We start from the raw sequence: 132,436 nt of genomic DNA, 5'->3' as shown, positions 1-132,436 counted from the left end.
AGTTTTTCCAGAAATCTGTTTATGAAGACTATATATGCAACACATGAAACAATAAAAGATTCCTGACCTCTAAAACTCTACTTCATAATGCAGTTTTAAAAGACCTTTTATAGAGGAGCAAAACTCCCCCTCAATCAAATCTTTTCTTGTCAACAAAAACAAGATAAACATGGAAAGGTTTTAAAACTGATTTCGATAAACATTCAATACATTCTAACTTTTTGAAAATCCAACCAATAATTGATATGCATATCAAAAACTTTTAACGCAGATGAGTATATTCAATTAATCTATTCGATATGCATATCAATTTGAATTGTGCAGAATGATATGAATGAATATCACCTTTTAACTCAAGATCGGTGAGCATAATTCGCTTGATTCTTTCTTCGTGATCTGATTCTGTTGTCTTGTCCTATTACTTTGAACCTCCGGACAAGTAGGAGAAATACTCTCCTAGTGCTTTGCAACTTCTGATTTCCTAGTAGCTTTGGGAAAGTCTTGTGTTGAATGGTGATAGTCCAACATACTTACAAAATATATTTGATCCAATTGAAGGCGTGCACTTTCAAGTGTTGTTGTATGGTATTTGACTATACATATGAGCAGAAAGAGCTCAAATTGTCAACTCCAAGTCACCCTAGAGACGTACTTCATTGCCTTTACTATGGTCTATATAGTAAGTATATGCTTATTTGATTTATGGCTAGTATCCATTATTAGCGTCTAGGAGCCTCGGACTATTGGGGCATCTAATCCCATTTGCTCGCTTCACCTTATATCGCTTCTCAGTGTCAGTGTCGGCCCAGCAGAGTGCTTTTGCCAGCCAGTGCAATTCAATAGGGTTTCATTGTCATATTATGCTGGAAAATTAATGTCGTTTTAGCTCAAGTGTCAGTAATACGCAAATTAGCGGAATATATATGAGTATATGACCGTTGCTGCTAGCCAACTAACCAAACCTTCCCAACGGTTGTGCAGTTTGGCAAGGGGCAACTTTTGACTAATGATTAAGCCATTAAAGATATTGATCCAATACATCTTATTACTCTTTTATGCAGTTATGGAAAACACATTTTCCTGAACCCCGTAATAGATCTGATCAGGTGCACAGGCTTCCAACAAAATTGGAATAAAATACACCAAATCACCTATAGCAATTAAGCTTTAATGTCAAATGGAATGACTTGTGTCATATGCTACTGAAAGTTTAAAGTACGATACATGTAATACAGTCCAGAGCAACAAGCATGATTTTAGTCAAACTCAACACGTACAAGTGTACAACACATAAGCTGGTTTTATACCAATCGTCTTATAATAATGCAGAGCTATAATATAATCTTGCAACATTACTGAAGGGGTTGTCTAGGATACCTTGATTTATGCCATTTTTTTTTAATAAATTAATGTAGTGAAAACCTATTAAACTGGTTAACATGTTATCCACTTAAATGTTAACATGTGTCATTTTTAAAAAAAAATTTACTATATTAACAATACATTCTTTCTTGATATGTAATATGGGTCAGGATCAATGGACACATTATTTGACACAATCTTTTACACTTCTTTAGAGCCCTTATATATTAAAGCGTTTAATGGTCCTGATTAATTCTCGTAGATAACATGGCATTTGAGTTTTTCCCTACAAAAAAATAAAATAAAGTAAAATTAGATTAAATTTTCTTTAAAAAAATAAATAAAAACTAAGATGAGAAATGAACAAGATCAAAATCTAAACAAGAACTCCACATTCTAAACAAGAGCTCTTTCATTCATTTATAAAAGAGAATCACAATTTCATTTACCTGGACCTCAAGTTCTTCTGCCTACTACAATCAAGAATTGGATGCCATATTTGATCAAAGTAATTATTATGGTGAAATACATCATACCTGCAAATTGATTTTTTGATCCGTCATATGCTTTTGTGATCAACGTTATTTCAAGGTTATTAGAAGAAAGTAGTGTTGATCGATTAAGGTAGATCAATTATTCTCATAAATGTAATTGCATTACTATAATGTCAATCCTTATATCAGAACAAAATTTGCATCAATTTTCTTCTATCTAATTACAAGCCCTGATCGATAAGTTTGATTCCTGTTCAGCCCAAGCCAAAGGAATATATCTGGCACTTGATTTTGTGTTCTTGCTCCAATAATAGTATTAGTTGGGACCCCATGCTCAAGTACATGACTGTACTCAAAGACTTCTCTGACTTTTGTAGTTTTGTAGCTTCTCGTCTTTAACTCTGCCCAAAGCATAGGTTGAAGAAGAAGAGAGCCTGTTCTCATTGGCATGAGAGAATGACCTAAAATGGTTTTTGGCTTGCAGGATCATGCACCTTTATGCCCTATTCCACACAAAGTGAATGAAAGAGTTCTTGTTTAGAATATGGAGTTCTCATTTAGATTTTAATCGTGTTCTTCTTTCATCTTAGTTTTTATTTTTTATTTTTTTTATTTATTAAAAGATTTTATTATTATTATTATTATTATTATTATAAAAAGAAAGTTTAATCTAATTTTATTTTATCTTTTTGTGGGGAAAAACTCAAATGCCATGTCATCTACGAGAATGAATTAGGAGCATTAAATGATTTTATATCTAAGGGCTCTAAAGAAGTGTAAAAAATTGTGTCAAATAATGTGTCCATTGAACACCCTACTACAAGTAGAACAAAAATGACCCAATTGCCGTGGATTGTGATAAAATGCATACTCATTGAAGTAATCATTTCATTAATATAAAAACATAAAGATTTACCACTCTGACAACAAATTTGTTATTGTCACACTTGTTAAATTGTCCATAAACTAGTAAATAGGTTGTAGGTGGAGTAGTTACTACAATTAGAACAAAAATTATCGTTTTTACATCAATTGCTGTAGTTTGTGGTAAATTGCGTCGACTGAAAGTAATTACAACTTCGACGATGGAAATTACACAATATATTACTTAAATTACACAAGGGAGAACTTCATTACACCAATGAGAACATACGTGCTTTTAGTCAAAATATAATGGTTTACCTATATGATAACACATGATGGTAACATTTGTAAATTAGTTCCAAAAACAGTAATAACAAGTTGTACGTGAAGCATTAATTGTTGTGGTTGTTGTAAAATGCTTGTAAAAAGAGTTATATTTAGTTAAGAAAGCTATTAATGCTATAATTAATTAGTAATAAAGACGATTTAATTAATACTAATTCCTTGAGCCTAGATTAGAAGTATTTTGTTTTAATAAGGAAAAAAACGTAATTGTCAATATTGTAATTGTTAATTGATAATCAAACATTAATTGACTAATGATAAAATTAATTAGTAATAAATACTATTTAACTAATAGTAATTGACTAAGGACTAAATAGGTTACCAAATTTTTCCTTGTTCATGTAGATAATCTCTTCATTTAAAGGAAGAAAAAGGGAGAGAGTCGAGAGGGAGAATGAGTTCACTCGGAACCCTAGTGTCGCCGCCTTCAATGGGCTCCTTCTATGGAGATCTTCGTCATCTCTGCATCTATGTTCGCCTCGGCGTACGTGTTTCACCACTGACCGCCTTCATCCTTGATGTGAGGGATGGCGAGGTAGCCTTTGGAGGACAGTGTTGATGTGGCTGCTTTGGCGTCTGACCGGGCGGTGTAATTGGGTATTCGATGGTGGAACTAGCCTATTGGTTGCTCTCTTGCAGAGCAGTTATTGGTGTTTGCACTGGTGGATGTCATTGATGCAGGCAACGCTAGAGTCGGGGTTGGGTTCGATATGGTGGATTTGTATCATTGGGGTTGGGTTTGCTCTGGTGATGTACGGCGGCGGATGGCTGCTAGTCTTGTGGTGGCCCGGAACGATACCGGAGATGCTGCGATGCGAACGACGCTTGGCGTGATACGTCGTGGCTGGGTGTATGACAGCTTGATCTGTGTGATATTCAACGCACGGATCAATCGCAGATTGGTTGAAATTGAGGGCAAATCGAGGATAAATCGTGGGTCTTCTGCCGGACGACTTGGCCAAGGTGTTCAGCGCTTGATGAATAGGTGGAACAGCCGGCCGCCGGATGGCCTGGCAGTGACAAAGGCTGGCTGGAGGCTGAGGTTCAGGTTCTCTTTCCCTCTGGATCGGGTTTGGGCTTGGGTTGGTGGGTCTGGGCTCAAACTTGGTCTGAGGGATGCTTGGGCCTTTAGGCCTAGTCTTGAGCTCAAGTTTGGGCTGGTTGAGTTTGCTACAATGGTGTTGGACAAGAAGAGCAAGACCAACCTGTTGCCGAGGTTGTTGGCTCTTGATGAGACTAAGAAGGGTGCTAGCTCCAACCCTAAGGGGGCGGAGCCAGTATTTTCTTAAGTCTCTACTATTAGACATTCGGTTTACAAGCCTTCTAGAGTTGGAGTAATCCCTATGAGTTGTTCTAAGATGTTTCTAGTTGTTATTTGTGCCACAATGATGTGTTGGCAAATTAGACTAGATGAATGATGTTTCCTTAGAATAGCGAGTTTGTTCTTGCTCGTCTTAGGCTTCCTTTCCAGCGAGGGTCCCTTAGACTTTAATGAGTTTAGTATTGGTTTAGATAGGTTTTATCTGATTTACAGGATTCTTATGTAAGTACATGTTAGACTCTGACCTACTTTCATGACTTTGATATCTAATGACATCAAGGGAAAAAATTTCAAACAGTACCCGAACTTAAGCCGACTCCTAACTTCAGTACCCGACTATGCAAAACTATCACTTTGGTACCCCAAGTTTGAAACCCGACCCAACATTTATACACGCCGTCAATAACGGCGTTATGTCTCAAGCCAAGTGGCAAACCATGAGGGGTATTTTGGTCACTCAATGTGTTAACCCAGATTTTTTTTGTTTCTTTCTCCCTTGTATTCTTCTCTCTATCCCCTTCCCCTCTGTTCTTCTTTATTCTTTACTTCACTCTCCCTCTCTCTCTCCCCCCCCCCTCTGTTCTTCTCTCTCCCCTCTCCCTCCCCCTCCCCTTTGTTCTTCTCTCTCTCTCTCCCCCCCCCTCTGTTCTTCTCTCTCCCTTCTCCCTCCCCCTCCCCTTTGTTCTTCTTTGTTCTTCTCTCTCTCCCCCCCCTGTTCTTCTCTCTCCCCTCTCCCTCCCCCTCCCCTTTGTTCTTCTTTGTTCTTCACTCTCTCTCTCTCTCTCTCTGCAAAAGATAAAGAAATAAGAAGAAGGATCTGCAAAATAAGGTTTGGGTAACGAAATGACCTAAATACCCATCCAAATTTAGTATGTGGATTGTTAGTTAACACCGTCATAGACGACATGTATGAATGTTGGGTCGGGCTTCAAACTTGGGGTACCAAAGTGATAGTTTTGCATAGTCGGGTACTGAAGTTAGGAGTCGGCCTAAGTTCGGGTACTGTTTGAAATATTTTCTCTAACATCAAATCCTATTCAAAAAAAAGGTTACCAAATTTTAAATATTTTAGACCATTAGATATATTACTAATCCAATGGTCCAAAATATTTAATAAAATGGATGTTTGGCAAACACCAGGGTACCTAAGAAAATTCCCGTTACTGACTAAAACTAGATCTTTTGTAAAGTGCCTTTATTCGATCTTCATGCATTGTGGACACTGCAACTGTACATGTTTCTTGAACCTTCATTCTGGCTTCATTAGCTTCAAAGTAACTGTAGAGTATTACGATCTGACCAGCTGAAACTTGTAGACATCCGTCCCACCAGGCCCCTCTTCCTCCCAACAAATCACCACCCTAAGTAATCAATCGTAAATGAGAATCCTTTTGTTGTTTGGTTATAGCATTCCCTTCTGGGACACTATTAGCAAAAGCTAAGTTTCCTGCCTCGATATACTTTCCCTACACCTCTCAATCTAATAATTTTCTTTAAGGCTCCTGATTTGCCCTTTGGGTCAGTCTTTGCCTGAAGTTACATCCAGACAAAAAAGAGAGAGAAAGAAGAACGCTCTCTGGGACTTATACAACCTAATATATGAAATATTGACATTAATACTTGCGAAAGCACGAAAAAGACTGCACTATCTTTTTCAGGGCTAAAAAACACAAAATAAAGACTTTTGACACCGAATTTGCTTGCAGGGAACTCTTCCACTTTGCAACGAGCAGAAATGTCATGAAAGCGAGTATCCTCTTTTCTCAAGAAAGTTCGCCTTATTGGAGAAAAGGTGTAAGATCCATTCAATATATGACTTTTTATCTCGCTCATCTCAGAATCAGATAAACGGAATCCCCTTCTGCACAAAATAATCGGGATTCAAAAGCATATGGCTTACTTGTACTCGAACCATGGTCTCTATGAAGAGATTCTTCTCTCGAAGATTGGACATGAAGATAGTTTTCGAAAAAACATTCCGCTGGCTAGCGGGCATACCGGGAAGAGGTGGGACCGAGGAGTCGAACCCGGCTAAGATAGCCCCTCTAATCCCATATCAGCTTATCCTTATAAAAAAAAGGTGCGCGGTACTGATGTAGAAGACTAGGATGTGGCAAGAGTGGTCCCCCTTTTTTCAATTGGAAAGTAAGAATTACTATGCTATCGCGGGAGGGGCCTTCAACTCAGCAGATAAGATATAGTATTATCGATGTTGTCGGTCTAATTCTCGAACGGTTAGAAATGACTATCTGCTTCTGTTACAACTAAGTCAAATCCTCTCTGATTGAAAGACGAAAAGAATTCAAAGAACTACGGGGTGCAACTCGTAGCGGGCTTTTATCTCATTTGAGAGTGTTGAAGTGGATTCTGCCGTTCGGACAACTATTACATGCCAATCACCCTTTGTAGCTCCTAATCAACTACACAAGTTCGCCATTGAGAAAGTGGTCCGCGATTGGAGTCCCCCTTTAATCATATCATTCTTCTAGAAGTACACTCTCAAATCAAGGCATTGTGTGTGCTTGTTACAGTCTTATTGAATATTAATTATCTGTATACACACTTATGCAGTACGAAATGAAGATACAGAGAAAAGTTCAAACTTTAATAATGGATGTTGTACGTAAAGAAAATGCGCCCTGCAAATTTATGAAAATTCCATTTATTCGCTTTCTTAATCTATATTTACAATGGGGTGAATCGAAAGCACTGTAGCGTTCAAGGTTCTGGGCCTTAAATATTTGGCCTGGTACAAGAGGTAGAGAAGTCCTCAATCAACTAGCTTGCTTGGTTTAGCCACAGGCCTTTGCTTTTATCAATTAGTACTCGTTGATCTCTAGTTTGGAGACAAAGGAAGATTAATGGATCAGTCCGTTCTTCAAATTTAAAAAAAAAAAAAAAAATGTGGAATTACTAGTTTAAATGTATAACATGCCTGAAAACTGATAAAGTAATTTGGGGTTCACATCTAAAACCAATTGGCAATGGATGGAGTGGCCCAAACCTTTATAAACTCATAGGCAATGTCCCATTTTTCGCATGTGGGATGTATATATTCTCAACACGCTCCCGCACGTGTGGCGAATTTTCAAGCCATACACGTGGACAACTTGGGTGACGTGGAGCTCGTGTGGCCGTTAGACATGCACACGTGGGTAACCCGCTCTGATACCATGATAACATGGCAGCCATACCTAACCTTGAATAGCTTAAGCAAGAAGTAATAGAGGAGAAGAAAGAGAGATGAGAGGAGAGCTGAAGCAAATTTTCTGAGTTTCTTCAATTAATGCAACACACAAAAACTCACATTACAACAGCTATATATAGTTAGAGAAAATCCCTAACTGTTATTACAAACCGAGATATGAGTAATTATAGCTAGGTAAAACGACACCAGCTAAAAGGCCAGTGCCCACTTCATGGATGACAGCTGTACTCCACACACTGGTCAAGACTGAGACCAGCACATATTTCGTTGACTTGAGTATGGGTTAACAAAAACAATACATTGAGCTACTGATCGAAAATCTCTAACAACACCACAAATCGAAGTGTCCGTCTGTTAGTAGTCTCTGCAGCTAGCTAACTAATTCTTGAAAAAGAACAATTATTTGGCGCATACAGTAGAAAACTAGAAATGACAAAGAAGAAGAATAGTACTTACTGTTTAGTTAATGATTTGGCAGCAGAAGAGAAAATGTAGCAACCTGCAGGCTTCACCAAAGTTCATCTCATTCCATCTTAGCAAAATCAAATGCCACCAGGAGTTCCCCCAAACACTTCAGTAGGAGAAGATCGAGTTATCTTCCAGTGAAGTGGTCAAGGGAACTCTAGGGGACATCTGACATTAATTCCTCCTCATTTCATTCTTTCTTATTCTCTCTCAGAACTTGTTTGGTTTGATGTTTCGGATTTGTTACCAACTCAATCTACTATATATAGCATCGGTGTGTGACTAGCTAGCTAGTACTCGTTGCATTTAGTTGTATACATCTTGCATGGTCCTGAATATATTCTTTGTCCTTCTTCAATAGGAGATAAATCCGAGGGGGAAAATATGTTAAAGAGTTGTTGAACATAGACAACATAAGAGGCCAGGTGCAGGGTAGCTTTATAGATATCGAATCATACTGAGGATGAGATGAGGTGATTATATATTGTCATGTGCTTTTCTATCTTCAATTCTGTTGTTCACAACTTCACATGCATTTTGCTCCAGGAATATGAAGCTGGCATTTCCTTTTCATCCTTCTTATTAATCCATACAAACTTCTGGTATATACACTCAAATCTATTCAATCACGGCCAGGCACATTTTCTTGTAGTGCAGTTGGTTAACTAGCTAGAATTTAAGTACATGGGTTGTGTTGTGGTCATGGTGTTTACCTGTCCCACGATTTATTCTCATATGTGCTGCCGACTATAATGCTATGTGCACTTTCTGGAAATTGTCGAAAGGAACAGACCGGTTTAGAACTTTAGATATGATGAAAGTCCCGAAACAAAACAAAAGGGTTTGGTATTTTGGGGAACTTATGGCCCCTCACTTTAGTTTTGTTCTATCTACTTCATCTGACTGCAATTCTGACCAGGTTCAATCTTCAATAACTTTTATTTCTAACCCCTTCGATCAATTCAAAAAAGGTCACAGCATTTCACGTCTGAATTTGCTTAGAAACCATATAGGTATAAGATCGACTTTGAAGAGTTAGCTAGGCGCGCTTAATGAGTTAATTCGACTTCCTTGATTATCTTAGGACGTGCATGCGTCCAAAATCGTACTGAACAAATAAGTTTGTTAGGCAGAGCAAGAAGAGCAGATATGAGTTCACTTTTCCAGAAACGAATTAATTATTAATTACTAGCTGAACATGCCTTTTAGTCGTAGCTTCTTAGTCACCAAGAATCTATCACTAATGTTGTAGTATTGAATCAATCACAATTAATTAGTTACTAAACCTCTGTTTACCAACAAGCCTGTTAGTCACAAATAGTATATAATTTCCACGAGAGTTTAAGAAAAGTTCATTACTGATCTGGCTGGTCACGAAATTTAATTCTAGAGACCAACTTTGTTATGACTAAAACCTGAATTTTGTACTGACATATATAGTGTGTTAGGTTTCAAGAATCAATAGCTGTCTATCTGATGAGGTTGATTTATTAGTTATACATGTACCCAGCAATTTGTTTTCTCAATTACTTCTTAGGATCCATGTGGTGTGTGTTTACCCTCCTCTAGCTTCACTGAGTGTTAAATTGACGAAGTTATGAACATATGAATCTGGACACAAATATTGGTAAGATGAATAGTAGAGAATATATACCAGCTAGAGCTAGCTAGTATTTCTTTTTCTATCTATACACGTGACAACTACACGCTGGATATGGAGGGAATAAGAATGCATAATATGTGGCTACTCGAAATCTTTTCCTTAGTAGTTCCAACTTTCCCAATCTAACCCAGAGTCACGTCTATGGAAAATATTCACTGCCAACACTTGTGGGTCGATCAGGAAAGCTAGCTATGATCTTGAATGAATAGAAACAACATTTTCAGCTCAATGCAAACACAGGAAATCCCTATAAATAGTGTGCCGGGTTGGCAACCATGCATTCCATATGCTAAGCAAACCACAGCTAGCTAAGTACATCATGCATCCCAAACCAGATGTCCCCTAGAGTTCCCTCCGACACTTCACTGGGGAGTAATATATAGTACTCGATAATCCTCTGATCTTTCCCTACTGAAGTGTTTGGGGGAACCCCTGGAATCATTTGATATATACCAGGATAGAGATTGATGCAAGCATGAAGAAGCTAATTAATGTAGTCATGAAGCTACGTCGACTAACGTCCCCTAGATACATATATAGCAATGTTAGCTCCTTGGAATACTAAAATTTTAGATGCTTGATACAGTATAGAGATGCAAGCATTATGAAATGATGTAGTAATTGAAGCTCTCTTTTTTCAAACACTAATAACGTGGGCTACTCTTTTCTTTTGCATTTGATGGCAGATTGAATGAAACACCTTCGGAAAGAGCAAGCGCCACATTCTAAACCGGCCACTAAATGAGCTGCATGGAAATTAAAGCATTGCAAAATCAGCTATATCATCACCTACAGATTATTCTCTCATCACAAGAAATGTAAAGGAAGAAGAATGTGTACAAAAAAGTTTCTAGGGTTTAATTATATATATGTTCACATCTATCTAGACTCTTTTTGAACCGACTTGTGCATATATCCTCGCTTTCTGAAACTGCAATACAAGCAATGAGAATTCAAGCATTAATTCATTTTTCAATCAACAGTAAGCATTCATCTTGTCATTTCATTCTCTTTTTCGAGTTGTGCTTTCAAATTCGAACTTTAAGATCAGCAGTAAAACTCATGTGGACAGAACCAGGCCACCACTATCACTATGTAAATCAACAATTGCGAACTTATACAATTATTGGAAAGAAGATATATAATAAGTTTGGAGGGCCTCCAAACTGGTCTCCTCAAATTTGTTGTGCTCAGGTCAGGCCTGTCTGATTGCATACTTACAAGTACTAATGAGTAATGACAATCAGGAACACCATTTTTTTTTTTTTCAGATCATACTCAGGAATACCATCTTATGTCTTTACTCTGTACTATACACTTTGAGCCTCCTCTTGATTCATTCATCAATTTTGGGTATGCTAGTTCATGAGCTAGGAACAGTGTAAGATTCTTAACGCAAGAATAGTTAATTAATGAATCATATTAAACGTGCTAATGGATTGCAACATGATTACATTAAAAACCATAAATTTTCATATTCATGTAATCCAATTACACATTACACTATAACTTTATATATAGGAGATATAGTTTCCATTGATTCAATTAGTTGGCACCTCGGATCTGCAGAGTGGACAATAGTGACTAAGTCTCAGCCATCCCACTATGCAATCTTCATGAAACGCATGTTTGCAAGGCATCTCAGTCGCATATGATCCCAGAGGCTCCAAACAAACAGTACAACACCCACCACCACCCACCTCACTACTACTACTACTACTACTACTAGATTTTCTTCTTTTTCTTGTACTTTCCTTTTCCTCCTCCTCGACCATTACCCTCTTCAAAAGGTTCTTGATCGCGGACTCACTCGCTGGTACCATCATTTTCTTCATTCTCTCGGCTTCCGATTCCCTCAGAGCTCTCTCCATTAAAGCCATCTCCCTCAATTCCACCTCCAATATCAAATCCCTCCGAAAGCACCGATTGCAGTGAATCTTGGTATGTTGCCTAATAATATGTACCGATAAGGCCAATGACTCTTGAGAACTGCCCCTGTTTGAAACCCAAATGACTATCGCATCCACTATTTTATTGTACAAAGTACCTTTTGTGATTCCAAAGATGGGCAGCACGCCGGACATAATCCCGGACGTTTGGCTGTGGCTCTTTAGCATGCTCATCTCATATCGGTGCAGTTCTTTCTTCGACTCCCCAGGATCTTGGTATTGCCTGATACGAGTTCTTTGATTGTCTAGTGAATTATTCTCATAGCCGTGGAAGACTTTGTAGACAAACTCTATCCAAAGTTCCCCTTGACGATGAAGCTGGTCTAGTACTGGTATTCTAGTGGGATTGATGTGACAATCGAAGTGATTTTCCTCGTGATTCACTATCTCCATGGCAAGTCAAAATGAGACAATCAAAGAGAGACTACTGCAGATAGGTATGGAAGAAATAAGTAAGCTGGCCGCTAACATATATATATTAAGGGCCTATATTAATTGTCCTATAAGAAACTGGACTCCTTGTCTATATATATATATATATATATATATATATATATATATATATATATATATATATATATATATAGGTTTCCTATTCCACCACTCTATAAGTTTCCTAAATGATGACACACTTTCTTGATTGTGAAGTATTCCTTTTGTTTATAGGATACCAACTTCTGTTCGGAATACAAATTTAATTAGCTTAGGAAAAGATTTTATTTATTAAGATCAACACATCTCAAAAAAAGAAAACGAAAATCACAACACTAAATAATATTGCAAAATAATTTGCAGAAACTCTAACTTCAAACCTCTCCTCCAAGTTACATCAAACTTGGCTTCGCATGCTTGGATAAGCGCAGAGCTCGCATTCTCCTTTCACTGAAAAAAGATAGTAAAAGTAAGTAAATAAATAATACTGTAAGTCCATTTTTCAAATTAAGAGATGGTAAAGAACAAATCAAAGAACTGATGAGCTTCTTTCAATTTTAACTTTTATATTGTCATTGTCTACTGTTCAAATCAAGACTGTGTGATGAGTGACCCGTCAAGAAAACTCTAATTGTACTTTAATTATTATCACTAATTGGTTTAACGACCAGCAAGGGTTTTCTAGTTAGGATATCATGAAGTTGAGATTTTTTTTTTACTAAGCGTCGTAAAAATGGGAGAATTTTTGGGTACCTTGGTGTTTGTTATACCCTCATTTTGTTAAATATTTTGGACCATCAGATTAGTAATATATCCAATGGTTCAAAATATTTAACAAATTGGTAACTTGTTTAGCCCTTAGCCCTTCCAATTTTTTTTTTTCCTTTAGTCTTTATTACTAATTAATTTTATCATTAGCGAATTAATGTTTGATTAATGCTTGTTATCAATGGACAATTACACAATTGAAAATTACGTTTTCTCCTTATTAAAAACAAAAACATTCTGACCTAAGCTCGCAAAATTAGTATTAGTTAAGTAGTCTTTATTACCAATTAATTATATCATTAGTAGTTTCCTTAACCAAATATAATTCTTTTTACATGTATTTTACGACAACCACAACAATTAGTGTAAAAATAGATTTATATGTAGTCAAATGAGAATCTCCTTTAGCACTTATTTACTCAAATGAGAATCTACTTTACTATAATGAGAACCTACTTTAGTCTAACGAATACCTTATTTACTTTAATGAGGATTTTTTTTTCTAATTACCACACGTGTCCTCAAAGTGGTTACAAGAGTCCTTAGAGTGGTAAATATTATATAAAACAGAACATGTATGAGAAATGTTAATGCCCATAGCTTTACCCATCCTCATTTTTGTAATAAAGTTCTCCCTTGCGTAATTAAAGTAGTATATTGTATAATGTCCATCGTCGAATTAGTAATTACGTTTAATCGACGTAATTTACCACAAACTTCAACAATTGATGAAAAAACGATAAGCTTTGTTCTAATTATAGTAATTACTCCACCTACAACCTATGTACTAGTTTATGGATAAGAGCATCTTTAGCAGACTCTCTATTTTAGCTCCTTAGCTATTTTGGAGAGCATGTTTAACTTTTTATCTATTTTAGCAGCTGCACCAGACTCCTAAGTGGCTCTCTATTATAACTGTTAGTTATCTCTCTCCTAAATATAGAGAGCGAGATGAGACTCTCTATAATTTAAAACATTCATTTTAAGTTATTTTATGTAATTTATAAATATATTTAAACTCTTTAATCATCATTTTAAAAATAATATAAATTCAAAATTAGCTAAAATAGAGAGCATTGATACAGACGTATTTCTAAAGAGGCTAACCAAAATGACCTTTCTAGCTATTTTAGCTAAAATTTAACCAAAAAATGGCCAGCATTGCTAAAGATGCTCTCATTTCACAAGTGTGACAATAAATTTGTTGTTAGAGTAGTAAATCTTTATGTTTTTATCAGTAATGAAATGATTACTACAATGACTACACATTTTACCACAACCACAACAATTGATGTAAAAGCGGTAACTTTTGTCCTATTTATAGTAATTACTCAACCTAAACTAATGTACTAATTTATGGACAATTTAACAAATGCAACAACAAATTTGTTGTCAAAGTGGTAAATCTTATTTTACTGTGAAAAAAACTCTCTGCTAGGGTTTTCAAAAAAACTCTCTTACCTCCGTCCGGCGGCGCGTCAACGGACGTTGTCGTCGGACGGGCCTTGTTGCTGGGTAATCGCGCGTGGTCCCTTCTATCGGGGTGGCTTAGTTCTTGATCGTTGGGTTTGATGGCTGGTGGTAGGGGAGATCAGAGTTGCTGGGGGGTGGTGGTTCAGTACTTACAGGTGGAAGTTGTGGGTTGGTTGGGCGACACGTCTGGGGATGAAGAGGGCGAAGGAGATGGGATTTGTGGCGGGTCGAGTCCTGGATGGTCAGAGATGGTGGTGGATTGTCGATCAATTCTGGGTTGGCGCTACGAGTCCTCGCCTCGATCTGGGTTGGGTGGACTCCTGGATTGGGGTGTGGGCTGTGGATTTCTGGCGGTGGCGCGACCGGGTTGGTGGATGGTCGGCGATGGTGCGAGACAATTGGTTTCGGGGCGCGCTGACGGTGGATGTCCGTCGCAGGTGGTGGCACGTCAGGAATGGGGGGACGAAGGTGGGGGCTGTGCAGGAACTGGGCTGGGCCCTCTACTACTTGGGCTGGATGTGGGGTTTGGGCTCAATTTTGGGCCCTACCCTGGTTATCTTTTAATTTAATGTTGTTTTTTAAGTTGTTTTGTTGGTAATATGATCGGGTTTGCCATGGTGGCGGGATTGGCTGTCACTAGTGTTTTAGGGTTTGGTTTTTTTGGTAATATGACACTACTAAAGGTGTGGTAGAGACAATCTTCTCTTTCGCAGTCTTGGGGGTCGTTCCTGTTCTGGAATTGGGTCAGCAGCGGTGGCGAAAAAGTCTGGCATAGACAATCATCCTTGGCCTTCTAGTGGGTCCTTCCTGTCTGGGATCGGGTCGGAGGCGATGGCGTTTTGGAGCAGTGGTGGATGGATGGTGTTGACAATAGGGAGGTGATGGTGTTGGCTTTTTTAGTCCCAGGTCTGAATGTCCGGTAATCCATTTGTTTGAGTTTACGTCACAACGAGTGTTGGCTTGGTCAATCAAATGCTGGTCAGGAGGACTCTGGTTGGTGAGTTTAATGTCGACACAAGTGAGTTGTCTAGTCTTAGAGTTATTACTGGCTGGACAAGATGTGAGATATTAAGGGGTCACTGCTCCTGCGCGTTTGTCTTTGTCATACAGTTGTAGTGCAAGTTTAGAGTCAGTCATTATAGAGTTCCAGTGTGAAGTCTAGAGGCCATTTCTGGGTTAGAGATGTCGCCTATAACTCGTTGTAAGCAGTTCATTATTAATGAAGTTCTTATTTGATCAACAAAAAAAAGTGGTAAATCTTTATATTTTTATCATTAATGGAATAATTACTCAATGACTACATATTTTACCATAACTCACAACTAATGGTGTAAAAGCGGTAACTTTTATTCTGATTGTAGTAATTACTTGAAAAACTATACAATTTACAAGATTACCAACCATTTTACAATTTTGACAATATTTGTGTTGTGAACATGGTAAAATTAAAATTAGACCAAAAGATATGTAACAACTCAGTATTATAAAGAGCTTCTCCACTTGATAATTAATGTTCTCCATTTGATAAAAGTTGTCCAAATATGATATTTACATCTTTGACCACTCAATAACAATAACCACAACAACTGTTGTCATAAGTCTTAATTGTAGTTCAACTATGTAATTTATTATTTTGACAATATTTGTTACATGATTTTTAACAATGTTACATATCAAGAAAGAGTGTGTTGTTAATATGGTAAATTTTATTTTTAAAAATAACACATGTCGATATTTAATTGGATAACCTGTTGACCAGTTCACTATATTAATTTACTAAAAGTAAAAAAATATTTAAAAAAAAGGTATGACATACATCAAGGTACTCTAGACGACCCCGTAAAAATGAGGGAGTTTAACTAAACACGAGATAACATGAAGTCAAGATGGCATGAGGATGACCATTTGTTGATTGGGAGAGGATCCTCTCCTGAGCAAGTTAATCACCTGACCTACCTGAGCTTTCAACCACGTAATGACACGTGTAAAAACAACATCTAACGGTTTACATAATGCCACGTACTGATTGACTCTCCCAACTCTTATCTCTCTCTAACCCATAAAACCACCGCCAACAGAACCCATGGAATCGTCGCCCTCGCTCTCAAAATCGAGTGATCCGTGAGGGTCGAGTTGGGAGACCCGTACTTGAGGAACCTCAGGTCGTGGTTTTTGAGCCTCTGGAGCTTAGATTTGACGTCCTCGGTGAGGCTATCGTAAACCATGGCGGTCGGCAGAGGAGACCTCGGCAGTGGGGTTGAGAGAGAAGGTGTGACGGCGGGTGAGGTGGAGCTGGATCAGACGGGCTTGGTTCAGCGCCTACGAGGCCTTGACCGACCAATAGCGGGCCAGCACTGTGAGAAGGTGCTTCATCACCATTGCTGCAGCTCAGAGAAGAGCCTTGGGGTTTGGTGATACAACCCAGTTTCACAGAGAACACTCTCTCTCTGTTAAGTTTTTTGACTCGTCCTTTTGAGTTTTGGTGGTTGCTAAATTTCCTTCTGGGATTGGTTGCGATTGAATTGGTGGGACAGCTTGGGATTCAATTTCTGGGGCTGGGTGTTCAAATGATGGGTTTCATTTATAATCAATGTTTTCTCATCAGATTAATTTTGCTCTCTCACTCTCTCTTTTATTTTCAGAAATTCAGATTAGTTCCATATCAAATTTCATTGAAACCCAACAATTTGTTTGTGAAGCAATTTTCAATTAATACTGAAGTCTTCCCAATTTGATATTAAAAGACCCATGAGATAAGTCGGTTGGTGGTGAAGAATTGGAAGTGTGTGTTGTGGTGGTCTTCATCAATTATATAGGCTTCAGTTGCTTTGAAGACACGACCGATTTCAGAGAGAGAGAGAGAGAGAGGTTGGGGAATTGGAGATGATGATGTGATGAAATTAAACTAGTCATTTGTTTGAAGAGAAGAACAGAGAGAGAGAGAGAGAGAGAGTCCTAGAAGAAAAGGACAGAACTGAGAAAGAAAGAAAATTGAAAAAGACAAATCAAGTTTTGTGTAAACCATTGGATTTCAATATTGCCACGTGTTGAAATATAGTGAAAAGCTCAGGTAGGTCAGGTGATTAACTTGCTCAGGAGAGGATCCTCTCCCTTGTTGATTTCATACCTCTAAAAGGGAAAAAAAAAACTTTTTTTAATTATTTTTTTATTTCTCTTTTGTGTCTTTATTAGTAATTTGACATGAGTTGACAAAATCAACTATCACTTGAAAAAAAAAAGAGGTCCAAATGCCAATTTTAGAGGTATGAATAGAAGCTTTCATTATTACATCCTCAACAAACAAACAAAAAAACATCAAATTAAAAAGACAAACATGAAATTATACATATTAATTGTTCTCAATATATAGTAGGCATCTCAAAGCGGCAAACTGGGCAATAATGACTCTCCTTGAGCCATCTCACAACACACTCGTCGTGAAACACATGTTTGGAAGGCATCTGCATAGCATAGGATATTCCTGCAGTACTCAATTCTTCGAGACAAACAGTGCACACATCTTTTTTGTTATTCCCAACCCTTACCCTCGTCAATAACTCCTTTATCGACGACTCACTCGCAGGTTTTATACCAATTACATCTTCATAATCACTTGCTAGGTTTTCTTCTTCTTCTTCCAGTTCCATTAAATCGCCCATAACTTCACTGGGCCAATAAAAAGTCTCGCAGTGAAGCATGTAGCAGTGCACTTCTTCGATGGTAACTCTCAAGGGCAGAACCGTCCAACCACCACCCATGTTACAATATTGCCAGTAGCCGGACGTTTTGCAGTTCAAGGTGATCAGATCCACGGCGGACGAGTGCAGCGAGGGGTCAACTCCAAGCGACGACAGTGTCCGGGAAAGAAGAGGGTAGGAGAGGTTGGAGTGATCTACCATCCACAGATCAAGTTGTGTGTTCACTTCCTGCTTTATCTCTTGCTGATCATAATCAATTAAGTCACTTAATACACTTACTTTAAGTGTATATATGTATATGAATTTTTGGGATATAAGAAGAGGTGCTGTTTCACTTTGTAAACGAATTGGATGAAAATTTGAGGTGGCAGTTCTGGCACTGAAGGTGAATTAGGTTTCTGATCGTGTAGTAGAAGTTGCGTGTCGATTAGAGGCTCGACGCGAAAACTGAGCTGCCCCATGACCCAAGAGTACTCAAAGATCTAACTTATTGATTTCTCATTCACTAGTGATCAATAAGCGTAGCGTATATATATTTCACAATTATTCATGAATAATCATAGATTTATATAGGCATGATGGTCTTTATTTCCAAACTGGAAGAGGAAAACTGAGTTTCTCACTTTCTCTTGCCTAGTATGATAAGGAACAGAAGTCTTATTTCAGCCAATTAAGTTGCAGTCACAAGTGATAATTAATGCTCTGAAATATATACAAAAATATTTCATTGTTTTTTTTTTTTTTTTTTAAGAATAAATACTTCATTGTTCATGGTCGTTATAATAGAAAAATAAAATAAAAATTGGTATTAATCATAAGTTCATAACTCAATAAGAGGATCGAATCAACTCAACCCTAATTGGATTTTAGGTTTATTCTACAATTACTCATATGCATATTGAAGGAACTACGTGGTTCAGTCCCATATTCATATATACAAATGAATTTTAGCTAGCTACCTCAAACTACACACTTTCACTTCCCATGCCTACTCCTGGCTATGGTGCTTGCTCAAATTAATCGATGCACTCGCCAGTTCAAGAAGTTTTGACTACTCAGCTCTGCGCTTTTCACGCTTGAAGAGACCACTAGAGAAATGAGAACAGCCACTGCCAAATGATGACCAACCAATTAGTTGGCTCGTCATGTTCAGTTTGGCTCCCCTCATTCTGCTCTAAATCGCCCATAATTGCTGAAGTATAGCCCAGCAGCATGATGTAATTCTTCGATCTGCATTATGTAATTTACCAAGAATCATCAAGAAGCAATTAAAGAATGAATTATATATAATAACTAAAATTGTCTTGGACCGTACAATTTCAGAAGTAAAGGAGTTAGAATTCAGAAAGTAAAGATTGAAATAATGCTCGCAAATATGAAGCCAGCATTCATGTAGCGTATAAATCTGAGAAGAATTTACTGGCCGGGACTAACTCTTGTTGACGATGAATAATATATAAGTAGTACTACTGCAACCAGATGGCACCCAGAGTTCCCCCAAACACTTCAGTGGGATAAAACCAAAGTACTTGAGCTACTCACCCTTAATTAATTTTTAATTAAAAGGGGTCTCGACTCTTGATACTAACTACCCCAATGAAGTATTCAGGGGAACTCCAGGTAACAACTGACATGATCTCTTAATGATTTACCTTTGCTATGTTTTGGTTTCTTGGCGATGCAATAGAGGCCTACTATTTATAGCTAGCTAGCTGCATATATAATACGTATATATGTATAAGCTAAAGAAAATTAACAAAGCCTAACTTGTGGTACCAATGTATGTATGTACGAGAATATGATTAAACACATATATCCTCTTACATACATGGGATTGATCGATGAACCTGGTCTGAGTTTTGGGGAAAATGGTGGTGAGAGGAATGTTGTGGAAACGAGTGGTCACATGCAGGCTAGCCTTCCCCAACCTTTAGTTTCCATATATTGTTCAGTATTGCACGCATATCCTCTCTCCAATCCTTTTCGTATATGGCTAGGTTTATTGATCAAATTAAGGTCATACTTTTAAGATCAAATCTTCAACTTTAAGCTAAGTCCCACTATACTCGGCTAATTAACTAGCTATCCGGCCAGGTTAATTAGATCGGGACGATCCTTTCAAACAACGTCGTACTTATAAGCTTGTTTATGTGCTTAACTAAGCCAGTTAAGATTTAATATTTCGTCGTCGATCACGGAAACGGTGAGTAATCTTGTTGATGCTCAACTTGGAGAAACTTTTTAATTAGTTCGATTTAGCTAGCTCAACCAGTTGCACTCTACAGATTTCTAAATTAAGAAGCCCTTTTCGTATAATCAATACGCTAGAATTTGGTAAAGATTTCTGAAAACGAAAGGCTGGGCAATTGGATAGCTACGTAGCAAAATAGAAGATCTAACGGGATCTGTGTCATGACCTCTCACCTCAAGATTCTTATCCTCATAGTCTCATACTCTTCAATCTAACCCATATGGTTGTCTAGGTTCACTGCCTGTATTCTTGTACCGCACCATCATCCTCCACCTGGCTCTCTGCTTAAACATAACCAAAGGCAACACTCTAATTCTGAGGAGGGTATGTAAGGCTTTGAGTTTATTATACATATATACATAGCTTTTTCTTACTTGAAATGGAGTTCAATTTTCTTATATATTCACAGTACGTAGCATCCATACTGCATACATATTTATATATTTACACTTTGCATTCTGTTCTTATATATAGTAACCAAATGAAATAGATACTTCGGTATTGTTCTCATTTTTAGTGTTCAAATTAAAATCAGAGACTTGAGGAAGGAGGACGAAAGTCATGTTTGAGAATGCGCATCGAGCGCATGGAGAGTCAGCCAAGGATCCAAAGAACAAAGTTGGACATGTATCTAGCTCGTTAATAAAATACTTCTGGAGGTCCATTGTACCACTTGAAGATTATGTTGGTCACTGTTGATCCAAATGGAGATCCTTCTTCTCTTTGTTTATATTCCAGATATAATTAGCTAAGTAAGCTACGCCTGTAAATTTGAAATTTCAGTTCTGTAAGATACAAAAAACCTAGACAGATGTAAAATAAGCTAATCGTTATTTTAATTATATAAAAATATCTAGAGTTAATGACCACTAGCTACAAATTCTTTCATTTCTTTCCCATGCGCAAGGGCCACAAACACGGTTCCCGTGCGGTCAAATTAAACCTAGCTACAGTAACAATTCAATATATTAAGGACAAAAAGGACAGTTAATCGTTTATGAAATTACAAAAATTGCCACTCGTTCTATATCTATCACGATACAACTCTCGCTCTCTCTCATATCTCTTTCAGATCCATTTCTCCCAAAAATCAAAACCTCTCTTTCCATATCTGCAGCTAAGCAACAAATCAGAGTAGCAAATCGAGGCTCCGATGGCGAAGTAGTCGATGAGGCGACGCGGCGAAGCAAGGAGTCGAAGCAAGTGGGTCTGTGAGCTTTTTCAATTTTGACCATCTGGGTCTGATTCAGTTTGAGTTGCAACACACATATCTGTGAGCTTTCAGAGTTTGTGTGAAGGTTTTGGGTTTGCATATTGGTCTGTTTGAAAGGGGTTCTCTGTGGTATGTGAAATTTCTGGGTCTGTGAGCTATGGGAGTCTGAATCTGGAAGAGTTTGTGAAAATGGGTTTGTTAAAGGTGGAGACTTGGGATGGGAGCAAATCAAAGGGAAGGAAGAAGAAGAAGAAGAAGAAGAAGAAGGATGAGGTTGTGGAGGAAACTGGGTGTTGGATTAAGTTCTCTTTTGGGATTTGCATGCCTTCTTCAAGATCCAAAGTTAATAGCAGCATGACTGGGACTACTATATCTTTTGATAATTTGCTACTGTCCTTGTTTTTCTTTTTTGGCAAATTCTTGTCAAGCTGCATTAATTTCAAGGATGGGGTTGTTCTGTTTTTGGGCAATAAATGTTAACATCAAGGTCCATGGAAATGGTTTTAACTCAAAGCATGTTTGGTGGTCTTAAATTTCATTAAGCAAAGTATAATACTCCATCAAAATCAAATCTTTTCACTCTAAATCTGATTTTTGAAGAGAAAGGATTAGAGTTGTAATTATTAAAACAGTTTTGGGCACACTTTGTTATCCCTTATGCTCTGTGTTGTCGGTTGACTTACAGGATGGAGCTAATGAAAGCAATGCTGAAGTGAGCAAATGCAAGAAGGCCAGGCTAGTATACTACTGGGGGTCAGTATACTACTGGGGATCAGTACACTACTGAGGGTCAGTATACTACTGGGGCTAGTATACTACTGGAGGTCAATATACTATTGAGGGTCAATACTCCAAGAAATCCTGCTGGAGAAACTTCTTCACCATGAGAAGAGGTGAAATTCAAAGCAACTTGTATATAAAGGCAGCAATGCCAGAGATAAATGATATAGTGTTCAAGTTTCATATTGTAATATGTATAAATAGTTTTTGGAATTATTAAATAAATGTGTTGTTTCTAAGAAAAACAAAGAGGAATATAGAAATATTATTTTTTTCATAATACTACTGACATTCAGCAGTGTTAATTCACATTATCAAACCCACAAGAGCATATTTGTAATTTACTTGTCAATATAAATAATTTAAAAAGGAAAGGAATCTGACAGCAAGGTATAATTCCTTGCGCATGGGCCCTACACACTAGCTCATGAGAATTTTAAAAAGCAGGCCTGCTGATGGTAATTTATAATAAAAAAAGTGTAGGTAGTGGTAATTTGCTAAAATATCTAATAATCAAGGAGAATGAAATCAACACTCCTCATTTTATAATTCACACTCCACGAGGCCTAAGATTTATGACTTCAAATCCTAGGTGTCATGCTACAAATTTTATTTTCAATTCCACATAATATATCTTGTCACATCATACTATTGCAACACCAACTTTACCCTTTTATATTTTCTTTTAGATGTTAGGGGGTGAATAAATTACATTAATTAATTTAATTAGGTGACAAAAAAAATCAGCTATTAAATATGTATAATTTAAGAGATATGTCTACAAATTCTTTGACCAATATTTTTCTTCATTTAATTAAATTCTTTCCTATTATTTTTCTTTCTAAATAGTATTAATATATTGAATTAGGTGTCAAGAAATAGCCATTAACTTTTCTTTTCAAATATTGATTAATTTCATCCCAAAAAAATGCATTAATAAATTGAATTTGGAAAATACATATGTATGTCTAAATTAAGAGGTAAGAAAAAATTTCATGTTAATAGCAACAATAATTTATTATATTATCTACAATCTAAATATAAGGAAAAAAATAAATAAAAAATAATAAACTCAAATATAACGTTTAAACCCTAGCTACATAGAGAGAAAAATGAATAAAAGAATATATATAATCATATGAATATGTATTTTTCACATTATATTTTCAAAATTTACAGGAACACAACAAGGGTTGAATTCATATACATGTGTTATGCAAATCTACTGATTGAATGTATGTGCAAATCTATTGACTGAATTATATGAAATTTTTTCTATTCTTGATTGAAGAAAAAAAATTGTTGTTTAAATCTAAACATGAGCGTAATGAAAAGAAAAAATGAAAAATAATAATAATAATAAAGTTTTGAGTCATTAGATTTTGGAATGATAAGATGATCTTTTTCTCAAGGAAATTACATGACATGATTTGACAAATAAGTGATGTGTGTAGGTGACATAGCATGACACCTAAAATTAAGGCCACAAATCTTAAATTTTGTCTTTACTAAAATAAATTTTATCTTTTTCTGAGAATTTAACCAAAAAATGAAAGAATAAGTGTGTAGATTACAAATTAACCGGTATAGATTTCACTTTTCATAATTAAATATATAAAAAATGGGTGATTGCATTCTCAATCCCTCCGGCGATAGTCACTTTTCAACCTTATTAGAATAAGGGGAACTATTCAAAAAAAAAGGAAGCACCTCCCCTTCCCAAAAGAAGCCCATAGATTCCCAAATTATTTACGTATTTGGCCATAATAGGATGGCAATATTGTAATAGTGTCAAACTATCTAGGGCATTTATTGAAACAAAGTATTCCTTGGGCACGTGTCAGAAGGTTCAAATTGCAGCCATATGAGCTGACGTAAATGATGGCCAGCATCCAAAAAGGATGAGAAATTTTTCTGTGCTACCGTCAAACCAAGTGGCATGCTGAAGTGGTTTGACGCACACATATATTAATGACATGTGGACCTGTTTAATGCAATACAAAATTGATTTGATCGAAATACCCACTCTCCTCCCTCTCTCCTCTATAGAAACTGCCATGGTTGGGTAATCTAGATCTCGATCAGAAGATATGCGTGCGTGTTCTAAGCTATGAAGAATTTGAACGACCTGAACTCCTGTAGAATTCTGTCCTTTTGCTATTTCTCCTTGAAATCCCCACAAATTTATCGACAAAAGCTTCCATGAAAACTCTAAGAAAAAAAAATCTAAATCTGAAACACAACACACTTCAGATCTGAATCTCTTTGAAACAAAATCCTGCAATCTGGGCTATCATTGTAAGATCTGCCAACCTCATGATTGCGTAAGGGAATGGATATGATACAATGTAATTATTGTTAGCCAAATAGCCACCCTCAAGTATAAGGGGTACAAGTAATAGTATAGGGATTTAAGAAAGGTTGTCGAACCCACGAGGATTTGATTCATTTCACTAGCTAGGGTGTGAACCTAAGGAGAGCTAGAATATGCAAATGTACAATCACAAATCTAAATTCACAAGGAAATCTAGGCTCATGGTGAGTATGTGCAAGATGGAGTAGTGATTTGATTTTGGTTTTTGAAGATAGTTTTGAATTGAAAACAACTAGATGCTCAAATGTAAACTAAATTACTCTAAACTAAATTAGTGATCAAATGGATGAAAGTTATGATTTAGATTGTCTACCACTAACCTCCCTTGCAAGTATTGATGCATTTCAATATGAATGATGCTAAATTAATTAACCAATTTCTCTCCTTGCATCCCTCTCGGGTATGACAAGGGACATGCTCCTTTTGTGATATCAAGCAACCCCTCTCGGGTGTAGTACTTAACTACTTAAGTCAAGCATTTCAATCAGGTTAGGTATCTAGTGCATTACCCTAAGTGCATAAAGTTTGGAGATGAAGAAATCATGCAAACCAACCAAGCTTATCTTTAAGTGATTGTAATTCACAACCCCTACATGTACACCTAGTGTGCTTTAATTCATGCTTTAACATTCAAAGGTTACCAATCTCTAAACATTATATCATGACATAGCAAACATACATACATACTCAAAGTGGTAAAGTTTAAGCATATGCATTCAACTCTTGAACTAGCATGTAGGCATGTTAAAGAAAATTACATAACATCATATTATAGCATCAATCCATACAAGATTGGCTGAGCTTTCAACCCTAGCCCCAACAAAGTAACTACACACTCATATTCATACAAATTAACACCAAATCTAAAATACATCAAGGAAAATTATGGAGTTTAAGGAAAGAGTGAACTAGTTGAAGCTTGACAAATTGATGACTAGCTCCTCCATGGTTTTCCCCTTAGATCCACCTTGATGGTGGAATGAATGGATTATTATGAACTTGTTGATGTTGATGATGAATGGAATGGTGATGAAGATATGATGCTTCTTTGGCTAATTTTGAGTGGTAGTGATAGAGTTTATGGTGGTGGAAGATGGTAGTTATGGTGGTGGTGATGGAGGAGATGGAGTAGTAAAGGGAGTATGTATATTATGGGTTTAGATTTTGGGAGGTGGATATGGAGATTTTATGAATGAGATGAAGAGAGAAAAAGTTGTGATGAGGTGGAATGGGTGATGGTTTATATAGAGAAGAAAAATAGGGAAGTAATGATGAATAAAAACAAAGCATGAAGGTGGAGTATGGAAGTAATGATGATATATTAAAGAAATTAGAGTAGAAAAATATATCCAAGGAAAAAGAGAAAAGCATCTAGCTTTCTTTATGTGGGTGGGAAACATGAATATGATGAATGTTGAGCTGGTTTTAGGTCACTTTCTTCCCCTTAATTCCTTCAATTAATTATCCACTAAGACTTCAGAAAGGGCCTCTGACTTCTTCATATCAAATGTTTCTCCATGAGTGTAGATCATCCTGGTAAAATTTTAGAGTTAAATTCAATGTGGTTTGGCCGTAAATGCTTCTGAAATACGTACAGGTCAGGTTTTCCAGTTTTCGTCTTTCTGAAAATTAGACTGACTGTTTGAAGGCTTTCCACTAAAAACTAGCTCTGGAACTCTTCATAACAAATGATCTTTGGGATGTCTAGGATGAAACTGGAAAGTTTCAACTCATTCGGAGTTCGTTTAGTCAGGCGGCTACCCCTCCTTTCTTGTCTAGCTCACTTTCTCTTTTCCGGAGTAAGAAAATGTCTAGCTCACTTTCTCTTCTCCATTATTTCCTAACATGATAAGGAAAATAAATAAATATAAAAAACACAAAGATTAAGTAAAGTACAAGATTAGGAAAATAATGAAATTGGATTAGTCAACATCAAATTGGACTTTAGAACAAGTAATTTTCATGTTTTATGGCACAAATATGTATATGAATTATGATCCAACAATTATGAAGCAACTTGTTATAAAGAAGTATTCGTTGTGAACTTCAGAGGATCATCTATGATTTACACCAAGACTCTCTCCCTTGTTATCAAGATAGACCTCTCTGGAAACAAATTAAGTGGAGATCTTGGTTAGGAACTAAATAGCTGTTTGGTTTGGTTACCATGAATTATCCAGAAATCATATAAGTGTGCTATCATTTTTTTTCTTCTGGAAAGCAAAATGTCAATTAACCAATATTCAATGACGAAGATATTTGAAATTTGATCTCACTTGATCTGAAATTGGCTTCTCCATGAGTTTATTTTCTCTGGATTGAATTATTCGCTAGTTGTTAATTATAAGTTCTTGATTAATCAGGTTTAATAGCTAAAGATTTGCAGGAAAGCTGCAAAACAACAAAAGTGTTCGTATGAGAGAGATGGGAAGAGAGGAAAGGCTAGGGTACTTTGGAACGATCAAATTATACTTCGCATTATCAAAACCACGTGTCAGTATTTTAGTAGTACGTCAAACCACGTGGCATGATGACATGGTTTGACTGTAGCATAGAAATATTTCTCCAAAAGGACCCTCAGAATAACTACTAATTTACGGATTTGCCATAAGCAAAGTGCCAACACCTAGTCTTGTAATTGAGGTCGAACTACCTAGGGCATTAATGAGACCAAAACATTTCGCAGACCCCGCGTTTAATTCGTCGCCAGTGAAGAGTTGAAGACCATATCTATGTTTTTCCTCTTTTTCTTTGGGTCTAAAATGAGGTCCTAAAATGAAACCAAACAAGCCCAGCGATACTTCCATTGAGGCATGAACAAGAAGATGTTGAGCCCAAAACCAGAAAAATGCACAGTGCAACAAAAACAAGAGCACTAAGACAAAAACTTGGAAGATCGAAAAACCAAAATGGAGGGAGAATCAAGATCATGTTTTAGGGAATCAGAAGTTGAGAGATAATCGTTGTGTATTCTCATTGATAATAGGGGCCTCTTTATATAGAGGATTACAATGCATAGAATCTCAATCATACAAGGAAAGTAGTTCCTTCTAATTAAATCCTATTACCACTAGGTCAAGTAACCTAGAGTTTGGGCTAAACACAAATTAGGTTTTCCTTGAACACTCCCCCTTGTGTTGCCCAAACGCGGTGCTTCTCTCGTTGCCTCGTTAAAAACCTTGCCGAGTAACAAAAACCCAGTGGGACAAAAATAACCTCGGTCGAAGGGGAAAAAGAGCACAACACACCCTTCACGATTCGAGACGAACATGTAGACATCTCCCCCTGATGTCTGCACCTCCCCCTGATGTCTGCACCTCCCCCTGATGACTACGATCATGGGAGTTCAGATAATTTCCGCAAGCCAATTCTTGCCACTGATAGGAGCATTTTAATGCGACGTTTTAACTGCATTTCCCTACATTTCTTGCGCCATTTCCTTGAAAAATCCTTGTTTTGGAAAGTTTCCATTCTTTGATTGGGAAAGTTCCTTATTGTAGAAAGTTTCCATTTTTGTAGTTTTCATTTCTCATTTCTGGCAAGTTTCCATTTCTCATTTCTGGCAAGTTTCCATTTTCAGATTAGGAAAGTTTCTATTTCTCACTTTTAGTAAGTTTCCATTTTTCATTTTTCAAAAGTTTCTATTTTTCATACTAGTTTCTATTTTCAGGACCTCCGAGCTAAAAAGTGGAAATGAACGCACGAATGGAAAGAGGAGCTTGCGAACATCAAGACGAACGAATATGAGAGAAATCGGGCCACAGAAATGAGCAGAAATGAAGAAATAAGCTTTCCTAGTCCAACCAGGAAATCCTGCAAAATGGAGGAAGGCTTCCCTAGCAAGTTTCCAACGCAACCATGAAAAAGAAATGGAAAAATAATGTGCTTTGCGTTGGAAAATGAGAAGGCTTGAAGATGAAGCAACAAAGCCCAAGAACTCTATGGATTTTCGGCAAATGGATCAAAGGCCCACAAAAACCCATACAATTAGGGTTTGTGACGCAAACCCTAGCCCTAAAGATGTTTTGCCGTGAAATCCTAAAGATAAACAAGAAGGTGGCGTCAAAAATCAGAATTATATGTGGAGATTTTCTAGGGAGATTTTCTAGGGCTATTTTTATGGAAAGAAAATACTTGGAAATAAACCCTAGAAGGATTGCCGTGAAGAATGAAGAGGAAAACAAGGGAGGCAACGTGAAACCCTAGCAAGATGACGCCAAAAGATATTCCCTAGAGATTTTTAAGGAAAGAGAAAAAGGTGGAGACCAAGAAAAGCTCAAAAGAAGTCTAGATACATTCCTACATTCCCTAAAGAGTTTTGGCCGAATTTGGAAGCATAAAATCAGAAATTATCTCTTTATTTCGGCAAGAATTATTTAGGGAATTAATATTGGAATTTTGTGATTGGTTGAACCACCTCATAGGGCTTATGTGGCAAGAAATCATTGGAGGAAATTATGTGGAGGAAGCAAGCTATTGCCGTGAGTTTCTCTAGGGTTTTCCACGGCTTGGAGACCTAGGGGCCGTCCCCTATATATTCTCACACATTCTCAACGTCAAGGGCCCCCACTTTACGTTTTACACTTTGAAGAAAAAAAATCAGAAACTCTCTCTAGCCTAGCCGTGTTCATCTCCATCCTCTAGGGCAACCACGAAGTTCAAGCAAGGCCAAGGAAGAAGAAGACAAGCCGTGCACATCATCCATCACCATCCTTGAAGATTGCTTTCGAAATTCAAGAGACCATTCATCACTTCATTCATCTCATCTTCATCACGGTGTAATCCGATTCTCCTTGTAACCTTTGCTTTGTAATTTTCGTTGGTTATGCCTTAGTTGACAAAATTGTTTGAACAAATATTGATTTCTGAAATTTTATGATTAATTGTTAATTTTCAGATTCATATATTGTGATTTATGGTTGCTTTTGTGTGAGTGTTTGATTAAATTTGCATGATAGAAATCTTTTGTATGATAATCTTGAATGGTTCGAAACATTTAGGGTTTTTATGTGAATGTTGCTATGAATTTGAGAACATGGATCAACTTTTTGGTTTTGTGTTCTTGAATCAATAAGTAGTAAAGGTTTTGTACAAAAACCGAATTTAATCAGAGAAGATTGCAATTAGGTGGACTTTTCCATACTAAGTTGCACATTTGAGTTGATAGCCTTTCTAGGTGCTTAATGCATTAAACATGACATGATTGACTAGCTTTCTAGGGTTTGATTGCATGTTTGATAGGAGTAATCTAGGTGCTTTCACTTAGGTTAATTAGCATTGAAAGTAAAATATGGGAAATTGTTTGCTTTTGAACGTTTCACATGATCAACTCCTCTTGCATGACTATGATGAACAACGATGAACTTGAATTAATTTTAATTATATATTTCGGTTTGATCTTTGTTCTTGCATTTCATTTGTATTTTTATGTTTTTGCATTTTAATTGTTTTCTTAGCTTAATTTAATTTTACGAAAACCAAAATCAAAAATACTCCCCCTTTTTCGTAAATAGTGTATATGTGTGTGAATATTACTTTGTTTTAATTTTAATTGTTTGTTTGTCCTACATTGACAGGTGTACCCTCAATCCCCGGAATAGAACGATCCCTATTTATTACGTACTACTAATGACATTTCAGGGTTAAATTATGCGCTTGCTTTCGAGCGCATCAGCCACATGTTTCTCGAACGTGGAATTGGGCAATGACTTAGTAAACAAGTCTGCCTCACTATCCTCAGATCGAACCTAGTTCACTTTGATCTCGAGGAGTGTCTGTTGTTGCTGATTATGCTTGGTGTTGTCGCTTTTGATGTAGCCTTGCCTCATTTGTTCAAAACAAGTAGCAGTATCCTAAATGCTCGTAGGCTCATCTGTGGTAGACTTCAAACCACAATTGTTCGAACATGCGTAATTATGGATCCAATCCATATACATTCACGAACCACTTCGTGAAGAGCAATGATTTCTGCATTGTTCGAAGATATAGCGACTAGGGTCTATTATGTAGACCTCCAAGGTGTCACGGTCTTTTCCCATGGTGAACACTTAACCGGATTGGGAATGACCATTGTGTGGGTCAGAGAGATACCCAACATCAGCAAAACCTTCCAAAACACATGTCGTTTTGGGATGGGGATAGAGAACGCAGGCCAGCGTTGGCGGCGTTTCTGGTGTGTGATGGGTCCGAATCCATCATCTCTCTATAGGGATAGAACAAGCCCATATCATACATACATCTCAAGTATCGAAAGATATCTTTTACACCAATCCAATGGCGTCGCGTTGGCGCAGAGCTATATCTAGCTAACAAGTTCACAACATATGAGATGTCCGGTCTTGTGCATTGAGATAAGTACAATAATGCGCCTATTGTACTAAGTAAGGCATTTCTGCCTCTAGCACATCTTCGTCATCATCCTTTTGACGAAGAGGATCCTTTTCAGGATCAAGACTACGGACGATCATGGGGGTGCTTGAAGGCTTGACCTTGTCAAAAATGCCTAAGCATCTATCGACACGATGCTCAAGTTCCAAACAGAGACATAATCGTGTTCTCCCAAAATCCTTCATCTCAAACTCGGATTTCAAGTGTTCAGCGGTTTCCCTTAACTCTTTAAGGGCTTCTAATGAAGATCATGTTCAACATGAACCGCGATAGAATCTGAACCTTGTCATAGAAACATGTGGGCATATCCCTTCCCAATCAAGTAGTCACTTTAGTGAGCGTTTCAACCTCTTTGTAAACGCGCTCCATGGTCTAGAGCCACTTGACTTGGATAAATGAAGTTCGCCATGAACCTTCATGTATATTCCGTATCTAGATCCCTATAGAGATACGTAGTGACCATATTTGTAAGCTGCATGTTCAGTTATTCGGAAACTACCAAACTGACAGGGTAGTGGAGTGCAATGACATCCATTACGAGAGAGTATGTCTCATCGTAGTCGATTCCAAGGCGTTTTGTGAGAAACCTTGCGACATAAGGCGAGATTACCATCTCTTTTTCTCACTACTCTTTCTAACGAAGACCCATTAGTCAACAGGTTCTATGTTAGGAGGTGTTGGCATCTCTAGCTCGAAAACCTTCCTCTTCGTTAGAGAATCCATCTTAACCTGGATCGCATCTTTCCATTTAGGCCAAAAACTCTCTACGTTGGTATTCATTCATCAACGGAGCGTGGTTCGATATCATCTAACTCAAAAACTCATGCGCAACAAAATACGCAACTACATCATCAATTCTGATGGAGTTTCTATCCCACGTCTCATGTACACTAGTGTAAGTTTCATAGAGCTCTATATTCTCAGGAATAGGTTTTGACGTTGAGGCGTCCCCCAACGATAACCATAACCCGGAAGATTCTCATGAGACGGATTTTGAGTCTTGATGATCAAAGGATTGGAATGTGCCAAAGTATCCTTCGAACCCACAGGCCTCTCCACGCATCCTAGCTGGGGCCATGGCCTGTAACGCCAGAGTGCCACTCTCTTTGGCATTGGCGCCATGCCTACCTTCGTGTAGGGTGGCGCTACGTCCTCTCGTAGGGACGTCCTTCCTTGCAGGCATGTTTGCAACATATTTGTGTGATCTCGTCACTTTAATAGGGATCAAGATGAGACATAGTGGGGACAGACTACGACAATTCCTGTCGTTCCTGTTGAACATACGTGTTCTTATCTCCCCCTAACGACGGGAAGACTATCTCATCAAAGTGACAACCCGCAAATCTAGCAGTAAAGAGATCGCCTTGCAAAGGCATTAAGTGGCGGACGATTGTTGGAGTCCCAAATCCAACGTAGTTGCCCATTCGTCTGTAAGGACCCATCATAGAGCTCTGTGGCGGCGCGATTGACACATAAATGGCTCACTCAAATGTGCGTAAGTACAAAATACGTGTACCCAGTCACTAGCTGTAACGCAGAAGTACATTGAGTGGCGGTAGGTCGTAGACGAATTAGCATAGCTGCATGTGATATTGCATCACCCCAAGCGGATATAAGGAGGTTGGTGCTCATTACCAATGTCTGGACTACCATCGTAGTCGTTTCCGCGAGACCATTTGGGTGTGCTCGTGGGAATATGATGTACAACATCAGTCCCAAATGCAATAACCATCGAAAGTCTTCGATGTAAACTCACTAGCATAGTCAAATCCAATTGACTGAATAGGATGATTTGGGGAGTGAGCCCATTGTCATATGATATGTGCTAGGAGTGTAGCACTGTAGCGTAAGCAGCATTTATAGGTAGACAATGGCACAACACGTGACCAGCGTGTTTGCGTGTCAACCAATATTATGAAATATTTAAGCATCCGCAAGTTGGTTGAATCAATCCACAAAATCCCTACGGATTCTTTGTAAGAACAGAATGAGTATTGTCATATCCTTTGCATAGGACGGTCTCAGTCCTAATTTCCCTAAGGAACGGGCTTTGTAAAGATGTCCGTGTGTAGTCTTTGTAGACGGATCATCATATCATGACTAGGATGATCTATCCTGTCGTGACAAAGCCAATATGTGTCTAAATCCAAGAGATCTTCTCTCATAACTTTATTGGATTTAATAGCTCGAATAGTGACATAAAGTCCACTAGAGAGACACATAAACTTCTTTAAGATGCGTCTTTGTTCGCAATCATTAGAGGTAATGCAAAGGAACTCATTTCTGTTCTCTACATGCATTTTCGCATGGAATTCGTTGGCTATTCATAGGGCACTATGTGCCCTAAGAGCGTAGAGAGTTTCTGTGACAACTGTAATCAAGGTGCCATTTGGCAAGTGGAACTTGGGCTATTCCATGTCCTTGAATTAATATTGATGGTCTAGCCATCGTAGTCACAAAGTCATATGCTCAGAATCAAAATGGAGTCATAATGAAAAGAACTCGAAATTTTATTCATAAGCCAACGGAGTACATCATTGTTTCTATGATCAAAGAAAATCTAATCCAATAAAAAGTAATATAGCAATCGCCTACATCTCTTGGAAAATAAAAAGACTTAATCAAAATCGCCAGTTTCTGGGTCTTGATCCTTGTAGTCTTCCACCCTTAGATCTAGATCACCATCTTGATCTTCTTGTGCCATGTAATTTGCTTCCCTTGCTTCACGATACGTCTTGTATGCGTTTGCAACATTCTGGGGTGCGGTACATGTTTTGGCCCAATGTTCAGTTGATCCACATCGAAAACAAACATCATTATGGTCAGGCTCCCTTGATCGAAGTGCCATTGGGGCGCGATTTGGACGACCTATCCTTTTGGTGGCGTTACCACTATGGTCGGAGGCTCCGCCTCTCTCTCTCTTCACACGTTGACCTCCACGGTTCCGTGCACGCCTCTCTTGGCGATTTCCTTCCTCTTTAGGGCGAATATATGGACCAGAATGTCCAGAATTGTCCCTATCCTTAGGGTTTCGCTCCTTGCATCCTCCATTGGGGGCGCGACTATAGTTAGACTCCGGAATAGGCTTAGTTCCCACGGGTTTAGCATTATAGTTCTTCACAAGGATATTATCGTGCTTTTCAGCTACGTTCATGGCGCCAATGAGCTCATGAAACCTTGTGATACGTCCTGCATTTACATCAATCCGATAATTCTTTGAAATCATCAGTGCAGAGACGGGGAAGGTAGAGAGAGTCTTCTCGATCAACATCGTATCAGTTATGGCTTGGCCACAAAACTCCATCAGAGACTTGATACGAAGAGCTTCCGAGTTATAATCAAGCACAGACTTGAAATCACAAAAGCGGAGGCTATGCCATCGCACTTCTAAATCAGGAAGCAGGGAGTCACGAACGTTGCCAAATCGCTGCTCAAGTTCTACCCATAGCTTTCTTGGGTCTTCCTCATTGAGGTATTCATTTTGGAGCGCGTCATTCATGTGCCTTGTCATGAGAATTATGGCTTTAGCTTATTTTGCTTCAAAAGCAGTAGCTTGCTCAATGGAGAGCACGTTCTGACTAGGCTCTTGGATGGCTTCCAGAAGTCCATCAGCCTTAAGATGTTGGCGCACATCTCGGACCCACCTATGGTATCCTGCGCCAGTTGTCTCGAGTGGAACAAAGTTCAACTTGTTCAGGTAACTCATCCTGAAAAACAACACAAGATTAGGGTTAATTTCGGAGCAAAAAGGCTACCACGAAAAACTATTAAATTTATGAGCGTAGTCGCTTCCAAGAAATTAGGAATTTTCTGAGCGTAGTCGCTTCTAAGAAAATCCGATTCCAAGAGGGATTTTGGATTAGATCGAAACAACGATGTATGTGGTCGATCGTTTTCTTCTCAACAAACTCTAAGTTTGGAGAACTCTACAAGCTCCAAGCTTGGAGTGAGTACGAACCCCCACAGTTCGGTTTTTGGTCTCCCCTACGTAGAGAAAGGGGGGTAGGAGAAGGGATTTTGGAAGTCCCCGAAAAAGAAGAAGAAATTGAAAAACTTCACAAAAAACGGGAACTTTTAGAAAAGTTTACCTTAAAAAGATGGCCGGAAAAATGTCCCCGGAAAAGTACTGTAGCTGACCGGAAAAGTCGCAGGAAAGTGTTCGGAAAAGTTGCCGAAAAGTGGCTGGAAAGCTGCCGGAAAAATGTTGACTGGTGGGTTGACGACCGTTGACCGGAGGTGCTGACGTGGCAGGTCGGAGCTGACGTGGCAGATTGGAGCTGACTGGGCGCTGACGCAATCGCTGATGTGGCAGTGCTGACGTGGCGCCTGAGATGGGTGACGTCAGTGTGCCAAGCTTCTGGGCTGGGCTGCTTCTGGGCCTGCGCTGTGTGGTTTTGGGCCAGACGCAGGGCTGGGCTGATCTGCTGCCTTCCTTTTTTTTCTTCTCTTTCTGCCGGTTCGGTTGCAGTTTTTTCTGGTGGCCGGTTAGGATAGTTTTAGGCCGGTTCCGGTGGAGAAATTTCCGGTTCCGGGTTTCTGGGGTGGAGATGCTGCAGGGGGGTCGAGTATGGTTGCAGGAGGTGGTGAGGAAGGCTTTGAACCGGGCAGGAGAACTTTTGCTACTTCCAATGGCCGGTCCGGTGGTTTGCCTGCCGGTTCTGGGGGTGGGGCCGCCGGTTCTGGATTCCTGGAGTTGAGATCTTCAAGGTGGGCGGCGGTGGTTTCTGGGATTTGAAGGCTACGAATTTAGGATTTCAGGGTTAGGGCTTCGTGCTGATAACGTGTTTTAGGGAATCAGAAGTTGAGAGATAATCCCTGTGTATTCTCATTGATAATAGGGGCCTCTTTATATAGAGGATTACAATGCATAGAATCTCAATCATACAAGGAAAGTAATTCTATATTGATTAGGATTCTAGATCCTTCTAATTAAATCCTATTACCACTAGGTCGAGTAACCTCGAGTTTGGGCTAAACACAAATTAGGTTTTCCTTGAACAGATCAATAATTGTAGTCAACTCGGTCAACCTTACTATAATTAGCCTCTTGCTACTTACAAGATAACAAGGGCCTGGCTTTTGTTTCTTCTCCGATCTCCAGCTAGATTGCCCCCTGAGAAGTTGCGGCCCGACTACCTCTCCCAGCTGTGAAAAAGCATTATAAAATAGGAAGGATGAGGAATTGGATAAGATTAATGTAACCAAAGAGAGCATAAACTAATATTATGGTAGCGCAAGCGGTTCCAAATCAACCAATATGCTTGGAACACATAATGAGATTCATCCCCGTCAATCTAAGCTATTGTTATACAGAGCTATCATAAGAGAATTGTGAATTAATATATTTCATAGATTCTAACTGAAGCTACAAAATAATCATCGAAATACTGTTGCATTGTCCTTATTGAACATTCAAAAACCCTCGTAGAGTTTTATACCTAGAAGAAAACACCAAATCGGATATTTCAAGGTTTTACGCCTTTGGTTGCTCCTGCTTATAATTCCCACTAACTTAACTAATACTGTCCTGCTCAGTACTATATATGCATGTTCATTGTGATCACAATCTCTCTCTGTTTCCTCTATCACCTTAATCTTAGTATAAGTCTCTTGGTTAATTCTGGGTTCTTCTTCTGTTCATAAATATCAATACATATCATCAACATGGGAAATTGTTGCAGAAAACATCTTCAAGAGCCAAACTCACCGGTTCACGTTATTTCTCAAACTCCTACTGGTTTGCATTTTTCGAAATTCTTATACGGGGTCTTTGATTCAGAAATTTTGAATACCTGGTAATAAGCTGAAATACTCTTACTCTTTTAATTGGTAAAGGCGGTTCTCATCGATCCAAGAAAGTTAATAGAACAACAGTTGGAGACAGAACTACTTCAACTGTTTCCTCAACTTCTGTGGGAGGTAATATGTGTTTCTTGTGTGTATCGATTTCCTCAGTTTCTTGTCCTTGAGAACATAAACCTCTGTATGCTAATAGAAATTCTTATTTATATGCATTCGGTTAATACAGAAACGAAGCGTGAAAAACAGAGATCCCCACTTCAAGAGATCACACATGTTGCTTCAAACACAGATATAGGTGTGTGTGTGTGTCTTATTAACAATATTACATGTATATATATGTAGAGTTTGTTTTCCTAGCTTGATTAACATGGTTGTATTCGGTGGGTGCAGAAAAGCCTAGCAGAGAGAAAAGGCGTGGTTACCAAATTGCTCGAAAAGCTGGGAGTTCTAATATTGAGGGAGTGAACAAGAATGATGGAGTGTTTCATGCTTACTACAACTGCAAGCTACGCTGCTTTTGTTACAGTGACTTGAAAGTGGCCACGCGCAAATTTAGCAGCAGAAATTTAATCGGGCAAGGCGGATTTGGTGATGTATATAAAGGGTATGTGAGTTACTGCACTATGGACTCTGCTGCAAAACCAAATAAGGGACTCGCAATAGCCATCAAAAGGCTCAGAAAGACCGGGACACAAGGCCATGAACAATGGGAGGTAAGGCTTTTCAGACATCTCTCTCTTAATCTGTAAAATGAGATTTACGTTACCTAATTGTATGCTTGCTGCAGAATGAAATCAAATTCATGTGCAAACTAAACCATCCCAACATAGTGAAGCTACTAGGCTACTGCCATGACGGTGGGCACAGGATGTTGGTTTATGAGTACATGAGCAAAGGAAGCTTGGAGACTCAACTACTGGCAGGTGAGAGTTTAGATCAGTAAGACTCGTCTTAGAAATAAGCATAAGAAGACAGGGATTAGGTATGTGAGTTGATTTGGCTTAAACTGCAGAGAATGCGCCGCAGTTAGATTGGAGCAGAAGAATCAATGTAGCAATTGGGTTAGCTAAGGCCCTAGATTCTCTTCACAATCATGGCACGCCGGTCATTCATAGAGATCTGAAAGCTTCCAATGTCCTGTTGGATGATGTGAGGCCGGCTTTCTGTCACTTTTAAATTAAGCTCTTCATGATTGTAACTAGAACCTCACGACTAATATTGCAGGACTTCAATGCAAAGCTATCAGATTTTGGCCTGGCTAGATATGGACCTCTCTCTGACCAGGACCGCATAATGACAAGGATTCTTGGCACCAAAGGCTATATTGCACCGGAATACATAGGAACTGGTATTCAGCCACTCCCCAACTCATAGCAAAAGTTCTTGCGTGCAACTGATGTGTACAAGCAGCTGGTTGATGTGTTCTTCATTTTACAGGACAGGTAACGCTGAAAACCGATGTGTACAGCTTTGGAGTGGTGCTGTTGGAGATTTTATCAGGCTGCTGTGCTGTGAAGAAATATTCAGATGGGATGGCCGGAGATCTTATACAGTGGGCTGGACCATATCTTTGCAACAAGCAACAACTGCATCAAGTGATTGACCAGAGACTGGGAAGGAACTTCCCAAAGAAAGAGGCTCAAAAGTTTGCGGAACTCATCCTCCACTGCCTTGCTTCAAACCCCAAGAGCAGACCAATAATGACTGAAGTTGTAGCTGAGTTGAAGGACTTACAAGAAAATACAAGCAGCAGCAGTAACAGCAGTACTCCGAACTCGTACCATACTCCTACATTTACCCCGTGCCCTCCTCCATACAAAATACTTTTACCTAGACGAAATGGATGTCAGACAAAGTAAGCTCATAATGTCTTTGATAATGCTGTCTGTCTTCCCATAATGCATGAAGGCAACTGAAACAGTTCCTATCTGAATCAATGTACAAGCAGAAAGGTTGTACACGAGTAAAGGAATCATTATATGCAAGTAGAAAAAGTGTCTTATACTTTCAAGTACAGCATTGCACAAAAACACGATGAAATAGATATGATCTCTTATATTGCTATCCACTAGGAATCGATAAACTGATTGGCAGGGATAGTACAGAGTGCAAACTTAAAACTGATAGCTAACTTTTTACACAACTATAATAAAGACAGAGATTACCACCACAAAAAGGCTGTGCATATCTTCAGAAATTAGGGGCAACAATATACATCCTCAGACTAACTGAAAAGTGTGATAAATACAGACCCAAACTTGATTCTATGTAAACAAAATATGGAATCAAATGAGTAATTTCCAGAAAGAAAACTGTGTTCAATGAACACATGCAGACGACCGGTGCGATGGCAATGGAGATGCACTGGGTGTTAAATTTAAAGGAGAACGGTGATGTCGCATTGGGGACCTGTGGTGATGAAGAGGAACTCCCTGCTGCTCTGATTGAGAGATTCTGGCAGCAGTTTTGGGGGCATCAAGTTGTTCCAGCGTTGCTAAAACTGTTGACATTGTAGGCCTTTGTTTAGATTCTGGGCTTAGGCACTGTAAAGCCAGAGTAGCAGCTGTATAGGCTGATTTCTGAGGATATTGACCCTCCAACTTGGTGTCCATAATCCGAAATAGTTTTCTTTTGTCACCCAAATATGGTTTTGTCCAGTCTACAAGATTCTGCTCCACGCCAACTTTTGTTTTATCAACAGCTCGCCGTCCAGACAATAGTTCCAACAATACAACCCCAAAACTATAAACGTCACTTTTAGCAGTCAATCGACCTGTTAAACAAAGCACAAGTCAGAAATCAACCTACGGAAGCATTACGTGTTTCGAACATAATGAATCGAAATACTCAAGATTCCATGCATCATATCCTCTACAACAATCGTTTGCATATAAAATACAAGGCCTGTCTTAACAGAATTCCCACCAAAAATTTTAATGGCAATTATTGGAACGAACAAAAAGTTGTACCATCCAATTCTCATATGCAATTCAAAAGGATTTAACTTTTTCTTTTTTAACATTTGGAGTAGATGGATGAGGATATTCCAAATATTCAGATTTAGTCATTTAGGTCCAAAGAATCATCATTCTCTTATTGCCTCGGCGAAAAAAGTGACACCTCAATGCAAACTTCTCTCATTTATTAAAATGCAAAACTAATACTTAGCATTCGTAAAAGCATTTTTCCTTGGGAAGGCATAGAGTGACTCAAAAGATGTTTAAGATATGGCAATATAACAGAAACAAACACCAAATGATACTTAATATTAGACACAAACTGACCTGTAGCAACATATTCAGGTGCTGCATAGCCTTGAGTACCCATGACTTGAGTAGAAACATGGGTCCTGTCACCCGTGGGACCCGCCTTGGCCAGGCCAAAATCAGAAAGTTTCGCATTGAATTCCTGAAGAACGGCCATGCACCAATAAGGTTAATAATTTATACTATTTATTCATAAGATTTTTATACATAAGACACCTGCCAAAGATATGAAATCTTGAGCTTTCTATTCTACATACCGCATCAAGTAAAATATTGGAAGCCTTAAAATCACGATAAATAACTTGTGATTCGGCTTCATGAAGAAATTTTAGCCCCCTGGCAGCACCTATGGCGACTTTCATTCTTATTCCCCATGAAAGTGGTTGTGGCCCTCCTGAGAAACAAAGATAAAAGTTCAATGTTACAAACCGTTCTCAAAGCCAAAAGTAGTTTCTAGGCATTGAAAATGCAACCTTACTCTTTTTTTTTTTTTTTTCCTTCTTGTTATTGGCAACTAAAAGAGCAATGAGAAGCTGAACAAAAAAAAAAATGCCCCATAAACATAACTTACTTCTGAATAGATGATTCTCTAAGCTTCCTTTTGGCATGAACTCATACACCAATAGTCGGTTTTCACCTTCCAAGCAGTACCCAATAAGCTTAACAAGATTTGGATGATAGAGTTGGCCAAGATAATTAACTTCTGTCTGAAATTGGGTGGCTATCAGTAAATAAGCAAAGCAAAAGTTGCACAGGAAAAAAAAATTGTTGTAAGTGATACGTACCAACCACTCCTTGTGACCTTGGAAACCTTCAGGTTTGAGCTTCTTGACAGCTACAACCATTCCTGACCCTGGCTTTGCAGCTGTAAACGTGGTTTCATTAATCCATCCTTTGAAGACATAACCAAATCCTCCCTCGCCGAGAAGACTGTCAGGGCGAAAGTTCCTGGTGGCATTCCTTAGCTCAATGAATGAGAACGGGTTTAGATTTGGAGAAGACAATATTTCACCTTCAGTCCTTGGGGTAGGAAGACTTGAACCATTGCTCTTTTCACTATATGATGAAATGGTCAAGGTGGAGGGAGCAGCTGATGAGGAACTGGTTTTGCTGGAATTTTTGGAAGTCCCCGATGCTGACAGGAGAAAAAAGTAGTGGGTAATTAAGGGCATAAGCAGTGACGATACCAATCTGAAAAGAAGAAATTAAGCTCAACCAATCTCTAAGCTAAAACCACTTAGAGCATTCCTGAAGAATCGTCATACATAGTAGCAGTCTTCTAGAAGATGATGACACTTTTGCAAACTAATGGAATCCCAACTAATTCATAATCAACAAACCGAACAAACTCAATGATTAAGTTTACATGTAAACTTGCAAATCAAGGTACGTAGTTTTGAGTTATCGGTTAACCTAAAACCGAGGTACAACCTAGCCTGGCTTACAAAACACTTTAAATCAAGCATATTTGATCCGTGATCACTACTAAGGACCACCATACCTTTTCCCTTAGAACCACAATTATTACTCAAGTCTTTGCTTCTGGAGAGCATAGCGTGTCATCTTAACACAGCCATCACATGATCATTGAAAATATCAAAACCCTTTTCACAAATTGACCCGTCTCAGCAAAAAAAAAAAAAAAAAAAAAAAAAAAAAGGCAAACCGAGAACTTATTATTAGCTAAATTAAACTTACCTTAAAAGTGTAAAGCTCATCTTGCTAAAACGGGAAGAATAGAAACACAAATTCTTAGCCAAAAAAGGGAACCTCATTAATTTGAATCTTCCCAATTCACTTCAAAAGGAAAAAAGGTTCTTCCATCTTGCACAGAATTGATGCAAGAAGCTAATGAATTTAAAATCTGAAACTACCTGAGCAAACCCAGGACCCAAAAAGGTATAACACTACTAAAAATCGATCCGAACCCACTAAAGTCCACAACTTTAAACCAAACCAAACGGCAGAACAAGCCGTACGTAGTAAAGAAACGATTTAGCTTTACCTGAAGTACCAAGACAGCTCTGAGCTGTGTCAACTTTAGCAGAAGAATCTAAACAGTTGCCCATTTGCTGCTGCTGCTCCCAAAAACAAGAAGCTCTCTTCTTACTCTGCTGCCCTCAACTTTGATGCAAAACAATCCAACAGTGGTAACCAAAATCTGAATCCTACTACTGTAGCTGAGTGTTGCTTATGGATTTCTGAGATAGAATTGCTTGGTTTCTCAGAGAACCCAAGATGGAAAAAAAAAAAGAGGAGGAAGAAACAGCGGTGAAGGTGGGAATGGAAATGGGAATGGGAATGTGGGAAACAGAGAAGAAATGCGGAGCGCAGAATTGGTGGGAGTCACGACAAAAGCGTGGCTACGCGCTCACCAGTGACGTCAGCGGGGCTGAATTCTCTTTTATATCCTTCCGGGGACTTGTAGTTTGGTTTGATGGCTCAATATTGGTTACTCGCAATTACCGAGATGCCCTTCTTTCCCGTAGAAACTATGTGATGTTAATATTTTTTTTTATTCCAAAAAATAAATTTTTTTATAAAGATTTTTAAATATGAATGAATTGTTATTTTTTTTCCCGAGATGCCTTGTTGCAACTTGTCTTATTAATTTGAATAATTGCCGAAATAGTAATAGATTACAAAAAGAATATCAAGTAAATTAAGTAAATTTAACTAAGTTATAAACAATGATATTTTATGTTGATAGACATGATAAGAAATAATGAGTGAGATATACGATGACCTATGAGGTGTCATCTAGCATAATTTTATTCTCTTATGAACAAAATAGTTGTCAAATAAAATGATTAATAACTCGTGCATAGAAGGAAATAAGATATTGGAAAGACAAAGTCAATAATTCTGATTAATTGAACCTAAAATTCCTTGCAGGGGTATAACGAAGGAAATACGTCATTTTTGGCTTATCGGGTAAGGGGGAACAAAAAGAGAGATAGAGAGTTGATGAGGCATGTGGTCAAATTGAAATAAAATATCACTAGCGTAGAACTTTTTGATGCCTTGACTAAAATTCTTTGCCTAGGCCATGCCTGAGCCCTTTTCACACATGAAACTTGGATTACGAAATTAATCAAGTCAAAAGGTTATAGGGCAAAGGTTCCATAACATTTTTCTATTATTATGAGTGGAGATTTTTATTAGAAAACTAACTAAAATATTCTATCTTTTGCTTGCGAACAAATTCTGTTTAAGAAATTCTTCTTCTTCTTCAAGATGATATTGACTTGGCTCTTCACGATCAAAAGGGAGACTACTTTGGTGGAGCAAATGGTGTTTAAAAATTAAATCCGCCACCCTTAGACCTGAATTTGCCGAGTTTGTAAGCATTCTAGTCAAATTCAATGATATGATCGAAGTGGGTGTTCCTCTAGCAAAGTGGGGATTAACCAAGTGCCAATCTTTGTTGGCACTAAGTTATGTGGATGTTCTAGATCTAGAAGATGATTTTTTTGGGGTTAATTAGTTAATAAGTCACAACTCACTCACAAATTTTCGTGTACGGAACTAGCTAGAAAAGAAAAAAAAATTAATTCATGATTAGGATATTTCTAAATGTACTCAGCAAATATCTAAATAGACCCAGCAAATTTTTTACACCTAGAAAATGTTTAAAATCTCTAACTACATCCAGCAAGTTTTCCTATAATACCATTTTCTTTAATTAAATCCAGCAAAACTCATCAACACTAACAAAGAATATCAAACACCCATCAAAACACATACACATTGACGAATAATACCAAACACCCAACAAACCCTTGTTCTCCAACATAATGTGAAGTTTATCGCAAATTTAAGCATGTTTTCAAAAATGTTTCTCATGTTGAATAACAAGAACATATATATACAGGCTTTCTCAGGTAAGGATATCCTTACCTAAGCTTATGGAACTGATTTTCAGTTTTTGACCAATTTTCGATCACATCTTAACTATTCAGTTTTTAGGTCCTAATGTATAGATCATTTCAGCAAAATTGATGATTGTTAAGGCATCCAAAACTGCAATTTACACGAACGAACCGAATCTGTCGAACCGGAACCGTTCGTGTACATTGTTGTAAATTGCACTTTTGAATGCCTTAACGATCATCAATTTGGCTGAAATTTTGCAGAGATGATCTATACAATAGGACCTAAAGACTGAACGGTTAAGATGTGAATATGTGATCGAAAAGTGGCCAAAAACTGAAAATCCTTACCTAAGCTTAGGTAAGGATGTCCTTAGCCAAGAAGGACTGTATATATATATATACACACCCACACGAATGAAAATTCTAGTTATATTCGTGAAATTGGATATGGGGTTGGAACACCTCATGTTATACACTGTTTTTGGGTCTCATGTTCAACGTTATATTCAACATATATAATAGAATTAGAACTCAATAACACGAATGAAAATTCTACCATATACTGATGTTATAATCGTGATCCTTTACTCTGTTAGATCACTAAAAAACGAAACCAGAATAAAAAAACAAATCTAAAGGAAAAAGCCGTGTACCTAATCTAAAGCATTTCTGTCAATTATATTAAGAGAGAATTGGGGTAGGGAATTGTGAAGGCCTACGAAGAGACTTGCAGTTTAAGCGTCCCTTTCTTCAATTCATTAATTGACTAATTGACAGCATCCGGGAGCATGGGTGTTTAATATTCTTCATCAGGATGTATGCGTTTTGGTGGGTGTATGAGTTTTGTTGGGTTTAATTAAAAAAGAAAGGTATTATAGGAAAATTTGATGGGTGTAGTTATATATAGATTTTATATATTTTCTAGGTGTAAAAAATGTGATGGGTCTACTTAGATATTTATTTGGTACATTTAGAAAGACTCTTTTGTTTTTATCACATCGTCAATTAAACACATTATACACTGGATTAATTCGCGTCCGTCATGTATTATGTACGTGTGTATTTTAGTTTTCAAGTTGATACGTAAAAGCAAAAGATACACTAACAACGAAATAAAATACATGTCCAAGAGAATATGAGACGGCTTAACGAATCGGTCAAGATGCCATATGTTTATACACATCCCACATTCCTATATAAGCTGTCAACACGTACTGGTGTGATTAACGCTGGAGTAGTGGTGGATTTGAATGAGAGGTTGATCAAAATTGTTGTCAAGTTTATTTAATTAGTGATTTAAGAAAGGATTACGTACAGGCATATATCATGCTTTTTGCTTGCGTTGACGGCAGTGAGCTTCCATGGACCAATAATCCCTAATCTCTACGCAACCTTAATTAATTATTGTAAATTAATCAACTGCGTTTAATCGCTAATTAATTAACAAAGATTCTTTTTAGTTTAGACCCGGCCCTATACGTAGAGAGTCTGGCTTTCTATGATGGCTCTGCGAGGCTACTCCTTTATCTAAAACGACGACGCTGATCTTCGTCGTAGAAGAGTAAAGAGATCGAGAATGAGTGGCAGACGATGGGAGCGAGTACTAAAGATTAACAACCTTCACCTGAAGCCAATGCTACTGGGCCGCCAATCAGTCTGCAGCGTTGATTCCACGTACGACATGAATATGAATGAACATTATAATGTGATGATGGTAAGAAACTAAGAATTGGTGTCAATTCATGGGGTCTCCTCTCTTGCATCCCTCTCCGGGCAGCAAGTAACAACGACATGCAGTTGTGGTCCTTGCGTATTCGACAAGTCTAGTTGATCGATCGTCAACCACTCAATGTCGACGTCGTTTTGCCCAAGTGTCGCTACTTCCGAGTCAAGTTGACCACCTCGATAAATGTAGCATCTAGGCTCTCCCCACGTACCACGACCTTAGGTCCCGTTTGTCTCGTCAATAAGCAAGACTTTCGAGCACATCTTTGTTAATTTTGCAACTAATTTTTTAGCAAAATATCGATTAAAAAAAAAAACTAATTTTTTAGCAATGTTTGGGACATTTCGTCAATCCTAATCGATGATGTTCCGCTAGTTGCCTACATTAGTGTCTCTAGCTAATAATTTTGATTTACTTAACTCTTGTAGTCCTCAGGGCCTTTTTATTTAGTTTTGTGTTGTAACACTTTCTCTTATAAAAATAAAAAATAAAAATAAAAATTTTCTTAGGTCACGTTTGTTTCGACAATAAGCAACTAGCGAGAGATTTGAGGATGTTCGAAGACCCTTGTTCCATAAGATGATAAGGTAGAGTTGTACTAGCTAGCTTCAATCGATTTGGCAGCATAGTCATATAGTCATGTACATCATCAATAGATTGGAAGTTGGGTTGGCTACATGACCCCCAGGCAGGGCTGGTCCTAAATTTTAAGAGTCTTTGTGCAAAAATTTAAATTTATAATTATTGCCTTAATGTAGTTAGAAAAAAACAAAAATAAAAACTTATTAAGATAAAATGACATATATAACATAATTCATAAAGTTTATTTTTTCTCAAAATAGTAAATTTCAGAACTAACTAATTTGAAGGGGTTGGATGTATTATATAAAAGAGAGAAAAAATATATTCACTAGTGAAAACAAAATAAAAGACAAGAAAATTCAGAAAATGAGAAGAACAACAACAAAAACTTATAAAAAAAAACAAAAACAAATTAAGACTGAAAATCGTAGGAAAATATTTATAAAAAAAAAGAAAGGAAGTCCCCAAGGGTCGAACCATGAACCCAAATTGTAGAAATTCGGCTCCTTACCAGGTAAGCTAACATGTTTTGATAATTTAAGTGTTTTCTGTCTTATATAAGGTAGTACATATTATACTTTACTTGATCGGAGGCCTCCCAGAGTATCAGCGCTGCACCAGGCCCCAAGTATAAGTTGAACTTATTATTCTTAGTTTATTTTTGGGCAGAATTTCACAAATGATCACTTAATTATGACTTATTCAACACGGTGGTCACTCAATTTTCAAATATATCACTTTGGTCACATTATCTCACTTAAATCACTTATTCCAATCGTTGTAATACAGATTTCTCAATTTTTCACAATTGGTTGGACGGAAATATAATTAATATTGTGGCAAATAATTTTTTTTAATGAAGTGACTAAAGTGAACCAAATAATTAAAGTTGGGTGACCAAAGTGATATATTTAAAAAGTGAGTGACCAAAGTGTTGAATATATAAAAGTTGAATGACCATTTGTGATATTCTCCCTTATTTTTATTTGAGTCTTGGGAAGTATTTATTTCTTTTTTTTGTTAGAACACCAAATCTTTATTGCACCGAGGTTAAACCTCAATATTAATAGTACATTACATAGTGCACAAGACACTCGCTCATGAAAATCGGGAATCATAAGCATCAATTTAGAAACTACGAAGTTGAGCTGCCAATTTCAATCATGAGGACCAAATAGTACAACGACAAATAAAACATGAGTCCTTTATTCTTAAGCTAAGACCTCCCTTATTTTTATTTGAGTCTTGGGAAGTATCTATTTATTTTTTTTGTTAGAACACCAAATCTTTATTGCACCGAGGTTAAACCTCAATATTAATAGTACATTACATAGTGCACAAGACACTCGCTCATGAAAATCAGGAATCATAAGCATCAATTTAAAAACTACGAAGTTGAGCTGCCGATTTCAATCATGAGGACCAAATAGTACAACGATAAATAAAACATGAGTCCTTTATTCTTAAGCTAAGAAATTAGAAAACAATTAAAACTGATAAGTTAACTACAGTTCATGTGCCAACTTCATAGAAGTTGGATCAAATAAAATTTAAAAATAAAGAAAAAATTTAAAACTTTTTCAAGATCATGATTTCTATCTATAGCACACGAATTTTGACTAAAATCGTATATTCTTATTTTCTCAAAAAATTATTTTTCATCCTCAAATAATGATTTTTAAACGCTTCTCGAACTAACAAGACTCAAAATTCATGAGGTAATTTTTAAAAAAGATTTTTTCAAAGTCATAAAACAATAAAATTCATTTAGAAAAGTTTATCCTAGGTTCAAGTAGTCCATTAATTGAAAAATGTTATAAAAATCATGCTCTACGAATAATGAGTTTATGATATAGAAGATTAAAAAATAAAAATAAAAATAGTTTTAACAAGGTTAGCATGTTTCCTAATGATCCATATGTGTTCCCATGGCACATTCCAATTCGTCAAACCATGCACAATTTCTATTCTATTTCTTAATTTAACTATTGGTAAATCATGATTTTTAGAATATATTCATTTTTTTTTTTAATAGGGTTGATTTTATTAATAATCAAGCCATGAAAACATGTTAGAGTCTAACATAACTTACATAAGGTTTCGAGACAAACTGGATAACCCATCTAAGCCACGACTAAACCCATTAAGATCTAAATGGACGCTCGCTGAACAACAAGCCTAAAACTACTCAAGAATAATCTCATAAGGAAAAAATATTCATTTAGTCTAATTTGCCAAGCACGCAATTGTGATATAAATATCAACTAGAAACGTCTTATAAAAGCATATACAAATTATCCCTAATGCAAAGACTTGAGTCCAGAATGTCTTGTTTTGTTGAACCCTAAACAAGTACTTTCTCCTTCCTCTTAGGGACGGAGCTAGTACCTACCTTAGAGTTTTCAGCATCCAACAACCTCGGCCTCAGGTTGGTCCTCCTGCTTTCCAATTCTCCATCATGAATCTTGGGCTTATTCCTGCGACCCCTAGGGCTATCCTTCTTCTTCGGAATCTTTCCAACAGTGACCGGGACTTCCACAAGTTCACCAAGATGATATCATGAGGTGTCATCGCCAAACTAGGCTTTAAACGCTTCTCTAAGCTCTATTCACCTTGGCACCATTTGCGCACCCCCAAAACTCTGCTTATTGTAGCATCAAGCCCATATGCAATAGGAGATGTAGGCCCATCAGTCACTAACCCATCAGGCCCCACCAATCCATCACCTGCCACCTCAGATCTAAGAAGCCTAAGCTCCAGGCCCAAAAACATTTCCATCCCAGAGCCAGGCTCACTGCCACCCGGCCTGACAGAAAACCCTAATTTCAAATTAGGGTTTTCCAAGAAGCCCGGAGCAGCCGCATTTCCAAACCCGATATCGACCCGCTCACAGGCGGTGACCTGACCACCACAGCCCCTTCCGTCCGAGGCTCCGGACCCCGACCGATCATCGGTAACACCTCAGATTGAACGGGCGACCCGTCTTCAACCGCTTCAGCAACCACCAGCCCAACATCCAACACCGAAATAGTTTCCCCCTGATGCCATCACCGCCGTCAACGCTCCATCATAGCTACCCAGCACATGGTCGAATAAACCATAGCCTCGGCAAATACCATGACACTTCTCGTACCTTAGCTCCAGTTCCACCGCCACCTCTACCGAGAATGAAAACGTAAAGTAAGCCCATATACAACGATGTACGTCGTGCACAACAAAGATTCTTTGCACAAGATCCTTCCTCTGCAATGCAGCCTGATCATACTGCACAAAGCTCCCCAAAGCGTTCCCAAGTAGCGTTAGGGAGTGATCATCATGCGCAACCGCCTCCCAAAACTCCATGAAGTCAGCGATACCTCTGCCAGATCATGGATTTCGTCATAATTCGCCAAGAGAAGCATGAAATTGTTAAGGAACCAAGACCCGCCATTTAGAATGTGATCCTTCGTCTCCTGTTCCTTGAACTGGAAAACAAAAATCTGCCCTTCCTCCTCACAGATCAAAACCCGTTCTTTCAAACCCCATATGCCAGAAATCGCCGCCGAAAACAACGGAAGCAGCACGCGTTTCTGAGACATCAACCAGCCACATACATAGAAAAAAGGATCTTGGATTGCATCCTCGCCCCCAGCTAGGTGGACGATGGCATCCTCCACCACCATCACAAATCAGAACTCGATTAGTTTCCCCGCTAGAGAGAAAAGTCAAATTTTTTTATTTTGCAAAAGCAATTTGTATTGAACTATATACTCAAATTGACAGAATAACAAAAATTTTGAGGGGAGGTAAATTTTCAATATGTATTTATAGTTTCACCAATCAATCAAAATAGTAACTAAAAACTTTTTTCTTTTTTCCCATCCCTAAAATGATGCATTAAAATATTGATATTAAAAAAAATATATACATTAAAATGAGCTAAATGGCCGTTACATGTGCACCTTTTATGAAAATATAGATGGAAATACCACTTTGGCAACAAAGTCTTACGATTACTAAATTATCGATAAATTTTATTTCAATATCAATTTGTCCGATTGATATTAATACATATACTATTAGGGATAGTTACCTACGATGCATCTCCATTGTTGGAGGTCACTACTGCACCAGTGAGCTAAATCGCTAATAGAATAGAGGCCTCGCAAAGAAATCTCTGGACGCACTTTCAACGAACTCTTTTTTTTTTTTCTTTTTTCTTTTTTCTTCTCTCTTTTTTCAGAAAGGTCCGCGTTTGTGCAGCCAATGAGAAACGCGACTCAGAGTCACACTCCCAATAAGAAACCTCCACGTAGAACAACCCACGTAGCTTTGGCGCTCTTCTTATACCAACGACTCTTCCGGGGAATTGTGGCAGTCAGGCACAAACAAAATATTCATTTCGGTAATTTCCTCCTAGCTTCCATCTCCCGCTGCCTCTCTTTCTCTCAAATCTGCCCCAATTCTCTTAGTAAACTCGGCCGGATCCCGACGGATATTTCCGGCCACATTCACAATGGAGGCTCACGGGTCCGGGCTCCGGCGTGTCATCATCTTGGCCTTCTGCGTCGCCGGTATCTGGGCCGCTTATATCTACCAAGGTGTTCTTCAAGAAACTCTGTAAGTTCCTTCTCTTGGATTTTGATTTCGCAGATCACGCACCGATTTTCGGAATTTCAAGCTCGTAATCGTTCCAATTGGTCATAAAATTTGTACTGTTTGTAATATTTGCTTAGGTCCACCAAGCGGTTTGGTCCAGATGGGATTAGGTTCGAGCATCTTTCGTTCCTGAACTTGGCCCAAAATGTGGTCTGTTTAATCTGGTCATATATAAGTGAGTTTCTATATACCTAATTCAATCCTCTTTTTTGTGATTTGGAGGATTTGAGCTAAGAATGGTATCTACTGTGGGGTTTGTGTAAACAGTGTTGAAGATTTGGTCCAGCAGTAATGCTGGCGGTGCGCCTTTGTGGACATACTGGAGTGCAGGGATTACTAATACGATTGGACCGGCTATGGGAATCGAAGCTTTGAAGTATATCAGCTACCCGGCCCAGGTGTGTTTTTGAGTAATGTAGCCGCTACACGTTGAATATGGCTATAGATAGAGTTTAGGTTGTTTGCAATGCCAATCTGCTGAATGCCTAGCTTTGTTAGCTCTAGTATGCTTAGTTTGAATTTCTTTAGGGTATAATGAGTATGGCCTTGTGGGAAAAGCAGATGATCGTCATGTGTGCACATTTTGTTTATTGTGTATGAAATCCGGGGGTAGGAAATGAAATAGAACAAACAAAATTAGGTTGAGGATTCGCGATTAGATTGGAACAAAAGGTTCATGTAGCCAACCTCGTTATCATTTTCACATTTTAGATAATGTTAGCTGAGTTAATCTTTGTTTGAATTGGTTGTTATAGTGAGGACAGGGGTAGATTTGTAGACACCTTTGTTTTAGTGATTAGTTCTTATGATTTGGGACTAATGTCAGTCAAATGGATTGGTTGATTTTGCATATAATGTTATTCTTGTTACTTGCAGGTCCTGGCCAAATCCTCAAAAATGATTCCAGGTCAGATACTTAAGAGTTTTTGATTTTTGCATGCCGCAACAAACATGCTACAAAATACGTTTCAGAGTATGAGATTTTGGCATTAAAAATGAAGGAGATATAGTTGTACAGAGGACTTAATAAATGGATATTACTTGAATGCAGTGATGCTGATGGGTACTCTAGTCTATGGCATAAGATACACCTTGCCTGAGTATGTTTGTACTCTCCTTGTTGCTGGAGGGGTATCCATGTTTGCACTCTTGAAGGTGAGAGATGTTTTTTCTTTTTTCAGAAGAATATTTCTCAACAAACTTCGATATACTTGGTGAAAACTTCTAGCAATTTCTGTTTCTATTCTTATACTCTTTTCATGCATGTCCGGGTCGATTTCAGACTAGCTCAAAGACCATTAGCAAGTTGGCACACCCAAATGCACCTCTTGGATATGGACTATGCTTCCTCAACCTTGCTTTTGATGGATTCACAAATGCTACTCAGGATTCAATAACAGCAAGGTATGCCTTAGAGAAAAACTTTATCTATTCCTACTTGTTGACATTCTGTTAAGAATGCTTGAGGGAATCTAGGTGCCAATCCATCTATTATATTCTTTTTATAGGCACAAATTTTTGGACTTTTATGTTAAGAATGCTTTAGGGAATCTAGGTGCCAATCCATCTATTATATTATTTTTATAGGCACAAATTTTTGGACTGTTATGTCGATGTGTAACCATATAGAATTCATGCCTTGTTAATTTTTCATTACTTGTCTTGGATTGTTCAGGTACCCAAAAACAAGTGCCTGGGAGATAATGTTAGGCATGAACCTATGGGGTACCATATACAACATGATCTACATGTTTGGCTGGCCGCGAGGTAGCGGATTTGAGGCAGTTCAATTCTGCAAGATGCATCCTGAAGCAGCATGGGACATTTTTCTCTATTGTCTCTGTGGCGCAGTTGGCCAGAATTTCATCTTCCTAACCATAAGCAGATTTGGTTCCCTGGCTAATACCACCATTACCACCACCCGCAAGTTTGTGAGCATTGTGGTGTCGTCATTGCTCAGTGGCAATCCCCTGTCATCAAAGCAATGGGGTTGTGTTGTCATGGTCTTCTCTGGGTTGTCGTATCAGATCTACCTCAAATGGAAGAAGTTGCAGAGACTGCAGAAGAAGAGAAAGCCAAATTAACAACAATTTTGAAGTTGAGTTATTTTTCTTTTTCTTTTTCAAATTTTTTTTTTTGTCTTGCCTTTAACTCTTTGGGCATATATCATTGTAAACATTGAACCTCATAGTTCAATATAGAATACATGTAATGTAATTGATAGACCCTTTATGAGAAGTGTTTAGTTGAACTCAAAATATTTTGTAACAAAATCCATCAAATTATCGAGTGTTAGTTTACATGTCATTACTCATAAGTGATAGCATTGCAAGATTCTAGAGGTGTGGTGAATGTAAGATTCACTATGAGAGTAGAGCTAATGACATTTCAATACATTTCATGAGTCAAGTAGGCCTTCGTTTGTCATCGGAAAAAAAAGTAGGCCTTTGTTTTGTTGTGAACAACTACGTGTCTACATTACATTCACAAGGTCCATAATCAATCTTTGAAATTCTGCAGCGAAAGGAGGCTTCCAACTTCTGCAAACCAAAAAGAAGATTTCAAACCAAACAGAAAAGAAGTTTTCAAATCTAGTTAAGTTGGAAGGCTAAGCCCCACAGCCATATTATTATTAGTGGAAGCACAATGTGAGATTACATTATACCCGCCGATACTGGGAGAGTTCGGGTTAATAACGTCTGATGTTTAGTACATTCAATAACCTTTCCTATAACCAAAGGAATTAGGGTCCTTGATCCAAAGCCCCAAAATAAACAAAAATGATCCCACTTACCCCAACAACAGATTTTTGTTCCCACTTACCCAATTTAACACTAAATGACCATTTTGCCCTTAACTCAATTAATTAATTACATCCACCGCCACTCTCTATTTCTCTCCTCCTCCGATCCGGTTTCTCTCTCTATCAGATCGTTCCTCTTCGCCGCTATCCTCGCTCCGATGGTGTCGCCGGTCTTGATCTCCGTGCTTTCATTTCCAGCGAAGCATATGATCTCTATCTCTCTCTTTTCCATTCCAAGTTTCGATCAAGTCCAGCTTACCTGGACTGAATTCGATGACGACCAACTCTGAGGCTGTCGGCAGCGAACGAGCTGGCGTCGTCTCATCCAAAAATAAAATGGAAAGCTCGCCGGAAACATCCCTAAACTTGCTTCAGAACTCTGGTTGGTCAATTTAGTCTTGATCTGCGGCCAGTCCCTCAACCTCATCACCTAAACGTCATCGTTTCCGACCTCGCTTCTTGATTCCTCCGTTGCCAACCAGTTCAACAGCCTCGGCTACTGTAGAGAAGCGAGCTTCCACAAGGTACAGAATCGAGAAATTGGGGCATCCATCTCTTCATGTCTCACAGTCGAAGTCTGCAACCGGCGAAGGGAAAAGAGGGAGAAGACTTGGGTGCCCGAGCATTTTCTAGGTGCCTAGTTTTTTTTTTTTTTTTTTTTTTAAGTAATGGGACAGAGGGGAAAAAAGTTTTGAATGTCTATTGTCTATTGGGGAGCAATAGACGTCTATTGCCTCCAATAGATGTCTATTGGAGGGCAATAGACATTTTGAAATTGATATAATTTCTTCGTTTTTTTCTTTAATTAAAGTTTTATTTGTCTAAATTTAAGAAGATTAGTTCCTATGTCGGCTAACTAAAGTTCTATTAGAGGGTAATAGACGTCTATTGAGGGGCAATACATGACTGATAGTCGTCTATTGGGGGCAATACATGGCTGATAGTCGTCTATTGGGGGGCAATACTATTGGGGGGCAATAGAGGGCCAATAGACGTCTATTGGGGGCAATACTATTGGGGGGCAATAGAGGGCCAATAGACGTCTATTGGGGGCAATAGAGGTTTTTAGAAAAGTCCGGTGGGTGGTAGCCGGTGATTGGAATCCCGTAGCCGGTGACCGGAATCCAGCGACTGTTCACCGGATTCCGGCGAAGTTTGCCGGAATCTGGCGGCCGGTGACCGGGCTCCGGCGAAGTCCCCTATGGTTTCTCTCTCTTCCATTCTCTCTCTCTCTCTCTAAGTAACAAAGGTGAGGGTAAAATGGTATTAAAAAAATAATAAAAACAAAAAAAAAATCTTAATGGGGTATTAGGGAAGACTTCCTTAGAGTGTTTTGGGTAAGAGAGAATTAAAAAACTTAGTGGGGTAAGTAAGAAAAAAATCTCTAAAAATAGTGTAAATGGACAAAAACCCAAAGAATTATCCACCTCTTGTTAATAAAACTAGTAATCTTAAGAGCAACCGCATTACATTTACAAAGTAGTAAAATCTTAGAGACATTCAGGAGAGAAACAAGGTATCTAACTTCTGCAACCAAACTACCTTCAGCGCACCACAAGAAATTAGCTCTTGCTTATCAACCAAAATTACCGCCTGCAAGCAACCGGACTCTACCATTAGAGGAGAGAAAGATCTACTATTCTGAAAGTGATCATCTTCAATATGAATAAGGCTAATTTTGTCTTGGTGGTTGCTGCTCTCAATCGTGCATTGAAAAGCTTTTATCTTGGGACCGTCTCCATTTTCACTGTGTAATTATATCTCACAGAGCTGTCCGTCCAGTTTTGCATGTTCTTCTAGCTAATATTAGGTACCACACTGCCACAAGGTCCACAATATAGGGAATAGGGACAACGAAAGGCAGTAGACTTTTCTGACCGGATGCTCAAACAGGGCCATAACCAATACCAACCACCATACATGCATGTTCGTAACCTAGCTATTCCTTTCACTATTTCCTTGTCCCATTGGGTTGGGGTGTTAGGCTGTTAGCTGGAACTGTCAAAACCATATCCAACCAAAACCGGCCCGCTCATCATCACCAATTAAGGACCAGACTGGCCAATGCTAATCGTTCATAGTGATGCATGGGTAAGTACATAAACTAATAATAGATGGTCGATGACCTATGAGAAACTGAGATCTGGTATTCTCAGTGAAGATCAGCGAGTTTTAAAGAGGCTGACAGAAGAGCGAGAGCCCATACACGCAATTTTAAATAGACTCTGTGAATTTAAGAGCAGTAGCTGATGATTATCATGCTCGATCGTACATTTGTGTGCTGCGGGCTCCCTGCTCTATCTGTCAGGGGATTTTGACTCTCTGATCAACCAAGCAAGCACACTAGCTCCTTTCTTTCGTTCTTGTAAATAAATGCATTTTTATAGATTAGTAGATTTGATTCCTCATCAGAAGGAACATATACATATATATATATATATATATATATATATATATATATATATATATATATATATATAACCCTGACTGAAGAATTAATATTTAAAGTTTAGCCGAATATGGAAACAACTTATTCTTGCTAGCTCTTTTTCGGCTGACCTCATTATTCTGCTTCAATCTCATATTTTTTTTTTAGTTCTTTTCATGGGAACTCCAACTGATTGTTGTTTTATTATATATATCTATGAGAAACAAATTCCAAATATAGAAAATCTGCTTAGATTTGAAGAACTTAATTACATATGTTCTTGTCAAATATGAGTCTACATATCAATACATGGGTCGGTTCTTTGCTTTTGGATAATTTGGCCACTACAGATCTTTATGTGATTTTATGCATGCATGTCTCCTTCACACTTTTCATGTTTGTGTAATTATTTTTTTCCTTCTCATTCTGCATGCAGAATGGGGTATGGAACTGGAAGAGGATTTGTGAAGCATGGACTGGAATGCAGAAGCTTCCGTTTCAAGTTTTCCAAGCATCCTTGGCAAGAGATCGTGCAAGCGTGTAACCCATGAGAGCAATAGTTTGTCTGCCAGTACCAAATTCAAAGTGGCCATTGGGGTGCTCAGATCTATGCCAAGCACAATTTATAGCTAGGCTTTGGTTTGATTTGGATCTTTCAAGTTTCAACTCCATGGTGGAAGCTGCTATGGCTTATGACAGTCCGCGATCCAGCTTCACAAGGGAGAGTCCCAAAGGAGAGGTCATCACTGATTAAGAGCTAGCCAAGCATACTCTACCGGCCAAGGAGCTGTTCTCAACATGATCAGGGATGCATGGTTCACATATACTAGGCTAGCTATAGGTTCTTCGAATTCCTCATAGCCCGCCGAGCAGCAGACAGAGATTATCTTCCTAGTCTCTTTTTGAGGAAGAAAAGAAAATTACAAACGGAAGCCCCTAATACAACCCGAACTAAACTTGTCAAAGTTAAAGGCAGATAAAGCGGAGAGAGGGAGTTTGTTGGACCAAGTCACCGGACTGCTGGAGGAGTGACCAAGCCCGGCAATCACATCGGCAACGAAATTAGCTTCCTGGGGACATGCTTGAAAAAAATTTCTTCAAAATGGCTTGCTAGAATAGTAATGTCTTTAATGAGAGTTTGAAGGCACCAAGGGACAGTGCATCTCTTGTTGATGGCCTCAATGATTAATTTTGAGTCACCCTCAACTTCAAGCTTCTTGACATTTAGAATGAGAGCATGATAAAGGCCGTCTCTGACAACACTACCTTCCGCAACTGGAACAGAGGAATAGCCAATGGATCTGGAACCCGCAAAGATTGGGGAAGCATCATGATCCCTTAAGACGAATTGAAGCCGATTGCTGCCTGCTTATTATTGAGAGCTGAACAGTCAAAATTGAGCTTTAAGAAACCTGGCTGAGGAGCATTCCATCGAACGGTACCAAAGCAAGCTGGAGGAAAGTTGGTACTGGCTGGTTTGTTGGACCTGTAGTCCTCTTCGATAGTTGCTGCAGCATAGACAACCACAGAAGGGATAGATCTTCCTAGTTTCTTGTTGCTTTTTTGAGTTTACAAAGTTTATTTATTTATTTTTTTTTAAGAATAGATAATTAATTTCACTACTTATCTATGATCAGAAAACACGTACATCAGATGTTGTCTTATACCAAAATCATAAATGGCACAAGCCGCCAAGCAAAAGACAGGTAACCATCACTGTTAACAAATGCGCTCACTTATTGAGCCTAAAAATAAGAAAACAAATCCTCACTACTTATCTCTCTTTGAAAAGTAACCTAGTCGCCTAAAGACCTCAATTGGTGTACAACTAGAGGAACTAAGATGCAAGTAGAGAAAATCATACTTCAAGTAATAGGCAAGAAGAAACTAGGGAAGCCTTTGCCCTTGTCTTTAGGGCTAGGGTTAGTACCAGTTGTTGCAGGGTAAGTAATGTGCAGAGTAGCAACAGCCGTCTTAAGAACCAGGTCGAGGATTCTTGTTCCTGCTTCCAAGTGGCCTGCCAGACTTCTTATTCAGTGTCGTCAAAGTGACCTCAGAATCATCTTCTACTAACCGTAGCGCCTCAACCTGCAATGTAGGAAGCTTACCACCCAAGATAGTCTTGAATTTCTTCAGGGAAGGGTTGCAACCATTAGTTCACACTCTTTTCTTGGAAGCCAAAGTCTCAAGTTTCCTAGGCTGCATCGCATCTACCTAAATCTGCAGACTAAGGTTAGTCTCCAAAACAGGCTCCACAACCGGTTCATCAATAGGGTCAGAAACATCCCTTCTTTCTTCCTCTGCTGTAGAAATAGTACATGTTGCAGTGTCACCACTAGGTCTCACCAACCTTCTAATAGTTGGTTTCTTCTTCATTGGAATGAAAGAAGAAGCCGCGAACATATTTTTGCGGTTCTGAGCCATGAAAGAGAAAGACCCTCCTGAGGACAAGGTTCCAGAGAAGTTCAGGACCCTAGCTGCTGGGCTAGGAGCATTTAGCTCCTCATATTTTGCTCTTGCATGTGTGATCAGACCACATTGAGGACATCTTCCTTTCAGGTGCTCGAATTAAAACTGCAAGATAGGTTCAACACCAACATCCAAGAATACTTTGCATTCGAGCAGTATCGGTTTTGTAACATCATGGACAAACAAAATTTGGATCAAACCTTTCTTGAATTCCTTCTTGTCATAATCCAAAAAACCACCCAGCAGATTACCAATAAGGGTGAAATTTTTCAGTTCTTCATATAGCGATTTTTATCTCACTTAATCCAAAGCACTAAAGTTGACCAAAATTATCTCACTTACTCTAGTAAGAGATTTTTATTCCCACATATACCAATAAGGGTCTTTAATCCAAAGCACTAAAATTGACCAAAATTATCTCACTTACTCTAGTAAGAGATTTTTATTCCCACATACCCTTTTTAAAATAAAATTATAATTTTACCCTTCGTATAATTAAGAAATTGCATCTATGCCACTCTTCTCTCTCTCCAAGCTATCAGCCTACTCTCTCTCTCTCTCTCTCTCTCTCTCTCTCTCTCTCTCTCTCTCTCTCTCTCTCTCTCTCTCTCTCTCTCTCTCTCTCTCTCTCTCTCTCTCTCTCTCTCTCTCTCCACCCCTAAAGACGGCGAAGAAGCTCCGGTCGGAGCTACCTCGCTGAAGTCAAACTGCATTGAGAATGCAGATCTCAATCTACTCGACATCTCTCTGCTCCGATCTGCAATCTCCCGCCACTCTGACGTCCTCGACGCCGTTCGATTGATTGCCGATCCCGAGGGCCTTCTCCGCCTCTGGAAGCAGCAATGAACAATCTCAGCCGGTGCTCTCTCTCTCTCTCATCATGGCCTCGTCGTGGGTGGCTCCGCTGAAGCCGGTGATGAATTACAGCAACAGAGGCCGAGCTTGGATCCCTCAACTGCACGCAATGCCGATTTTTGGGTTTGCTCTGATTTGGTGCCCAAATTATTTCTGGGTGGCCAAATCTTGTTTTTTTTTTAGTAAACTGTGGGTAGAAGAAGAAAAAAAAAATTATACAATTTGATCTTGTTCTATACATGCACAGCTTTGAAAAAAATTCCATCATATAATTTGGACTTGTTTTCTTTATACAATATGTTCTTTTCTTCTTGTTTTGGTAAAATGAGGGCAGAAGGCCCTGAAAGAAAAAACAAAAGGGAAAAAAAAAGTTTTATTGGGGGGCAATAGAGAGCTATTGGGGGGCAATAGACGTCTGTTAAAGGTCTATTGAGGAGCAATAGATGTCTATTGGGGAACAACAAATGTTTTAAATTGATGGAATCTCCTCGTTTTTTTCCTTAATCAAAGTTTTATTTGTCTAATTTTGCTGAGATTAGTTCCTATTTCAGCAACCGAAAGTTCTTTGGGGGATTAGGGGCCAATACAAGTTTATTAAGGGGGGCAATAAATCTCTCGAGCCCTATATGAGATCTCCAACAACCTCTTTGGAGACTTCCGACGAGGTTTCATAAACCTCTATTGCCCCCCAATAAAGGTCTATTGGGGGGCAATAGAGGTTTGTTGTCCCTCTATTGGGGGGTAATATAGGTTTATTGGAGGGCAATATATGTCTATTTGGGGGCAATAAACATTTCCAGCGACCTATGAGATCTCCAACGACCTCTTGAGGACCTTTGGCGAGGTTTTCAAAGAAGTCCAGTGGGTAGAGAGAGGTGACTGGATTCCGGCAAAAGTTGACCGGAATTCGACGACAGGTGACGGGACTCCGGCAAAGTATCATATGGTTTCTCTCTCTCTCTGTCTCTCTATGCAATAAAGGGGTGAGGATAAAATAGTCTAAAAAAAAAAAACATAATGGAGTATTAGGGAAGATCTCTTTAGAGTGTTTTGGGTAAGGGATAATTAAAAAAACTTAATGGGGTAAGTGGGAAAAAAAATCTCTAGAATTGAGGTAAATTGACAAAAACCCTATTTGAAACGTGCCAATAATCATTTTTTTGGACATAATTGCTAATTTAATGAGAATGAAGAATTTCTTCTATAAAAAAAATGAGAATGAAGATTTTGTTAGGATAAAATTTTAGGGGACTAATAAAAATCGTTAATAGTTTCAATCTTCTAGTAAGAGGGATCTTGAGATTCATTAGAGACATGAATTATAGGAAGCACATCACAAGTCGAAGAGAATTGAATCTCCAAATTATTTCTTACAAAAGTAAAGAAAATTCATGTTATAGGCTTATAGCAAACACTTATTGTAAAATTTTATGTAACATGTTTTTCTTGATTTTATTTTAATCCCTCTTACTAGGGCTCCTGAGCTCGGGGTCAATCTGTCTAGTCTAAACTATAGGAAGCAACAATGAAAGGGCCGGCCCACTGGGCTTCTGGCTTCAGCCCTATTGGCTGCACGGGGGGGCAATTATGGTGGTCAACGCTGGTTGCGGCCGAAGAGGATATGAATTATGACAGTACTGACCTTTATTACCAATTCATCCTTATAGCCTACCTATTATCCGCCGAAACTGTGGGGTATAACGGACAATTCGCGCTACCTTCGAGAAAACTTTATTTTGTAGAGAATTCCCTCCCTCTTTTTACCAATTGCTTTTTGCTTTCGTCATAATTACACTTGTCTTCCACCACCACTACCCTGCAACTCAATCTTAAGAATCAGAGACATCTCAGATTAACACAGGTTCAAGACTCTGGAGCTGAAGAAGAAGAAGAAGATGTGACTTCCCTTCATGCCATTTGTAAGTTCTTCTTCTTTCTGTTTCGGTTTCGGTTTCAATTTCTCTATGGTTAACTTCTTTGGATTTGAAGATAACAGAAAGTTGGAAAGTGATGAGGAGAAGAAGATGAGTTTCCTGTGAACTGGTTAGCAATAGCTTCTTAGCTCGATCCTTTTCTACTTTTACGCCATTTTCTTTTTAGTGTGTTCTTGACTTCTTGTTGCTTATGTTTCTAGAGAATAGAAGTATGATCATGTCTTAAAATTCCAGGAAGGTAAATAGAAAAACAGAAGAGAAAAGTACACACCAAAACTCACTCCAATTATATTAAGGTTGGTTACATCAGAAATCAGGGGATAATCAAAGCAAAGAAGAAACTATTAACTTATTCTATACCTTCTGCACACCAAAAAAAAAAAAAAACAAAAAAACAGGAATCCATATGAACTGGTTAATCCTCTCTCTTCTTCTTCTTCTTCTTCTTCTTTTTTTCCTCACTTCTCTCTCTTCTCTGTTCTCTTTCATAATATACTCTAGCTGGATATAGGCGAGCTGCCGATGTCTACTTACAGTCTTACACTCTGAATAACTATGGATATAGGAGGTACTGTACAACTGATAGAATCAAGGCCAAAAAAATGGAACACCCAAAAAAAAAAAAAAACAAAAGAATTAATGACACACCAAGCACACAGGTTGTGAGTTCCGAATAGGAACTCCGAGGTTGGTTACGTTAGATACGTCTGGAGATTCTAGAATGCACCATTGCATTCTAGATCTGTGTTTTGGGAAGCAGATCTCTTAACCTGCCTTTTTGGTAAAATTTCAGGCTGGATGGCTGCAATCCAAAGAAAATGGAATTCAGAAGAAAATGAACTCAATCATCATCTGAATCATGTAAAACTGCTATATATGAGGTGGAGCAAAAAGGTTGGCTATAGACTTTGGAGGAGGGCTCGTTTGCAGAGTGGTGTTTGTGAATTGGTGCTTGGGTTGGGAAAGGGGGAATCCGCTCCAAGAGTTTTGAGCAAGAAGCTCCTCTCCTGAAAAATCCAACATCATAAGTGGTCAGTTGAATCATATTATTCTCTGCACTCATATTTTATAAATATATGATACATGTGCTAATCATTCTATAATCGACCGAGTATCATGACTTTAACAGTGAACTTGAATATGTTGCCGAAAAAGTAACAGCTATAAGGCAAAATAAAAGTACAGATGATCTTACAGTCTATAAGGAAATGAGAAACAACAAAGTTTTCCTAGTTTAGTGTCACAGGAACTTTTGAACTAGCTGAGCTAACTATGTCATCTGATTTTCAATAAAATGTTGGTGCATATTGCAAATGAAAGATAATTTTAGCACTTCAGAGCCCAAGCAACATGTAAATTTCCATAACTCCTGGTTTTAGCAGAAGAATTTTCTCTTTCTAAGACATCTAGAAACAAAAATGTAGGTTCTGCTCTATCTTTTGGTAGGATCATCTGCATAACACATTTAACTTCTCCGGATCTGCAGCTGCTAATTAGCTGATCTGATTCTAATGATTCTACCGTCTTAGCAGCTGTTTATCACTAATAAACCCGGAAACTTCCATTCATGAATTTGCTAGGAAAATCTTTCCTAAAATCCAGAGGTCATTATTACTGAAACCCCTTGCTCCAATGATTGTAATTGGCTTCTTGATTAGTTAACTAGAAGTCCTACATATGCTCCAATAAAGTGATCTCAGTATCCTACTAGTGACTTGATAAAAGACTCAAAGTGCTGTAACTGCAGACATAACAATTGATAGACTAGCTACTCGTCATAATACTTCCACTTCGAATTACTAGAGTTAATAGTTGAACTACTTGCACTAAAATTGTTGCTGCCTTGCTGGTGACATAGCGTGGATAACCTCACAAGTCTTACTAGTAGTGTTAATACAATTAAAGGATGCTTCTAATACTACTGCGACTCTAGCCATTTCTGCTACCATTATAACAAATAGCCATTTGATAAAGTTTAACTCCTAAAGGAACTTACACTGTCAGAAAACTTTGGGCTGGGAATTCCTGCTGCCAAGGATCTGAACATTGGAGTAACTTGAATAGGGGAACTGAACTCTGTACTCGACAATGCAGAAACAACTGCATCATCGTTTGTTGCTTCATCGCAAGATGGAAGTATCTCTGCTGCAATAAGAGTAGATATGTATCAGCAAATGCAATTCAGTAGAAAAGCCTGCTAAATATTTACAAGTAAAAGTTATTTTCAAGCTTGATATCTTATATAAAATCCATTACCTTGCTTTCTAGTTCCATTGGAAACAATCCCTTTCTCAAGTTCGCCAATATTATTTTGTTCTCCAATGTGAATTGTTTGCAACTCGTGTGGAATGTCCTGAGTTATTGTACCTATTTCAGCTTCAATCTGTTCCATTTTATAACACTCTGTTTGGGACAGAAGAGTTGACCCTGTACTGTATTCAGAGCTTCCTGGAGACTCATCATAGAGATCTGGTTGCCTACAATGTGTAAGATATGAATTAGATGCTGTGGGTTATTAACCTTGCTAATATCAGAATAGAGGCCTAGAACACTTTTCTCACCGCCATGATGGTCGACCTCCCTCACTAGTACTCCGTAAGTCCTCTAATAGATATTTAAGATCTTCGAGTTGAAAATCAAAATCACTCATTCCATAGCTGAGGATGTCACTCTCTTTGCTTTGATTCAAGAAATCTTGGAGAACCTGAATATCACATTTGATTTATGTTATATGCACAGTTGCACAGTGGAGGGAATTCATTTACTAAGCACAGCTCAGCAGTCATAATATGCATAATGAGGCCAGGCAAGCAAGATATCTAAAAATGAAAAGTCAACATTCAACATTGAACCATGTATGAAATTACTAGAGATGGCATCTGTTTGGTTGATGTTGAGCATTTTGTACTCATTCGATCACAATTTTTATGTGTCATATATTACATTATGATGATAGCATTTTCAGAACCAGGCAATTGGATGTTGATAGCTGAACTCAGAACACAAAGGTGCAAGTAATTCTCACCTTCCAAGCATTTTCAAGACTCTGATCTGTGTTATCTGTATTAACCTTCATAGCCAATGAGCTGAGCAACTCTGCTTGCTGCATCAAAGCAGTTATCTTTGGATCATCCTTCTTGAGAAATGAGCCTTGAAACTTGTTAGTTTGTGCTGCTGATAAATGAAAGTAAGAGCAAGATTAGATTCTCCAGAAGTTTTATACTTGAAAACAGATATCACTGCACACTGAACTTTCAAAGAACAAATAGGCCCACATTCTGTTGGCTAAATAGAAAAACTTCGCTTATAAGGCTTTTCACAGCAATCAAATCAAGTTTCAAGCAATTTTTTATTTAGGATGGCTTACCATCCCTGGGGGCTTCCTTACTGATATTGACATTATGCTGATCTTGCAGGTTGTTTACACTGTGGATATTCTGAATCAACACAGTAAATGGAGCTCTTAGCTGCTGATTAGTCTTTCCACATTGCCCATGTCGTCTGTCACCATAGTTGCAATTTTCCGAGAGACTAGGGATATGGCTCCTCCTGTGTTGCACTAATAATGAGTTCCACTACATTTAAGTAATAATCAGATCAACATTTTGTACATATAGATGCAACTTGTAACTCTACCTCATCTTCTTAAGAGGTGATGTATTTTCTGATGTTCCATCTGTATTGAAGCCATTTCGGATTATGACCCTTTTGTCATTCTGATTCATATACGAAGAGGCATTCTCTTTCGCTAAGGCCTCATATTTTGCTCTCTTCTTGCACAAAGTGGAAAACCGGTTTTTCACAGCATTGTCAGTTCTGCAGAATTAGCACGATTTCATAATGTTAAGCGCCTCATTACTAATATCAGAGAGCTGCGTGATTGCACAGGCGTATAGAAAAGAAAGCTTTTATTCACCTTCCTGAAACCACCTTCGCTATTTCGGTCCATCTGTTACCAAATATCTTCTGAGCCTGCACATCAGATCACCTTGATTTCAATGATGGGAGTAAACAGAAACTTTCGATAAACAGTGGTCGATTTTACTGTTGAACTTTAGGTAGACATACTATGCAATCAAAAGGTCTGTCCTTTGGTTTTACGATGTAACCCAGATTCACTACTATCTACTAGTCCTATTCCTATGAGTCCTACCTACTATCTCAGAGCAAGTTCTGGAAAAGTTTTGTATAAATTACCTCACATAAAAGCAGGTCTTCCTCTGGTGACCATCCTCCCTTCTTGAAGTCCGAGTTCAAATATGTGTACCATCTGCAACATTATTGTCAAATTCCACATTAGAAACCAACAAATTAACAGTCAAAACAATCACACTTCAATAATTGAGCAAAACATAAAAGAAAACACAGGGTGAGGAAGACATGCTTAGCAGAGATCGTTTTCAACATTAAATTTGGGTTTTGAAATTCACCTTCTCCTGCACTGTCTAGTCGTTTTGTCCTTGAATTTAGACGCAATAATAGCCCAGCTGCACACAAAATGATCATTAAAAACAAAGCCATCAAACTGGATTCAGTCTCCAAAAGAAAATGTTGATGGATGGAGGAAAAGGAATTAACTCTTACTTCTCCGTTCCATGAATGCTAATTTGTTCTCGCAGTGTATCATCTTCCTGCAAGTCACCAAACCCATGTGAGAAAACCAATCTCAGACAAAGAACAAGCAGCAGCGCAATCAAACCTTATTTGACTGCTGATCAAGAGACCAAAACTTTCAATCAAGAATCCCCCGAGTGTCTAAAAAAACGAGAAGAGAAGAAATGAAAGGACCTCTTGAGTCCATGTGACGATATGGCGCTCCTTCTTCTTGGGATCGGAATATTCATTGCCAAGCTTCTTCTTGATTTCTTGCATTTGAGGTCTTTAATCTCAACCTTTCACACACACTCTATCACTCTCTTTCTGAGACGCTCCTCCTTCTTCCCTTTATCAAACCCAAGTAGCATGCTACTACTAAAGCCAAACCCTTTTCCAGCCTATATAACAAAACGGGTAAACCCCAAAAGAAACCCTTCCCTCTCTTTTACCAATCTTTACAGGATACTGTTGGGTTCAAACGGAACCATTAGCAATAAGCACGTATAGTCCAGACCAAAGACCCTCAAAAGCTATATGCGTAAATGGTATCCAATCTTTTTATCCTATAGACTCTACACCACAATAGGATTTGGATATTGATTGCCTCGGATTCTAACTTTTCAGACGCCTTTGGAGTTTGTAGTCTTCCCCTGAATTGAGAAAAGCGAAAAGGAAATAAGACACTGAGATTATATTAGATCTGGGTATTCGTATAACTTGTATTTGGTTCAACTTACAGAAGAGTTTGGCCTGAAAGCTACGATCTTGGACTGAACAGAGAGATGTAGATTGTAGAAGAAGAGTAACAGAGCTTCTTCTTTTTTTTTGCTTTTCAAATTAACAAAGTTACAGAACACAACAACCAAAGGGCTTGCGAGGACTGATGCAAGTCTGGAATATATATTTCTTTAATGGCAAAAAACAAATTGGAAATTAACGGATTGTTTTTGCTTTTAGTTTAGTGCGCGGGTATGAGGGCAAGTTTGAAAAATAACGCTGAATTCCATGAGATAACATTAATGGATGGATGATGATGGAGGAGACTAAAGACCCACAGGGCCACACACCCAGAAGCAGCTCACTATTTATATATACACTAGCTAAGTTAGGCACGCGAGAGTTCTATATTACTCCGCTGCGCAATACTCAGAACTCGTTATATTAGTCATTGTTTACAGTATTTCGATCTAGAAATTTTAATACTCGGAGCACTACAGAACAGTACTGTCACATTTATTTAAAAGGAAAATTATATGATTGGTTGTGGCACATGCATGATACACAATCAAGTGTATATAAGGAAATTGATGCATTTATTTGATTGGCTGGATTCAAATTTTTGAATGGGTTTGTGGGTTTAAAGGAGACGTTGCCATGTTCGTGACCTAACCAACAGGTTCACATTCACTCTGGGCAGCCTAGCTAGCCTAATATTATCTCCATTTCAATTCAATGCTTGCTTTGGTAGGTTAATTACTTCCATCATCAGAATATCATGCTCTTTCTTCATCACACCCACTTTCATAAGAATTCACAGTATCTGTGATCCGACCCCCAGTATTTCAAACTCAGGACTGTCTCTGTTGGCCACACACGACGTGACGCGTAGGATTGGAAATTTTGGAATTTTGGAGGTGTTTTCTTCAATTGGCAGTTTCCTGATCTGGTTTCACTTTCTCCATTCACAAGCGAGAGTAAATACGTACGAATTCGTTTTTTGAAATTTCAAAATTTAAAACTGAAAATTGATTGTTTTTCTTGTTATGCATATATGCATGCCATTCGTCATGTATAATGTATTCTTATGGGGGGTGTTGCTAGCTCAGTTTCTTATTGTCATTTGCAATTCATGAAACAATTTGGAAATGAAATTAGCTATTTTTGTTAAACTATTATAAATCATCTTAAATGAGGTTAGTTATATCATCAGCTTTCGATACTTCTTAAACTACGTTGGTCTATTTTCAAATAAACTCATTTCATTTCAAAAAATTTGTAATTTTTTCACGAAGCGAAATAATAAAATTGTCCCCTTGTTAAGAATGGATATGACAAATAAACTTATTGGATTCAGATTTAATTAAAATAAACTCACAAGCCGCAAACACTAAAACACGACTTGATATGGTCTATTATCCCTACCATCCAATCATATTGATATTGAAATGAATTGTCTATCATTTTAATAAACACTGCTGTGGGAGTTTTGATTTCTTATTTCTATAGATAGATCCAAACTAAATTTCTTAATACGCGACAACGCTTTACATTTTAAACCTGTCACTTCACGAGTTAGTATATCACAATTAATATTTTCACTTCTTCTTTTGACCAGTTTACAACTTCAAATACGATAATCATATCTTACTGCATCCATCACCAAAACAAGTAGACATATATTATACATTCGTGAAAACAAATGAATATATATATATATATATATATATATATATATATATTATGGAAGTTGTGTAAGAGCTAACTCAGTGCCGATAATCCGCTCTAAACGATATATAATATATGTTCATCAAGACAATGGACATACAAAATACATGTGTTTGCAAATGAATTAGAAACTGGGGCACCCTCTCTTCCGTAAGGGATCTTCATCAAAGCCAAAGGCCACCATGTCGGTATACCCTTCTGTATATACTCCATGAATTAAGACAAATATTGGTTTGTCAGCAGTAAATTCAAACTTGTTCAGTATTCGTAGTCTTAATCTTACACAATGAGAATGTGGCCAAAAGTAGAGAGGAGAGAAAACGTAACCCCACAATCTCTTATGGAAGTGACAGAAACCTAACGCTAGATCTAATTGTATACATGTTTTCTTTTCTTTTTTTCGTTTATCAACTCATTTGAACTTTATTAGTTTAGACTAAAAGTCCTCGTGGGTCATAAACTAGCCGACTAGTGATTACACAATCCAAAAAAAAAAAAAAAAAAAATGCATATATATACGAAACCAAAACTTTGATAACTAATTTCATAAACTCTTGCTTTCACTAAGTTTCTATTCTAAAACCATGGCTGCAAGCCTACATTACATCCTAAATAATATGTTTTCGTATATTAAACCAGTTTTCTGTGCTCACATGCTCTGAATGTGTAAAAAAATTTAAATTATATATTGATAATAACTTCAAAAAAAAAAAGTGGGAAGTTATCTGAATTGTGGGTGGTTATTGCAGACATGAGTAGTCAACAATCTGAAAATTATTTTTATTTTATTTTTACATGATTTTTAGTTTTATTATTTACCATACTATCACTCAATTATTAAAAATTACCTAAAAATTAATATAAGATCTAAGGATTTTGTTGTCTTTTCACATCAATTTTGGCTAAAGTCTTCTCTTAATAATAGTATAGAAAAGTTTTGATACAATACAAAATTATGCTATGAGGTATTATGACATTTTTTTCAAAGTTCATGGATAAATAAAATTTATTAATAATATAAAAATTACACACGATGACTTACATCAAATAACATAAAGAATTATCACTAAATCAAATACTTTCACCTATACGATGATATTGAAATGTATTACTAACACAAAATAATTTTATTTAATTTTTGTTACATAGAAGAAAATCGAACTCCTAATCTTATGTAGCCTTAACTCGAGTCTCACCACTTCATGAGTTAGCCCAAGGATGTATCCTATTTCAAATTAACTTTTAATTGATCAAATTTATAGTCGTTTAGCCATGCAGCGTGTTTATAATCCACCACGTGGCCCAATAGATAGGACTAGAGGAGAAGATGCAATCCTATCTAACTTTTGAAAATGTTCAATTAGTGGAGCCGTCCGAACGGCAAAAAACTAGAAACTGGGCTTCTCGTCGGTTGCTTTCCTGATAACGAAATCTCCCGCCAAAATATAGGCATCGATACAGGCAAGAGATTAAGCCCACGTTGCTCATCAGTTCTTTGAGGATACTACTGTCCGTAAAAGACGATGTCTGTATATACATGTATCATGTATGAGCTAATTATGCTTTTAATTTGGATCGGAGAGGGAATCCGGAAACTGTCGCTATAAAAGGCTCAAGGGTCGGTGATGTAGGGACAAATACAAACCAGCTAGCACTGTAAATTGATGAAAGGCTAAGACTCAGAACAAGAATAAAAATTCAAAGAAGACTGATCGACCCTGTGGAACCCTATGAAAAAGCTAATTTGCTTGCTCCAATATATGTACAACCTTTGCAGTTAACTTTTGAAGTTGTATGTCTATATGAGTCTTGAATCATGACGATACATGAACCGTAGCTAGCTTTACGAAATTAACTGATCTGAAAAATAAAGAAACTACGATTCATCTTCTAGTCGACTTCGTCCACCCATTATGCATTAATTTTGTCATTTTCATCTTTTCTTTGAAATGAAAGCTCATTTTTAGTGATCGATCATATCTTTCTTGTCTTTACTATCTGGATGGGTTGCCTTTATCTTTTTAACACTGTCTAATTAGCACTGTTACATATATATTACAGTACTATCCAGGAAGATATGTAATTGACATTTTTAAGCGGGTAAACTAATCGTCATCTTTGACAAATCGACCTCACGCGGTTTTATCAGGAATTTAGTTCCATTTGGTCCCATATGACGCATATGGATTAGTATATAATTAACATGTTGGTTCATTACTTTAATTAAACGTCGCTCAATCCAAATCCAATTTCATGGGCCACAATGATCTCAATCAAGCTTGTATATCCCATCTAATCGTTTATATAAGAATGTTAGATGTTAATATAACAGGAGAGAACGCATTCATACATCATGTACTAGCTCTCTTTACTAAAAGCCTAGAACGCACTGCATTTTGATTTGAAAAAATCAATGATACATGTAATATACTCATTAGTCCAGAATTCAAACATTGCACAAGCATGTAGGGTTTCCCTGAGGAAAATGTGCATCAACACTATGGCCAATATGACGGACTTTAGTAAGATTAAATTGATAAAGTCTAACCCATTTCCCCACATTAATTTGATAAAGTCTAACCCATTTCCCCACATTCATAATGAAGGTAAATTTGTAATGAAATAATCAAATAAACTGAATAAGTCATGAAGATCAAAGATATAATTGCAATCGACTATGAATAAGAAAACTTTTTTTTTTTTCCTGAAAAAAATAAAAGACAACATTTTAGGGCCCTTGCTTTTAAGAAGTTTTTTTTGTAGGTACATTTTTTTAATTGCATTCCTAGCTAAGACCATAAATGCTATGATTCTACTTTGTTGGCGCTTGATCTGTGTTCGACATGTTGCTGGTCCGGTTTTCTTTGTTGTTGGCTGGCTGTGTCCTCCTTCAAGTTCTAGTTTGCTACTACACAAAGTGAATAACACTCAAATCAAACAATATGAGTTCAAAGTATAAGTTTTGCCAGAAAGTGTAATAATGTGTTCAACCGATATGATTAATCTCTTTTTTTTTTTTTTTTTTTCCACCAAATAATCAGATGCTGTACATAATCAAATTAACTACCAATTTAAACGATTATTCAATTAAAATTCATCTTACTAGTTAAATAATGCTAAATATTGACAAGAAAAATAGCAATACATGCGATTGACAATGAAAAGCAAGCTAGCAATACATGAATGAGGAAGACTGAAAGAGATTAGCATGCAAGCATTTCCCTTCACTAGCTAGCTTGTTTCATAAACCCTAATGAGTAGAGTCTATATATAGGTTTATTTATAGGCCGAGGTTGGGAGCAATACAACCTTAATATCCAACGAGCCTAAACTCCACGATGCAATTATACTGTTTCCACTAAGGTCGGTTAGGAGATTAAAAAACCTAATCTAATTTGCAAGGTATAATGTTGTTTCTGCAGTGGAGGTTAGGTAGGGAAGACGGAGAGGCCCAAGTTCCCAAAGAGATTGGTAAGTTGATTAGATGAGGTGGGGTACGTGGAGCTTATTATAAGCGTATTCTTTTCACTCTAGCTATCTCCGATAATCATCGTCGTCTTCAGTCATCAACTCAACATGCCAAACCCTAGCGGCCACCCACTCGATTACGCCGCGCCAAGTGTCCCCGCTCTCCCTGCCCTAGCCTTTTGTTAAATATTCTCAAATTAAGCAATTTTTTTAGAAATGAATTAAAATGGTCCTATTCTAGGGCTCCCATTTCTCAACAAAAGGCATGGATGAATCATTAGCTACTACATATTCAATGAGCCTATCATAACTCACTTTTGCTTTGGTCTTAGACTCATATGGATTCTTATCTCATAATGCTATATGCTTAATTAAAACTAAACTGATCTAAAGTTTAACTTACTATGATGCTTTCACTTGATTTGATTTTGTTTTTGCTTATGATGCATGAATGTTTTTAATTTTTATTTTATCTTTTTCTATCAATTACTTTTAATTTAACCTAAGAGAGATAGAGTATCCATATATGCATGAATTCCAAAAGTATAATATTCAAGTACAATCTTTTATCTCGTAATTCTTCTTTTACCCTTTACAATTGAAAAGGTTTTATTTTAATCAGTTAAACAATTTTTACATTCTTTATGATCTATCCTTTATTTAGTCTGAGTATCAAAGAAGATGAAAAGAAATATAAAAAGCTAGAGATCGAATCAATAAAAACCTTAAGAAAGAAGGAAAAAAAGTATGTCTCGTTAACCTTCTTGATCGTATTATGTATGAATTCAAATACAAGTGATTTGTAAACAATCAACGTATAGTTTTAGTTATATTTAAACGAGTTTTAGGCCCCTTGAGAGGCATTGCATTCAAACAAATGTTTCACTTTGTCACTTGGTCTCTGGGTGTCTTTCGGAAAGTAATTAGGCCAAAACAACTTTATTGGCCAAGCTTCATGACTTTTCAAGAGATTTGCACCTGTTTAATCTTTAGCCCTAAGTACATGTTGATTACTTTGTCTTGTTGTTTGTGTAAAGGGCCCGATTTGGCATTTGCTTAACGCTCCCTTACTATTGTATCCCTTTTCACTAAATCAAGCTAGACTAATCAAGAAAGAGGACAAGAAGGTCGAAAAATAAGGCTGAAAAGGAGAGACCAATTTTACCCTACAAATAAAGTTTGATGTTGAACACTTAATCAACAAAAGCATCAAAAAGAGTACAAAACAACTTTTTACGTTTTTATCTTAATATTCCTTAATTCCCATTATGCTTGATCGATCTTGTTATTTGATTTTCCCAATTGGTAATGAGTAAGAGCCGCGGAGTCGAGATCGATAGAGGTTTGAATGAACTTTGAATGCATTGAAGGCATGTAACTCGTGCATGTTATGTTAACAACACGAATTCTGTTGGTTAATATATTTGAAATGACGCTCTAATTATGTAAGTTACATACTTAATGGTGTAATACAAAATATGCATACATACACACACACACACACACATATATATATATATATATATATATTTCGAATTAACAAGGTAGTTATATAACATAGAAAAAACATAAATTTTACATGCAAATATTTATGTTGTAGATAAAATGCAAATATGCAAGACGGATCCATGTTCAGGAGTAGGCTGACCCAATGAATTAATTTACTTTCCAAAGGCACTTGTTTTATCTATCTATTATCCTAAACTCTAAACTCAATCTGTTTGCAAAAAATAACTCACAAGACCAATTAAGTTCGGAGGGTTTTTTTTTTTCCTCATTTACAATAACGGATGGAATAATACATTTAAATTATTTGCAACTAAGAGCTTCCTTATTTTAAAACTAATTTGAAATTTTTGTTTCATTCCACGACATAATATTTTTGAATCCACCATTGAGACAATAAAATTCGTACTAATTTCATTCTACCACCATATATAAGCCTCCGGAACTCGATTATATGTAAGATTACATATAACCTTGTTCTTAATATATCCTATTTTCCATGTTATTGAAAATCAGAAAGGTTGATATTATTCAAGCACATTTCGTGGTTATGGACTTGTGGGTGGCAAAATATTCCTTGGCTGAAAAGAAACGGAAGAGTAAAGGTCCCACGTGTGAAGCAAAAGTTCGAGGTCATGTAAAATTTTATCTATTTTTAGCTTTATGTGAACGTTGGGGTTCTCTTTGCTTGGGATTCCTACATGCTTTGTGGGCTGTGGGCACCTCCATTTTTGATATTAGAGCCACCTTTCCAACACTCGCTGGATTTTCCTCTTCCCTCACTTTTCTCTCCATATCTCTCTGTATACAGTGTATACAAACTACTATGCTCTCAGTGCTCTCTATCTCTCTCAGTTGTAAAGGGAAAGCAAGGTTTCGGGAATCCTATGCCCCCATTAATTCCTCCCCATATTCCCATATAGCTAGTTTGGTTCTTATTGCTGTGACCCTTTTCAGATTATAAGATTCCCATGCCTCTGCTCATTCTATGCATACATTATGTTCCTTTCAAGTCCCACTATACAAAATATACACATATGTCTCATTTTTTCTTTCTTTACACCCTCAATTAAGGGTAGTCAGAAAATCATCTTTGACCTGAATATGGTACAATTAATAAACTAGCTGCGGCCCTCCTATACCTAACTGGAAGTCATATATTTAGCTTCTTGCTTATTGACTTGATTCTATCATTCTATGTAGTGAATTCACTTTCACTGTGCTTTGTTTATAGACCATGATCATTGGTTTGAAATGCATTCCGAGCTTATTTCAAATAGCTTAAGTTTTTGAAGTATAATGGTTCTCAAACATAGGATAGAGAATCATGACAATATCAAATAGATTTGTTATTTGCATTATATCTTCAAATTCAAGTCCTCTATATCAATCTAACTCTATCTAGTTATCTTTTCACTTGCAAGTTTAGAATGTACGTGAAGTAAGAACAGATATATAAAAATCATGCACCTTATCACAAATATCATATTATTCTAACACAGCTTAAATTTTAAAATTTTTTAAATAAAATGAATGGTTATAACAATATGCTATATTCTAAGAAGCTCCTATGAATGAAAGGGATTGCTGTAGTCATGCGCACAGCTCTACTACTTTGAATTTCCCTCCACAATATAGTATACACTTTGATCGAGTGGTCTTGGCTACTCAAAGTGGGCTTGGAACTTGGAAGTACCGGGTTGACAGACTAATGAGTATTTGATTATAATACTATCCCTTTTGTGTGCGTGTGATTTCTTTTCATTGATATTGATGTGGCCTTGAGTATATTGTAGACCCCTCCCTAAGTCACCTCTATATGATTATATGGTTGTCAGTTTGTTATACGGCAAGGTATGTTCTGGTGGCATTTCACTTCAGCGTGGAGCTTTATAGCTTTTGCGGAGTTTTGCCAGTGGTTTTGTATCAAATGAGTATATCCATGTTTCGTTGCTAACTAACACATATTTGCTAATTAAGAAAGAGTTTTTATTACTAGGGTTAAAATTTTCTTGCATAAGATAAAATGATATCTAACTTTCAAAAGTGATTAAAATGATACTTAAATTTTTAAAAACAAATCAACTTAATACCCAACTTTCATAAATGATCAAAATGATACCTAAAGTTTTAAAAACAAATCAACTTAATACTTCGGTTTATTTTTTCTAACTTCTTTGTTAAATCAAATGCAAAATCAAGCCAAAAAATTGAAGTGATTTGTCGTCAGAGGGCCATCAACCATCTATAACTCAATCTTCTTCTTCTACATAATTAAAAAAAAATCTTCCATTTAATTTCAATTTCTACCATCGATCGTAGAAACAAATAAAATTCGGATGTTTCCCAACTTCTAAAGAAACAAAGAAAAATGGGAAGAGAGAGAGAGAGAGAGAGAGGTAGAGATAGAAGAAAAAGAGAATTAACAAAGTAAAATAAAAAAATAATTGAAAAACAGTTTTGTGTACAATATATTATTATAACCCCACAAAACATTGTACCACACGTTATCAATTTTACCAAAAAGTTACAAAAAATAAACCGAGGTATCAAGTTGATTTGTTTTTAAAACTTTAGGTATCATTTTGATCATTTTTAAAAGTTGGGTATCATTTTGTCCGGTGCAAGAAAGTTTTGACTCTAATGGTGATAAAAAAACTCATTAACAAATGTTATTAGGGTTTTAAAAAGTGACAGTATTAGATATATCTCCCTAATTGAGAATGTGGATCGATGTAGAGACGAATTGGATTTAATCGTGAATATTTTACTTAAAACAAAGTGTTCAACGAAATATCTCGATAAAATCAAAGTAGGTCGTTATATTCATGAATCTGTCATTTGTTGATTAGAAGGGCTCTCGAACTACAATAATAAGAATTCTTGGATACCTTGGTATTTGTCATACCCTCATTTTGTTAAATATTTTGGATCATTGGATTAGTAATATGTCCAATGATTCAAAATATTTAACAAATTGGTAACTTGTTTAGCCCTTAGCCTTTCTAATTTTATTTTTTTTCCTTTTTTTTCCTTTAGGGTTAAGTTGGAACAAGAAGATTTCTCCTCCTCGAAGAGAAATTTGCTCCTTAGCGAGATTTCCGCTCCTCGATGAGATACTTGCTCCTTAGAGGGATTTCCCCCTTGAACGATAGATTTCCTTATTGAGTTTTGTTTAAGGGTCAATTTGGTGGTAATCAATTTGATACGTTTTTGCAATTCACTGCCTACAGTGTAGAATCGGTTGAGGAAATCTAGACCTGTGAATCTGCAAACTTAAATTTATTATTTATAAGGACTTAAAATTAATTACCTAAAGACTTCAATTTATAGTTTGAGGAAACTCTGTAGAAACTAAGTTTGTAGCTACTTAATGTGACTGATTACTTAATGTTACCACCAAGGGATTGCACTCAGGTATCTTAAGTATACAATGAACTCAAGTATCTTTGGTTGCATAGTTTGTATGAGTACCAATATTTTGTTAAGACATTTTAGTGATGCAATGCCTAACACAAACACAAGATGAGTTGTAACTTCCACAAAGAGGAGTTAAGGTACCAAGTATTTGAAATGGCTTACAATCGTCTTAGACACACAAAATGGAAGTTCGCTTGCTTTTTCAGTTGGAATGAAGAACTCTCTATATGCATGAAAACTATACATATATATACATATGTGTTGTGCATTAATATCAACCTAGCTCTCACTACTTACATAATCTATAATAGAAATTTGATATACATGCAGTGCGTCATGTATGTCTTATAACAAAAACTATAATTTAGCGTCTACATAGAATATAAACTTGACATACACGCAGTGCGGCATGTATGTCTCATAAAAAAAGACCATGATTTTGCATCTATCTAGAATAGAAACTTGATATGTACATAGTGCGGCATGTATGTCATACAAAAAACACTATGATTTTGTGTTCTATCTACAATATGAACTTGATACACACGTAGTGCGCGATGTATGTCTTATAACAAACACTATGATTCGCTAGACGCAACTACATTTTATGAGAATACAAAATATAAATATAACATCATTCTCTACTGCCTATTATTTAGGGTTTAGGGTTTAGATAGCAAGTTGATCATAGACGATTTTGGCAATTCTATCAATTGACTATCAAACCTAATATGACTATTAATTGATACAGAACCTTTAAAATAACCTTCTATCCTAGGTTCACTGAATTACTTTCAGTAATAGTCTATATTACTAATTAATTTTATTATTAGTGAATTAATGCTTGTTATTAATGGACAATTACACAATTGAAAATTACGTTTTTTCCTTATTAAAAACAAAAACCTTCTAACCTAAGTTCGTAAAATTAGTATTAGTTAAGTAGTCTTTATTACCAATTAATTATATCATTAGTAGTTTCCTTAACCAAACATAATTCTTTTTACATGCATTTTATGACAACGACAACAATTAGTGTAAAAATAAATAATATTTGTTTAAAATGTAGTCAAATGAGAACCTACTTTAGGACTTATTTACTCAAATAAGAATCTACTTTACTCTAATGAGAACCTATTACAATTACCACTTTTAGGACTTAATTACTCAAATGAGAATCAACTTTACTCTAACGAAGTCCTTATTTACTTTTAGTGTTTATGACTACATATTTTATCACAACCCACAACACTTGATGTAAAAACGGTAACTTTTGTTCTATTTGTAGTAATTACTCCACCTAAACAAATTAGTAAATTTATAGACAATTTAACAAGTATGACAACAAATTTGTTGTCAGAGTGGTAAATTTTTATGTTTTTATCATTAATGAAATGATTACTACAATGACTACACATTTTACCACCAATTGTTGTAAAAAGCGGTAAGTTTTGTCCTATTTATAGTAAGTACTCAACCTAAACTAATGTACTAATTTATGTACAATTTAACAAGTGCAACAACAAATTTGTTGTCAAAATGGTAAATCTTTATATTTTTATCATTAATGGAATAATTACTCAATAACTACATATTTTACCATAACTCGCAACTATTAGTGTAAAAGCGGTAACTTTTGTTCTGATTGTAGTAATTACTTCAAAAACTATACCATTTACAAGATTACCAACTATTTTACAATTCTGACAACATTTGTACTGTGAACATGGAAAAATTAAAATTAGACCAAAAGATATGTAACTTAGTATTGTAAGGAGATTCTCCACTTGATAATTAAGGTTTTAAATTTGATAAAAGTTGTCCAAATATGATATTTACATCTTTGACCACTCAATTACAATAACCACAACAATTGTTGTCATAAGTCGTAATTGTAGTTCAACTATGTGTAATTTATTATTTTGACAATACTTGTTGCATAATTTTTAACAATGTTACATATCAAGAAAGAGTGTGTTGTTAATATGGTAAATTTTATTTTTTAAAATGACACATGTCAATATTTAATTGGGTAACTTGTTGACCAGTTTAGTAGGTTTCCATTATATTAATTTACTAAAAGTAAAAAAAAAAAAAAATAATAAGGATATGACATACATCAAGGTATCCAAGACGACCAACAATAAGAAGCTACTGTTACATTGAGAAAGTATTGATATTAAAAAATGGCTCCAAAAGCTAAAACACGTTCATTGGAGAAGGGAATTTCTTCAAGTGTGGCCGGTCATATAAACAAAACCTGCAAAGAACAAAGGGGACCTGCATGATCAGGATTAAGCACACTAGTCTCTGTATCACATAATTAAGAAAACGGGTCTCTATCTATCTATCTATCTCACTCTCTTTAGCTTCTTTCGATAAAGATTAAAGAGGGGCTCTCACCAATTCAGCACTCGTCAAAATCCTAACAGGCCGGGAAGGACCTCCTCTCTGCGCCTCGTGACTTGACACCACCATTTCACTCTTTATTTCTGAGTTCTGATCCTTCACCCCCCAAAGCCACACTCCTATCTGTTTTTGCTTTTTCTGAGGAAACCAAATTAACAAATGGCAGAGGAGAAAAAGAAGAAGGCAGGTGCCCTGCAATCTATGCATGGTCAAAAGTTTTTTCAGTTCTGAACCCTAATGGCAGCAAGTTACCCCAGCTAGCTTAGCTTGCTTATTCACTATCAGTTCCTTTTGTGAGTACTCGAGGACCTAGCTAGCTTGGTCCATTTTTCTCCTTTAATTTCTTTTTACACTGCCCAACCATGCATGTAGGGAAGTCATGAAAATGAAAAACCATTGAAGCTAAGTAAAGTTGGAATAAATGAATGTGTCTATCTGTCAGTCAGTCCAAGCCACGTAATCAGCCTTATAACATCTCGTTTCTGCATCGAAACATATAGATGTCGACTACGTACTCTGACCAGTGACCAGCATGGACCTTGGTGAGATAAAATGGTTGAGGCAGTGTTATTCAAACTCTCAGTTTTTATCTGTCTCTCGTTCGGTGAAATAATAAATATTAACTATACAGTGTTAGCCCCAAATGAAAATGAAAGTATGTATAACAGCTGCAACGATCACTTTGTACCATTGTACTGTATAGGAATTTGATTTGAAACAAATTTTCAGAAACTTCGGAGAAGCTCACTAAAGATAGTGGTACTGTGGCTAGCTACGCAGCTAGGCAAGCTCAAACAAAGAACACATTGTAGGAGTACTGGGATAAGAAGATTGGGTGTGTGGGATATTTATGATTGCTCACTTTTACAGTCAAGTACTTTCTGTGTTTTGTCAGAAGCTGGGAAGTAAAGTTCATAAGCTGCTCGGCTCCATATATCCTTATGATGAATATGTATATAATTGAATTGAGCCAAGTTGTTTCATTTTGAGTGAGCTTTTAAAAGGGTTTCTTTTACCTGAAGTTGATGTCTGCCAAATGATGCATCCCTTACAAGTACCCCATGGGTCCCCAGAGAGAGCAGTGTACATGACACAAAATCAAGACTCTTCACACCTAACTTGTTTTGTTCATCCGGTTGTAGTCTCAATATCTTTTAGGCATTTCAAACTTATTAGATAAGCAATTTATTATTCTTTTGGTCTAGGGTTTGAAGAATTTCTGCTCATCCGGTGGCGGCTTGGGGTCGGTTTTGGTTCGCCTTGCCTGAAATGAGGCTCTGCCAGACGGGAGTTTGAAGGCTATTGCTTGGGAGGACAGGAGAGTGGTTTTTTGGCTCGGGTATAGGCAGTTTGGTTGGCAAATTCGAGTGCCTCCTCTGAGTGTGGTTGTTTGTTTTCTTGTACGGGACGACGCTCATCGAGGGTTTTCCAAATCCATCGGCGACGTGGTTTTGGAACTTCTCAGCAGCGGTGTGCGGTGCTGAAGTGGAGGAGCGGGAGGCTTGTGTGGGGGGGCTACTTCGGCGATGGTTCGTGGCTATGTGGTTTGTCTCTTGGCGGTGCTTGGCGGCGGGACTCTGGTTTTGCGGCGGAGGATGTATGGAGGAACTACACTGGCCAATACAGGCGGCAAATGGGGGAAGGAGACGTGGTTAGAGTTGCTTATATTATTTCGCCCCCGTGGCATTACTCTAAAAAAAAAACATTTTATGTGTGCTCAAAGTTATTTTCAACATAATATGAACCTTAGCAGAGCTCTGCTAGGGCTGAGAGAGCGCTGCCCCCAGGTCTCGCGACTCTACACATTCCTCCATTCTCAATGGCAGGCTATTTTGGCATCATCTTCGATGTCGTATCAATCGAGTACGGCTATGGTCGTCTCTCATCATCCTCTGAGTTTCTCTGAGCGATCGTCGCAAGCACAGTCTTGTACCGTGGCCTTGGTTTTGCCAATCCAATTGGCTTTCGGTGGGAGATCTTTTCCTATTGTGCTTTGCTGGGAGGAGTTTCAGGTCAGATCCATATTTGAAGTGGGTCGTTTACGACCCAAACGTGGGCGACTAAAGCCAGTTGTAGGCAGCTGCATCACCGAGGTGATCAAGGGCGAGGGTGACCCCGTATAGAGCGAGACGGCGCCACGACGACTGAGTCTTCTCCGACGAAGGTTGGAGGCGTTGCGATTCTGGCATCGTCTGCGGATTGATTTCGAGACGTGCTTTTCCAGGTCAGTCGCTCGACTTCTCTTCCCAAATTGCTCTCTGGCGGAGCGACGAGTTGTTTCAAAAGGGGATGGCGTTGCTGCTACTCAGATCAGTGATTGGTGGGTGCCCAGTTGCCTGAGTGGCCTAAGTATTTCCAAACAGGCTTACTCCTCTTGGGTGCGCAGAGTAGCGCTTCTTGGGCTTGGGCTGTTTTTGCTGCATCAGTTTCAATTTTGACTTCGGGTCGGATTTGGATAAGCATTTGGGACCCAGGTTGTACCCTAATTCGGATCTTGGATCCGAAACAGCTGCTCATATTGTGTTGGTATTGGTTTTGGTTCTTGAGTTCGTTTGCTAACATCCGAGTTTCTGACACCCTCGGTTGCTTTCGATCTCTTGGTGAGCGAATCACCTCTCCTAGGTAGTCATATCATCGGCTACAGTTACAATTACTCTTCTATTTACACTGCTTTAGTGACATATGCAGTGCAGTGATGCCTTATGACATCAAGTCACATGGTTACCTGGTTACCTCTCATTCTCGATGCGATTGTGCATCTAGTTATGCGTTATTTTTACTTTATCATAGAGGCGTTTGTGCATCTCGTTATGTTTTCTTGCTTTCTTTCGATGTTTTATGCATCGTTCCATATACTCCTCAATTTCACTTAATAGAGTTTGTCGTCCTTCTTAAAAAAAAAAAAAAAAAAAATTATTTTCAACATTCTATAACATTGCATCTATATCCATAAGAAAAAGAATAAAACACTAATACCACTTTTAATTTTTAATTTCATGGATATTTGAGTGTGCCTCTCTGCCTCGCTTTCATTGGAATCCCTAAATCAAAATCCCATCACAAAGCCCCCACATTCTTTGAACAAACTAGAAAAAGAAGAAAATGGCGCTAAGCTAAAGAACAAACTGTCCCACAGCCAGGGGCTGCTAAATGCATGTGGGCTAAAGGATATTGACACCCAGGCCCTGTTTATAAACAGGTGGTTTGGGCTCCACATAATGACCAGCCCATGCGTAGGTCATAGACATTTGCTGTAATTATTTTTGTTTTTGGTGAAAACATTTTGCTGTAATTATAGACATCAAGACAATACTGATATTACTTGGAAGTGAAATCCACTTTTTTCCTTTTTATTATGAAACATTGACGAAACAAAGAAATCTTATTGAAAACCCGGCCCTTGAATCATGCTCGTATTGAAAACCCCCTACTTAATCATGCTTTAATCAGTTGTACTTAACTGCTAAGGTAACAAAATTTAAGCATAACTATTATGTTAAATAGAGAGAAGCGTGACCCGTGACCGATCATTGTATCGATATTGTCTCAACTTAACCACTCATTAGGTGTTGAGTTTTGAACTTTTAATCACAAAAGACCTCGATATAATTGAGTGTGAGTCACTCACTTATAAGTTATGTTCTTATTGTCACTTTTCTAATATGAGATCATTCATCCTGAACACGCCTCCTCACGTGCAATCAACTAACAAATGCACTTCCCACGTTGAAAATTGGGATACAAGGCCCATATTAGAGGTTTGGTCAAATCAAGTAACAATCCAAGTCCCACATTAGAGACTTTGGTAACAAACCAGTTGGAATTTTCCAATGGCAATATAAGGAACCTAAATGGGACCTGCTCTTATACCCTGTTAAACATGGACAAGCATAGTCTGTGACCCACCATTGTACCGATATTGTCTCAATTTAACCACTTGTTAGATATTGAGTTTTAATTATAAAAAACTTTGCTACAATTGAGTATGAACACACTTATAAGTTATATTTTTTGTTTGTCAATGTGAGATTATTCCTTCTCAACATATATTTTTTTTCTTTTCTTCTTAATATGTTACAATAGCTGACCTTACAACAACCTCCAAAAATTGATGGGTGTTGGTTGAGACTTGAGAGACATGCTTGGACACCTGGAGGGCAATGAGACTGAGAGTGACAGAAAATGAGAAAATGGACCTTTAATTTTTGTTTTTAAAAGAAGATAAACCAAGCAAAAAAGAACAAATATTGTGAGTGATAGAATGACCCATCAACCAAGTTTACATTGAGTGTGATGATAAGATTTTGGGTCCAGATAGCAACATCTTTGATTTTGATTTGCAGGACAAATTAGACATTGCCCAATGGGTCATTGGTGGGTATAACCCCACACGCCTGCATCTGGGTGGGCCAGAAAAAAGCCTTTAAGCTACACAATTCGGCCTTCCCACGATTTCAAGGCCCAAGTATGGGCAAGATCTGCTTGCACCTTTCGCCTTGTTAAAAATGGGGTGAAACTCGCCCCCATAGACTTGTAAAAAAAAAACAAAGAACTTGTCCCCCATATACGGCTTAGAGGCCCATTGGGTGGATCATGATGGAAAGCCGATAACGAAGTCCTGGAAGCGCATGTTTGATAGTGTTTTTACAGTACTGCTCACCTAAGAAATAATTTTAAGGAATCATAAGGGACAAATTGATCTCAACTATATATATTAACTTCAAATCTTAAAATTATAACAAGTTAAAACTGTGCAAGTATTTTCAGCGTTCAAATTCATATGTTTCTTACAGTCTCTAAAAAAATTGTCTCTCGGATGAACAAGTTTGAGTGTTTTTATATATAAACCAAACACTGTTAAGTGTGTATTGAAATGCTAGTGTTTTTGGCTAAGTATATCTGTGAGCATTGTTTCTAAAGTTCAAATTACACTTATTGGTATTCCTCTAAACATCTCCATCCCTAGTCCCTGCAAGCGAGGCTAACAATGCCCATCCCTACAAGCGCTTATACCATTGCAACTTCGACACAAAATTTCGCGAGAGGATCAAGCAAGTTAATCTTCGACCAACATATCGGGCTTAACATAAACAGAAGTGTGGCACGATGTAAGCCCAATGGGCCTCACTGAACTGTTGCAGTTAGACCCATTAAAAACTACATAACCAAATGGCATTTCACCAATCAATTTTGAGATTGAATAGCATTATAGCAGAGATGCCAATACTTCTTCATGATCGAATAGCAGAGATGACAACAGAGTAGTTAATTATCTACAAAAAAAATAATAATAACAGACCTCAGAATTCTTATACAAAAGTAAGGTTTTGCATGAAATTAAGGCTATAATCGTATCAAAAGCCCTTAGTTCCTGTTTCTTTAACCACGGCAGGCTTATCAGCCATGGATAAGCAATACTTGGCAATCTCTCTGAACTTGGGCACACTTCTAAGATCGACCTTGGTGCCATCTCTGAGGGTGATGATAATATCACCCCACTCGCCGATGAAACGTGGCACCACCTGAACGTCCTTGATGACCTTGTACGAGAAGTCACTCCTGTCCTGGCCCGTCAGTCCCGATATCACCGTCACCCGCAGGTTGGTGAACCTGTACCTCAGGAAAAACGCCCGGAACACGGCGGCTAACGTTAGGGGCAGCCAGAGGAGAGTGAAGCCCAGGACGAGGTTGGCCGCGAGGTCGCCGTAGTGGGCCCCGCCGTCGAAGAAGACGGTCTCCGAGGCGGGTTTCTTGTTGGCGGTGTTATTGGCGGGCTTGTTGGTCGGGGTGGACACGTGGAGTCTGGTGAGTGGTCTGTTGTTAGAGAAAGTAGTGGAAATGGGTTTGGTGGAGTAAGGGAAGGGGAGCTTGGAGGAGTGGTGGCGGACTATGGAGGTGGTGGTGGTGGTGGTAGTGGGTGAGAGAATTGAGGTGGAGGAGGAGGAGGCCATTGGGCTTATCCGCTACAACTGAGAAAAGAGAAGGAGGGAGAAAGAGAGTGATTGGGTGGTTGGTAGTTGAATCTGTGTTTCTTAGATGTTTCTATTGGCTGAGGTATAGAGAGGTGGGGAACACTGCGTTTACTTTACTAGCAGTTGCAGCCCATCTTTGTGTGGTCTCTGTAATGTTGGAGCCCGTCGGGCTAGGCTTTTGTTGGTCTTGTTTGGGGTTTGGGCCCTCTTATTTATATCACGTTTTGAGTGCTAATAGATTTGTATACAATACTGACTCGGAAAAACGCAAAAGTTTTCCTATTTACAATTCACACTCTGTGTCTCAGTTTTTTTTTTTTTGTAAATTTAAATATTATCTTCTTGTGAAAATAAAATTTAAAAGTGTAAATTTTCATTCTAAAAGAGAAAATGAGTGTGGATTGTAAATTTAAAAGTGTGAGTTTTGTTCTTCTTTTATAATGTGTTAAAGACTTGCAACTTAAAAAGGAACATCGCTCCAAGGCAATTCCTGATTCCACAATAAATATGTAAAAATTAGAGAAAATTAGACAAAAACCCAAAAAATGAAGCTCCTTTTAAGGGAAGCCCAATCATATGTTTTCTTTTAATCTACACCCATTCACATAATTAAACCTACCATATAGGTTTTAAGTCTATAATTAAGTTTTTTTCTCTTTTTTTAGTTTGACTATTTTACTCTTCTCGTCGAAGAAGGAAAAAATTCCTTAAATATAGGTGTTTTTTTTTTAAATTTAAATATGACATCAGTTATAAACACAAATTAGAATTTAATACCATCAATTTATTTTTCCTGATTTAAAAACGATTACTTGCCTTAATTATTGCATATCTCTTCCTTTTTTATTTGACCTATATATTTGACATTTTTTAGTAGATATGTTTGTGTAGATAATCCTATTATTAAATATGACAACGTGATCAATTGCCTTAATTATTGTATGTAACTGATGCCATATTTTAGGAGATATGTTTGTGTAGATATTCCTTATTTAAAAAGATTAATTGTCTTAATTATTGTATATCTCTTCCTTTCAGATTTGATCTTTATATTTGCTATTTTTAAGTAGATGTGGTTGTGTAGATATTGCTATTAGATTTCGTAGATTTCTCAATCTGATTAAACATCCTTTTGTGGAGGTATTCCTATCATGTAGTGATTAAACATCCTCTCATCAAGGTATGTCATTTTGCTTTTTTTTTCTTTCCCTTTTTTTGAATGAAATTTGATTCCCCATTCCAATAGGCGTAGGTATAGAATCAATATTCCATGTTCATTAATTTTCCATAATAGGGTCCATGTTATTGTAGATGATGGAGGGTGCAATCAGATCAAGCTTCACTTCAGTAATTTCAGCCCTTAACTCGTCGGTCATAACACGTCCAAACTTGAGAAGGTCGCACCTAAATTCCAGGTGGGTGTACTCTTTAGCCATCAAAATTAACTTGTAGTATCTATTGAGAAACAAGAAGATGAAACAAAAACCTGCAATCAAGAACTTGTATAGTCTATCATACCTACTCAATATCAAAAACCTAGAATCATCACAAAACAAATACCTCTTCGTCAGGAGCACACACACCTTTTGAATAGATAGCAATCACAATACTCATCAACCGTACCCATCGGATATGTTGTCAAACACAGGCAACCCACCAATCTCTGATTGTGCAATCCATTTATATCACAAGCTTGTAGAGATATTGACACCAGATTTGAATGTGCAGATTACACTTTTCAATGTGAAGTTACGTAACCTCCAACCCAGAGAAGAATTATCAATTGCTGAAATCAAGGGTTAAGTAATTCTGGGCGACGTCTATGGGCAGCCGTTTCATGATCGACTTCCATAAGCAACATTACTGGATTTTATTATCAATCCTATTTAATAGGTGAATGGGAATTTGAAAGTGGCAGATTCAGTAATTCTTAACAACATTGGGTTTTATTATTTAGTCTATTTAATAGGTTTTTTTATTTTGCATAAATCTAATTAATTGGTTTGGGTGTATATTAAAACACTCTTATGGATGGGTTTATTCTAAAAGAGGTGTGTCAATTTGGGTGTAGAATCAAATTCCCCAAAAAATTAACTATATAGTGAAAACTAGTGTCTTATTCTCAATTGAAATAGTTCAATAGTTGAAAGATATCGATCTCACACCTCCCGTTTTGACACCAAACCCAGGAAGAAGCCACCATGATTACACCGCCTACACCTGTCAAAGGGTCAACAACATCAATCAGATCTAGAAAGAGCTCCATCAACATGGGATCAAGTTTGAACTCAGATAAAAAAATGTTGGTTCTATCTGTAGGATCTGGTAATAGAGTGCTCCCCGCTCCCAAACCTAAATCTAGTATATTCAAATTTCAAAGTCATCACACGAAGTCACTCAAAAAATATTACCTAACCCGTTGACAGAACTTGAAATTCATGGTAAAAAACGCAGAAGGATTAGAAAAATGCAATAATGCCAGTGTCGTGCGCATGTTATCCTCAGCCTGTGGTCTTCAAAATCGCAGACATGCTCTTCAGGGCTTCTCTATCTGTTTTAATATTCTGGTGCTATCCTAATCCAATGTATATAATCCTAACAAATGTGCTCGGTTAAGCTGTGAAGCTACAATTGCATGTGGCCACTTAACGAGTTCTTGCTTAACTGGGAATTGTTAATTTCAGACACTACCCCATATTGTATTAGTTATATATAAAATATAAGTTGGCATCTAAAACCAAAAGCATCATATATATCAGCAAAATGCCGAAGCTTCCAGCCTTGAATGGCCAAACATTATTTAATTTCTTCACAACATGTTCCCATGAAAATGATTATATAGCAGAAAACCACATCAACATGCATAACGGCGCATTAGTATTGTTTGCGTCTACGCTTTCTTTCTTTCTTATTCGCTCTCATTATTCAGTGTCAACTATATATTATGCAGATTTTGTCACATGTTTGTTCTAAGTTACTAGTTCTGGGTACGTAGGCTTCAAGTTGGGTTATTTATATTGGGAGCTATTTCTCTGTTATGACAGTTGTTATCCTCAAGCAGATCGATGCAGCCTATCTGTTTGATAGCTGCCTAAATGTGCTCTAGATTTACAGTAAGCAAATGCATGCCAGGAACTAAAAACTAAAAGGGTTTTTGCATAATGACAGCTGCAGATAGCTAACCCCAGCCTTGACCATTTAGCTTTGCATGCAATGCCTGTAGAGCGAGTGTGTATTTCATAGCACTGCATGTCAATATCTTAGCTTTTGGGGATCAAAATATCTTGAAAAACAGAGAGGCAACGATAATAATAATAATAATGATTCATTGAGTTGATGATAGGTTTGTTCTTTTGTTTGAGTCACTAAACTGTTGCAGAATGGACATGTGTGTTGAGTAAAGGTAAAGAAAGCATTACATCACTGAAAATAGAGAGGTGGCGGTATAGCTAGCTAGAAAGTGTGAGAAGGGAGATGGACCAAATAAAAAATCAAAGCAAGTTGTAAAGGGTGAGGAACTAATCAGAAATCTGTGTGGGATATGTTAGGGAGTGGGTGACAGCAAGTTCACATGACTTCTTCTTCTCCTCGATTTATAGCCATAGTCTATTCAAATGCAAAAGCAGGGAAAAAAGCTAGACATAAGAGAGTGCTGAGTGCCAAAACAGAGCTGGTGGGTGTAGTCCTCTGTAGACAGACAGAAGCATATACTCGAGCTTTTGTCCATTTCCTAGTTTGTTTTGACATGAAAATGAAACTTAGCCGACGTCCCCTTCACGAGAATATGACCCTTTTCCAACTCTGTTTTCTTCCACTCTTCCATGTACATATCTCCTTGTCTTCTTTTCCTTCTTGAATTGTGTGCTGGATGCCCTTTCTCTATTTCTCAGACGGTTCTATAGTATTACCAAGTATTGAAACTCCAGAGCCAGGATTAGTCGTTGTGTAAGACACACCACAAACGGTCATTAATCTGACGGCTCTCAGCTACGCAGTTTTCAATTCTTCGGTGCACTAGAATGTTGGCTCACTCTCTCACTCTAATCTCTCAGTCTGTAGTCTATAGTCAGTAACTGACTGACTTCGTAGTAGATTTTGATACTGCATAAATGAAATCAGCAGGAATCATTGCCAGCATTAATTTTTTCTTTGACAGTAGTACAAATGCATGATTCCAAAGTAAGAATAAAGATGACAACACATACAGTCACTAGCAAATGTAATTTCTCCCATCACCTTAGAAAACATGGTATTGGTATATATAGAGCCAACATACATACCCCTTTATTCCTCAATGAGGATTTTTTTTTTTTCTCAGCCACCTCTTGAAAATTCAACTCCTATAAATAATATCTTAAGTACCCAAAACATGGATTTTAATAGAAAACTCATACAGCATCATTGGTAATTGGTTGATTGCCTCTTTGAGCACACACTTAATTTGGGGTTGAATGCTGATCATCAATTGAATTGGTGTTGTTCCAACCATGGCCAAAACCCAGACTGATCATCAATGCCACAGAACATGTTGCTCAAGCTTTCTTCTTTGACTATGTGGTCAATCTTCTGAGAGCATTGGAGTAGCTCAGGCCTTGATGATGGGTTTTGATGAAAGAGTTGTTGTATTCCAGAAGGCCTTATAGTAGCAGCAGCAGAGGTAGGAAAGAGGGATCTGCTTGTAATAATTGGATTTTGATGAGAGGATAGAGGGCTGTCAATAGCTGGAGGAGTTCTTGAAATGTCCAACTTGATTTCTGCAGAGTTGTTTTCACTTCTATTGCTGCAAGAACCCTCTGTCTCTTTTATATTCAGGTTGATAGATTCTGCTGGTTCTCTATTTTTTAGTGCCTGTATCTGCAAGACCCATATCAGAAATAGACATGGTCAAATTCCATACCCTAATTATTCAAGAAATCAACCAAAACCCAAAATATTGTTTAGCATGTGTAAGAAAGATGTGTACTTTCAAGGTCATGATTACCCTTTATCCCCAAATTATGATCAATCAGTGAATCAAAAAGTGGGCAATCTATGTTGGAAAAGAAAAGCAACTTTGTAAATGAGTGATTATTGGTTCAAAGGGGTTCTGAAATTCATGATACAAGAAAAAGTCAAAAAAGCCAAAAACTTTCTGATGAAAGGGGGATCATTATATTCCAAATTAACTATATTTTACAAACCATGAAGTATTCAATAATTGATCTGCTAATTGGATTACCTCTGCATGAAGTTTTTGGTTTTGAGCTTGGAGGGATTCATTGTCAGCTTTGATAGCATCAAACTGTCTCTTGAGAATATCATAGTCTTTCTCCAACTGCTTTGTCTTCCACCTTGCTCTTCTGTTCTGAAACCAAATGGCAATCTGTCTTGGCTGCAGACCAAGAGCTCTAGCCAGCTGCATTTTCCTCTCAGGCTCAAGCTTGTTCCCCAACTCAAAGTTCTTCTCAAGTGTCTTCACTTGCTCCATGTTTAGCCTCCTCTTCTTCTCCCCTCCGGCCTGTGACCCATCATCAGATAAATCATCTTCCCCATGACCCTCTTCAGTGCCCAACTCAATCCCGGAAAATGACATTGACCGCTTCCCTAGGAACGATGCAACACCTAAACAATTCACACACATAACAAACCCATTTAAGTAGAGGTGACAATGAGAGAGAAAGAAAGAAGGCAAGAAAGCAAGAGAGAGTGTTACCATGAAAGTCTTGAGGTGTGCAGGAAGGAAGTAATGGATTCAGAGAAGTGGGAGGCTGTTGGTGGTCATGATGATCTTCATGGTGAGGAGATTGTAGCATGAAATTTGCTTGGAAAAAAGCCATCCCATTCCCAGTCATGACTTAAATTTGATTAAGCTCTGGCCATGGGCACCAAATCCAATCTTAACCAGAAGTGTCATGAATATCTAGTGGCTCTCATGTTGAAAATTGGGGAAAAGGGGATTTGGGTTTTCTTCAAATGGAAGGTTGTGCACAAATTGTTGCACTGGATGGCTTATATACCTTATCAGCAGCTTCTAGGAATTAATATTTTCTGTATATATACACACACACTGTTGGGAGGGGAGAGAGTGTGTGTGATTCTTATATAATATAGGAAGCCATTTCTCCTTTTATATGAGAATTCACAAAGTGAAATTTTCTTTTCTTCTTTCAGAAATGAGATAAAGACGAAAGTCTTTCTTACATAAGAGGTGCGTAAGAAATTCAAAATGTCAGACTTTTTTACTAGGGAGCAGGGTTCTTAAAGTCTATCTGGATGTAAGCATAGAAAAATAAAAGATTTAGATTTGAATAGAATAGAAGGTTTAGTGCAAATTTACTTACGGTTTAGAACATTAATTTAGTAGCATCTTAGTGAAATCCACATAGATATTTTATCATTTGGAAGTAAAAAATGAGAGATTAATTTAATTATACATAGTTCTCCAGAGTATTGAAATTCATGAGTTAAAAACTGTTTTTTTTAGAATAATGAAAATAAATTACAAACGAGTCCCTCTTATACAACCTAAGGCCAAACTATCAAATAAGCAAGCCTGACTAGCTAAGAGAGGAAGGGCATGAAACCAACTTTGAGCAGCACGTAATGAGTAATGACCAATAGAGGCAATGGTATCAGTCAGAAATTTGCTTCCCGCTTTACATGTTTGAACGAGACATTATTCAAATAACCAATGAGTTAAAAGCTGTTAGATTAGTCGTTGTTTACAGTGTTACCTTATATAACTCTGGAGCACCATAAAACATTCCTTAACAAGACTAAAGGCAATCCAATCCAAGTAAGTGCATTTCCAATCTTGTTTCTCTATGTGACATTATTTAAGCTTGGCTTTGATTTTGTGCACATATACCATGCGAACAAATCATGAGTCTGATGTATGTAACTGAGGAGAAGAAAGAGATTACTTGGGAAAAAATAGAAAATGAGTTGGCTGGCTGTATCTGTAATTCCAAAGAGGACTGTAATTGTACACAGAGAAAAAGGGGGAGAGGAATCTATGGAGGGGGATGATGGGTCCAATGAGGGGGGCAGGGTTTGCTACCTAACCCACCAACAGGTATCGTGGATTAGGACGAAGCTCTTTCCCATCATATCCATACCATTTATCATTTTCTTCAAGGCTCGAGCTTGACCTCTTGAGCTCTGAAGCTGAAGCCTGTGCAGCTAAGTATGCATCGAAGGTGTTCGATAAAATGCGTGAACCAGAAATAGAGAGAGAAAAGAAGCCAAAGGGGTTTTGAAAAGCCCGAGCAAGGGCTGTTGTCATCAACCCTACTAGAGCTGGTCTTCTTTTGTCCCTGTGTACCACCCAATATACAATGCACAAGTTACAACCATCCCCATCTGGCCATCTCTCTCTCTATCCCACTGCTCCTCTCTCTTCTGCCACACCCACCTCATTTCCCAAATGGCCTATGTCACCATGAGCATACTGTGCAGAACAAGAAAACAAAAACCAGAAAGTTTTTTTCTTTTTTTTCAAAAGGTTGATTGATTGATTAATCTTAGGAAGTGAAATTCACACTCTCCATTTTACAATCCACACTCCATGTTTTATTTTTTTAGTATCTTAGTTTTGTTTTTTTGTAGTGTGAAACGTATAATATGTAATGTTAATATACTAAAAAATAAAACATAGTGTGAATTGTAAAATGAGGAGTGAGATTTAAAATACTCCTCTTAATCTTTCCTCTTTCATTTTGCCCTTTTGGCTACCAAATAACTGGTACAAGTTAATTATGTGGTATTGTTTTATCGTCTAGGGATTTTGTTCCACTGAGCTTTTTTGGACAAGATTTTAATAAGACCCACATCATTGTTGTATCGGCATGTGTTTGCTTTTTGTTAATTAGGATCGATGGTTTTGATCGAGACTCCATTTTGTGTTACTTAGTGTTGTTTTGTAGAGGCATATTTTTTAGAGGAGTGAAACTCACACTCCATGTTTTATTTTCTAGTATCTTCTTTTTATAATGTGGATTGTAAAACCACTCAAACATGTAATGTTAAGATACTGCATAAAGAAATATGAAGTGTGGATTTCACTTCCCGTTTTCTATCTTGTGTTAGTTTCAGGCAGCAAATCTAGTTATAGGAGGCTACTGTTTTTTTAGTGACCTAGGCGAAGGAGAGACTTTTGCTTTTACTCTTGTTGTAACTTTATGCTTTGTACTCTTTTATATCCAATCAATACAGTTGATTAAATTTCACTCCAAAAAAGTTAAAAAGCTGAATAGGTTGTGTGTCTGTGGGACTCAAAATGCAGCTAGATAGTGCCCAGCTCCATATCATAATTGATTGGCAATTTCACTCCAAAAATATAAAGGGTAATCAAATTATAATGGGCTGAAGGGACTTGGGTACAACATAAATGTCGTAGCATGATCATGAAATGAAGAAAAGAAAAAGGCAATGAGCATATAGTAGGGTACGTCTACTACAAGGAAAGGGTTAAGGGTTACATACCTAGCCTAGCCTAGCTATAAATGTTGGATTACTAAGGACTTTCTGCAAATTGATCAAGATCTTTCTTTTTCTTCCACAGTTCATCAGAAAGACAGTGAGGACCCATGGAAGGATTAAAGAATCTAACATATGAATCCAAAACCAGTTAAGTGAGAGCCATAATCATATACTCCTAATATTGGTGTGTGTGTGTGTGTGTGTGTGTGTATTATATATGTGTGTGTATAAGATTGAAATTTGAACCAGCTGACAAGTTTCTGATCAGAAGCACGTCATACAAGTGAGATTTTAAATCGCATATTTGGTTTCTTGTTAAGATACATATCATCATGATGATACAATCATATACAGAATCCCCTACTTTTTACAAAGAAAAAGGAAAAAAAAGAGTTTCTCCTCCTCAACACAAGTAGTTTGTTATAATTTATAAATAAAAGACATGCAGTAGATTACATGCAGAAGGAGATGGGTTTGTTCTGATGGCTATTTCTTTCTTTATTGTGAAAGAATGGGTGTGAATTGAGAAGTTGTCAACTACTGTGGGATTTTTTTTTTTTTTTTTGATGAAGAAATCATTAGCAACCTTACTCTGTAAGAAGGGGGATACTGAATTATGCATCATTCTGTATTTTATGTAATGAGAGAGGTGAGATCAGAACATCTGTACTGTACAATATTGGTTAAGAAAGGACATGGGAAGGTCCTACTGGTATAAGAAAATAGATGTTCTGCTTTCTACTGTTTGCCAAAGACAAGGAACTCTTGGCTAAGTCACATGCTTATATTAGTATTTAGTTGTGCCAGTGTGCCCCAAATCCATTGGAATAGGGTGGATGCATGTTCTCCTTACTCCTCCTCATGGTGCATAGGCTGCTATCTAATTCTATGATCTAGTCTATCTGTTGCCCATTATTTGTTTCAGGGGGTTTATTCTTTGTTTAGTTTGCAAGAAAGAATGAGAAGAAAGATATATAACAACTTGTGTTTGTGTCTGTAAGTAAGGTGATGCTGGAATTAGAAAAGAAAGAGCTGAATCTTCTCCTCTGGCACATGCGCTTTTCATGTGCCTTTCGTTGCATAGCTCGACGTCATTTTTAAATCTATTGCAAATTGGAAACCAAGAGTTTTTTCTTTTATTTTCTTTTTTTAATCAGGAATTTAAATGCTTTTATTGTTTTCAGGGATTTGCTTTTGGGCAAAGGAGATATGCTCTGATAGTGATTCCTCAACTACCGGTTCAGTTTATATGTTTCTCTTTTATTATGCTACTGTTCACATTGCAGCTCGTGGCCAGGTTTAGCTTTCTCTGGCGAGAGTGAGATGGCCCATCCATCGGAGCCGTCTATTACGGAGGACCCATGACCTGGAAATTTCAAAAGCGATAGACGGCTCCTCTGTTGCTGATGTGATGAATTGAAACTGGAAGGAAAGAGATGGGTGAGGAAAAAATAGAAACAAAGTGTTCCAGAATTTGCATGTTGATATCTTAACCATAAGTTCATAAGCAAATAAACATATAGATTTGGACGAAACGGATCGGTTTAGAATTGACCGGCCAGCAGTTTCTGAGATGTTTGCCATTTTACACGCCCGAAGAAGCAAAGCTGAGGTCCATAGCCAGCAGACGATACAGCTACCAAATTATAAGCGAAGTTTACTCCTAATAAGCACTGAAATGCCACTCACATCTAATATTGGCTTATTGCTATCAAGGGGAAACATCTGGGTAAGCTGGATTGCGACGCAAGACTTGTGACCAGGGACAACGATGCTCCATCAGACTATGGTGACTAGGCTAACACAGACCAACTAATTAACATCCAGTATATCATATATAATCAGACTTCTTTTTTGCCATTCTCATTATCAAAGAGCATTTTGTTCTCTACAATGTCCAAAATTACAATATTATTGTAGTCTGTTCTTGTTAAATGTTAGCAATTTATAATAAAACGGAAATTATAGCAAAACTTGTTATGCAAGTCTCCTGGGGCATGCCTTCATTAAACCGATCTATTTCCAGATGGAGTTAAGAGCAATGGATCAGCCTGACCACCATTGACGGCTTCCCTGCATGAGGAAGCTGAGCATGGAAGTAACAGTGAAGGCCTGAGAAAACCTAGGTGCTTAAGCTGACATCAGTTTAATGTAATCAACATAATTCACAACTTCACATCAATGATTCAAATAGAAAACGTGGACACAGTATCACCAGTAACAGAGTTCAAATAAATTAGCCTAGATTTCTTCTGATATTTTAAGTATTCCAATAACATCAACTTCCAAATGATACATCAGTTATGTTGACAAATAGGTGTCGTTTACATGCACATCCCAATTACCTCCTGCAGAATATATATATATATATATATATATATATATATATATATATATATATATATATATAGTGTAGATGAAATATTACAATAATCGCCAAGCGCTTTATTCACTACGCCAAAATATGCTTAGCTAGATTTAGTAAAACAATGAGTAAGTTAGAAATATATGCAAGTAGATCCCTTTCATAATAACTGACAATATACACTCTACATAGAGTACAGATTACTCACTAAAATTGTGAAAAAAATGAATGAATTGAATATGGAATGGGTAATTCTTTTGATAAGAATGTCATACGTACGCAAAATGTCAGAGCCATTCCTCAGGGAGCCAATGCTCCTGTATTGTTGATAAGAGTCACGCATGGTGTGGTTATCACCTAAAGAGCTGCTCGTCACTAGCCAAAATGAAAACCACTCGATGTGAAAGAACTGTTTGATAGATTTGGTAGCCTGCGAACTGCAAAAATGCCAGCAGCAAGGGCAGCAAAAGAAGCCAAAACAAAGGCAGGTATATTTCCTCCACCAAATAAAGCATCCCATGGCCCCGCACCGAGAGACACAATCATCTAAACAATTCAACAACATATAATATCAGATTGATGGAGTTAAAATTTAACAAGTTAAGAAGCCTGTGGCCATTAATCAGGTGAAGATTCATCCAAAATGCACAGATGATGAACCCAAAAATAATGAATAAAAAGGATATTTTTAATTAAAAATATTAGGAACTACTGCAAAACTAAGACAAACAAGTTTCACCCCCCACTCTACTAGAACTTATCACAGTCACAGGCCTGGGTTTAGTCCAACTTCCAATTTGTCAGGCATCAGTCTGGGTCATTAAGATTTGACAAGCCCAAGCATGGCCCATGGCCAGCAGAAAACATTACAGGTGGAAATCATAGAATAACAAGTTACCTTGAGAAAGCAAGTAAAGGGAGGCAACGAAGAAGGACAAGTTTTAGCATTACATAATTGAGCTCAACCAGTCGGTGATAAAATACGAATAATGCGTCTTAAATACCTGTGGGATGACAATTGCCAGATTCAAAACTCCTATAGCCAGTCCTGCATCAACAGTACAAGCACCTCAGAATCACAATCATCTAAGTTCAGTAACAACAAATGGAAAACAGGTGCCAAAATTAAAGTGAAATCTATTTAAACCTTGTCCACCGCCTGCATCAGCAGTCAACTCAGCTGTAACAGAAAAGGGAACACTGTATGTGATCTGCAACATAAAAACAAGTTAGTACACTTGTACTTCAGAGGCATGAATAGAATAAAATCAACATTGCTACAAAAATATGAATACTTACAGCGAGAGGAAACCCAAGAAGAGCAAAAACAATCAGGGAAGCAATTTTGATATTATCATTCCCTCCAATTACGTGTTCAATCCCTTTAGAATACTCTCCTAAAGATATCCAACTTATAATAGCAGTGCCTGCCATGCAGGCAAACACAATAAAATTGCTCATTGCCCACACTAGCCTTGCCCCCATCCGCTTACACATTGGCTCAATTAGGAAAGAACTAATTCCAAGAACGACCTAAACCATAGAACAAAGACTTTAATGATAGGTTGGCTTAGTTAAATTATGGATCCTTAATAATTTTCAATTAGCATTTGAAACAAGAGAAGTACTGGTTCTCAATTTGGAGTTCTTACTGAATTCAATAATAAACCGAATGCACCTTCTCTGACACCCTGATCATACGTGTGCACTTCAGACAAGTTCCCTGAGGGATCTCCATGATAAACTTCCCTTCCCATCCAATCCGTATCAAAAAGAAAGAACGGAAACCAGGATAACTGCATGAAACATCATAATAGCAAGGAAGCTATTAAGTTCAAGATAAAACTTCATAATGGAAATCAACACTCAGAAATCATAATGGTCAATGAATAAATAGGAAATGAGGGAAATGCTTAATTGCTTATAGAAAGGGTGATACAGGTAAAGTCAATGCAAATAAGAATGACACGTACCCAAGTAAGAGCCATAACAATGAGCACTGAATGCATTGCAGGTGGTAAATGCCTTAAACTGGTCAATAGATTGACCAACACTGCTCCAGGACCATCATTAAAACCACCATTCTGAACTTCCTCAACATTTGGGATGGGATGTTTTACATTTCTATCTCTTTCATAGCCATTCACTGCTCTGTTCTGATTGGCAGTATCTATAACATGCATATCAGACTTTAATTTTGAATGTTCGAAACCATTTCGTTGTGGATCGTCCAATAAAGGAGCAGAATCTGATATACGCATGGGCTGATATGCAGTGAGTGGAACCTCCTCAGCAAAATATATAGTAACAAGTGTACAAAACAAGAGAAATACCTGCACAGACTTATCATATAAGGTTGTACAGAACAACATATATACCACACGTCTACAGCTTCAACCTGCCAGTTTTTGACTCTCAACCGAAATTGAAATGAACTAATGAACAAGTGCAGGTTAATTAACAGAAGCTAAAATGAAAGTTTTGGAGACTTTAGTTAACTACGCAGAACCACAGTATATAGTATGGGAATGTATCCCACTTTGTACCCAAAACTTCAATATAGAAAATATCAGTGAGACCAGCCAAAACTTTTGGTACTTATCTCATACATACAATAGAAATATAACATATGGGGCCATCTTGTGAAAATTGACTGAGCACAACACCACAAACTGAAGTGCCAGAGGTGAATCATATATCTTTGAGAAATCATGCTTAGCAAAATATAGTAGAGTGAATCAGGGTCATCACTTAGATATGACAATTTGGGATTTCAAGCTGGACCATTGAAAAAGAAGTAAATTGTCTCAGACCAAAAAATAAAAAAAAGCAGAAGCTAAATGTCACTCACTCAGCACCTGAACAAAATTACCAACAACATTCTCAAATAAAAGAAGCTCATGTCTAGATATATGAACTTCTGTGTGATACTCATAACTCACCACTGCTATAAGAAATGCAGCTTTAAGATTTCCGCAGGCTTCACAGCAAGCTCTACTCAACAAGAAAGGAAACCACCTGTCAAGAAAGAAATTGTCAGATACACAAACCACAATAGAAGTTGAACAACAAATTGCATCCTCAGAAGTTGAATTGCAAAATGTAGATGAACTTAATAAGAAAGCAGATTGCAGCGAGCACAACACAACAAAACTTAGCGTTTAATTTGGTTCAAATGGCACAATTTTATAAACAGGGTTTAGCAAAAGGGTGATCAGAAGGAATATGATGACTAAAACAACACATAATATGCCCAATGTACAGATGCATTAGATTACCTATAAGGCAATAACAGAAGTTAAAAGTTTCACCTGTGCCAATTTCCACTTGCTCCAGCAGAAAATCCTAGGATGTTACCAACAGCCATCCATGAGCAAAACACAGCATTTGCTGTGTTACGTTGATCAGGGCCTACAATATAGTCATGACACATATTTTGTTCAGACATAGTTTGTACTCTTTAAGTTAAATGAAAGACCCAAGCAAAAATGTAATATTATGACAACAGCACAGAGAGAGAGAGAGAGAGGTCACCTGATAGATCTGCTAGAAGAGCACGGGCTGGTCCCTACAAAAATTACAAATTTTATTTTGTGCTCAGACATAAAAACCATTGTAAAATGGTATGTTTTATTATCAAATTGTTTAAACTTCAATTGTGCAGAAGAACACTCACCTGGACTGTATTATTGGCAAGATCCAGCAACCAAAATCCAATAATAAAGACAAAAGCAGCCCTTGTTCGGGTACCTTTGAAGGTTCTGCATTTCCTTAGATGAGTTGGCTAACAGTAGATGAATTTTTGCAATGTAAAATACAAAGAATCAAAAGAAGGCAACAAACCTGCAATGCTCGTGTGTATCTCCTAATAAGTATCCAATGTCTGCAGAAAATCCGATTAATACCACCTAAATTACAAGACTTAGTTTAGCAAAGAAAAATGCAAGCATTAATTAATTCAAATTAAAATGAAATAAATTGCAATGATGCACTCACAGCAATAGAGATCAAGAGAGATCCTGCAAGTATGAAGGGACGCCTTCTTCCCATTTTTAAAGAGCATTTGTCACTCCAAATACCAACACATGGTTGAACCTTAACAAAACAAAAGTTGGTGTAACTGAAGGAAAAAGAATATTAAAATAAATTCCTATAACAGTAAACCTCAAAAACATTCCTATAGCCAATAAATTCATAAACTCATGCTGGATAGTTCTTTATTTATTCCGCGAAAACTACATGAAGATGATATAAGTTAATTTGGCTAAACCACAAGTCAAGAGTTACTGTTGTTCCCACTGAAAATGGCAACAAAAACTTCAACAGATTAATAAAGAAGAGGTAAAACTGTACGAGTACATTTGATAAATTTTTGAAACTGACTAACATCACTTACCACAAGGCCTGTAATAGGGCCACAAAGCCAAATAAACGAAGAAAATGCATGCCCTATTCCAAGTGTCTGCAACAATACTCGAAACACAAAAACAAATAAGGTAAGGAATTATCAATATCAGCATCAAAATAAACCCAAGTCAAGATAAAAAGAACACAACACAATAGTATGCAGTGAGGACATTAACAACTGTATGAATGACAATCACAGCCTAGAGATTAATAACTAGAACCCCAAAGTCATCACTTTACGCGGTAAATCCACTGATACTAAACACAAAAGAGGCAGTGAATTACAGCAGACGCTACATATTCTCTCCTTATTCGTTTTATACATCGACAAGTTCTAGCATTGCATTACCAAACCAATAGGAAGAAAAGAGTAACAGAAAAGTCGGAATTGGAATGAAGTAAAGTTGCAAGGTGAATTAAGTTGAACTTTTCTTACAGACTCTGCCGGTGTAGATTATGCAAAAAATTCAGAATATACCAGATTAGCATAACCAAAATACAAGCAAGATCGTCTCTATCAATAAACTATTCACTGTGCCACTCGAATTCCTTGATTCAAAAGAAAGACTACCAATCCTATCTAATTATCCAGAAGCTGAATGCAGTTTCTGCAATTTCAAGTAAAATAGGAATTCATAAAAATGAATCAGATACAAAATCGAACCTGTATATAGGGAGTTAAGAGCGAAAGCTGCAAAGCCCAACCGAACTGAACACCGGCGGCAACCGTACAGCTGAGAATTAGAGTCATCAGAGTGTTCTGATTGGGAACCGGTAGACTCTGCGGCGGCGGAAGATCGCCGTTCCCGTTCTGAACCCTAGCGGACGACGACGAAGACGGCGACGGGGACGGAGACGGCCTAGAGGAATTGAGGTCGATCCGATGATGAGGCTCATCATCCATCCCCATCATCTCAACTTCCGTATCCTTCAGGTTCCGGTACGGCACCCGAATCGACACCGAGTCGGTCTTCCCCGCCATCGCGACTCGGTCAGTGACTCAGTAACGCGTCGACGACTCAGAACCTCAATTCTCCGTACATGAAACTGTAGAGTGAAATGTAGCGATCTAGGTCTTTGGCCTAGAGATCTGAATCTGATTGGAGGGTTAGAACTGAGAGGAAGAGGAAGAGGGTGAGAGGGATTGAGTCAAATTTGGGCGGGTGTGGAAAATGGAAATGAGTCCGATCGCAATACAGGGTTTTGTTTCACCTGCGTCGCACCACCATGGAGGGGTTCCTACATCAGCGCCTGCGCTCGGTTCGATCAAAACTTGTGGGCCCACGCCAACCTGAAATAAAGTTGCTTTAGTGGGCCATCGCGTGGTGCAGTGTATCTTTCATTGTTAAAACCCCATGCTTAATGTCAAAGGCAAGGGTGGCCTTTCGATCTGGACCGTTGATTTTGATGACCGTGAACTGTGAGGACGTCTAAATTAAGCTCACCGACACAGAGGAACAGGTGGGGAGTCAAATTTGCGTTCTGGTCACACTAACTAGTTTGAAGTTTCTGAAACACGTCTTAAGTTTAATCTTCCAGAAATGCAGGGGTGACATTCCAATTTGAAAACATAGAGAAGTCTCAAGCGTATGGTATGTTGCCAAGTAAATGATAATCTATGATTTCCGGTCGACTATACGAACAATATTTCATTATTTATCCTCGGGAAGTCAGATCCATGATACCACAATAGAACGTTCTGAGTTTAACTCGCAGACAGCTTGTTGTAAATAATTGAAGCAAATATGTTAGCTGATAAATGGCTAGAAGACTACAGCTCTATTCGGCTTTCGTGTTGCCAAATCTTGTATGATCTTCGTTCTAATGACATTTTATTCAACTTTACCTTTATCCCTTTTTTATGCAACTTTAACACCCATGTATCCTCTCCGTAACCAGATTGTATGACATATACAAACACCCGTCAGAAGGTATCAAACTACATACTAATTACAATTTTACACGAGTATTATGAATTGTATCGAATTACACATTACTGCGTAACACCACGACTGCCCAAATCAGCTGCAGCTTTGGCGGCTCGGTTTAGAGCACCTGACATCCAAAGGGCTCCTTTAGAAAAGTAGCTGCTGTTTACCACAGCATTTGCAGCTTCTGCGGCTTTTCTTCCAGTCTCTGATATCGCTGATTTGGTGAGGTCTGAAACATGGTATCGCTCATCCACAGATTTAACAGCTTCAACACCTGCGCAGAACTTATCAGTGAGGCCATATCTCTCACTCAGCTCAGCAACCCTGGCTGCTGCAGTCGCTGAATATTGATGAGACTCGTCAAATGATTTCGCCTGGGCTAATGCATCTTTTCCCAGCACATATCCCTTGGATAACATGGTCATGACTACTTCTTGTGCAACAGATGCCACTTCTCCAGCACTAGGTACATTGTGGCTTGTTGGTGGATGCTGCAGATACATAAGAATGCATTACAACTTGTAGTTACAGAATGACTTGTTTGTGCGTGAGCAGATACGCGAACCAGCAAGCAACTACGTTATTTTCGCAGATTAAAGATACAAAAGATGCATACAGTTGAATGAGTTTCTTCATCATCCCTGGATGAAGGCGTGTTCCAAAAGTCAAATTCATCTTGATAATGCCCCCAGCGGGTTATGCACACAGGTTGATCTATGATAGTGGCACCCTGAGACGATAAGATTGTAAGGATAAATAATGAATCAATGCTCACAAATCATCCTGAGTCGGACAATTGAAATACAAATAAGTACCATCTGCTATGACCATCGAAAGGCTAAGATAAAATAAGAAACAAGTAACAAGACCATCTTGGTTTACAAGGAGAGGAACTATGCAACTAAAAGAGGAAAAACTTCAATGTCTTCACTAATAAAAGGAGAAACCATTAAAGATATGACCAAACCATGTATCAAAAGGACATGGAAGGAACGTGATACAAGCCAAGTACCTAATATGATAAATTGGAGAGCCTTTTGATAAAGTAAACCCTATACTCCTTTTTACACATTTGAGAATCTTGTAATTCTCTCACTCACTCAACCGCTTTCTTAAAAAACTTAGGTTAATATGTACAGTATGTTAACAGCAGCATTCTTTAGTATATTCTTTTTTACTTTTTCTCTCCCTCTTTTTTTTTTTTTTTGTGTGGTCCAGATTCTTTTCCTTTTTTCTGCCTTATGAGAAAGTAATTCCTCTAAAGACTTAAAATGGTCATCCAACAAAACCAAATGGGAAGGCCTGGTTTCACTTACTACTATAAGCATACATCCGAAAGGCATTTTGCAAGACATACACTAAAAGCGGTTAGGCAGCACGATTCGAGCTATAATGGTCACTATAACATTTAACAACTCTGAAGCCTATGCTTAGATTTTCAGATAAGCTGATACGAAACTACGAACAGCACATTACATACAAAACTGATCATGAAATACAGGATTGCATGAAATCAAAGCACCCTCAATGAATCAAAGTGATCCTAACAGTTATTAATAAAATGAAATGGCAGTGAGTTGAGGAAAGGCTCACACTGAGCAAGCAAGCAGTCTCCTGAGAATACGAATCCTTGAACGTCACATAGGCAGTACATGCACATTCACCGGATCTGCAATTTTCCAAATCAAAACAACAACGAATAAAATTCACCGAAAAAAAAAAAAAAGAAGGGTAAAATACGAACTCTGATACAAATTGCTCATCAATACCTGACGATTTCAACGCCTTCGATTGAGCCAGAGAAGGAGAAGAAATCATAGACATCCCTCTCGGTTGCTCTAGGAGACAGACCCGTAACTTCTACGGCAAATCCACCGTGATTCATATTCTCCGAAAAACCTAAATAGGATAATCCATCGATTCCAGATTGGATTAAAAATTGAAATTGAAATTGGGGTAATAATCACAAACACGAAAGATTAACGAAAAGAAACTACGCACCTCAGACTCTGTGGATCAAGATTTTCCCAAAAAAGAAAAAAAAAACTCTGGAGATCAAGGAGGAGGAAAGAGGAACTTGAACGCTTTGGAGACGAAGCCAACTGTGCTCTGCGACTCTCTTAATTAACAGGTTTCACCCGAAAACGTCATGGGCCAATGAAATATTTGTAGGCCCAGTTGAGCTGAAACTATAACTTACTATCTGGAGCTAAGTTGGAGGCCCAGTACAGAACTAGGAACACAAATGAAGCCCATCTGAAGAAAAAAAAAATTCCCCAAGGCCCAATACATTGTTGTTTGCTACTTGCTACTTGCTACTTGCTAGTGTGAAACAGATTATGAACTCACTGTTTAGCTTTGTAAAGGTCTGTCGCAAACAAAGGAATCACGCCTATACTGTGGAAAGCGTGCATGTGAAGTCTTATTCAGTTAATCACGCTTGCAAACACTATTGGAAATGTGGTTAATTATGGATCGATCAGTTGTCGGTCTTGCAGATTCATTGAGATAAGGAAACGTTAGAAGGACAAAGTAGTTTGAATTATTTTACGTACGCGCATCGGAGGATAAAGTCGAGCAAGATGTCGATAAGCAAAGATCAGATAGATTCATGTATACTGTCAGTAGAAGTTACTGGCCGGCATGCGGCCGGGGCATCATAACAGTTAGTACGTTATCGCAATGTGTTTGATAAGTTGTTTGGCTCATCGATCGTTACAAATTTATTTACACATTATTTTCTTGCTTCAAGTGCATGCATGCTTTTCTATTACAATTAGGTGTTGGGTATTTACTTATGGTCTTTAAATTGATTGACACCAACTAATCATCACAAGTGTTTTTCCCTAAGCTAGCTACCAAGTTGGTCTAAGGCTTGAAAGCTGGTCAAGAATTTATTCATCATCAAGTGACCTGCATGTAAAGTCTCGTTTATTGTTTTATTGGCCTTGAATTTAACGCTGTAGGCCTCTAGAGTTATAATTGGGTCAACATTAAAGACGTTAAACTCAATCTGTTCATTTATTTATTGACAAAGACTAGAGAAACCATCCACATTGCTTCATTTCCCACCACCAATTGTGGAGTCACTTGGATCATTTCTTGTACCAAAACAACAGAATTTGGGATGTCACTGTAAAAGTTCTTGGTAGCTATAGGTAACTCCTTTAATTTCGTGCCTTATCTAATTAATTACGTACTTGAGGGTAGCTAATTAATTAAGTTAAGCATGACATTGACAATGCTTTGAGTACCGAGTTAGTTGTCGTAATGACTACACACTTTAATTACCTTAATTATCCGACGAAAAACATATCGTTAACTTTGGACCACGACACCAGAGATTGTCTGCATCGTCGATGCTCATTTCTCATCGGATTATTTCTAATGGTCATAATAGCGGGAAAGAAACAATGAATGGAGGTTTATTCATCTTTGCTGTAACCTCGTTACCAATTGAATTTGGTACCTGTGGGGTAATGTCACATGTTTATATCGACATTGTCACCCTCAACTTCTGCCTTTTAACAGGTCCACATCCAAGATTTTTAAATGAATAATGCAAGAAAAACAAAGAAGATTACTATATATCTGCTTATTTAGTTCAATACTATTCATACATTATATGTGTCATAATCGACAATAATGGATAATATTATAAATTCACTTCTCTGGGACAAAAGGCACATATATGTGTATGCATATATTATGAAGTAGCTCACTGGATATAGCTAGATATACTGAGATTCAAAAAAATCTAAACACAAAATTAGTTAGAACTTTTACAAGGAAAAGCCCTTTATTATATATATATATATATATATATATATATATATAGATATATATATATATATATATATATTAAGTTAATTAGTTACTACAAGACTTGGAAAGCGATACCATGGAGATCGATGAAGACGTCCATGCATCCATGTGTAAACACTTTCATAATTGTGACTAATGAGCAAACCCTAGCTATAGCTTAGCCAGACATATATGTAGCTAGCTAGAACAAACTCGTTGATGATCATGACCAAAACAGAGACTTCATATATAGAGTAATAGTAATGGCAGATCGACGATCACATAAGTAAGCTCCGGATAATGGCGGCTTGGTCGGAATCCATGTCAGTCGTGGCCAAAAGCTGAGACAAGCGGTCACTCAGGTCGTCGACCTCTCTGTGTAAGTTTTTGATGTAGTTGCAAGTCTCCTGCAGGACCTTGGATGCTGACACCTACAGAATCCCAGTAACATGTACAATTAGCATTTGACCTAGGCCAAAATTATAAGGGAGGCAAATATTAAACAAACTATACATATGAATGAGGATCGAGTTGGGGAACAATTGGAGTCCCACAACCCACACCCACAGCACACACCACACCTGCAAGTTGTGGCTACAGATGGAATAAATGAATGCATGAGAGAAGGGCTAGCTAGCTGTGGTGCCTGAGCGGTGAGTGTGACTTATCTACCTTCTTATAAAGCCAACACAATAAAGACCACACAAAAGGGAATGCACACATCTAACTATAACTAATAACTGCTATAGCTTTCCCTCTTGCAGAGTAGAGAATAAAACTCATCAAAACAATATCCAATATTATTGGCGTACGTTTATATTATTAAAGAAGTATATACCTTGTCCGAGCGCCTATTGCGAATCTCAGGAAGAAGTTGCTGTAACTTGGATACGAGATCAGCGATCTGGTCGTCACTGATGTTGTTATTCCTGGAACCGCCCGACTGCCTCGAACGCGATGATCTTCTGCCAGACATTGTTAGAAGGACTCGCTAGCTCTTTTAGTTTCAGGTACTTGTCAGACCGAAGATGTAGGAGCGGTAGTTCAATTAATATATAGACTTGATGAGAATGAAGGAGCTGGATATATGGCCCGAGGAAAACAGAAAACCTGAGGCAAGCAGCTAGAGCAAGAGTGGTAGTTTAGTTGTCAGAGCAGATCGAAGCAGAGTATATAAGATAAGGGAAAGAGGGAAAGATGGAGGAAATGTTTGAGAGAGGAGACAACTACTTATGGAGAGAAGGGAATTAGATAAGGGTAGAGAGAGAGAAGAGAGAGATGGAAGTAATTATGTTGTTGTGGGATATGAGAGGAAGAGAGGAAGAGGGAGACAAGTGCATGGGAGAAAGCAGTGGGCTAAGGCATGTTATTAATAGGGTTTTGGTGATCGAGAAGATTGAGAGGGAGGGATAAAACTTATTTAAAAATTATTTGATTTATAGAGGAAAAATAGAAATAGAAAAGACGGGAAGGTAGCTAATTGAGGGAATGGGAGATACGCCATGCTATCTTTTCTGGGCGTGTTCCCAAACTGGGGTTAGAGTTCAAGTGGGTTAAGGCAAATGTGCTTGTTTCTCACCCTACGTTCCGGGCCTCTTTGTGTCAGTCCCAGCACGCAAGCCCATGTTATCTTTTTTCACTCCAGTTCCTCAAATTTGAACAATAATACAATTAAAAAATTAAGCAAATGGACCCTAATTGTATAATGTCTGTTTAAATGGAAAGTATCATGTCAGATGAATGATATGATATAGTATTTAAGTGGGTGTTTCATTACTAAAGTCTTTCGAAATGAAAAAAAAAACTCCCAACCGTAAAAGTACTTAAGTCGAAACAATATTGTATTAGAAGAGTCACAGTAATATGTTGTTTAACATATTCTTATTATTTACTTATCGATTTTAATCTCATCTATATATTTGGTAACCAAAACAACATTTTTCTCTACGTACTGGTCAATTTCTGCTCAATTATTTTTGTATTTATTTTTTTCTCAACATCTTAACTCACAATCTAAAATGACATAAGCGCAATGTCAGCTAATATGTGTGTGTGTGAGTGTTAAATTACTATTTCGGGGTGATGGGGTAAAGTAGATCGAGAGGGCGTGAGGCTCTTGAGAATTGTAAGCTCCAAGATGGATAATGGCGATCAATGGCAATCATTAATTAAGTGCGACATCGTTGAATGTTGACCAATCTCATCTTTATATATTTATATAACCCACCACAAACGATGCATTCCCATTCCCCCACATGTTATTCTGGTTTACATCATGGCACGTGTGTCTCGCCTGCCTTAAACTAACCGGATTCCCTGCCAAGCATATTGGAAATAGACTGTACTTAATTACCCATAATTGTGTGCTTTATATACAGCTTCTTTTCAATTTCACACTTGATGGTTTTCCCAAAAACGCAAGAAAGAAGTTTAGGGTTGAGCATGCGTTCGGTTCGACCTTTTTGATTGCATGGTTAAGGTAATCCATGAACTGTAGCTAGGGTTAAGGATTAATTGTATCTGCAGCTAATCGGGAAGTGTTGCATTATTTTCCGGCGTGCTTCCTGCTCCCTAGCTATTTTGTCAAAGTTCATTTGTCGATATATGTGACCGGAATTAAGCTCTAGGGCTTGGGATTACTACTGCATGTAAATCCCGATTGCAGTTTTTACTGCATCTTGTCTTTGACATGAAAGAATCGATGATAAGTAACCAAACAACAGCATGAGTCCCAACCAAGACAAAGTTTGCTAGCTGGCTCGATCAACAATTTCAATTTCAAAGTATACCCAGCAGCAGCCTAAAGTTAATGATCATATATATAAACGACTCCTAGCTACTATATGCATGTGCATTAGTTTTCATCTCAACCTTGATGAATGGTGCATTGCAACGAGGTTCATGTTAGGGACTTCATTACCATGCATGCACCTAGCTAGCTAGCACACAGTTAAGTTTCGGTCTTGGTTAATTTCACGTTTATTGTGGCCAAACACCACGATTTGACCAAATTCATAGTTGAGTTGGGTTTTGTTCATAACTCCACATGGTCATTGGCGCCAACAGAGGGATTTTGACATTATACGGTTTATACCTATGGTCAAGTTTACCTGATTACAGCTTGGACGTTTCATAAATGACTTTTTTTTCCCGCACTTTTCTGATCCTTTTCTTTTACAGAAAATTATACCTCCATTTAAATTACTACCATTGGTACCGTTCTCGGTCCAGTTCTACCAAACCAAATTTGCATGGTTTAGCAGTTTAGCTAGACTATATATGCCTCTAACATATGCTCATTGGATACCATATTTCATACAGCAACAAAAAATCATATTTTACATTACAAATTCATGACAACAAAATATTTACATTAATGCATCCAATTTATTAAGTTCATCCCCTGGATTTAAGAATAAGCAGGTCTTTGTTCCGTCCAGAGCCGGCCCTGAGGCAGCGGGCGCTGTCTCAGGTGGGCCTCTGACAGCTTTTATTTTTTATGTATATTTGTAGTTCAATAAGACTTTATATATATATATTCTTTGCCACCACAATAGCAAGCTGCTATTCTAGAGCAGCGGTAATTGTGTAGTGTGGCTTAGAATGCCACCCAGGTTTGAGGCAAAACTGCTGCATTTTATGTTCTGTCCTCCTTTCTTTTTTTCATTCTTTTTCTTTTTCTAGTTTCTTTTGTATTAAGCACTTTCTTTTTCTCATTGCTACAAAATAGTTTCATTTTATACTCTCTCTCTCTCTCTCTCTCTCTCTCTCTCTCTCTCTCTCTCTCTCTCTCTCTCTCTCTCTCTCTCTCTCTCTCTCTCTCTCTCTCTCTTTCTCGTTTCTTTTGGTATTAAACACTTCTTCTTTTTTCATTTCTACCAATGTCCTTTCTAATTTAAGAATACAATATAGATTTTTTGTTCCATTTTTTTCATTGCTACTAGTGTATTTGAGTTCATTTATTATAGGGAAAAAAATCATATAAATGTTCGCCTCAGGCCTCCAAAATGTCAGGATCAGCCCTGATTCCGTCATTATGTATAACAAGTGATTTGACGAATCTTTTACGTAAATAGTCCTTGCAAAGAAACCTAAATGATGAACAGTTTTTATCACACAATTAAATCACATGGCAGCCTAGTTTGTGTGAACTTCTAATTAACATAAAGATGAGGAAGTCTAATGCAGTGCATGTCGTATAGCCCATAGATGAACTTGAGGCCAACATCATGTCCATCGAAAGATATTGTCGTGCGTATATAATAATCTGATTGTGTTTTCACACAATGCAAATGAACGCTTTGGCTGTAAATTAAGATCTATGAATTAGGACTTAGTAACATCACCATAGTATGAAATCACATAATAAAAGACAGCCATGAAACCTTTATTTCGATTTTCAAAAGCTTCGTACTAACCAGATCGACCACATTAAAGTCTAGGGTAGAACACATGCACTTAACTATAGATTAGTTCAAAAAGGACAAAAAAAAAAGTGCAGAAGAAGAAAATAAGATGACTAGAAGCAAATGTTAGAAGGTTCCAACCAAATTTATTGAAGGGATGGAGACAGATCGATAACGCCAAAGTCGATCACGTTGCACCTTCTTTTTTCTTTTTTCTTTTTTTTTTTAAATTGTTTGGTTTGGAAATTCTTTGACGTAGATTAACTAACCAAAGTAAACCTAATAAGACTGCGCATGGGATTTGGCATGCATTGAATTAATACAAAGTTAACGGCCGACTAATTGATGTGCTTCACACTACCCGCCGGCGACGGCAGCGGCTAGATTTACGTGTCTTCTCTGGCAGTAACAATCAGTCATTAATAAATCATCATCTTCTCCTTCTAGTTTTTTTTTGGGTCCGATTTTATTAAATTATGGTCAATAAGTTATTTGGACATGAACGAAACAACCAAAATCAAGTTGTTCTACAGTTCTACTCTCGATTAGCTCTTTACAATATTCATTTGAGGGCACTAAGCAACAATGGGTCACGAGCACAGTATATTTCATACCCTGAGTCACCCTGTACAGTGTTCTGGGTCACCATGGTGACCTGCACAGTGTATTGCGTGCCCTGGGTCACGGGCACAGTGTATTTCGTGACCTAGAGAATGAAAATATACACTAAAAAACAGTGAATAGTAGGTGACCTGGTGACCCAACGGGTGAACTTGCTCTTTGACGGATTGCTCATGGACCCATATTGAAAGTGATGTGATGAATAGTTATGTCCATTGTATGCCTCTTGAAATACTAGGGCATGCAATTTTTGGAAGAAAGTGAATATTCATATATCCGCACAGCTAGTATTATTGAATCACCGCTAAGAAAATACAAACATCAGAGTTTAAGTTCTTGCATTGAACGGGTAACAAAGTCCTAATAAGTAAACCTCATTATAGAACTTAATGCTCACTTATAAAAACCAGCTGTAAAATAAAAAAAGAATAATCTGGTTTGTGATAAAATTGTAAATTCCCGAAGCTCAAACATTTGAACCTTTACAATTCTCAAACAATAAAAATTAGCTTTATAAAATGTAAATATCTTCTCTTTGTAATAACATAGATAAACTAACAAATTACATTGGATTGAGCCGTTGGACTAAGTTTGAGTCATTTCTTATTAAAATTTTGTCGCTCGAGCTGATTGCCTCACCGACTATCTCTACAACAAAGCAGTGGGCGGAGTTTCAAATTCTGATCGATTTTTAAGCATACGAGTAAATAATCTCTACCGCTAAAACTAAAACCCCACCGACGATCCATGACCTCTTTTTTATCCCTTTATTGTTGTTCAGTCACATTTACGTTGAATAAGATGAATTTAGATTGATACAAGACGCAACAAAAATCTCGGAACGTCGTTTCTCCATGTGACAGGTCTAGTGAATTCCCAGAATCGAACCAACAAGGGCACCAAAGATGTCAAGGCAAGCAGCAGATAGAGCAGCGAAACATAAAAACACAAATATTGCAGATGGGGTTAAAGATCGACCCCATTGTTCCATGTAGGCTCGTGATTCCTTGTATAGGAGTTTGTTAGCCACGTGAGTATGTTCGACTTCCTTCACTTGAAGACTCTCTCATGTATGTGAAACATCATGAGACCCTAAAGTCAGCGTAGCTCAGTCCACTGATGGAACTGATCACCATTTCTAACATGTTAATGGTAAACTAGACTTTTTGCAAATTCACCATGTGGAATCATTGAATTCTTCGGCTCCATTGGCTAGATCTAGAAGTTCGAAAACTAGTTTCATTTGCTTGCTACTTAGGGCATCTTCAACCTTGGAGTCAAAAGTCAAAGTCATTTACAAAATTTGACACCCGATGTTATTACTATTCATTTATATTTTCCATCTCCAATCTCCTTTAGTCAAAAATCATACCCATTTTTTGTACCAATTAATCTGAGCCTTCTATTTTGAATTGAGTTAATGAGGAGTGAATCAGAGCCGCTCATTTCCTAACTGTTGGAAGCCCACAGTAGATGATGGCGCATTTGCGACCCAGTGTCGGCCTACGCCACCGCGTGTGTCTGGCACGTCCAGCCATCAGCCCACTCAATATTGTCGTTTAGTGCGTCTAGACCTTCTTTTCTCCCTCTAGCGCATAATAATCATGGCTGCAAAAAAAAAAAAAAAAAAATCATTTTGGCTTTCTACTTTCATTCCTTTGTCATTTTGACTCAAGGTATGACTCAAAAGTCATTTTGACACCCTTTTTTATTTGAGTTGGAGATGGTGACACAAAAGCTCCTTAGTCATTTTGGCTTTTGACTCCACTATTGAAGATGCCCTTAGGTCATCTCCAGTAATAGAGGCTACATGGCTAATTTCCATTATATAGGCATATAGCCCCAATTTCATCACCAACAGACCAACAAGGACTCACAAAAGGCTAAAGGGTTAATTTGAGGGCCAAATTTGTTCCTAAAGATAGCCCAGGTCGGTGATGTAAATGAGACTAGCACGTGGCGAAGAGAAAGCAGAGAATGCTATATGCATGTGCTGTGCAAGTACTAGAGGGAAGGGATTCAGAGCACCGACGTGCACTTTCACCAACATGAATGGACGATCAAGTGCACTCTTTAGTTATAAAAAAAAAAAATTGACTTCAAATATCAAGGGCTAATATCATATAATAAGTCCCGAGTCACTTACACTGCCGATACATCTATAAAAAAAATGTTGGCGAATAGTAGACTAAGTTATGACTAATATTTTTCTCAACCGATGTAATTTTGTTTTTTTTTAATTTACTGAGAAGAAAATATTACATTTTATATTTTGATCTTATAATTTTACAACGAAACCTATATATCTTTGTTGAAAAACTATTTTGCTCCCAAAATTAATTGTACTTAGAATAGAAATAGAAGTATTTCAATATTAATAAAATTAATTTAAATAATAAAATATTGAAGGGCTACTATAATTTAGTCCTTAACTGTTGAAGACGGTTGATTCTAAAAAAAATAAAAAAATTGTTGGAGACGGTTTAACTCTCTCTTGCTGGAGACCGCTATAGTAGGATCCGTTTTTTTTGGAGACAATTCATTGAACATATTGTACTTCTTGTTTTCATCAAGGAAGACAAATCAAACATAAATCAGAACGATAACAGTTATCGTTTACTTCTCTTTATCAACGCCGTGACACTTCAGATCCGCAAATGAAATTAGGAGATAAGATTTCATTAAGTGATCGTAAATGATCTTATGGGTTCATCAGGGGCAGGAAGCACATGTAATGTTTCCACGAATTTAAATTCTTGAAACACATGCATGGGGGGAGACTGGAGAGGAGCATTGACATTGGCCATTGTTGTAATATGTGGTTCAGATAATCATTATTATGACGATGCATACTGTTTTGAACAAAAACAAGAGGTAGGTCACCATCTGCTTCGTTAAACAATTCCTCCTTACTGTACCAGATTCAGACATGTGACTGTGATCCCCCCATGTTGATGTTGGTGTAGGCCCAATCATCTCTAGCGTTTTCGAAATGGTAAAGTAGGTTTTAACTTTTAACCAGATTCTTGTTTGCTACATAAATTTACACCATACAGACATGATCATGACCTGAAGCTTTGTCTCTGAGGCCAGTGACAGGTTTTAACCAAATTCATGACCGTCAAATTGTCAACTGAATTTAACTCTTCGTCGGCTTTCGGCTTTATGGACTTATGGTGCAGGGAGGAAGAACACTAGAGGATTCTAAGCAGTGCTTACATTACAACCTCTAGAATTGAAGTGATGATACCAACTTGTTGGGGATTTCAAAATATTTCAAATTTGCAAAAGTGGACCTGCCAAGGTTCTCAACTTCTCATCAATGCGGCATAGATGTACACAGTAAAGAATGATTGTGCTTAGACATGTCTCCAGGGAACCAAAATTTTCTGCGAACTTTGTTGACAAACTGGAACACTCTTTTGAGTCTTTTCAGGGTCCCAAGATTTTGTTTTTGTACTAACTTTTCGCCACTCAATCCTCTTTCCTTTTTTTAAGATTCTACGTCTTCAGTTTGGTCGTCTTAAGAAGAGTTTTCTGTGACATTTTCATTGCAAAACTAGCTCAGTCGAGGGTTACGTTGACCCACTTTCGTGCGTTGTTGGGCTTTAAGAAATGGCATAAACAGCACTGGGCAACATAGCATTCATATCTGCCACCATTCAGTGTAGCCCAATAACAGTGACGGTCCCCTAGGATCGGGATTTGGGTTTCCTGCTCGACCCGCATCATGGAATGGTCCAAATCAAGACCACACCAATGGTCTCTCAATAGATTATGAGCTCATACATATGCAAGAATAAACACTTCCAGCTATTTGACAGTTATCATTACCTAAATTTACAGAGGCAAAGATAGTAGCAAGTTTTAGTTGTTGCCTTTCTCTCTTCATGTACATAAATCTATCCATCAACAACATCAATCTATCCAATCAACAACATAAATAGTGTCAAAAGTGTTTTTTTTTTTCTTTTTTCCCATGCAAACAGATCAATCTTTAAACTTTTCCTCGCCGTTTCTAAGCTTTTGTCTGGGACAAATACAACCACTGATATCTGGATGGGTGGCGGCAACCCAAAACATTTTGTCATGCTTGCATTGCCTTCTATTTCATGGGAAGCATTTCATTCGCTGGAAAAGGACAAAGGATGAGTCAATGTTTACATGGTAATGTTTCAAGAAAACATGTGGTTAACAACTTGCCATCTTTTACCTGTCTTTCGATTTCAATAGCAGATGCAGTAAGTCTCCGCTTCAGTATTGACCTCTCACGTTCACAATTCTCCATTTCGGTATCTAACAGCAGCACAATCACGCAAAAACCACAATGTAAATTCAATTAATAAACTGTGACAACCGATAACTCCCATGCAATCCTAGATGTATGTTTATTTGGCAGAGATGCATCAAGAAATGAAGAAGAGTACTCAGCAATATGCATGGTTCAACTCCAGCCTTGGATGCAACCTAGTGAAAAACATACCACTACTACATACTAGTAATCTAGTCATTTATTTAAGTTAATAGTGAGTCAAGAGTCAAGACCTCTATTATGCACTGCCAGAAATAACAAATGTTAGAAATTCTAACCAGGATATAAGAAAATATAAAACAATACCAGCCTTCATTACAATTATATTATCCCTACCTCCCCTTCACTTTTTCTCTCTTCTCAAAGCCTTTATAGATTTCAGAAACACTTAGACATCATTGATTCGAAGATTATGAAACTCAACTTTTCCTAGACAAGGTAATTTTACTGAACATGTATGTTCCATTGCAGGACCATGTAGCTCTGAGACATCATTCATGCACCATATTCCATTAAAGTGTTACTTTTATATGAAATTAGATTGCAAAAAACAAATGACAGGATGGTTGAGTCTCACCATAGTAGTATGATGACAGAATTGTAATACGTTCGTTCGGCTGAAAAAGAAGAAACAAAAAATAAGTAAAGAAAGAAACCAGTTCAGAGCCAAGAATGCAGTGATTGTAATCCTTTGATCAAATTGATGAAATTGTTGAAATCCCCAGCAAATACATTAGAAGCATAATTGGAAGCATACATAGACCATTAAGGCAGAGCAGGAAAGCATTGTTTTACTGCATTCAGCTCAAGACATCAACTATAAGGATATCTAATGTCCGAGACACAGGTCTTAAAGTATTAAACAATACTCTTGGTTGATATATAACATCCATATTCCAGATAACGAGAAATGACTCTACAATAAACAAATGTATTACTTAAAAAAAAAGGGCCACAAGACACCCAATTACATGTCAACTATCTGGCAGAATGAAATTGCCCAAGTTCCTACTGGCATTAGGAATACAGTTATACAACAGATGTAATAGCAATCTACAGACATCTTAGAACCGTGAAGAATAAGTGGACGCATTACAACTAAATAACTAGATATATTATCTCACAAAGCAATTCATGCTGATAAAAAAAGGTCGAAGTAAAGAAGAAGAGATAATTTACTGGCATTCTAGAAGTGAATGCAGAACAATAAGCATACCATTACAAAAATTCCCTCGCGACGAGTAGGGACTTCCTCAAGCTTTCTCAAAGTCTCATCACCTTTAGTCACTTTACCAAATATTGCGTACTGACAAAAGGAATTATACCAAACACAGCATTACTCATCGTGCTCAATAGGTGATGCTGACCTAGACAATCTAGTTGCAATCACCATACCTACCTGACCATCAAGATGAGGAGCATCTCCAAGAAGCATCGAAAATGAGGAAGCCGCACTATTTGGGTCTTCATATCTACACAAAATCACGCACAAATACTTAAATGCAGAAATCAACAATCTTACCAACCTGCAAACTCAAACTTCAAAACATGGTACTTGTTTATATGAACCACACAAACAGTGAAAACACTATCAACAATTAACTATATACCTTCCCATTGATAGAATGCCTCTGACATGTTTCACATCACTGAATTCACCCACCACGGTCTTCTCCGCTTCTGCTCTTTGCTGCTCGTTCATCGGGGCCGATCTTCCGCTGACCACGTCGGCGACTTGGGCCACAAAACCCTTGTCGACCCTAAAGAAGTGGTTGGTGTTATAGCAACCTAGACGGACCAGCTTGAAAATGTGGTCAACGGTTTTGGGTGCAACTCCTGGGAAGAACCCAAATTCAATGTCCCCAAAATTGGTCTGCAAATACAAACAACATGTCCAAATGGCTTCAGTATTTGGTTTCACTGTAATTCAAAACCCCACTTTCGCTTACCTGAAAAACGACGCGGGCGGATCCGAGCAGAGATTCCTGAGACGAAGCTATGACGCTGGTAAGAAATGTTGTGTAGATACAAAAGCAACCCAAAACTCCGATCAGAGCTGACTTTCGGCTCCACATTTTCGCTCCCAAATCCGATCAACGGTTTCTGTTGACGGCTGATGCTTTCCTTGTTCTCATTCTCATTTTGACTAGTAAGAGTGTGTGGTCATTTTTCTTAATTCTGAATGAGGTCCAATCACATCATTCTGGGCTGGGCCTAATGTGTTTGATTCTGGTTCTTTTTTTTTGAAAAGGAAGGTAATTTTGGTCCGTGTGATTTGTTTTGGATTTTGGATTTCCCAAATACCGGACAAATTATTGTCTTCGTTCAATAAATAATAAACAAGAGTCTAATTTGGGTCGATTCAGAACAATGTCTAAATGATTGGTATCTGCAAATGTATTAGTGTGTTTCGCTTTGTCATGATTCATGAAAAGCTTAGGCAGATAAGGAGGTTAGGAGAGAATCCTCTCCCATCTAAAAAACATCTCAATGCCGGTGACAATATTTCAAGAAATAAATGTCGTGAATCAAACCTCTCAATATGAATTTGGCCGAAGATGTTTGGAAAGCCGGTGTGACTCTTATTTGGCAAATTGGAGACAACTTATTGGTTGACCTAGCTAGGCCGGCCCCTTTACTATTGCTACGTGCTAGGATTAGGAGCTCAAAATTTCCAAAAATCTTGTTTGTTTTGTTTTGTTGGGTATCAAATATTCAAAGTTGATGAATACACACCGTGCATGGGCTTCTCTTCTGTACACCATCCGGCCCACACTCCCCCCCCAGTTGTATTCGATTGCCCACAGAACCGAATTAGCCTATTTTAGACTTTTAGTTCTAGTTCTAATTACAATACCAAACTTGTCAATCATTTAACAACTAGCTGTCAGCATCTTTATTATAAATTATAATGACTACTCTAGCAGACAGTTTCACTTTCATAAACTTAGAATTTGGTAGCTACCCATTTTAGATTAATTTACGTATCCATCTTCAACTGGAGCACGCAACATCTACGTCTTTTGATTCATGCATGGTATCGAACCTTTATGATTGTGAATGTGTTCCTTCTTCCCACGGCTCAAATCTATTTGAATTTTCTCCAAAAGCATATATTCATGTAAACCAATTAGCTAACTAAAATTTATATATATATATTCCTGACCGGCCGGAAATCGACTTCTAGATGACTAGATCTATCTGCTTGTCAATCAAAATCAATGAATTAATTATTCCACCCTACACTGAATATGATCCTGCACTAATTTTCATCCTGGTAATATCTAATGGGGTTTAGATTTTTATTATTAAGAAGGCTAGGAATTAATTTGACGAAGTCCAGCCATATATGCATGTGATAACAACAAAACAAATTGCAGAAGATGGTATATATGCCCCACTCGAATTGTGCAATGATATGATGTGAAGTAGACATTGTAATTAGAATGGATGCCATCTCACGTAAAGTTTGGCCACATCCACCATTAAAATTGACCTACAAAACAGAATAGCAGAAAGAAGAAAGAGAAACATATTATTTTCAAAATAGCAGAGCTAGTTAGCTAAGTAAAAGCATGAACTTAATTTTTAAGTTTCAACCACCACTTATTCACACGCAATGATCTCATCCGGTCATCCCCAATTTAATTTCCTTCACTTTCCCAGCAGTAAAGTGGTTGCTAATGTATTCCCACACAGTCTTATATGCATCTTTTCAGATTTAGAATTTAATTTGCAGTGTGTGGGACGTACATTTTAATTCAATGGTGCTACATATATGGACTATATATGAAAGTTTATACAAAGTCATATCAACTTTTAAATGAGAAATTAATCATCAGCATCGTGGTTTTGCTAGCTCTCAATCCCTCTTGGATCATCTCTACGTTTTTTTTTTTATCAAATAAGAACTTCATTAATAAAAACGAAGATTACAATGAGAATGAGAAATAAAAGCTTCAATCGAAACTTTTCCCACTTGAGACGTCACGGTAGACGTTTATACTGACACACTATTGAAGCTAAACTAGGCCCCAACTCCAAAAAGCACTAGAGAAAAGACTTAACTAAAAAGACTAAACTGGAATCAGACAAAATGACAGAAACAACAAGACGTGTTGCAATAGAGAAACGTTTTTTTTATTATCTATTTATTTTATAGTCACACAATTCTTCCAATTAATTAATCATACCTAGCTACTGTCCAAAAAATATTAATTAAACCTAGCTAGCTTTTTTTTTGGTGAATAAATAAACTTAGCTAGCTTCCTATATAATAGGAGCACCTGTCCTCTCATTCTTATAAAATTTCAAATTCTCGCAGAGGAACATGCAATTAATATTGGTGAATTAGTATATAAGCAATTAAGCATATATTATAATCCACTCCAAGGAATTTCCTCCATATTTATTCAAGCACACAAAAAATTCCACCGTATGGTTCATATGCCACCTGTAATACGATACGAGCAATCCATGATAAGAGAGGTGGCTGGTTATGCTTTTTAAGTTTTTATATATGTAAATCTCTGGCTTTTTTTTTTAATCAATTATGTAAACGGCTAGAGAAGGAAAGGAATTTATATTAGGTAATTAATTAAGTGGTAATACGTATCAAAAAAAATTAAATGGTAATAAATCTTTCAAATAATTGAAAGATTCTTTCTTTAAATGTTATTATCTTTATTCCTAATGGACCCGAGTCACTGTCATGAATGGGGTCATTATTCGAGTAATTAGGGTTTTTCCATTTCGTTTGGTTATAATCGAAGTCGGTAATTGCTAGGGTTTGGCGAAATTCACGGATTTCTTGTTCCCTTCCTTTATTATGTGCGAAGACGACGTAAAGCTATATATTTATCATCTATCATCATCCAATGTATACTCATAAATAGTGTACACATCGATCAGAGATGAAGACGATGAAGAGGGTTGTTGAAGGTGACCTTTGCCTAACGATACTAAAACCATTGGCTCCTTTTGGAGATTATATTCCGTCTTGTGGAAAAAAATGGAGGCAATGAGGGAGAAGAACACAAGGAATACGTCTCTTGTATTGACCTTTTTTTTTTCCACTTTGACTTTTTCATGCTTATTGTTGACTTAGTTGTAATGCCCTGATTAGTGATTAGTAAGGGAGAGCCCATCAAACTTGTTTTCCTATTTTTTTTTAAACAAGGTTCATTGCATTAGATGATCAGCCAAAGAGGCAGAGTCTAACATACATTTAAAGACAGAAAAATGGCGGAGTAACTACCACGCTCTTATCTAAGTAATGTAAACTCCTTACAAGTCGATTTTGAGCCCGCTTTGGAAGCAAGCCCATAAGACTCCATGTCTTCTAGGGCAAAATCATTGACTAGCATCCCCATTAATCAGGCGCGCAATTGCGGTGCCAATAGAGAGCCACTTTCCAGCAAACAAATAGGAGTCAGATCCTCATCCAGAAGCCGCTTTCTCCAGTCCAACTCAAGATAATTATCAATTCGAAAGAACCTTGATCTGAATTAGGACTGGCACTTTAAAAAACCTTAAGCCCATAAAGTGGGCCTAGGTTTATAGCCCCGCTACCCAAGTTTGAGCCCAGGCCCAAAAACCAAATCCCAAGCCCAAACCCGAGTAGCCAAGACAATAGCCCTAGCCCCCAGTAGCCAAGCTGCCGTTGCCGCTGTCCAACCCTCCGGCGGCTAATCGCAATGGAGCCTGGCCATGGTGACCTCAAGCTGCAACCCAAGCAAAGTCTTCGAGCACCTGCACGTCTAGATCCACCGACGGGGAAACAACCTCAGCCCCTCCAAGTCAGAATCATGAGAACAGTCGGACCCCTACACTCAATATCGGAATCCGACCTCGCACAGACCCGATAAGCACACCGTGATCGCGTCGACCTCTCCGATCCACTGGTCTTCCTCCACCACCGAAATATCCATGTCCAAGCACCGCGATCTGGAATCCCACCGGCCGGCCAACACAGCCCGCCTCAAAGTCGTCGCTACCCGCGCCAAGAAGCCCTATCGCCGCTATACCAGCGTGCAACCACAGGATCCTCGGCCACTGCTCTTTACCAAACCCTAGGGTTTCTCTGCTAGACACCACTTGTCTTCTTTTTGTTTTTCTGTTATTTATGAATCTCAGTTATCATATTCATTGCTTAATTCTATTCAACAGTGTTCTCTCAAAAAAAAAAAAAACTATTCAACAGTGAGTGCTTTTGTTTCCTGCCTTTCATATTAGGTTTTCAAACTTGTTTTCCTTCTTTTATGAATTAAGAAACATCTCCACCACACTTTGTATTCCCTCAATTTTAGACTAATGTACGTATATACCTACGACTTTGTATGCATATTGTCCGAGAAAGTTTTTTTTTTTTTTGGTTTGGGCAATTCGCTCTCGCTCGAACTTTTATTCAACTAATAACTTCAGAAATGCTTTGTTTTTTCTTTTTATAGGTGTAGTGACAAAATAAACGACATAGAAAAACTAAAAAGATATATGATGAAATTCCTTGATCATGTATGCTTTAATTTTCATTACTTTTAATGAAGAAATTTTGTTATAATAAACTTTTGAAATTACATTTTGCAAATATATGTGTGTTAGTGGTTTTTGATTGATCAAGGATAAATGTTGAAGTAAAGCTAGCTAGGTTGTATGATGTTTGTAATGGGCCATTGGACAGATAACATGCAAGCAAATTACATTGTTAAACAACATGCAAGCAAATGTATGTCTTGAAAATCACCATACATATCACATGGGGTAGTCCCCTCCACGAAACAAGCACCAACAGTGTACACCACCATCACCACCACCACCACCCCAAAATCCAAACCACCATATAAAGAAAAGAATCAGAAAGCAGCTTAGTTGGTTCTACTTTGTATATATATGTACGCAAACTCAAAAGACACATGCAGCTAGGCAGCATTCAGCATTGGATTCCTTAACCATGCATTATATGCAAATAGTATCAAATCTTCCCAACTAGTCTTAAACAGCTAGCTCAAACCCTAACTCTACAGTCCACCGACATATGTGTGTGTGTCTATATGCATAATGATTAATGAACTTAACAAAGTAATTGGTCAGTGAAATAGCAGTTCTGTTTAACTAAGCAGCAAGAACTCATTGCTTACTCCTTACTAGATTGCGTGCTCATTCTCAGCAGTGCTACAGAACCAGATCCATTGCATACGTGTACACACACGCACACATTCAGGTCAATGAGCTACAGCTGCTGCACGAGACTCTTTTAAGAGTCGAGCGAGAGAAGACTATTTTGGAAGGGAATTTTTTAATGTTAATTAAGCAGCTTTTGATCATCATCTTTGAAATCTGTTTCTGAAAGAGTTCAACTGTGAGTGCAGACTGCACAGCACTTTGAAGTTATAGAGAGAGAGAGAGAGAGAGAGAGAGAGTCCAACTAATCTAGTTATTATCTTCTTAAACATGGAAGTATGAGTTGCGATTAGTCAGTGCGATTATAAACAAACCAAACCACCTTTCTCATCGTCCAATAATGCTCCACATGACAACACGTCTTTACACGAATGAGCGACACGTGCGCGACCGGCATTGGAGAAAATAACTGCCCTAGCTGAGGATCGATGAACAGAGGAGAGAAGAAGATTATTCATTCGTATTCATAATTATTATTATTCGTTCATTTATCTTGTTAATTATTTCTTATATATATATAAAAAAAAAAAGATGGTCAGTGCACGCCAGAATCTTTCTTTGTGGGTTGGAGGAGATAGTGGAGTTGCTTGGTTTTGAAGTTTGTTTCATTATCCTATATATTCCTCCCCCTCTATAATATCCCTTCATATAGTACTTCTACTGAGTTCTACTACTAATTATATATTGCTAATTTTTCTTTTTTTAGGATCCATAAAGATGATGTTTGCACATGTCTGTGTTTGGAGCTAGCTAACCCTATACGTACTCTTAAAAGATAAACTTTTCAATTTATTCTTCCATGTAAGAATTAGATACTGCCTCCTCACATATATATATAATAGCATTGCTCTACATATGCTCTGGATGTGCAAGTAAAAAAAAATTTCTTCAGAAAATAAAAAAGAATAGATAATTGAAGAAAACGGTTATTGCAGAGAGAAGTTAGTGGGAGAGAAAAGTGGGTTGTGGGATTTATTTTGTTTATTTTTATTAATAAAAATATAATTTGTAATTGTCATAATTGTCTTTGTGATTTAATTAATTCTCAAAGTATTTTAATCTCTTAAGGTTATTTCTGTCAAAATTTTTGATTTTGACTAACAAAATCTCTCCTCTTAATAATAGTATAGGTTTATTTTTATTAATAAAAATATAATTTGTAATTGTCGTAATAGTCCTTGTGATTTAATTAATTATCAAAGTATTTTTATCTCTTAAGGTCATTTCTGTCAAAAAATTTTATTTTGACTAACAAAAACTCTTTTCTTAATAATAGTATAGATATATACACACACACACATACACACTAGATACCAAACACACCCTATGGGTGTGGATAACTACATAGGCAGTTATTTCACAAAATGTGGAGAAAACTGCTCCACTTTTTTAGTTTTTATTTTTATTTTTTGTTAAATTTCTTTATATTTTCTTTTATTTTGTGAATTGGCCTTTTTGTCATTCTCGAATATTTCAGTTCAAAGGTTTTTTAATATTTGAGGGCTAATTTGGTAAAATATTTCTGTTTTGGTTGACAAGCTTTATTCTCTTAATAATAGTATAGATATATATATATATATATATATATATATATATATGTAAAAATTAGATACAACCTCCTCACATATATATATATATATATATATATATATATATACTAGTTTTCCTCCACACATGCTCTGCATGTGCAAGTGTGTTTTTTTTTTTTTTTTTTTTTTTTTTTTTTTTCAGAAAGAAAAAAAGACAATGGATTAAAACAGTTATTGTAGAGAGAAGTTAATGGGAGACAAAAGTGTAGGTTATGACATTTTTTGTTTTTATTTTTTTTAATAAAAATATAATTTGTAATTGTCATAATTGCCCTTGTGATTTAATTAATTCTCAAAGTTTTTTCATATTTCAGGGTCATTTCTGTCAAATTTTTTAGTTTTGACTAACAAAGCCTCTTCTCTTAATAATAGTATAGATATATATATATATATATATATATGTGTGTGTGTGTGTACATACCTCCACTAATATGGAGGATTTACTACATCAACAAGTATAAGCAACACCCTCTTAATGGGCCCACAAGCCATGGTGGGACCCAACCATGATATACATCTCGTACCTCTACACTCAAGCTACATCACGGTGGTTGGAGGCGGCCAATACGTCGCCGGGAAGCAACTTTCCAAGCTTTGCCAAGTTACCTTCACAAACATGCTTTCTAAGACTAGAATAGTGGTTTGACATCCCACATCTAAGAAAATGTAAATGAGAGGGGTTCCCTTACCTATAAAAGGAACCCCTCCTCCCACTTAAACATCATCCCATTACATCTCTTGTAATTCCTTTGGGCCGCAAGACCCAAACACACTAGTTAAGCTTTCAAATGGACGTAGTCTACCGCTAAGGCGGGAGACAAACCACTATACTTCTTGTGTCTCTCCCTCTCTCTCTCTCTCTCTCTCTCTCTCTCTTTCTCTAATGTTAATTAGAGCCTTCAGTTCTAAACATTAACATTGGCGCCGTCTGTCGGAAACCAACACAAAGGCTTCGTCATGTACCATGAACTTTGGCCCGTAAGCGTCAAGTCAACGCTCGGTCAACATCAAATCAGGGTTGGTCAACGCCGAACAAGGCTGGTCAACGCTGCACTCACCAAAAAAAAAAAAAAAAAATTTACTCTGGACGCCCAGAGAGTTTGTCCGCCACAACTACATTCCTCCATAGCGGCAGGCAAGATCAACGCGCTCCGCCAACATTTATCTGCCAACACTATTCACTGCGTCAACAATCAAATCACAGCAGTAGACACTTAATGCGTCAAGCGTTTGATAAACCAGCTAGTTGCCCAGCGGCAATCCTTGGCCTTCAGCGGCAAACCCGCTAGTTGCCCGCGCCAAATTTCAGCGGCAATCCTTGGCCTTCAGAGGCAAACCTGCTAGCAGCCCAGCGCCAAATTTCAGTGGCAATCCTTGGCCTTCAGAGGCAAACCTGCTAGTTGCCCAGCAGCAAATTCCATCAGCAAATTTCAGCGACAACCCTCTGCGGCAAACCTACAGTGGCAATCCTCGGCCTTCAGCGGCAAACCTGCTAGTGGCCCAACGACAAATTTCAGCGGCAATCCCAGTGGACCTTCACTTCATTGCACATATTTAATCAATTTAATCATATGGATAAAGTTCTAATCATTTACCTTATATAAGTTGACGAGGCACAAGCACCGTTTCAATCAACGAGATCATTAACCCTATACTAAGGAACTTTGCAGGAGCAATGGAGTGTCATGCTTGGATAACTCCAACAGGATTTGGGTACTTATAATGATTCTAATTGAAACTCACTCCAAATCGGCATAAGATAAGTAACTATATCTTCTCTTTTACGCTCTTTTAATTTGAGCTATTGCCACGCCATGCTTTCATAAGTTTTGAGCATGCCTACAACATTTCATAGATTTGGCAACACTTTCTAGGCCTTACATGCTAGATATGCCATGCTTCACATTCCGGTCTCAATGATCCTTAAGCATGTTTACAAAAATGCAAAATGTTTTTAGCAACTTCATTACAAGTACATGCTATATACATATTTCATGCTTCTATTTAATTGCAATTCAATTAAATAAACATGTGACAATCAAACAAACTATGCCATGCTTATTCGTTGTTCATACAATTAGCAAGATTTACATGTACACTATATGTAAATATTTTGTCTAGCCTCTTGGTTACCATATTTGGTCAAACCCTCCCCACGAGAAAGAGACCTAAACGAGTCTATGATTCACGACCAACCGTCAAGCGGTAAGGCAACGCCTCATAATGACAATAACCGCTACGCGGAATTACAATCAAGCCTTTCCGCTTAGGGAAAGAGTAAAAGGACTGGTTAACGCAGCCCACGGCAGCCATTAATCCGGCGGTTAATCCCCGACGCTTGGATATCAAAGATTAGGTTCTCTACTTAACACCCACTACTCATACACAGCTCCCTTCATCAAACAATTTTCCGACCATACGGAGGTCTATAGTCAGGAGTTGGGGACTCCTCGGAGGGCCTAGTAGGGGGCTCACTCGAAAGGGCATAAGCGCTCGCTCCGACAAAATTCTAGATGGACGACGCACTTACACTAATTATGCTCGTTATACGACACAAAGGTACACTTTGGTATCAACCCCGCAAGAAAACCTTCCTTCACTAGGGACTTCGGAGACTTGTACGTACAACCCAGCATAAGTAGCGACGGTCACGCTCATGCCTTCACGGCACCCGAGCTTCACGCTTACGCCTCCGCGGCACCCCGAGCTTCACGTCCATGCCTTCACGGCATCTCCGAGCTTTCTACTCACGAGCTCTAACGCTCATGCCTCCGCGGCACTTACGAGCTCTAACACTCATGCCTTCCGGGCACCCTTGAGCTTCCCGCTCACACCTCCGCTGCACCCCGAGCTTCAAGCTCATGCCTTCATGGCATCCCCGAGCTTCTCGCTCACGAGCTCTAATGCTCACGCCTCCGCGGCACCCACGAGCTCTAACCCTCATGCCTTCCCGACACCCCTGAGCTTCACGCTCATGCCTCCACGGCACCCAAGCTTCACTCTCATGCCTTCACGGCATCCCCGAGCTCTCATGCTCACGCCTCTGCGGCACCCACGAGCTCTAAAGCTCATGCCTTCTCGGCACCCCTGAGCTTCCCGCTCACGAGCTCTAACATTCACGCCTCCGCGGCACCCCCCTCTCCCGTGCTTCCTTCTCACGCCTTCCCGGCACCCCCGAACTTCCCGCTCACGAGCTCTCCGCTCATGCCTTCCCGGCACCCCTGAGCTCTTCGCTCATGCCTTCCCGGCAACCCCAAGCTTTCCGCTCACGCTTTCCCTGCACCCCCGAGCTTCCTGCTCATGAGCTCTCCTCTCATGCCTTCCCGGCACACCCGAGCTTTCCACTCATGCCTTCCAGGCAACCCCAAGTTTTCCGCTCACGCCTTCCCGGCACCCCCGAGCTCCCCTCTCACGCCTTCCCGGCAACCCCGAGCTTTCCGCTCATGCCTTCCCGGTATTCCTAAGTTTTACACTCACATCCTCTCGACGTAATACATATTAATGGAACATTGAATTCTTCTACCATTTGTCGTTTGCCACAAATCGAATTCTTTTGTCGTTCCATTAATACGATCGAAAACCAAACAAACACAAGCGTTCACGTATTTATTGTTCACGAATTACAAACGCTTGCCTTCATGGCACTCTTGCAACTTAAACCGAGTATAACCTCGTCAACTCGACCTCGTTCTTTTTCTTGTGCGCATCACGCATTTATCATATGCAATTCATATGTTCACACAGTCACATTCATGATCGAGTCTATACGTCATACTCGGCGCGATTCACATGTATACATCAACATGTATCATACACCTCGTACATTCGTATATGCCAACGCATATCAATGCAACTCACATTTGTTGCCCAATACAACAAGCATTCTACATATGTGTGCCTTTGTCTTTGTTGTGCAGGTTAACGAGTCTCTTCTTGCTTACGGAGTTCGGGGACTTGTAGGGACTAGGCGTCTCTCGGACGTTACTTATGCTTGATGACATCATGTGTATAACTCCCCCAACTAAGAAGCTCCTCTTACTTGAGGACTTCGGGGACTTGTACATACCTCCACTAATATGGAGGATTTACTACATCAACAAGCATAAGTAACACCCTCTTAATGGGCCCACAAGGCATAGTGGGACCCGACCACGATATACATCTCGTACCTCGACACTCAAGCTACGCCACTGTAGTCGGAGGCGGCCAATACGTCGCCGGGAAGCAACATTTCCAGCCTTGCCAAGTTACCTTCACAAACATGCTTTCTAAGACTAGAATAGTGGTTCAGCATCCCACATCTAAGAAAATGTAAATGAGAGGGGTTCCCTCACCTATAAAAGGGACCCCTCCTCCCACTTAAACATCATCCCATTACATCTCTTATAATCCCTTTGGGCCGCAAGGCCCAAACACACTAGTTAAGCTTTCAAGTGGACGTAGTCTCCCGCTAAGGCGGGAGACGAACCACTATACTTCTTGTGTGTCTCTTTCTCTCTCTCTCTCTCTTCTCTCTAACGTTAATTAGAGCCTTCGGTTCTAAAAATTAACAATATATATATATATATATATATATATATATATATATATATATATATTCCTCCTCGCACAATCTCACTTTCAAATAATTAAGCACTGTTTTTATTTTTTCTACAACTGTATCATATTTATAACATGTTAGCAAGAAAAGAGATTAATGAATACACTATATGTTAACATGAGAGCAGCGCCGCTCTCCTCAACCCTAGCCCCTGAGGCTGGACGATCTATTTCTGGCCATCAATAACCAATCTCTATGTCAGTCATGGCTCTGGTCATCATACAATTTGATAAGGGCGGTGATGTGAGTTCCAACTAAACACCAAGGAAACACAAAGGAACCTGGTTGTCCTCTGCAAATTGCTTTTCCTAATCTGGGGAACTTAGCTTTCTCCAACAAAGAATGGAACAAGATCGATCAATCCAAACCGAGGCACTCCTCGTCAATCTGATCTTGATCAATTTTGGTAAGTGGTGTCGAAGATGGTGCAGCCAGTCGAGACTCCAAAGGATGGCGCGGTGCCTCTCGACGTGGTCTCAGCGGCGCCGGTGACATAGAGTCCCAGCTGGAGTCAAGTTTGCCCATTGGGCTGGCTTGCTTTCTATGGGTTTGGGTTAAGGCCTTTGGGCCTCAAAGAAAGTGGGCTAACCTTTTGGGGTTGGTTTAGATCTAAGTTTTTTTTTTTTTCCTTGGCCTATTTTACTATGTGATAGTCTTAAAATATTCTCAAAAAAAAAAAAAAATTATAGTCTTAATTACCATAGTATATAGGCTTGTTTTAAATAAGTGAGTGATAAGTTCGAATATAATTGATCTACCTTATGTTCCACTGTGGCTCCCTCATAAATCCTTGTTCCATCAACTGTTATGTGATAGCGGGTGGGTATGTAATGACTTTCTTAGCATGCGTTTTATATCAATGAAATTATCATTAATTTAAAAAAGAAAAAAAATAATGAATACATACTAGCTATCCTAGGAAACTTAGTCCTACACATTATCTATTGCTTCACACATTATTTGACCCAATAAAGTTCCCAACAATGAGTAGGATGTTAAATTATTACTGTTCAAGTAAATCCAAATTGTGTCTGGCCCAAACTCTAAGTTACTTGACCTAGTGGAAATAAGGTTTAATTAGAAGAATCTAGAGATTATTTCCTTATATGATTCAGACTCTATACATTATAATTCTCTATATAAAGAGGCCCCTATTATCAATGAGAATACACATTAATTTTCTCTCAATTTTCGTTTCTCTAAAACAGGTTATCAGCATGACATCCTAACCCTGAAACAAATAAATAAACCCTAAATCCGAATACAAAACCTTGAAACCCTTTCGGCTCCCGCCACACATCTTGAAGCACTCCTTCCTAGGAGTCCAGAACCGGCGGTGCCACCCCAAGAACCGGCCGGAAACCTACCGAACTGGCCACCGGAAGCTCCAAACCACCTGCAACAAATATTCCACCCGTTCACCACCTTCCGGACTTCCAATTGCAACCAAATTTTTTCAGCAGTAGCATCTCAAAACCCGAAATCCAGAACAGGAAGAAAAACCCTAAAAACCGGCTTAAAACTCACTGAACCGGCCGACTGAATCGTCCGGTAGAACGAAAAGAAAGAAAAAAAAAGAAAATAGGAGGAAGGAGAAGCCCATTGCAACTGGCCCAAGCCTTCAGCCCAGAAGCCCACTGACGTCAGCAACCACGTCATCCTGCCACGTTAGCACCAGTGCCACATCAGCAGCCATGTCAGCACTAGTGCCACATCATCAGACACGTCAGTACCGGTCAACAACAGTCAATGTCGGTCAACGATTTTCCAGCCACTTTTTCAGGCAACTATTTCAAATCAAATTTTCCGGCAACCTATTTCGAGATATTTTTTACTGAACATTCCCGTTTTTTTAATTCAATTTCGCTTCTTTTTCGGGGACTTGCAATCTCCCTTCTTCTACCCCCCTTTCTTCATCTTAGGGGAGACCAATTTAAGCCGAACTGTGGGGGTTCGTGCTCACTCCAAACTTAGAGCTTGTTGAGATCTCCAAACTTAGAGTTTGTAGAGAATTTATGATCGACCACTTACGTCATTGTTTCGATCTAATCCAATATCTCTTGGAATTGTATTTCTTGGAAGTAATTACGCTCAGAAATTTTATATGTTTTCGTGGTAGCCTTTCACGCTCCGAAACTAACCCTAATTTCTTGTTCTCCTTCAGGATGAGTAACCTGAACAAATTGGATTTTGCTCCATTGGGAACAACTAGCTCTGGATATCACAGGTGGGTTCGTAATGTCCGCCAGTATCTCAAGGCCGATGGAATCCCGGATACGATTCTCGAGCCTAGCCAGGACATGCTAACTGTTGAGCAAGCACAAGCTTTGGTAGCAAATAGAGCAGCCTAAGAGGCAAATAAGGCGAAAGCCATCATCCTAATGACTCGTCATATGGATGATTCGCTCCAGTACAAGTGTATGAATGAAGAAGACCCCAGAAGGCTGTAGGTCTTACAAGAAGAAAGATTTAGCAACTTCTGTGACTCCCTGCTTCCTGACCTAGAAGTGAGATGGCATAGCCTCCGCTTCTGTGATTTCAAGTCAGTTCTTGACTACAACTCGGAAGCACTTTGCATTAAATCCTTAATGGAATTCTGTGGTAAAAAGATCACAAATGCGATGTTGATTGAGAAGACTCTCTCTACCTTCCCCGTATCTGCGTTGATGGTTGCTAAGAACTATCAAATCAATGTTACTGCAAGACGACTCACAAGGTTTCATGAGTTCATTGGAGCTATGAATGTCGCTGAAAAACATGACAACATCTTTGTGAAGAACTATAATTCGAGATCCGTGGGAACAGAGTATATTCCGGAATCCAATTATAGTTGCGCCCCTAAGAGAAGGCGCCAAGAGCGAAACCCCAACCTTAGGGATACTTCTGGACATTCTGGTTCATATAATCGCACTACTTGGGAAGAGAATCGCCAAAATAGACGAACACGAAACCGAAGAGGTCAACGTGGAAAGAGTGAGGGGGGCAATGCCTCTGGCCATGTTGGTAGCGCCACCAACACTAAGAGTCATCTAAATTACGCTTTCAAAGCACCTCAATTAATGGAGTCTGAGCAAAGAGATGTATGTTCCCGATGTGGAGTATCCGGTCATTGGACACACATTTGTAGAGCCCGTGAAGAAATTGTCACCGCCTACAAAGCATATTATGAAGCAAGAGAAGCTCATTATGTGGAACAAGAAGATCAAGAAGATGATCTAGACTGAAGGGTTGAAGACTACAAATCTGGTTGGGATCAATAGATCGCCAATTCTGTTTAAGTCTTTAGTTTTCCAAGATATGTAATAGGCAATTGCCATATATGTTTGTAGTAAACGCCAATGCTTTAGTTTCTCTTCAAAGTAGGCTCACCCAAAGTGAGTGTGATGTCTAGGAAGGTTATCAGATTAGTGGTACTTAAGCGAGCTTTGCTCCACCGACATCTCTCTACTCACCTGGTCACATTTATTTTGGAATTATCAAAAGAACTTAGACGACTACCATTGTTTTGCATTAACTAGCAT

General features: G+C 37.9%; 11 protein-coding genes and 1 long non-coding RNA gene across 23 annotated transcripts; 3 read left to right on the top strand and 9 right to left on the bottom strand.

Annotated features, from left to right (window-relative positions):
• Positions 1-17,703: 17,703 nt before the first annotated feature.
• On the bottom strand, positions 17,704-18,431 carry LOC112199727 (E3 ubiquitin-protein ligase BIG BROTHER). Its single transcript, XM_024340705.2, has one exon. The coding sequence runs from the start codon at positions 18,241-18,243 to the stop codon at positions 17,704-17,706; it is 540 nt and encodes a 179-aa protein (XP_024196473.1). The 5' UTR covers positions 18,244-18,431.
• An 18,085-nt stretch (positions 18,432-36,516) lies between these two features.
• LOC112196954 (probable serine/threonine-protein kinase PBL18) lies at positions 36,517-38,860 on the top strand. Its single transcript, XM_024337455.2, has 8 exons — positions 36,517-36,784; positions 36,883-36,966; positions 37,076-37,144; positions 37,240-37,562; positions 37,637-37,772; positions 37,862-37,998; positions 38,074-38,197; positions 38,287-38,860. Exons 1-8 carry the CDS (start codon positions 36,712-36,714, stop codon positions 38,706-38,708), a joined length of 1,368 nt encoding a protein of 455 aa, XP_024193223.1. The 5' UTR covers positions 36,517-36,711; the 3' UTR covers positions 38,709-38,860.
• Positions 38,861-38,884: 24 nt separating this feature from the next.
• LOC112196955 (probable serine/threonine-protein kinase PBL3) lies at positions 38,885-42,488 on the bottom strand. Its single transcript, XM_024337456.2, has 6 exons — positions 42,121-42,488; positions 40,901-41,250; positions 40,687-40,822; positions 40,373-40,509; positions 40,134-40,257; positions 38,885-39,622 (listed from the first exon to the last, which is right to left on the bottom strand). Exons 1-6 carry the CDS (start codon positions 42,182-42,184, stop codon positions 39,168-39,170), a joined length of 1,266 nt encoding a protein of 421 aa, XP_024193224.1. The 5' UTR covers positions 42,185-42,488; the 3' UTR covers positions 38,885-39,167.
• Positions 42,489-50,636: 8,148 nt separating this feature from the next.
• LOC112200640 (UDP-galactose/UDP-glucose transporter 3) lies at positions 50,637-53,243 on the top strand. The gene is made up of 7 exons (XM_024341660.2): positions 50,637-50,897; positions 51,014-51,111; positions 51,204-51,334; positions 51,813-51,843; positions 51,988-52,091; positions 52,219-52,340; positions 52,612-53,243. The coding sequence occupies exons 1-7, from the start codon at positions 50,794-50,796 to the stop codon at positions 53,018-53,020; spliced, it is 999 nt and encodes a 332-aa protein (XP_024197428.1). The 5' UTR covers positions 50,637-50,793; the 3' UTR covers positions 53,021-53,243.
• An 8,030-nt stretch (positions 53,244-61,273) lies between these two features.
• Positions 61,274-65,184, top strand: LOC112200400. Of its 4 annotated transcripts, none has more exons than XR_005810442.1 (5): positions 61,274-61,410; positions 61,481-61,534; positions 62,219-62,456; positions 64,165-64,612; positions 64,842-65,184. It is a non-coding gene; the product is annotated as an uncharacterized LOC112200400 (long non-coding RNA). The 4 variants fall into 4 exon arrangements; XR_005810440.1 differs by having other exon boundaries at positions 62,219-64,020; XR_005810441.1 differs by having other exon boundaries at positions 61,488-61,534; positions 62,219-64,612.
• LOC112200399 (transcription factor MYB124) lies at positions 61,875-67,043 on the bottom strand. Of its 4 annotated transcripts, none has more exons than XM_024341428.2 (13): positions 66,759-67,043; positions 66,214-66,671; positions 66,010-66,056; positions 65,856-65,912; positions 65,623-65,695; positions 65,342-65,397; positions 65,062-65,241; positions 64,793-64,974; positions 64,451-64,599; positions 63,987-64,129; positions 63,682-63,902; positions 63,422-63,567; positions 61,875-62,432 (listed from the first exon to the last, which is right to left on the bottom strand). In XM_024341428.2, the coding sequence occupies exons 2-13, from the start codon at positions 66,295-66,297 to the stop codon at positions 62,325-62,327; spliced, it is 1,446 nt and encodes a 481-aa protein (XP_024197196.1). In that variant the 5' UTR covers positions 66,298-66,671; positions 66,759-67,043; the 3' UTR covers positions 61,875-62,324. The 4 variants fall into 4 exon arrangements, with proteins under 4 accessions (XP_024197196.1, XP_024197197.1, XP_024197198.1 ...); XM_024341429.2 differs by having other exon boundaries at positions 63,422-63,570; positions 64,451-64,596; XM_024341430.2 differs by having other exon boundaries at positions 63,422-63,570; positions 64,814-64,974.
• A 17,346-nt stretch (positions 67,044-84,389) lies between these two features.
• LOC112198349 lies at positions 84,390-85,308 on the bottom strand. The gene has a single exon (XM_024339454.2). It carries the CDS (start codon positions 85,218-85,220, stop codon positions 84,624-84,626), a length of 597 nt encoding a protein of 198 aa, XP_024195222.1. The 5' UTR covers positions 85,221-85,308; the 3' UTR covers positions 84,390-84,623.
• A 4,048-nt stretch (positions 85,309-89,356) lies between these two features.
• Positions 89,357-91,316, bottom strand: LOC112198594 (homeobox-leucine zipper protein ATHB-13). The gene is made up of 3 exons (XM_024339744.2): positions 90,934-91,316; positions 90,460-90,842; positions 89,357-90,095 (listed from the first exon to the last, which is right to left on the bottom strand). The coding sequence occupies exons 1-3, from the start codon at positions 91,070-91,072 to the stop codon at positions 89,703-89,705; spliced, it is 915 nt and encodes a 304-aa protein (XP_024195512.1). The 5' UTR covers positions 91,073-91,316; the 3' UTR covers positions 89,357-89,702.
• A 4,198-nt stretch (positions 91,317-95,514) lies between these two features.
• On the bottom strand, positions 95,515-101,686 carry LOC112196723 (sucrose transport protein SUC3). 6 transcript variants are annotated; one of them, XR_002935351.2, is made up of 15 exons: positions 101,138-101,686; positions 100,463-100,528; positions 100,063-100,161; positions 99,910-99,974; positions 99,743-99,827; positions 99,601-99,634; positions 99,378-99,477; positions 99,009-99,084; positions 98,040-98,399; positions 97,719-97,862; positions 97,366-97,599; positions 97,214-97,277; positions 97,071-97,114; positions 96,346-96,612; positions 95,515-95,830 (listed from the first exon to the last, which is right to left on the bottom strand). XR_002935351.2 is itself a non-coding variant. In XM_024337131.2 (14 exons), exons 1-14 carry the CDS (start codon positions 101,453-101,455, stop codon positions 96,442-96,444), a joined length of 1,860 nt encoding a protein of 619 aa, XP_024192899.1. In that variant the 5' UTR covers positions 101,456-101,686; the 3' UTR covers positions 96,179-96,441. The 6 variants fall into 6 exon arrangements, 2 of the variants coding, with proteins under 2 accessions (XP_024192899.1, XP_040373916.1); XR_002935352.2 differs by having other exon boundaries at positions 95,515-95,823; XR_002935350.2 differs by having other exon boundaries at positions 95,515-95,813.
• Positions 101,687-102,288: 602 nt separating this feature from the next.
• Positions 102,289-104,542, bottom strand: LOC112196725 (binding partner of ACD11 1). Its single transcript, XM_024337132.2, has 5 exons — positions 104,406-104,542; positions 104,174-104,303; positions 103,998-104,073; positions 103,021-103,134; positions 102,289-102,895 (listed from the first exon to the last, which is right to left on the bottom strand). The coding sequence occupies exons 2-5, from the start codon at positions 104,287-104,289 to the stop codon at positions 102,467-102,469; spliced, it is 735 nt and encodes a 244-aa protein (XP_024192900.1). The 5' UTR covers positions 104,290-104,303; positions 104,406-104,542; the 3' UTR covers positions 102,289-102,466.
• A 1,486-nt stretch (positions 104,543-106,028) lies between these two features.
• LOC112199892 (transcription factor PRE6) lies at positions 106,029-107,691 on the bottom strand. Its single transcript, XM_024340872.2, has 2 exons — positions 107,047-107,691; positions 106,029-106,639 (listed from the first exon to the last, which is right to left on the bottom strand). The coding sequence occupies exons 1-2, from the start codon at positions 107,182-107,184 to the stop codon at positions 106,487-106,489; spliced, it is 291 nt and encodes a 96-aa protein (XP_024196640.1). The 5' UTR covers positions 107,185-107,691; the 3' UTR covers positions 106,029-106,486.
• Positions 107,692-115,027: 7,336 nt separating this feature from the next.
• LOC112195809 (peptidyl-prolyl cis-trans isomerase CYP23) lies at positions 115,028-117,778 on the bottom strand. The gene is made up of 7 exons (XM_024336004.2): positions 117,497-117,778; positions 117,158-117,420; positions 116,947-117,019; positions 116,764-116,853; positions 116,125-116,164; positions 115,449-115,531; positions 115,028-115,366 (listed from the first exon to the last, which is right to left on the bottom strand). The coding sequence occupies exons 1-7, from the start codon at positions 117,620-117,622 to the stop codon at positions 115,346-115,348; spliced, it is 696 nt and encodes a 231-aa protein (XP_024191772.1). The 5' UTR covers positions 117,623-117,778; the 3' UTR covers positions 115,028-115,345.
• Positions 117,779-132,436: the final 14,658 nt, after the last annotated feature.

This window comes from Rosa chinensis, chromosome 4, assembly GCF_002994745.2.
Source record: "Rosa chinensis cultivar Old Blush chromosome 4, RchiOBHm-V2, whole genome shotgun sequence".
Classification (NCBI taxonomy): domain Eukaryota; kingdom Viridiplantae; phylum Streptophyta; class Magnoliopsida; order Rosales; family Rosaceae; genus Rosa; species Rosa chinensis.
The sequence above is the reverse complement of the archived record's forward strand: the minus strand, read 5'-3'. Positions and strand labels throughout refer to the sequence as shown.

Bases quoted from the DNA above. Each gene is read 5' to 3' on its own strand.
- LOC112199727 (XM_024340705.2), bottom strand. From the start codon at position 18,243: ATGGTAGATCACTCCAACCTCTCCTACCCTCTTCTTTCCCGGACACTG.
- LOC112196954 (XM_024337455.2), top strand. From the start codon at position 36,712: ATGGGAAATTGTTGCAGAAAACATCTTCAAGAGCCAAACTCACCGGTT. The intron at 37,145-37,239 runs GTGTGTGTGTGT...CGGTGGGTGCAG, and splicing joins TGCTTCAAACACAGATATAG to AAAAGCCTAGCAGAGAGAAA. The intron at 37,999-38,073 runs GTGAGGCCGGCT...CTAATATTGCAG, and splicing joins CCAATGTCCTGTTGGATGAT to GACTTCAATGCAAAGCTATC.
- LOC112196955 (XM_024337456.2), bottom strand. From the start codon at position 42,184: ATGGGCAACTGTTTAGATTCTTCTGCTAAAGTTGACACAGCTCAGAGC. The intron at 40,258-40,372 runs GTATGTAGAATA...GCCGTTCTTCAG, and splicing joins CCAATATTTTACTTGATGCG to GAATTCAATGCGAAACTTTC. The intron at 39,623-40,133 runs GTCAGTTTGTGT...TTTGTTTAACAG, and splicing joins ACCTGAATATGTTGCTACAG to GTCGATTGACTGCTAAAAGT.
- LOC112200640 (XM_024341660.2), top strand. From the start codon at position 50,794: ATGGAGGCTCACGGGTCCGGGCTCCGGCGTGTCATCATCTTGGCCTTC. The intron at 50,898-51,013 runs GTAAGTTCCTTC...ATATTTGCTTAG, and splicing joins GGTGTTCTTCAAGAAACTCT to GTCCACCAAGCGGTTTGGTC. The intron at 52,092-52,218 runs GTGAGAGATGTT...GGTCGATTTCAG, and splicing joins CCATGTTTGCACTCTTGAAG to ACTAGCTCAAAGACCATTAG.
- LOC112200399 (XM_024341427.2), bottom strand. From the start codon at position 66,297: ATGCAAGAAATCAAGAAGAAGCTTGGCAATGAATATTCCGATCCCAAG. The intron at 65,398-65,622 runs GTAATTTATACA...TCTGATGTGCAG, and splicing joins AAGACCTGCTTTTATGTGAG to GCTCAGAAGATATTTGGTAA. The intron at 64,975-65,061 runs GTAGAGTTACAA...AGTGCAACACAG, and splicing joins TCACCTCTTAAGAAGATGAG to GAGGAGCCATATCCCTAGTC.
- LOC112198349 (XM_024339454.2), bottom strand. From the start codon at position 85,220: ATGGCCTCCTCCTCCTCCACCTCAATTCTCTCACCCACTACCACCACC.
- LOC112198594 (XM_024339744.2), bottom strand. From the start codon at position 91,072: ATGACTGGGAATGGGATGGCTTTTTTCCAAGCAAATTTCATGCTACAA. The intron at 90,843-90,933 runs GTAACACTCTCT...TGAATTGTTTAG, and splicing joins CACACCTCAAGACTTTCATG to GTGTTGCATCGTTCCTAGGG. The intron at 90,096-90,459 runs GTAATCCAATTA...TGGGTCTTGCAG, and splicing joins ACCAAAAACTTCATGCAGAG to ATACAGGCACTAAAAAATAG.
- LOC112196723 (XM_024337131.2), bottom strand. From the start codon at position 101,455: ATGGCGGGGAAGACCGACTCGGTGTCGATTCGGGTGCCGTACCGGAAC. The intron at 99,635-99,742 runs GTGAGTGTTCTT...TAATTTTTGTAG, and splicing joins TTGCCAATAATACAGTCCAG to GGACCAGCCCGTGCTCTTCT. The intron at 97,278-97,365 runs GTAAGTATTCAT...TTTATGTTGCAG, and splicing joins TTCTTGGGTTTCCTCTCGCT to ATCACATACAGTGTTCCCTT.
- LOC112196725 (XM_024337132.2), bottom strand. From the start codon at position 104,289: ATGAATCACGGTGGATTTGCCGTAGAAGTTACGGGTCTGTCTCCTAGA. The intron at 104,074-104,173 runs GTATTGATGAGC...GGAAAATTGCAG, and splicing joins GAAGGCGTTGAAATCGTCAG to ATCCGGTGAATGTGCATGTA. The intron at 103,135-103,997 runs GTGAGCCTTTCC...TTATCGTCTCAG, and splicing joins AGACTGCTTGCTTGCTCAGT to GGTGCCACTATCATAGATCA.
- LOC112199892 (XM_024340872.2), bottom strand. From the start codon at position 107,184: ATGTCTGGCAGAAGATCATCGCGTTCGAGGCAGTCGGGCGGTTCCAGG. The intron at 106,640-107,046 runs GTATATACTTCT...GGGATTCTGTAG, and splicing joins GCAATAGGCGCTCGGACAAG to GTGTCAGCATCCAAGGTCCT.
- LOC112195809 (XM_024336004.2), bottom strand. From the start codon at position 117,622: ATGTGGAGCCGAAAGTCAGCTCTGATCGGAGTTTTGGGTTGCTTTTGT. The intron at 117,421-117,496 runs GTAAGCGAAAGT...TTGTATTTGCAG, and splicing joins CCGCCCGCGTCGTTTTTCAG to ACCAATTTTGGGGACATTGA. The intron at 117,020-117,157 runs GTATATAGTTAA...GATTTTGTGTAG, and splicing joins GGCATTCTATCAATGGGAAG to ATATGAAGACCCAAATAGTG.